The 118,304-nt window shown below is 49.2% G+C and overlaps 28 protein-coding genes and 2 non-coding genes across 30 annotated transcripts; 17 read left to right on the top strand and 13 right to left on the bottom strand.

The window, feature by feature from the left end:
- The first annotated feature begins 3,695 nt into the window (after positions 1-3,695).
- On the top strand, positions 3,696-4,803 carry DEU56DRAFT_100897 (uncharacterized protein). Its single transcript, XM_041344560.1, has 4 exons — positions 3,696-3,915; positions 3,978-4,033; positions 4,085-4,190; positions 4,245-4,803. Exons 2-4 carry the CDS (start codon positions 4,008-4,010, stop codon positions 4,707-4,709), a joined length of 597 nt encoding a protein of 198 aa, XP_041202759.1. The 5' UTR covers positions 3,696-3,915; positions 3,978-4,007; the 3' UTR covers positions 4,710-4,803.
- Positions 4,804-6,668: 1,865 nt separating this feature from the next.
- Positions 6,669-8,738, top strand: DEU56DRAFT_894806 (CoA-transferase family III domain-containing protein). The gene is made up of 8 exons (XM_041356371.1): positions 6,669-6,896; positions 6,944-7,066; positions 7,113-7,274; positions 7,325-7,383; positions 7,439-7,698; positions 7,745-7,827; positions 7,874-7,925; positions 7,982-8,738. Exons 1-8 carry the CDS (start codon positions 6,802-6,804, stop codon positions 8,543-8,545), a joined length of 1,398 nt encoding a protein of 465 aa, XP_041202758.1. The 5' UTR covers positions 6,669-6,801; the 3' UTR covers positions 8,546-8,738.
- Positions 8,739-8,741: 3 nt separating this feature from the next.
- Positions 8,742-18,147, bottom strand: DEU56DRAFT_835034 (armadillo-type protein). The gene is made up of 27 exons (XM_041354734.1): positions 17,793-18,147; positions 17,516-17,735; positions 17,080-17,464; positions 16,961-17,029; positions 16,794-16,905; positions 16,063-16,746; positions 15,825-16,011; positions 15,440-15,774; positions 15,253-15,380; positions 15,013-15,193; positions 14,603-14,961; positions 14,427-14,547; positions 14,166-14,366; positions 13,901-14,115; positions 13,695-13,848; positions 13,529-13,647; positions 13,447-13,479; positions 12,201-13,397; positions 11,509-12,153; positions 11,194-11,455; positions 11,070-11,143; positions 10,877-11,019; positions 10,588-10,828; positions 10,262-10,536; positions 9,359-10,206; positions 9,227-9,302; positions 8,742-9,174 (listed from the first exon to the last, which is right to left on the bottom strand). Exons 1-27 carry the CDS (start codon positions 17,953-17,955, stop codon positions 8,916-8,918), a joined length of 7,686 nt encoding a protein of 2,561 aa, XP_041202757.1. The 5' UTR covers positions 17,956-18,147; the 3' UTR covers positions 8,742-8,915.
- Positions 18,148-18,226: 79 nt separating this feature from the next.
- Positions 18,227-19,565, top strand: DEU56DRAFT_835030 (uncharacterized protein). Its single transcript, XM_041354733.1, has 4 exons — positions 18,227-18,323; positions 18,427-18,622; positions 18,681-18,981; positions 19,036-19,565. The coding sequence occupies exons 3-4, from the start codon at positions 18,702-18,704 to the stop codon at positions 19,311-19,313; spliced, it is 558 nt and encodes a 185-aa protein (XP_041202756.1). The 5' UTR covers positions 18,227-18,323; positions 18,427-18,622; positions 18,681-18,701; the 3' UTR covers positions 19,314-19,565.
- A 235-nt stretch (positions 19,566-19,800) lies between these two features.
- On the bottom strand, positions 19,801-22,158 carry DEU56DRAFT_835029 (uncharacterized protein). The gene is made up of 6 exons (XM_041354732.1): positions 21,870-22,158; positions 21,268-21,804; positions 21,091-21,219; positions 20,344-21,039; positions 20,095-20,281; positions 19,801-20,044 (listed from the first exon to the last, which is right to left on the bottom strand). Exons 1-6 carry the CDS (start codon positions 22,134-22,136, stop codon positions 19,926-19,928), a joined length of 1,935 nt encoding a protein of 644 aa, XP_041202755.1. The 5' UTR covers positions 22,137-22,158; the 3' UTR covers positions 19,801-19,925.
- A 100-nt stretch (positions 22,159-22,258) lies between these two features.
- DEU56DRAFT_100709 (uncharacterized protein) lies at positions 22,259-30,870 on the top strand. Its single transcript, XM_041344559.1, has 14 exons — positions 22,259-22,425; positions 22,478-22,558; positions 22,612-22,811; positions 22,865-23,243; positions 23,291-23,579; positions 23,634-24,336; positions 24,384-24,673; positions 24,722-25,008; positions 25,059-28,462; positions 28,512-30,114; positions 30,164-30,323; positions 30,371-30,513; positions 30,564-30,655; positions 30,713-30,870. The coding sequence occupies exons 1-14, from the start codon at positions 22,363-22,365 to the stop codon at positions 30,753-30,755; spliced, it is 7,737 nt and encodes a 2,578-aa protein (XP_041202754.1). The 5' UTR covers positions 22,259-22,362; the 3' UTR covers positions 30,756-30,870.
- Positions 30,871-31,744: 874 nt separating this feature from the next.
- Positions 31,745-32,423, bottom strand: DEU56DRAFT_100676 (uncharacterized protein). The gene is made up of 3 exons (XM_041344558.1): positions 32,214-32,423; positions 31,955-32,164; positions 31,745-31,902 (listed from the first exon to the last, which is right to left on the bottom strand). Exons 1-3 carry the CDS (start codon positions 32,334-32,336, stop codon positions 31,795-31,797), a joined length of 441 nt encoding a protein of 146 aa, XP_041202753.1. The 5' UTR covers positions 32,337-32,423; the 3' UTR covers positions 31,745-31,794.
- A 6,987-nt stretch (positions 32,424-39,410) lies between these two features.
- On the top strand, positions 39,411-40,734 carry DEU56DRAFT_834999 (uncharacterized protein). The gene is made up of 6 exons (XM_041354731.1): positions 39,411-39,554; positions 39,606-39,814; positions 39,870-40,087; positions 40,139-40,343; positions 40,401-40,470; positions 40,526-40,734. Exons 1-6 carry the CDS (start codon positions 39,465-39,467, stop codon positions 40,589-40,591), a joined length of 858 nt encoding a protein of 285 aa, XP_041202752.1. The 5' UTR covers positions 39,411-39,464; the 3' UTR covers positions 40,592-40,734.
- A 2,381-nt stretch (positions 40,735-43,115) lies between these two features.
- DEU56DRAFT_100243 (uncharacterized protein) lies at positions 43,116-43,942 on the top strand. Its single transcript, XM_041344557.1, has 4 exons — positions 43,116-43,142; positions 43,199-43,439; positions 43,494-43,621; positions 43,672-43,942. Exons 2-4 carry the CDS (start codon positions 43,411-43,413, stop codon positions 43,869-43,871), a joined length of 357 nt encoding a protein of 118 aa, XP_041202751.1. The 5' UTR covers positions 43,116-43,142; positions 43,199-43,410; the 3' UTR covers positions 43,872-43,942.
- A 507-nt stretch (positions 43,943-44,449) lies between these two features.
- DEU56DRAFT_918316 (uncharacterized protein) lies at positions 44,450-45,354 on the top strand (the record flags this gene model as incomplete). Its single annotated transcript, XM_041358099.1, has 4 exons — positions 44,450-44,575; positions 44,646-44,999; positions 45,055-45,133; positions 45,182-45,354. 4 exons carry the CDS (start codon positions 44,450-44,452, stop codon positions 45,352-45,354), a joined length of 732 nt encoding a protein of 243 aa, XP_041202750.1.
- A 192-nt stretch (positions 45,355-45,546) lies between these two features.
- On the top strand, positions 45,547-46,752 carry DEU56DRAFT_984393 (uncharacterized protein; the record flags this gene model as incomplete). Its single annotated transcript, XM_041359994.1, has 4 exons — positions 45,547-45,859; positions 45,915-46,211; positions 46,268-46,310; positions 46,370-46,752. Exons 1-4 carry the CDS (start codon positions 45,803-45,805, stop codon positions 46,750-46,752), a joined length of 780 nt encoding a protein of 259 aa, XP_041202749.1. The 5' UTR covers positions 45,547-45,802.
- A 270-nt stretch (positions 46,753-47,022) lies between these two features.
- DEU56DRAFT_834984 (uncharacterized protein) lies at positions 47,023-49,621 on the bottom strand. Its single transcript, XM_041354730.1, has 5 exons — positions 49,047-49,621; positions 48,608-48,993; positions 48,289-48,544; positions 47,414-48,235; positions 47,023-47,350 (listed from the first exon to the last, which is right to left on the bottom strand). Exons 1-5 carry the CDS (start codon positions 49,149-49,151, stop codon positions 47,300-47,302), a joined length of 1,620 nt encoding a protein of 539 aa, XP_041202748.1. The 5' UTR covers positions 49,152-49,621; the 3' UTR covers positions 47,023-47,299.
- Positions 49,622-49,707: 86 nt separating this feature from the next.
- Positions 49,708-49,779, top strand: DEU56DRAFT_t112. Its single transcript has one exon. It is a non-coding gene; the product is annotated as a tRNA-Thr (tRNA).
- A 2,325-nt stretch (positions 49,780-52,104) lies between these two features.
- On the top strand, positions 52,105-52,397 carry DEU56DRAFT_918313 (cysteine-rich protein; the record flags this gene model as incomplete). The annotated part of the gene is made up of 2 exons (XM_041358098.1): positions 52,105-52,192; positions 52,243-52,397. The coding sequence occupies 2 exons, from the start codon at positions 52,105-52,107 to the stop codon at positions 52,395-52,397; spliced, it is 243 nt and encodes an 80-aa protein (XP_041202747.1).
- A 711-nt stretch (positions 52,398-53,108) lies between these two features.
- DEU56DRAFT_834970 (Neutral/alkaline nonlysosomal ceramidase) lies at positions 53,109-57,222 on the bottom strand. The gene is made up of 20 exons (XM_041354729.1): positions 56,959-57,222; positions 56,680-56,900; positions 56,609-56,627; positions 56,527-56,551; positions 56,361-56,475; positions 55,853-56,304; positions 55,749-55,803; positions 55,643-55,702; positions 55,563-55,590; positions 55,306-55,407; positions 54,767-54,910; positions 54,650-54,711; positions 54,565-54,589; positions 54,240-54,515; positions 54,018-54,175; positions 53,833-53,957; positions 53,653-53,778; positions 53,459-53,578; positions 53,376-53,407; positions 53,109-53,325 (listed from the first exon to the last, which is right to left on the bottom strand). The coding sequence occupies exons 2-20, from the start codon at positions 56,855-56,857 to the stop codon at positions 53,205-53,207; spliced, it is 2,223 nt and encodes a 740-aa protein (XP_041202746.1). The 5' UTR covers positions 56,858-56,900; positions 56,959-57,222; the 3' UTR covers positions 53,109-53,204.
- A 132-nt stretch (positions 57,223-57,354) lies between these two features.
- On the bottom strand, positions 57,355-59,413 carry DEU56DRAFT_99932 (DUF1479-domain-containing protein). The gene is made up of 8 exons (XM_041360083.1): positions 58,965-59,413; positions 58,805-58,915; positions 58,695-58,752; positions 58,278-58,644; positions 57,928-58,229; positions 57,778-57,874; positions 57,670-57,723; positions 57,355-57,611 (listed from the first exon to the last, which is right to left on the bottom strand). The coding sequence occupies exons 1-8, from the start codon at positions 59,277-59,279 to the stop codon at positions 57,446-57,448; spliced, it is 1,470 nt and encodes a 489-aa protein (XP_041202745.1). The 5' UTR covers positions 59,280-59,413; the 3' UTR covers positions 57,355-57,445.
- Positions 59,414-60,862: 1,449 nt separating this feature from the next.
- DEU56DRAFT_834949 (P-loop containing nucleoside triphosphate hydrolase protein) lies at positions 60,863-63,677 on the top strand. The gene is made up of 9 exons (XM_041354728.1): positions 60,863-61,019; positions 61,072-61,194; positions 61,248-61,693; positions 61,748-61,816; positions 61,873-62,161; positions 62,211-62,624; positions 62,674-62,871; positions 62,927-63,306; positions 63,362-63,677. Exons 1-9 carry the CDS (start codon positions 60,901-60,903, stop codon positions 63,604-63,606), a joined length of 2,283 nt encoding a protein of 760 aa, XP_041202744.1. The 5' UTR covers positions 60,863-60,900; the 3' UTR covers positions 63,607-63,677.
- Positions 63,678-63,788: 111 nt separating this feature from the next.
- Positions 63,789-67,254, top strand: DEU56DRAFT_834944 (uncharacterized protein). Its single transcript, XM_041354727.1, has 4 exons — positions 63,789-64,043; positions 64,106-64,269; positions 64,324-66,296; positions 66,349-67,254. Exons 1-4 carry the CDS (start codon positions 63,871-63,873, stop codon positions 67,144-67,146), a joined length of 3,108 nt encoding a protein of 1,035 aa, XP_041202743.1. The 5' UTR covers positions 63,789-63,870; the 3' UTR covers positions 67,147-67,254.
- An 82-nt stretch (positions 67,255-67,336) lies between these two features.
- On the bottom strand, positions 67,337-67,408 carry DEU56DRAFT_t111. The gene has a single exon. It is a non-coding gene; the product is annotated as a tRNA-Thr (tRNA).
- Positions 67,353-68,589, top strand: DEU56DRAFT_834942 (RBP11-like subunits of RNA polymerase). The gene is made up of 5 exons (XM_041354726.1): positions 67,353-67,541; positions 67,596-67,693; positions 67,742-67,768; positions 67,956-68,005; positions 68,065-68,589. Exons 1-5 carry the CDS (start codon positions 67,446-67,448, stop codon positions 68,193-68,195), a joined length of 402 nt encoding a protein of 133 aa, XP_041202742.1. The 5' UTR covers positions 67,353-67,445; the 3' UTR covers positions 68,196-68,589.
- On the top strand, positions 68,590-71,046 carry DEU56DRAFT_834936 (uncharacterized protein). Its single transcript, XM_041354725.1, has 5 exons — positions 68,590-69,474; positions 69,527-69,679; positions 69,794-70,480; positions 70,601-70,721; positions 70,820-71,046. Exons 1-5 carry the CDS (start codon positions 68,631-68,633, stop codon positions 70,917-70,919), a joined length of 1,905 nt encoding a protein of 634 aa, XP_041202741.1. The 5' UTR covers positions 68,590-68,630; the 3' UTR covers positions 70,920-71,046.
- A 4,290-nt stretch (positions 71,047-75,336) lies between these two features.
- Positions 75,337-75,844, bottom strand: DEU56DRAFT_834887 (uncharacterized protein). The gene is made up of 3 exons (XM_041354724.1): positions 75,574-75,844; positions 75,512-75,524; positions 75,337-75,469 (listed from the first exon to the last, which is right to left on the bottom strand). The coding sequence occupies exons 1-3, from the start codon at positions 75,708-75,710 to the stop codon at positions 75,398-75,400; spliced, it is 222 nt and encodes a 73-aa protein (XP_041202740.1). The 5' UTR covers positions 75,711-75,844; the 3' UTR covers positions 75,337-75,397.
- A 3,078-nt stretch (positions 75,845-78,922) lies between these two features.
- Positions 78,923-79,309, top strand: DEU56DRAFT_834858 (uncharacterized protein). The gene is made up of 3 exons (XM_041354723.1): positions 78,923-79,062; positions 79,083-79,174; positions 79,238-79,309. The coding sequence occupies exons 1-3, from the start codon at positions 78,962-78,964 to the stop codon at positions 79,288-79,290; spliced, it is 246 nt and encodes an 81-aa protein (XP_041202739.1). The 5' UTR covers positions 78,923-78,961; the 3' UTR covers positions 79,291-79,309.
- Positions 79,310-80,150: 841 nt separating this feature from the next.
- On the bottom strand, positions 80,151-80,492 carry DEU56DRAFT_918304 (uncharacterized protein; the record flags this gene model as incomplete). The annotated part of the gene is made up of 2 exons (XM_041358097.1): positions 80,151-80,365; positions 80,420-80,492. 2 exons carry the CDS (start codon positions 80,490-80,492, stop codon positions 80,151-80,153), a joined length of 288 nt encoding a protein of 95 aa, XP_041202738.1.
- Positions 80,493-87,726: 7,234 nt separating this feature from the next.
- Positions 87,727-89,176, top strand: DEU56DRAFT_746835 (uncharacterized protein; the record flags this gene model as incomplete). The annotated part of the gene is made up of 5 exons (XM_041349232.1): positions 87,727-87,918; positions 87,974-88,201; positions 88,246-88,452; positions 88,497-88,670; positions 88,763-89,176. The coding sequence occupies 5 exons, from the start codon at positions 87,727-87,729 to the stop codon at positions 89,174-89,176; spliced, it is 1,215 nt and encodes a 404-aa protein (XP_041202737.1).
- A 79-nt stretch (positions 89,177-89,255) lies between these two features.
- On the bottom strand, positions 89,256-93,466 carry DEU56DRAFT_927653 (uncharacterized protein; the record flags this gene model as incomplete). Its single annotated transcript, XM_041358623.1, has 13 exons — positions 89,256-89,273; positions 89,326-89,464; positions 89,517-89,928; positions 89,979-90,120; positions 90,171-90,386; positions 90,439-90,723; positions 90,776-91,090; positions 91,139-91,252; positions 91,299-91,393; positions 91,446-91,787; positions 91,841-91,928; positions 92,069-92,129; positions 92,184-93,466. 13 exons carry the CDS (start codon positions 93,464-93,466, stop codon positions 89,256-89,258), a joined length of 3,510 nt encoding a protein of 1,169 aa, XP_041202736.1.
- A 1,335-nt stretch (positions 93,467-94,801) lies between these two features.
- DEU56DRAFT_834812 (uncharacterized protein) lies at positions 94,802-96,989 on the top strand (the record flags this gene model as incomplete). The annotated part of the gene is made up of 6 exons (XM_041354722.1): positions 94,802-94,912; positions 94,994-95,417; positions 95,470-95,622; positions 95,737-96,423; positions 96,544-96,664; positions 96,763-96,989. Coding segments are annotated over 6 exons (1,596 nt in total), but the record flags the coding sequence as incomplete, so codon positions are not given.
- A 302-nt stretch (positions 96,990-97,291) lies between these two features.
- DEU56DRAFT_904693 (uncharacterized protein) lies at positions 97,292-98,690 on the bottom strand (the record flags this gene model as incomplete). The annotated part of the gene is made up of 9 exons (XM_041356680.1): positions 97,292-97,438; positions 97,505-97,551; positions 97,633-97,693; positions 97,833-97,874; positions 97,911-98,078; positions 98,152-98,245; positions 98,335-98,400; positions 98,525-98,579; positions 98,657-98,690. The coding sequence occupies 9 exons, from the start codon at positions 98,688-98,690 to the stop codon at positions 97,292-97,294; spliced, it is 714 nt and encodes a 237-aa protein (XP_041202734.1).
- A 2,996-nt stretch (positions 98,691-101,686) lies between these two features.
- Positions 101,687-102,208, bottom strand: DEU56DRAFT_834759 (uncharacterized protein). The gene is made up of 3 exons (XM_041354721.1): positions 101,941-102,208; positions 101,879-101,891; positions 101,687-101,819 (listed from the first exon to the last, which is right to left on the bottom strand). The coding sequence occupies exons 1-3, from the start codon at positions 102,075-102,077 to the stop codon at positions 101,748-101,750; spliced, it is 222 nt and encodes a 73-aa protein (XP_041202733.1). The 5' UTR covers positions 102,078-102,208; the 3' UTR covers positions 101,687-101,747.
- A 4,113-nt stretch (positions 102,209-106,321) lies between these two features.
- DEU56DRAFT_746826 (uncharacterized protein) lies at positions 106,322-106,483 on the bottom strand (the record flags this gene model as incomplete). The annotated part of the gene is made up of 1 exon (XM_041349231.1): positions 106,322-106,483. A coding segment is annotated over one exon (162 nt), but the record flags the coding sequence as incomplete, so codon positions are not given.
- Between the last annotated feature and the right edge of the window lie 11,821 nt (positions 106,484-118,304).

The following is a 118,304-nucleotide window of genomic DNA, read 5'->3' as shown; positions in this document are numbered from 1 at the left end:
CCGTGGCCCGTGGGACGTAACAATCAACAAACCTTCGGAGCCACTGTCAGCTAGCCATAGGCTCCGATCATTCATATGGTCTGATTTCGTGGGATCAGAAGCCGGCGGTTGGTCACCCACCCAGTCTATGTAGGTGCATCTACCCTATACGAGTATATGAGTCATATGCAGATCCAGCATGTGCAACAGAACACGGAGATCACCGCGAAAAAAAAAAACTTCACATCCCCAAGACTCTTGCAAGTCGTCTCCATTAAACATGATGCCCGGCACATAATATGGCAGTTATAGTGCACCTCATGTCGCCAACCGTGGCTCATCAACCGCGACCTATCCTGCAGAACATACACCTCAAGGCAGACGCCATACTCACGTCCCCCCCATTCCCGATCCATGCCATCGACTGCCATCGATGCATCAGTACCAGGATATGAATCTGGCAGCCGAGCCTGCGATTGCGCGTGGTCCCCCTCGTAACGCTCTAGGAACAACCAACTTGAAGAACTTCAACTTGCTGCGATAATAGTCAATATTATTATTGGCCGTCGTCAAAAAAAATCGAAAGAGGCCAACGCACCCAAATTGTAAGTTATGGAAGACTTATGGTCGCACTGCGTTTCCTTCCACTGAAGAATGTGCAGAGCTCACTGGGAAGTAAAAATGTCAAGCAGGAGCATCCATGCCTGCACTGGCACAAATTACAAGATCGACACTTGTAGGGTTCAGCACAAGCAGCAAGCAGTCAATGAAGCTAACTACCCGCCAGCTGTCGACCCCCATTCAGCGGAGGCCAGTACTCATGCACACTGCACCGCACAGGGTCACAAGTTTGGTTTGAGTTCTATGCTGCACGTGTTTTTCAATGACCGCGGCCAGCCCGCGGTGTCATTAGTGAAGCATGAAAGGCTATGCCAGGTCAGCGTCAAGACAACTTGAAGATGCAAGTATTCCGAACACAGCATCTTGAAACGTCTAGATCACAGCTACAGAATTAACATTCGAAATGAACTCATGTACTTTGGGCGGACCTTTGACCACCTTCGAATTGCAAATTTCCACTTTCGAACACGACCCAGGTGACCTTATCAAAAGAAGCTGGTCGCTGCGGGGAACATTTTTATGGATCCGAGCTGCAGACGATGTTCGGTATGGACCAGGGAGATATGAAGGTCCATGGGGGATCTGGGGATCATATATCAACATGCGATAATTGGGAATGACGGGCTGGGGCCCCGCAGCGGAGTCATTTGTGGCCCCATTGGATGGTGGGGCGGGATTTATGCCTAGAACCAAGAATGGCGCTGCCAGTGGAGGGTAACGATGCATAGATTATATACAAGCATTCAAGTTTGCGCGTAGTGTCCTAATATACATGCAAAAATGCTGATCGCAGCAGAGCTCAATATGACGCAGATGAGGAAATCAGTGCCGATTTTTCCACTAGCATTACCGTTTAGCAAACCACAGATATTAGTACTTCGAGCTCATGCACATAGCTACGTTGACATCTCACTGATTGAGACATGTACAAACTCAGTGAGCTCATAGCAGATGCTGTGTGTGCTGGGCGCCTAGCGGCCTTCACCATCACACTGAAAGTCATGTTCGCTTTAAGTACCTGTTCTCCTCGGGGAGACCATATAAAAAACGGCCTTTCCTTCTTGAGCCATCGTGATTACTGGCGGATCAAGGAAGCAACCGTGCGTGGAGTCCGCTTCACGTAGCAAAAAGTTACGACAAGTTGCCACAGGCATATCACCAAGAATGGCAGCAAACTGATATTGGAAATTTCCCGGATCATTCCAAGGAGGCCAGTGCATTTATCAGTTTCAAGTTTCAGACGGCGTGCGGCGTGCGAAGATCGGGACAATCGCCGAGTTCTCCAGCAGCGCGAAGTATTAGCAAGACAAGGAATGGCTACGGCCAATGAGTGCGGGGGAAATGGAACAGCTGAGACAAAACTGTGTGGTCGTTGGGCGAGAAGATCCGTTTGTAGTGCCTTTGCGACGAGCTGGGATCTAGATTGATCTACATACATTTGTCAACCATTCTTTACCTCATCGACACAGGATTTAACGGTTTGAAATTGGAGGCTTCGAGGGTTGAGGTCGGCAGGTACACACCTATATAAAGGTTTCACGTGAGAATTCAGGTCGTTGAACCCGGATTAACGTTGAGTCGTTCGAGATCTGACAACGTTGTGGTCTCGAACCGAGGAACAGTTCGGCTGTGCCCAGTTGCCTGAGCTTCGACGAAGACCGTGACTAATATACATAATAAGAGTTTAGGATTATTTGTTGATCAAGGTGCTCACTACATAGTACTTTTCCACCAATAAATGTGTCGATGCCATTGACGTTGATTTGACTTAAAATGGTGGAGTGGGGGCTTCGATGGAGGAGGCAGCATGCAGAGTTTTCTTGTGTTTGCGGGGTATTTGAGCAATGGTGTCTGATTTGGGCCACTTCACTTCAACGACTCCTGTAAGATCCGGGACTCGAAGGGCAAGCACCGGGATCTATCAGAAGCTTTCAAATGTTAGTAATTGGGATCAAACCATAGATATAATGATAAGGAAGGGATAAGGTTGACTCGGAGCGCTGAGGGAATGCGATGGGGCCCCAAATTAGATATGCCCTTTGATCAAAAGGAGGATCGTCAACGTCAACGTCATGTTGGAGTGCGTGTGATAGACGGAAGAGAAAAAAAATGTTGGCACATCATGAGACATAGCTATACAGTACGTACTTCGAAGCCCGCAATTCGGGCACAGCCAGGTGCGTTGACTAGTAGACTTCTGATCCGGGCGAGATTGAGCAATATGTAATGCATCCCTCGAGGCTATGCTATATAGGTGAAGCAGCAGGAGCAGAGAAGGTTAAGTTTGGATGTATCACAGGACCGGTCACCGCATGAACTTTGCAACGACGTACAAAATATTTAACGCGTCAATATTGTGTAATATTAATATTTAATTCGATATCCTATAAATCAATGAACTCATGCTGATCAGTGATGTCCGACGATGACGGAGACTCTGGCCTAGTGTCTCCACTTACAAACTCCGATCCTTTTATGGAATCAGTGGTTGAGCCAGACCATGACATGTCGATACGAGGAACGATTATCGTAGAGATAATTCCGAGTAAGATTCAATCCAATCCAGCTACGAGGGTGGTTGGAGATTCATCGGCCGCAAGTGGGTCCCAAGAAGCACGAACAGAAGCTCTTTGCGGAGATAAAATCATTCTTTCCACCGATATTCGGATCATGGCCATCATGCGTCATGGTTGACCACCTCGCGCTGAGCTTGATTGTACAGCTTTACAGTACAGCCCCGTCACTGGTCGGCTTTGGTGCGGTATCGTACCCCCCTTCAACTGATATCTAATAGTCTGGGTAACTTACTCAGTACAGCTAGTCTCGGTTCAGATTCAAGATTCCTTGCAGTAAGTTTTGACTGGGTTCGATGAATATTAGCAACTTACCTGGATGTTTTAAGTGTCCTCGCAGTCATCTATTGGATCGCCTTCTTCCGAACTATAACAATTGCTATATGCCACCCCCCTTTGCGTGTGGTTGTTCGCGCTCGAGATATTCGGGTAACGAACTTGCAGCAATAGTCGCACCTACCTGTTGTGGACGCCTTCTCTGACCCTCGAAGCCGTCTTATGGCATGCACCCGTATCCTCCAAAGATACTAAGTGCAGTTCGGTACAGTACTTGGTCGTTTTGATGCCTGGTCACACTTACTTGTTATGGACAACTTCTCTAGTCGAATCGATTGGAATAATATCATAGCAAGTTCAGATTGCATATACTCGTGTCCACGCTTGGCTGCATCCCTGATATATTGGAGTGATAGTATTAAGTTGCAAATCGTGAGGAACTTGCCGGTGTGCATTGTGTCACTTTGTAAGTAATCCCGAAAATTTCACCTTTCCCTGCCTTTAAAGACGGACATTTAATGACTGCAGGGCACACATTATCTCCTCCCCATCCCCCGGATGAATTTCCCCAATACCTGGAACCGGTAGGTCATATAGCACGAATTATTGCTTGCTCTCATCGCCCTGTTGTTCAGCACACCCACGCCAGATCAACTTGTGGCCAACCAGGATGTCCACGACGATGACCTGTATCGCACTTTCTCAAACCCACCCGGCAGTCTCTTTTGCGCCACCGACATGGTAGGATGTATTCCTCTATCGCACTGATCGTTCTGAAGTTGGCTCCTTTTAAAGCGCTCAATGGCATATTTAAACACGGCAGCAGCGGATCATCAGATATCGAGCACCAAGTTAGTTTGCTCCTTCTCTTCCTTACAGGGGAATAACACCGTGACTAGTCATCCTACTCCACCCACTGTTGGCTCGTGGACATCAAGCAACTCATCGAGTAGTACTGATCACAACCACGGCAACTTCACAGAGGGTCGATATTCAACACAATCCATTTCTGCTTCCACTTATCAGACCTTAGACATGCCACCATCGCAAAGTGCCTACCCCTACTCTATCACCGCCAATGTGCTTTCATCTGTCCCGGATTATGATCCCTGGCATAACCCACCAACCCTTCACAGCATCCAGCACTACAACCCAGAATTAAGAGGTGCCAGCATCAGGCACTCTTATTCTCCTGTATTGAGAAGCGACGACTCGTCGCCGTCAACATCCCAAAAGTTTGTTCTTCGTTACCATTCATAAATAGCTGTTTTCTCATAATCGCCGTCATGCATGAAGGGTCTATCCAAATGACCACCCTTCGCGGTCCACCACTTCCTCACAACATACCGCAAATCATGATACACCTTTCGTCTTTGACCCTACTATCCCATCACGTCAATGGCAGAATCCTACCGTCCCTCGTCCAGGGCCTCCGAGCTTGCCGTTCATGCCTATGATACCTCCGCCATTGGCTGCGGAGTCTCCACGATTTAGATTTGTAACACAGCCCCGTGCAACGTCACCGATCAACCACTCCGATTCCTTCCCACGTCACAGTCACCCCTCATTCCCCCTCCTGTCCTGCCGATGGCTAGATGACGACACTGTGACACCCTGCGGATTTACTGGGACACTGGATGTGTTAAAGGCACACTGTACAACCAGTCATTTTACTGGGTCAAGATTTGTGCAGATCGAATGCCAGTGGGAAGGTTGCAGCTATTACAAGCGTTTTGACCCCACCATTCGTGTCATGCGACGCGACTGCATTTGGCGTCATACTTGTGAGGTGCATTTGGGGTTGAAGAGGGGTACCTAGGCTTCCACGTCTCTTTGTCATTCCTTGCGTTGCACCACCACCGCTAGCCGCACCATGTTTTCTCTGATATGTTAGATCTGCTACTAGTATCGTCACCCGCTCCTTGCTCTTATCGATTCATGATGGTCTCGCGTTTCACAGCTTTTTACCGGTCCATTATTATTTTTTTTCTCTGGTCGACCTTATAGTCATTCGTTCCTGTTTGCCTCGATTCTTTTAATATTAGACCTGTCGGTGTGAGACATGGAGGATATTTGATGCCCGCTCGGTCTACATTTAGTAACCTTTCGTTCGTATTTGCAAACACGAGCGAGACATGGAAACCATCACACGTTATGGGACGTTATAGAATCTTCGCCCGACATAGCTAGGACCTGTGCCTTATTTTTAGTGTCGAGACTTGATATGTTAAATTCTCCGTGGACCTTTCCTATCTTTGTGTATCAGAAGACAATTGTTTGGCACCGAAGAATATGCAGTACGTATCTCTGTTCCCGGGAAAAAAATGTTGTGGACTGCATCGACGTATTACTCGCAGCAGATGTTCGTGGGCATGTATCTGGCGGCTGAACCCACCAATACGCATGGCCTTTCTCCCTACACCCCCCGGTCAATATTATTGAGAACCCGTCATTCAGAAAAATCGAGAGTGTCGTGTGGCTGAATTGCAAGTCTCGATTGAAACTTGCCTTCGCACTTCGCCCGTCAACTAGCCAGATGTGCTCCGACCCGGTGCATATACACGCCCTAAACAGGTGAAGTATATATCGCACACTTGATTAATCCCATTGAGAAGGCTCATTTTCAGCGCGTGCATAAATTTAAACATCCGCGGAAAGTCAGCGTGTGTACCATACGTGTGACTATCAAACTTGAGTGTAAGTTTGCTGCTCGCTCTTATATTAAACTGGAACTGAACTTCTCCGCAGTGCAACCTCAACTATGGCATTCATCTTCCTGATGATAAGTGAAACTTGAAGGTGCCCCAGGGCCACTGAACATAACTCTACGACCAAAGATTCAAATTTTCAGCTTAACAATGTCTTGGGATATTACACAAGACACTATCATAAACTTGAACTATAGATCCGCGCAATTCCTCAACGACCTGCAGGACTTTCGACGAGTCTGAGCGGGATGCCCTACTAGCGCTTTCATCCCAAGGACTGGATTTTCTATTTGGTTGATTTCTGCATTTACGGCAGACCTTGATGAGCTTCTTGGGAAGACCGTTCTTACCCTCAGATAGAAGGATAACATAATTCAAGGGGAGGGCCAGAAGTTGACGTCGTCCAAGTATCGTGTGTAATTACTAAGTTACTAGTAGCACTCGGAGGCCGGCGGCCCGCTTCGAGAACTTTGATGTCCTAATCTGAATCGGCTTCCGCACAAAACCTTACGAAACGGACTACTCAAGGGCTTCCGTTCAACCAACGTCCTGATTTCACGCACTGCCAGTCTGCGAGCTAGTAGCCACTCGATTTTGAACTTTGTAAAGTGCAAAATCACACTCAAAACCGAGACCCGACAATTATGGCTCTAAAACTACCCGGCTGGTCGAGCGCGGTCACGGTGGTCCCTCGGACAAGCAGTAGACGTGTGATCTCCCACAATATGACCAACTGCCAGTGAGCTTCCAAACCCCCATCATTTTGTGCATTCGTTAATGAGTTAGTTCAGCGCGCAGAATGTCTACCGTTGCTGCAGACACCGCAAGCAGTGATCTCCCACTGTCAGGAATCCGAGTTCTTGAGCTTGGACAACTCATTGCTGGTCCCTTCTGTGGCCAATTGCTGGGGTAAGCTCTCAAGTGAGCGGCTTAATATCATGCATAACTGTCATAGACATTTCGGTGCAGAGATAATCAAGGTTGAACCACCTTCAACAGGAGACCCACTACGAGTATGGCGCGAACTTGATGTTGACGGAACAAGCCCTTGGTTCCGAAGCCTCGCGAGGAACAAGAAGAGCGTTGCTATTGACCTTAGGAAACAGGAAGGAAGACAGTACGTTGAAGACAAAGGTTCTGTCATCCCGATTTCATATCATATTACAGAATCGTGAAGCGGTTGGCTTTAAGAAGCGATGTCATAGTCGAAAACTTCAAGCCTGGAAGTGAGTTGTGCCAGTGTTGTTTGTATATTCGCACTAACCTTGGGGGTAACTTCAGCCCTGGAGAAATGGGGTCTCGGGCCACAGGAGTTACACAAGGAGAATCCATCCTTGATCTTCACCCGTGTCAGTGGATATGGCCAAACAGGTCCATGGGCTTCACGACCAGGATATGCGTCCGTATGTGAAGCTGAGTCCGGATTTCGCTTTATAAATGGACAGCCAGACCCGGATACCGGACTGCTTTTGGGACCTCCAACAAGACCCAGCATTAGTCTTGGTGACTCTGTCGCTGGATTACACGCAGCATTTGGCACTGTGAGAGGCTAATAATGTAGGGCGTACAGTCCTTGATATCTTCTAGGTGCTGGCATTGTTGTCGAAGCAGAAAAAGGCTTCAAGAGGGGAGCGAGGTGGCGAGACGGTAGATGTGAGCATTATGGAAAGGTAAAAGTCCACCCTTTTTTAACGACCTCAACTGGACACTTTACAGCATGTTGAACCTGATGGAAGGTATAGTTCCGGAGTATGACCGTAAAGGCAAGGTAGGAAGGAGCTCACTGCGCAACTTTTGAATCCTGTCCAATTTTCATATTCACAGGTCCGCGGACCGTCCGGTTCGTCGGTGACCGGCATAGTTCCTACTAACGCCTACCCCTGCCTCCCATCACCATCAACACCTACTTCGCCAACATACATCATCATCGGCGCAAATGGAGACACCCTCTACGCACGACTTATGCGTGCCATTGGCCGTGAAGACCTCATAGGACCGTCGTACGCCCACAATCACCATCGCGTCGCACGGCAAGGTGAGATCGAAGAAGCCATTTCAGCATGGACCAGTCAGCAGCACGTTGAGGAAGTTCTGACAACTCTCGAGGGCGCTGGTGTACCTGTCGGACGTGTCGTCGGCGTGAAAGAGATTGTGGAAGGCGAACAAGTAAAGGCCAGAGGAGCAGTGGAGGACGTGGAGGTTGGTAGAGATGGAGAGGGATGGAATGTAAAGATGCCCAGAGTGTTTCCTGTGCTCGAAGGCTGTGACGCGAAGACCAGATGGGCAGGGCCTGACCTGGGTGCACATACAGAAGAGGTCTTGGGAGAATTACTAGGATTGAGCGTTGAAAGCATCACCCGGTTGAGAGAAGAGGGCGTTATCGGTTGAAGGAGTTAAGGCGGGTATCTTCTGCAGTATAATTACATCTGCGCTTCCCCAGCGTCCCTTGCTCCCTGCGTCAATGGAAGTGGACCTGGTCGAATCCTAAGGCCTAAGTGAGCAGCCACAATAGATGCGTCACTGGAGGAGTCAAACATTCGGTCTAAACGAATGGTCATCATCAGGATCATGATGAGCTGACTGGTTTGTCTAACTTCGGTTCCTATATTGCAATGCATCCGCCTAAGTGTTCTACATTTTTGTAACTATGGGGAATGCTATGTGTCTCAATGTTTTGGTAGCGCGAGCTCATTGGTAACGCTCGAGGATCGTAGATAATGTTCGTGAGATCATCAAGATAGTGCACACCCAAATTACATCAGAATATCCCAGCAAGGCTCTCCTCGTCCGCTACCATGTTTTTCAATATATCTCTGGCTTCTCTTGCAGGTCTTGATATCGTGGAGCGTTCATTGGCGACACTTTCTTTGACCTTCATAGCAACACTACGCAAGAGTCCCAGTTGGGCGAACAGCGTGGCTGTTGGCTCAAGATAGTTGTCTGAATCCGGAGATAGGACAGCAAGGATGGCATGCGATGCTAAAGTTGATGGAGGTGTTCCAGAGATCAAGTGTGCACTGGCAATGATGATCAATACGTGAAACCAGGTGGAAGCATTCCTTCACTTACTTTACAATCGGCTTCAGTGATTGCGGATTCGCCGACAATGACGCTATCAACGACGCCGTTGCCTGAACGTAGTGATCTAAGAGATTCATTAGCACAAGCACGAGACAAATCCCAATGCTCGTGGAAACTGACCCTCGTGTGTTTCCCGGAATGCGTCATTCACAAGTTCGATGCATGATTCTCTAGCCTTTTCTCCGATACCACCGTGCGCAGAAGAACTCTTCACCACATTCGATAATGCAAGGACGAAACTGGCAGCAATCTCCTCCTCGCTGGATCTTGCACCAGCGATAAGTTCTGTGATAACAGGATCCACTCTTGGCTGACTGTGCATGAGGATACCCAAAGCGTCTGCTGCACGAGTTCGTACGACAACAGAGGACGCATCGCTGACCGCCTTAACAAACGTGCGCTGAAGCTGAGGGAAGAAGGGTTTAACGTGACCAGGGATTCTCTCGAGCATGGAGGCCAGTGCACTGAGGATAGCAGTCTTCACACCAGGAGGATATGTGGTGGCTTGTGTTGCAACACGAATGAGGGGCCCAGTGAATGGCACCACGAAAGGTTTGATAGCAGCCTCCTCCGTCCGTTCAACCAAGTCACCGATAGCGTATGCTGCATTTTCGCGTTGTTCATTGCTTCCAGCCGTGAGACCAGCAATAATGATAGGGACTGTGGGTGCGACACCCTTTGGCAGGCTGAAACCAGGAACGTATCGGCCAGGTGCACCGGTGCTCTCAATTGTCCGGCGTAGGGGCACCACGAGGGACTCCAGCTCATCCTTGGGCATTGACTTGACGAATACGTCAAATGCACGCCAAGCCGCAGTGTGGACTGGAACCTCTTGGTCATCAAAGAGAGAAACAAGCTGCCGGACCCAGTCAACACGGTATAACGAGGAATCGAGGTCAGACTCCTCGCAGAACACTGCAAAGAGATCGCAGGAGCTGATCCGACGTTTTGGCGCATCATTCTTGGCCCTGAAGCAGAAGACAATCAGTATATGCGCAAGCTTACAGAGCGAAGGCCACTGACCATCCAAGAAGGAGTAACATCAAGGTATTCAAACCTTCCGGATCTTCTATCGAGGCCAAAAGTGCGCGAACAGCCTCGTCAATAGCGCTCTGTAGCTCATCATCTTTCTCTTCTTCCAAAACCTTTACTAATGCTCCAAGAATGACAATGAGACGCTTGCTCAAGGCATGCCCAGCAACGGTGACGAGAGACGCCAGAGCTCTGGCGTTGAAAACCGTCATAGGTGTAGCAATCAAGGTTGGGATGAGAACAGGGAATACAGTAGACGCCCGGACCTTCAATTTGGTAAGTACATCCTTGCTCACAAACGAAAGGACGATACATACCGACATGACCTCCCTCAAAGCTTGGAGTGCGGTGTCTGAGCTTGCGCCTGGCTGGCGCAATGCCTCCAACAAGGTGGGAATTGTCTGATCAATTGCTTTCGCGCCGAGATGTTCTTGAAGTACATCAAATGCCTTCGCGGCCGCCGAACGTACTGTAGCATCATCATCCACTAGAGAGGCGCGGACCATGTTGATGATCTCATTTTCGTGGCCATCACGTTGTGCACCGGATGTACTCTCCCTAAAGGCTGTGAGACGCTATGAAAGAGGAGGGGAAAAGGATCCTCACATCACGTCGCATAGCATAAGGCAAACACCTTCACGGGTACTAATGTCAGGAGAATGTGACTTGGCATGAAGAATTGAGAAAATTTCGCCCAGAACCTTTTCGCCAGACTTGCGGCTCAGCTCTGCCGTGGTACGAGAAGCAGTCTAAGAAAGGGGTAAACGAATAAATATCTAATCGTGCAGTATAAACTTACCTCTTGCTGTTCGAACTCCTGGCTGGAATAGAGTTTCACCAACTGACCAACAAGTTCCGGAAGAATTTCGCGCACTGTGACACCATTGTCAATTGCGACCAATAAATACATCCGCGCGACTCACCAGTGCGAGGTGTGTTGTGCACAAGTGCCTTCCAGATGTGAATGGAAGACTGACGAACAACATTGACTGCATCTTGTCTTGCAAGATATAATGCCGATAAAATACGGTTACGACGTTCTTCTCCAAGAACCTCTGTGAGAGCGCGACGAGAAGATTCGACAACCGCAACTTCGGCGACCTCCTCTTCGTCTGCAACTTCAGCCTTTCCACTAATGCCTGACACCTTGAATAAGAGTTCTCCAACCAGAGTGATTGATGATTGCTAACGACAGGTGCTTAAAGTCCTGTAAAAATATACTGCAACAAAGAACTCACCCTGATGCGCCAGCCGGCATCGAACATGCCCTGCTCAAGTTCTGGCAGGAGCAAGTCGATTGCCTTGGTGGAGTAATTGGTAACAATCATCCGCCCTGCTCGCATAGCAGCGTCCCGGACATACTCTTCCGTATCAGACAGTCCGCTCAAAATGGGGGATATGATTTTCGGCAAATGAGGTTGGAATCGAGCGCCGAAGGTGGCAGGTAGATACACGAGGAGAGACATGAAACCTTCCCTGACTGTACTCCGCGGGGACTGAGCATTGGCGATAATGTCAGGGAGAAGGCCCTCGAGTCGCTCCATGCCGAGCCCAGACAGCACTTCGCTGAGGCCCTGAGCCGCACCTTGTCGATCAACACCCGAGGTGTCGGTCTTAAGTGTTCTCAAAAGCCCGGGAACAACGTCGGGGAAGTGCACTTCTCCGAGACGTTCAACAAGCGTCCCAAGCGCCTTGGCAGCAGTCGCCCGTGCTTCCGGCACGGGATCAACCAGAACAACGTGTACCAATGGCAAAAGTGAAGACAAGTACGGCACAAAATCCTTGGAGTCCGTCAAAGATGCGAGATTGCCAACGATCTGAGCGGCTCTCTTCTTGCCCTCCGTCCCTCGTTCCCGTAATCCGCGCTCGATAATGGGTATGACCTGCGACACGTAAGCTATGAGAACATCAAATTAAAGTAGCAGCTCACCAGCGCCAGAGAAGAGTGATCGATGTAGTGCATGAATGATGTCTTTAGGAGGGCTGACAAAGCGTTCGTCGTCTTCGCAGGATCCACAAGCGCCTTCAGTAGCGTCGGAACAAGGGCCTGTATCTCAGGGTTGTTAATGACTTCTCCAAACTGCTTCAGACTCTTGTTGGCTGCAGTTTTGACCTGAGCATGGGTATCTGTCAGAACGCCAGTAAGGCGCGGAATGACGATGGGCAGTGATAGGGATAGTTGTCGAGGCGAGCAGTAAGCCATCATGCCCATCAATTCAATGGAACCCTTTTTAGACCTCCACTGTTTCTCATCCAAACCAGACAGTAAGGAAGGGAGGATGAGCTTGACGCCATATCCAGACATATTACCCATGATCACCCTTGCCGCATCCTGAGCAGCCTCGCGTACATCCGCTGTCGCATCACCGAATGCGGTCAGCAGAATGGGGAGGATAAATGTGATATAGGGCTCGAATAGTCGACCGAGCGTATTTGACAAAGTTTCGAATGCAAACAGTGCACCTTGACGTGTTTCGAAACGCTTTTTATCCTCAGCAGCTGTCCGGAGGCGGTTGATGACATCGTATTCTTTCATGGCGCCTACTCCCAAACCCTTGATGGTACCTGCAAGACCGTAGGCGGCTCCCCGTCGACTAGCGTATTTTGTTCCATTGAAGAGTTCCTCGAACAAGTGATCAACGAGCTCTCGAACGCCCGGGCCCATGAGCTTCACTAGGGGGACAAGACAGTCGGAAACAGCTATTTGGACTTGTTCTGCTGGAGTCTTAAGTGCTTCGACCAATCGGTTGACAATGCTGGGAATGCGTGTGTCTGAGGCGTCGAGATGCCTGGCGACACGTCCGAACAGAATGACAACGGCTTCCTTGATTTGATCTCCTGTTTCATTCGCGGGACTTGGGCCACCTAGATGCTCTTCAAAAGTCGAGAGTAGCCCTGCAAGTCGTTTTGAGCCATGAAGGTCGATGACGGCCGTTCCAGCCCGAAGCATGCTGCGGCGCACGTCTGGTGACCTGTCACCCAATGCTTCGTCCTCAATCAAGAATACGAAGAATGGTTCAATCTGGTCCTCTGTGAATGATTCAGCCAGGTGCTCAAATGCAAGGGCAACTGCAACCCGCGCAGCCCAGGGATCGGAGCGATCAAGGCTGGAAGCAATAACCATGCCCTGGACACCAAATGAGTATCGCGATCAGAAAGCTCATTATGGTACTGACATATTCGTCGAACTCGGGTGCAAGAATTTTAGCCTTCAAACTGGTAAGAGTCGAGCACGCAAATAAGGATGACGAGTCACACCTTCTCCCGGTAGAAGTCTTGGAGAGCAGCCACGGTCAATGCACTCTTTCGAGGCCAATAAATCACAGCCTCCGCGATGGCCGATGCCGTGCTGGTTCGCACGTACGCATTGTTGTGGTCTGATAAACACATTAGAAGGAAATGTATGGAAACATGAACTGCATACCCAGATAATTCAAGAGCTTGTCAAGGAAATCTTCTGGGACATCCAAGCCGTTATCCTCCCACACATGATTGGCAAGACGGGCATTCTGCTCGTCGTCATCGTGGCAGGCAATCCAAAGTTGCGGAGACCAATCGAGATCGGTCAAGTCAAATGGCTGCGAAAATGATGAACAAAAGTAGCACAAATCACAAGTCAGCAATACTGACCTGGATGGCTTGCAGGCAAGCGTTCCTAACATAGACCTCTTGTAATAATGTGCCATCAATGAGCACGCCGACCTCATCGCGAGTCGCATTTGACTGCACAGCCTCTCCGAGGTCAATGAGAACAGATGACGCTTCCTTGCTAAGCCGCGGTTGATGTCTAACGACGTGAAGAACATGCTCCATGGTTGCTTTTCGGGGAAATGCTGCATCCGAAACTACAAAGAAGAATGTTAAATATAAATCAACTCTTATACCAAAGACGAACATTCGCTGCAGTGAAACCTGATGATGTCAAGCACAAGAGTTACTTGCTCGAGTGCTTCATCGCCATCATCTTCCCCGGCGTCTACACCGCCCTTCAGCAACACATGTGCAAGGAGCGGGAATGCATAGGAAAAGGTTGCAGCATCAAATGGAGCTTGCTCTGACAGCGATCGCAGACGATAGAGAACACGTAGCACAAGAGCTGGAGAATTGTCAGTAAGTGTCAGTAAGCGAGTTGTGTTTCCGGACAGACAAGACTCACAGCTAAGTTGTTCAGCCCGCAGTTCCTCGGGTACCGACGCGATCTCAAGGCTTCGTAATGTGGCCACACCAACCCACTTATGGAACGTATCCAAACGCACTGAGCAGCACTTGGCGAGGTCCTATTACGAAAAAAAATAAGTGCAAACTATACAAAAGTCATTCACACAAACCTACCAAATATGCTTCGAAGGCTTGCGACCCGACAAGCCTCGACCCTTGGCCCATAGCTCCCTCCAACAAGAGCGATAAGATAAACGAAACATACATCCGCAACTCGGGGACATTGATGGACGCCAAACTCTGCGCGTACGAAAGCCCTCGTTGCAGATCGAGTTTGGTGGTGGTGACTCGTTGCCGCACAATTGCTTCCTTGTCCAGCTGTGCTTGGACGAGCGCTTGAGCTTGCTTCGACAGCGTAGCTGTCGCAGCGCCCTTCTTGTTCGCAAGCGATTTACGGAGTTCGGCCTCCCAGCGAGCGATATCCGCATCTTTCCCCTTCTTGGGACCTTCCTCGACCTTCTGAGATGAGAGAACTAGCAAGAACGCGATGAATGTGGCGTAGTTCCTATAATTAAATTACTCACCATCTACGTACGTCGTGCCTTCTGGTGTTTTCCAGATACCGAACTCAGCCTCGGACAGTGCATTGATCTTCGAAGAATCGATGTCGGCACGTAACTGCTCCATGATCTTCGGTAATGCATTTTCGGGACATACAAACGCCAATGTGCTAATTGCTTGATAGCTCGCGTCCGCAAAGCCAAACTTTAATTGCACAAGTATGAGTGACAGCGCATTTAGAAGGCGTGAAAATACAAAACTACCTTCGAATCGATGGCAGATGCCGTCAAAATGCTAGTCATCGCCTGGTCAACGCGCCGAGAAATTAAATGATGCGGGTCCACGCCAGCCTTCTGACACAACTCGATCCATAGCAAGCGGGACGGGGGACCTTGTGCGTTTTTAGAACCTTCAGCGGCAGTCGATAGAATAATGGGCGAGGATGCTCACAAACGGCAGAGTGATGTGCTAGGACAATGAGGTCCACTAATTGATTATCTTTCTCTCCTGCACCTGCTTCTTCCTTATGTCCGCAGCACAGTAGCAATGCCGCATACCTTCGCTGCTTGTCTACGGGTTTTTCAGTCTCCTCTCTGACTGGTGCGCTCTTGACAGCGGCCGACTTCTCCTTGATCAAAGAGGCTGTCATCGCTTCACGCAGGATCAGAATGACAAGCTGTGGCAGTAATGCAACGGCTGCTTCGATGGTCTGAATCGCTAACCTCCGGACTTCGGACGACTGCGAGTGAATAGAGAGGTGAACAAAGACGGAGCCGATTTGCAACCTGAAAGTTATGTCAAAAAGAAAGAAGCCGTGTAAGACAGCTATACTCGCCGTAACTGTTCGCTTTTAGCCAGTTCGTTCTTCAGGCGGAAAAGAGAGAGGTTGACAGCACGCAGAAGCCATATCTCGTCTTCTGTGTCAGTCAGTTTTTGGTATATTTTATCCGAGATCAGGAATGACGGCTTGGCTTGGGTGCCAGTAAGAACTTCGATGGACGCATTGCGAGTTATGATATCGCCTGAAAGAAATGAGTACGAAATGCAGCGGACATCGAAGAGAATGAACATACCGAACTTCCCCGTATTTGCCAGTGGACCCATGAGTAGAGCTAGGGCAACGTATCCCTCAAACGGACCAACTGCTGCGGTTAGAGGGTTTGTGGTCACAACCTTCAAGTTCGTTTCAAGAGCACTTGTTACCCCCATTGAAAAAGCAAGAACAGCGTCGGTGTCGACCGTGTCAACGCTCCAGAGCGCCGACCCAGTAATAGATACAAAAGCTCTCCTGATGACATGCTTCGGGTTAGTCATCTCCTTCGCAATCACAGTTGTCGCGTCTGCAGGTACTTTTGTGTTCGTCTTCAGAATGAAAGTAAGATGCACAGCCATGATTGACGCCAGCACCCCAACAGCTGCGTCAGTCGTTTCCTTCACAAGCAGCTGAGGCACATTCTGTACTACAACAACCGAAACCTCGGCGCTTGGTGGCATCGCGGCGAGCATTGCATAGAGCGTAAGTCTATGCTCTGGGCCTGTGGTTTTACCGGTCTTGGGCAGTGCCAAAACATCCGTAAGGGCTGCATTGACGCTCGTGGAGCCAATATCCTTGGATATCAGGACCTTGAAAAGTCCCGTGGCATTCGTGCGCACGACAGGGTTATTGGACTTGGCAGAATTGAGGGACGCGGTGAGGAGTTTTTTGAATGTGGCGGAGTCGAGGGTGTGAGAGTACGCGAGTAGGAAATCTGCGATAACTGCAAGCAGTTCGTCAGAAAGTGACGATCCTGATGTACATACGTACCGCTTAGTGAATATTCTGGTGATCGTAAAAGTGCCTTCTCCATAGTTGGTAATACAGCTGCTGTTAGATCGCTAGAGGTTACACAAGTCCCTATGAAATCATGAAGCGCGCTCTGCCATAATGTATATTGAGATTTGGTATCAAATAACAGCATATAGGCATCTTACAGAGGAGTGCGATGGAACAGGATTTTTGGACATCACGACGCAAGTCGTATAAAGATCGAGGATGTCATCCTGGCATCGCATTCAGCAGGTACTACAGTGGAAGAGCATGCTTATGTTACCTTGATTGCAGGAGAGATTTGGGTGAGTGATTCGTCCTTCACATATTTCAAGCGAAGTGTCACATCCACAGCAGTACTCAGCAACGAAAGCTGTATGAGGGGTGTTTGGCTAGATTTTGCCTGCGCAATGAGTGTCGTCATGAGAGCGGGAATCTGTTCCGGTGCAGACCGAAGGGCTCTGCGTGTACGGACAAGCGCACTTTTCTGCATAGTTGGTTTTGTTCGCGTAAAGCGGTTAAGCTGCATATCAAGAAGTGTCGCGAAGATATCGACAAGCATTTTCCATAGAGGGGAAGAAGTAAAGCCAGGAGAGGACCGCAGACAAGTCGTATAAAGGCCACATGCCCAGCTCAAGAGAACGAAAATATCTGCAGGTGCGTATGTGCTGATACACTAACATCAGCTACCATCTGGAGGTGAGAGATGAAAAGCAGACCTTGATGAACCACGTTTAGCTATCAGGGATACTTCGTTCGCAAGCCACCCTAGAACCTGCTCTGTGACTCCCATCTTTTGGTCAGCATCAGCTGTCTCATCCTTCTCAATCAGCGTCATCCCCACTTCCTCGACGGCATCGCGGGAAAGGGAATCAACGTATCGAGGGTATGTTTGGGTCAGGAGTTTGAAAACATCCATGGTCTGCCTTAGGCTCAGTCCTTGAAAACAATCTGGAATTACAATGTTGCTCGACTACTATGAACTGTAAAACATGCCTCCGTTGGTCGCAAGCCATAAAAGTTCTTCCTGTAAGAACTGCAGGCGAATTCTGGTACTGCTGGTTAGAAGGTTTCCCTGAGCGATTTGCATGACCTTTTGCCAGTCCTCCTGTATGAGATCTCTGGACCATAACCGTCCGCTCGTATCCTCATCATCCATGTGGTGCGACGAGTTTGTCAAGACCAACCACGACTCGATATCGGTTTTGCCTGAGGACTCCGATCGGCCAAGTCTCTTGAGCTTTGTTAATGTTGCTTTGTGAGGCAGAATGGACGCGGCACAAGGTAAGTATGTAATGATGCTAAGAATTCTCGTACTTGTCTCTGAGAAATCAAGAGAAGTGGAAGTTTGTAGAGTCACGTGAGTATAATTATAATTAGAAATTGAGAACATTGCATAATTATGTAATAAATATTTTTCTTTTCGCACACTAACCCAATTGATTCTTGATCGAAGCACAAGGAAGCTAGCCTTGGAGCGAAATGGAGGAAAAATACGCTTATAACAAGAGAATCAGACATTATTCCGTGAGTCTCTTGATCCTTCACCACATCCACCGTCACTCCTTTACCTTTGCCTCCATCACGCGTCGAGCCTCCAATTACCCACTAATCTCGACTTTCTGAGTAGTCAGTCATCAACTACTAGACCTTCCTAATCCAGCATACAGTATCTCTCGTCAACCGTATGTATTCAAGTTCGGGGGCACGCGGTCGGCTCATTTTCAGACGACAGATAATTCCCTCTCGTTGACTGTTGCTGTCCTCATTCGTTGATAGCTTGTGCTCGAACATAATCCGTTGTACAACTTGCTATTTTACATCTGGTGAGTTCATACTGAATAACAAAAACCTTCCGAGTTGTGACCCGCAGATCAACTGTAGATTCATTGAAGGACTAGATCCATGCCTTTTACCCACGACTCAAGTCCCACAGATACTTCCACCTCTCCCACTGAGACTGAGACCGACCTTGACTTCGGTGATCCGAGAGATGGGCATGTTGTAGCCGTAGCCGTGACCGTCGGTGTCGTCGGTGTCTTCCTTTTTGGACTCATCACATGGCTTCTCCTACGTCTGCGTCGCACACCGGCTGACAAGGTTGATGCGGCTCCCTCCCCCCGTTTAAAACGTACCTTCACATCAGATCATACTCGACCCTCGACTGAGTCCAAGTTCAGTTTCAGTAAGTCTTCTGCTGCTCAAGAGAAAAGTTCGATGTTTATGGGCTTCGTTCCAGTGCGGAAACCGATGCGAGTGGCTCACCAGCAGGATGATGGTTCTTGGGACTTTTCAGACCCAGACCCGACGCACATTTACATACCTCCCACACCGAGGAGTCCGCTCTCCCCGCTACCCACAGCTCCACGCTCCAATCGCTCTAGTATATACAAGGGCGAGATGTCCCCAACTGATTCAGATCTCGAGGCTCCTCCACCTGCTTACTGCGTAGACGGAACTATGTGGTCAATGTGTACTCCTCCACAAGACCATCCGCCTCAAGCAATTGCTTATTAGTTTTTGCCTCTGACTTCGTCAGCATCACATTCACCTTACCATTATTCTCATTTTGTCGCTTTCGATGGTTCAATTTCTCCACTTTTTTCATTTCTGGCCATTTTTCGCCAGGTGCCCTTGTTACGAGTAATTCGCCGTGTACCATACAGAGACCCTGATAGCTTGGCTCACGGACAACGATATGTATAACCACCCTTGTATGTACTTCATACTCGTGGTTAATATATCAAAGATCTGCGTTCTTGCAATGGCATCATCATGAAATGATCAGGCGATCACGGCGGACTTCTTTACCGAAAATTAAATTCACACGTCAGTAGATCAACAGTGAAAGGTTAGCACTCTGAATGTACACGCTGTCTCCAACATGCCCTTGGTGCAGTGGCGGCCAATCACTACGTCGTAAGGTAAGTATCGCTGCCGTTGTCTTGCTGATTCATAAGGGGCAGGATCAGACTCATCGCAATTCCGCACGATCATGAACTTATCAACTGCGAGGTATTATATTAAGAATGATTGAAGTAATAGTTCCAGGTGGATTATACAAGAGCATGCAGAGAAAGCCTGACAAAACAGCGAAAACGCACAAAAAGTTAAATTAAAGCATAAGGATCAAATGGCAAGGGCGTCGATATCCTCATCATCCTCATCCTCATCAGAAGAAGAAGAAGATAGAGAGATTTCAGACAGAGAGGTGCGAGCCCTTTTCCTCTTCTTCGGCCATCCAGAGACTAAATATCAAAAGTGAAACGAGGCATCAAATGAGACATGAAACACGAACCAGTGGGTGCTCCAGGACGTTTCGGGGGGCGGGCAATGCGAGGCACGTGAACTAGTCTAGTGTTTGCGTCAACCTGGTCTTCGACTTTAGAATTCTTGAGATGAACGGCTGTCTTGACGTTGCAAGACAATTCTGGATTTCCTGCTGTGGTGCATTTATGGAGCTGAGTACTATTCGACCTGAGAACCTAATATGCGTGTGAGTTACATGCAGGGAATCCGTTCCCTTGGAAAGTCATGGAGTACTTACAGATACGAGGATGTTCAACGCGTCGGCGACCTCTGAATTCAAAGGGCTGTCCTTTGCAGTTGTTGCATGGGCACAAACCATATTTTCGACGTACGCGACGAGGTCTTTTATTGCATTGTGATCTCGCTGCCCTAAAATATTGCACAACTGAGTCTGTTGCAGCTTCGACTTGAATGTTTCATCTATGTTGGCGGACACGGCGGGAGTGATATCCTCAGGAATTTCTATGTCGTCCCACCACTTCCATCTTGCGTAGATCGGCTTCCTCGTTCGACCGAGAACATCCTCGAGTTGCTTCCTAAGGCTAGCGGTGATGGAATCCTCCAAGATCGCGGCTCTGTATGTCCCTGCTTTGCGTAATTCGAGAAAGATGGCCTTGGTCAAGGGTTCCAAGTCACGCTTCGCGTTCTTCCACAGTGCTTTGCTTCGCCAGTCCCATCTTGTAATGTGCATGGCGTAGGTGCCCCTGACCCCTCTAGAGCATAAGTCTAAGTCCGCTTTCAAACAGTCCTTCATCAATGCAAGGAGATTCCGGAAAGCTTGCTTTTCAGCTCCGGGAAGTTTGTCGAAAGCATTGTCGACCTGTGTTCTGTCCTTGGGACGGTCCTGTTGAATCTCCTTTTCGCTGATTGTTGACATCGTATTGTGAAGGTGGAAGATGAGGGTGTTTCGATGCCCCCATATCAGGCGGCATAGCTGTCATGTCAATCATAAGCGAGCAGGTTGATATATATGCACATATCATACCTGTACCTCAGCATCCGGTGCATGATTTACAACGTTCTGAAGCATCACTTCACTCCTGTCGTCCATATCATGGCCACGACCATGCAAAAGATGATAGTAGTCGAGGAGGGGCTCGAACCACCTGCAGATCTGGAGTTAGTTAGCGTGGTAATGAACCTGGACTGAGAATTTACATACTTCAGTGACCCCTTCTTTCACGGCATCGAGCGATGACCAAGCATAGTCCAACAACCAAGCAGACAACAGGGGAATAGGTGCTTTGCTCGCATCATCATAAGGCGATAACCACACAGCAACACGGGCCGTAATTCTGTCATATCGTCGCGTAATATCGTTTAACTCGGTGGGATCGTTGCTCCCTTCTAACCACTTTGTTCGCAAGAATTTCACAACGTCGTGGCGGTAGTCATCCAAAGCATTCAAGTAAGCGTCTGTCTTCTCACCTATGTCAGAGTGAAGATGTTCGAATACTTTTTCGGCATAAGCATCAATCTTATCGAACACATCATTGAATACCGCAAGGTCTGTCGAGTCCTGCGAGTTAGTGATCTGCGTTTTCCATAAGCCGATTTGTTTCCGAGCTTCGGCACCCTCGGGACTATCATCACCAGCTTGTTGTAGGACAGTGTTCACAGTCGTGTAATCTGGGAAATCGTCACCGGACGCCAATTTCTTCATGATATCAGCCTGCGACGCAATGAACCGAATGTATAGCTTGGTAAATAATAGTCGTTAGCACTTGAAATGCAAAGACAGTTGTGAAATCTAATGAGACCTACCCCCATCACAGTATCAATGGACTTCCCGAGCCAAACGATAGAAAACTCTTGCCGTCCACAGAAGTGTGGACCGAGGGGGAGAAGCACAAGAGCCAGCACTAAGACGAGCTTTTCGTAATTCAGGACCTTTACGAGGCGTGAATTTTTGGGTCTGCGTTGTTGAGCCAGTTTCGCTTTAGCACTCTTGTAAGACGAGTCATCTGGTGACGATAGGTGCGCCTGGAGAATTTCTTCGAGTATGGTGTCCAATATCGACTCTTCAGACATCCCGGTTGTGCGCAAAGGTCAGAAGGTGACCCGGCAAGTGATCCGTTCGACCCAAAATGGATTCAAGTTGTTTGGCAAAGGCTTCTGATCCAAACAACCTTTTCGAGATCGCAAATTTTGGGAACGCAAGCCAGCCAAAGCAGCTACACCTCATGACCACCGTCTGTCCTCGTAACTGGTAGTGCCATTTTTTTTGCTAGTTCTCCTTTGCGATATTCTGCGAGCCATGGATTCGGACTCAGATTCGGGCGAGGGAACTAGTGCAGTTCCTCGTGTCAACCGATTCAAGGTGCTTCAAACCTTGTCAAGCCTGTTCCTTTGATTGACTGCGCATATTTTAGCACCAATCATACAAGAAAAGTTTAAAGGAGGTCCATCTGCCATCTGCTCTTGACCTTACCAAGTTCGATCATGACATCTCAGTGAGTTTAACATTGGTCTCGTTGATCCACGTGGATTGCTCAAGCAGGTCCAGGACAACGAATCTCATTTTTATCTAGCTCTTCAACAATGGCGACAACTCAATCTCTCTCCAGCGTTTGTTCAGTTTGCGCACAAGGTTGACTCACTCTCAATATCTATGCCCATCCTCTTGCATAATTGGAAGGAGATTGTTGATCTGTGGAAAGGTGCTTTGGATGCATCAGACCATGAAGCTTTGAAAGCTCTACTCGAGTGCGCCTCTCAGACACATGAATTAATATTCTCTAACCACATTATTTACTTAGCCTCCTGAATAAGCTAGCCCACGATCTACGAACCACTCTTGCTCCGTCATATGCTGATTTGCTGGAGGTCCTCTTGCGGCTTCTGCCACAACCTATACCAGCACCATCTCTTACAGCTCTCTTGGCGACACTGTCAGGACTATTCAGGTATCTTCTCGTACCGTCAATCAATCTCGATCTTTTGGACCAGACGTGGTCTTCTTTTCGCGCGGTACTTCCATCCTGCAATTCTGACGTTCAACGCGCCGCCGCGGAGGTATGGGGTTCCGTGCTCCGTCGGCTTAAGAGTGTTGCGAGGGAGAGAGCTGTGATTTTGATGGCAAAGAATTTGGAAGGTGTCGAGGATGCCAGCGCGTGGATGATGATCTTTGCGTGCAAAGTGCGTATGCTGCTCACCTATAGTTATCAGTCTTACTATACCTGCAGTCTGTTTCCCAAACCTTGCACACCAGTGCAGGATCATCGATGGCTTCTCTCATTGACTGCCACCTAACAAGTGATCGCCCCGAATTGTCGTATACGCTACTGCGGCGTGTGCTGACCGCCTTGATTCACCACTGTAATGGCTCGGAACACTTTTCGGTCATCGCGAGCCTCATCGTTGATCGCTTCTGTGCTGTGTCGCAGGCTGAGGGCGTCAATCACCAACATCTTCAACGTGCCATGCAAATTACGTCTGTGCTCTGTGCAGTTCGTCAAGGATCGCGATTGTCATGTATGTCATTCTAGTTTTTCATTCTTGCGCACTATTTGAACTTCGCTTCTGTAGCATCCCATCTAACACAGCTTGCATCAAGCCTGGCATCGCTGCCATGTGACCTGCCTCTGCATTCTGAGCTTTTGATCTTTGCAACTTCACTTCTCACTGCCGGTGACATGTCGATGTCCGCAGGGACAGGTCGTGCGTTTGTCGCCCGGGCTCTAAGTGTCCCTTCTTTCGGCTTGATGCTCTGCGGTGTCCTCGCAGAGCTAGGATGGGGTGGCTGGAAGCTTGTTGGACTACCCGCTCTTCTCAAAGCAACCCCTAGTCTCCTTCAGGCGGAGCCCTCCCTCACGTTGCGTCTTCTTGCATCTCTGCAACATTCCGGGAAGCTGGGCGAGGTCGATATTGTCTGGAAGCGAAACGTCGATACCTGGATACAAAACCGCTTATCTAGCTGGGAAATTAGTGACGATTCGGTGGATGACTTATACAACATAATGAGTCTCTCCGTATTCGTCGACTCGTTGGCGCCCTCATTGGTGCCCATCATTACACGCTCACTGAACATGTCGACACCTGAGGCGAACTGGCAAACATCGCATGCCAATGCGGCCTGGGTCATCGGAACATGCATGCAAGCTTTGTCTCGATGCAAGTCCGCATCCTGGGAAACACAAGTGGATTTGCCCGCCTGGACGACAGAGATCGTGGAACACTGGTCGTGGTCCGACAAAGTATTGATGGGCCTAGTCGCGCTTCTCGAAACATGGTAAATTTGTGACCTTATTCTGGTTTCCTCTTACTGACATGAGATAGCCCTTCTACATCTCAGTCTCTTCCAATCGCCCAATTATATTCCCGTCTGCAATCACGGTTGCTTTCCCCTTCTCGATCACTGCGTTCAAATGTGTTGGGACTGTTGACATCGAAGATGGTCAAATCTTCTCCCGCTGAACACGAGGCGTTGAAGCGCTGTCTGCAGGGCGACGAAGTGTCCCTTGACATGCATGGCGTACGCGAGCGCGTTCTCCGAATAGGCAGATTATACCAGGTCGTGAGAGATGATGATTCACTTTCCGCTGATATCTGCGTTCGGTGGCTTGTTTGTACGTATTCTGTTTCATTCATGCAGGGTTTTGCTGATGGCATCTTAGCTCAACTGAAGGTCAACTTACGACCGATCTGGTCCCCAGCGTCGGAAGCTCTCTCTTCTTTGGCCCAGAAGTTTGGTGACATTGTCTGGAATATCGTATTCTCCGAGCTACAACAACCCCAGGGAGCCAATGAGACCCCTGATTGGCTGACTGCTACCAAGGATGATGAGAATGACATGGATCCTTGGGAAGAAGAGCGATCTTGGAGAGACCCCACCGCACATCGGCTTCGAGGCGCCGCTGTAAATTGGATAGATAAACATCACCACCGCAAGATCATTATTTCGGTAAGTCTTTTGAGCGCTCTAACTAGCGTGTTATTAACGATGGGGCATAGGAACAAAAACCGTCTGATCGGTTCGATCCCGTCACATTTGAAGCTCAACTTCTCCTCACTCTCGGACAATGCACATCTTTGGCGGAAAAACATAACCGCGAGTTAGTGACATACTTCCTTTCCATTGCAGGTCCGAATGCACCATCACGATTACCGAAATACAAGCTTCAGGCGTGGTTGACGCTGTTCAGCAAGTTTAGCAATCCCAAGGCTCTGCACTCCACAGATACGCTACGAGAACTGTACCGCTCTCACCTCTCCTATCCCGATCGGGAATTGCAAACGGTATCTTTATCATGTTTGCTCGCGTATAAGTCGCCCCACCTCCAACATCACGAGGAGAAACTGCGTCTACTCCTGGACGAAACTAAATGGAGAGACGAGTTGACGTCTTTGCATATGTCATCGATAGAGATCAAGGATCGACCTCAAGTGGTGGACGTCATCATTCGTCTGCTATATGGACTTACGTTGGAAAAGAAGGGTCGCTCTAAAAGCGGTGATCGCCGGGCTGCTGTGCTGACAGCATTGGCAGGATGCACGGACGAGGAGCTCTATCTTCTAGTGGATCTTATGTTGAAACCAATGCAGTCTGATAGCCATGCTCGCCAGGATGACCTCTTCTCGCTGCGCGTTATCTCCTCAGACGTCCCGTTGAAGCAGCAGTCTGGTTACCTGAATTTGTTGGGTGACGTGTTGAAGAACCTCGGGTCGAGGTTAACCACGTACTGGCCGGCTTTACTCGGGACCACACTCGACCTGGTTGCCAATGCTCAGAAGCATTTGTCCGATGTGACGACAGGCGATGTAGTTGAGCAGGTGGACAACGAAGCGGACGAAGAGGAGAGCGAGTCCGGAGAGGTATTCAATTCCCGAGTTTTGCGTTCTCTGAGGCAACAAGGCCTCAAGCGGCTTGCCGATTTCTTTCGCTGCCCCGTCGAATTCGACTTCACGTCCTATCTCTCTGCATCATTTCCCGCTATTGTGTCACCGCGTCTGAAGTTATTGGATCAAGAAAATACTCAAGCCCCTTCCGCACTCCTGGAATTATTCTTTGTCTGGACCAGTCAGGCTGAATATTCGGTCCACCTTGTACAACACGACTCTCGTGTGCTGCCTAAGGTTCTCGACTGCCTTGTGGCGGCTAACGTCAAGCCAGCAGTGATCAGCAGAGTATTCGATATCGTGGAGCGCCTGCTGTCGTATTCTGCGGATGACAGTAAATTCTTAGATCTGCTCGTTCAGCCCCATATATCGCAGTTGCTCAAGAACCTCACAACGTTGGTCGGACGCACGAAGGCCGATACAGCGCTTTCAAGTCCAATCACTCAGCGCCAAATCAGCATACTTTCGGAGGTTGCTCGTTACGCCGGAGATTCTACGCAGGCCTTAACTCTCCTCGGCCTTCTCTCCCCTTTACTGCGCAAGTCCAGCAGAATCATATCTGAGAAAGTCAAAGTCAAACTTCTCAGCACCCTTGGACATATATTCCCTCTGCTAACTGAGCTGTCAAATACCTCCTCCGTCGAATTCTCTAAGGCATACGAGCTTCTTTCGCAGCTTTTTATGTCGCTTCGCTTCACCGCTTCTCGACTCGCCCTCACTTCAGCTTTCAATCAGCTCTCGGTGATTAATCCGAGCATCCAAGAGCTTGCAAGCCTGCTTGAATCACTCAACGCCTGCTCGCCGAAACGAATTGATCAACCTGACTTTAATCGTCGGTTGACTGCGTTCATGCTGATCAACGAGCAAAAGTACGCTATGCTATCATGCCGTGAATGGCTTCCTGTCCTTTCGAATGCACTTTATTTTGTGCAGGACGCCGACGAACTGGCCATCCGCAATAACGCCGCTTTCACAATCAGACGCTTCATTGACCTTACATGCGACCCATCCAATCTAGAATTCGAAGCGCTTCTCATGCGAACTGCCCTTCCGGCATTGAAAAACGCCTTGAAGTCCAAGAATGAGCTTATCCGTGCGGAGGCTCTCGGTGTTATCTCGTATGCTGTGTCCAAATGCGACAGAATCTCTTCCCTGCAGGAGATGTGTCCCCTCCTTGCTGGCGGTGACGAGGAAGCTAGTTTCTTCAGCAATATCCATCACATACAGATTCATCGTCGCACAAGAGCTTTGAGACGCCTTGCCGAGTACTGTGACGAGGGGGTCATGCGCAGCAGAACCTTGGTTGAAGTCTTCCTTCCGCTCGTTGAGCATTACATTGTCCCAACGGCCTCGCTCGATCATCTTCTCGTCTCAGAAGCGATCAACACGACTGGGCGCATTGCGAAACACCTTGGGTGGAGTGCATACTCGGCCCTTGTGTACAAGTACATCCGGTCGTCAAAAGAAAAGACTGAAGGCGTCCGGGTTTACGTTCGTGCTTTGGTTGCGATCCTTGAAAACTTCCACTTCTCCGTCGAAGAAGCTGTGCAACACGTCGATACGTCCGCAGATGACATTGCTAACAGCGATCACGAGGGATTGGTAGATGAATCGCTGCCCATTCCTTCAGCTGATAGTCAGGACAAAAAAATCGCTGACGCTGTTCACACCCGCCTTCTGCCTTCGCTTTTGGCTTACCTCTCTAATCGCGACGAGACGGAGGACACCCTTCGCATCCCGATATCGATGGGTATTGCCAAGGTCGCCTTGCATTTACCCTCTGCCTCCCGAGATCTGCAAGTAGGTAGGCTCTTGACAGCCCTCAGTCAAATATTGCGTAGCAAGTCGCAAGATACTCGCGACCTCGTGCGAGATACGATTTGCAGAATAGCTGTCGCGCTGGGTTCCCCTTACTTGCCTGTCCTGTTGCGGGAGCTCCGCGCAGCACTCCTGCGTGGACCGCAACTACACGTTCTAGCGTTTGTATTCCACGCAGTGCTCACCCACGTCACGTCTGCGCAAGACAGCAATGGCCCTGTGATTCAAGATTTGGATCACTGTGTCGCCGATATTGCTCATGTCTCCGCCGAAGTGATTTTTGGAGAGTCGGGGAAGGATGTACAGCATGAAGACTTCCGGACGAAAATGCGTGAAGTACGCAGCAGCTCTTCCAAGGGACTCGATTGCTTCGGGTTGACAGCTCGGCACGTTTCGCCCAAACGCATTAGTGCGCTCCTCCTGCCGCTGCGCTCTATCATCGCAGAAACGGGTTCTTTGAAGACACTCCAGCAGGTTGACGAAGTTCTCAGACGTATTGCCAGCGGACTCAATAGCAATGCAAGGCTCACACCTGCTGAATTATTGGTTCTGTGCCACACCCTGATCAGTCAGAATGCCAAGTTCTTACAGGAAGCTCCGAAGCCCAAAGCGACCAAGTCTAGTAAAAAAGCTGATGCTATCGTCCAGCGGCAACGCCAAATAGTCACGGATACCGACCATTATACAAATAATTCCTTCCGGTGAGACTCATGCATGTACCGTATCTTTTTAACTCATCAGGCACCGCAGTTTCGTCGTCTTCGGTTTGGAGCTCTTCAATACCGCATTCCGACGCTCTCGATTTGACTTTAAGGACAAACAAATTATCAGTCGCTTGGATCCGCTTGTAAAGCTCATCGGAAATGCTCTTTATTCATCCTCGGAACCAGTCCTTATTGCTTCTTTCAAGGCTTCGGCCAGCATCCTGCAATGTCCACTCAAGTCAGTCTCGTCGTCTGCACCAGTTATTGCCCGCCAAATACTCGCGGTTGTCCGTTCTACTGGTAGCGGGGAGTCCGAAGTTGCTCAGGCTGGTCTCAAGGCTCTGGCAAGTATACTACGAGAGTGTGAAGCCGCTCAGGTCAAAGAGAAAGATCTGCTCTTCCTGATTGAATTTGTTTCACCATATCTGGAGGATCCCGACAGGCAGGGCACCGTTTTTGCGTTACTGAGAGCTATTGTGGCACGACGGCTGATTGTACCTGAGCTTTACGACGTTATGGCTGACGTCTCCGCTATCTTGGTCACATCACAAGCGGCACAGACCCGCGAGTCTGCCCGGTCTCTTCTCCTTCAATTTCTCCTCGACTATCCGCAAGGCTCTGGAAGACTGCAGACCACACTCGGCTTCTTTGCTCGAAATCTTTCGTATGAACATGCATCAGGACGTTCAAGTGTTCTCGAGCTCTTAGGCGCGCTCGTGAACAAATTCGACTCTGTGTTGCTGGCAAAGCACGCGGAGATGATCTTCATTGCCCTTGTACTCTGTCTTGCTAACGATGAGGACAAGTCTTGCAGAGAAGCTTCTGCATCGGTCCTTCAAAGCTTGGTCAAAAGGTTGGGAGAGGACGAGAGAAAAATATTTGTTGGCCATCTGCATGCGTGGGCCAGTCAAGAAGGACAGGGAAAACTTAGGGCAGTTGCAGTGCAAGTATACGGGCTCATCATCGACGCTTTGCAACGAGAAGCTTCCCCGCATGCCGCTGCCCTGTTCGCCGATGTTCAACAGATCTTGGACGATAGTATTCGAACGCTGACCCTGTCAGATGGCGATGGAGAAGACATGGATGTTGATGTGGAATGGCAACCACCGTACCAGGCAATGCTCGCTGTCTCGAAGCTCCTGCAGACCTTGCCTGAGCATACGCTGGATGCGGTGAAAAGCACCCAGGACAAACTCGTCCCATATCTCCTCTTTCCGCACGCTTGGGTGCGCTCAGCAGCTTGTCGGTTGTTGGGCGTGTTCTTCGCATTTTATGGCCCCACCCCCACTCTCGAGAGTTCGCATCTTACCCTCCAGCTGATGAAAGATATCGCAGAGAAGCTATGCTCACAGCTGAAGAGCCCCCATCTCGACGCACCACTTGGTCTACAGATTGTGAAGAACCTATTCTTCGTCGGAAAATTGTTCTGTACTGTCCCGTCTTCCTCGCCCTTCGGGAGTAACACCAACAACACAACCGAAGGAGCTGAGGGGGACTCGGATGGCAATGAGAGCGATGATTCTGCAGAACAACCTTCGCGAATGAGCCGAGGAAAACGCTCTCAGGATCCTCTACCTTGGCTCTTCTCCAAGCTATCGTATCAAGCTCGCTCATGCCACATCGCACGGCGGAATCGTGGCAATACCTCTGTGAGTTCGATTGATGCAATCATATTTATTCCCCCCTGATTTGTTTCAGAATCAACCAACCTGGTCGCTCGCTCCTTTGTCTATTCTGCGTTTCTTCGCTGCTATGGCGTCTCACATGGAGAGCAGTCAACTCGAGCGGTTCTTGCCACACATACTTACACCCGTCTATCGAATCACGGAGGACGATACAATTCGGGATGCCGGAATGGGTATGCATATTGCTTCTCAAGTATATCATATACTCATGGCATTGCAGAGGAGCTGAAAGTTACGGCCACCGAGCTTCTCGACTTGCTTCAGAACAAAGTTGGCACGACGACTTTTGCCAATACGTACAACCGCATCAGGCAGGGCGCATCCAACATTCAACAAGAAAGACGAGTGGCGCGGGCCACGAAGGTGGGTTGGGTTCTATTCGTAATGCATGTGGTACTCATCACCTCGAGCAGGCGACTACCAACCCAGAAGCTACCGCCAAACGCAAATTAGCTCGAAATGTGGGCAAGAAGGAGAGCCGGAAGAGAAAGAACCGTGCCTTTGCGTAAGTGTTATATAGTGGTTTTATTATTCATCCACTAAGTTGGACATCGATTTTCAGTGACAGTAGAGGGAGGCTAAAGAGACAAAAAGAGGGAGAGTAGCATCGACGCTTCGTTCATCCGGGTGGTCTTTAACTTATCATAAGTTCCTTACATTGTTGCAAATAACACTCGATTGAGTTGCTTTTTCTTTCTTTCTGCCTGTTTGTGGAAGCCAGCCGCAGTACCACCGTTGACGTGCTTGATCACTACTAATTGACGTCGGTAATATGGAATGAGATCAGCCTAAACGTACGTTGCTCAGACATGAAATCGAGTTCCCCTGCAGGGTGCCTACATCACCGAAATTCCCCAACTCGGATAAGGGCTGATAATGACTGACCAGGATGCGCAAGGTCACAAAAGGTGCACCAGGTGTATCAGCGCGCGGAAGGCGGGGGAACCGACATATAAGATCTGGTTGAGAAACTCAATTGAAGGTAAGATGGCGGAGGTTGGGTAAGTAACTCGTACCTTAGCATAGATTTCGAGTTTATAAGCATTGATATGGCAATGCTACTTATATGTTCTGATCTAGTATTGAATTCTGATAAGAACACTTCATTTCGGTATTGTATTACATGGTATGCGCAGACAGTAAAAGTACATCTAAGAGCAGAACGTGCACCAGGGCTTCTCTAAAAGGCAGACACGCGCCAAAGCTTCTGAAGGAGACTGACAGCGACAACAAGGAAACATGCGATGATCGGAGAGCGGCTTGAATGTGAATTGCGAATGAGAATAGGGACGACGACAAGAGCGAAACGTGCGACAAGTGGCCAGCGGCTTGCAAGTGAGACATACAGACATCGTTCTGAGTGAGAAATCAGTGTCGACGATGAGACGAAATGGAAGATCGTTAACACATCATTTTTTTCCCTTCCCTTTCTTCGGTGCGCTAGTGGATTTAGCAGTCTTGGCCTTGGATTGAGTTTTTCGGGGCGAGATTGAGGGGAGTTCACGTGGAAGCATCTCCACAAGGTTCTTTGCAAGCAAAACACTCCCAGCACCTGAAACCATATTGAGCCATGATAGTAGAACCTCGATGACAAGCTTACCTAGGAAGTACCGCAAAATGACCGTCACCTGTTCCAGCGCAGTATCATGCGTTCCATCCTCGAACGTTGTCCACTCTATGGAACGAAGTAGCAGGAGCTCGATATCTGATGGAGTGGCCTGCAACGGAATAACATAAGACTGGTGGTAGAAGCTGGCAAATAGTGTTCAGTCCATGAGTTTCGTGAGATGCGCGTCCCACTAACCTCAAATGCTCTATCAATTGTTTGTTTGGCAGCGACGACCGCCTCCTTGTGAACGTCTAGACCATGCTCTCGCGCACGAGTCAATGCTAATCGACGATCGTTGACGTCCGCTGTAAGTTCGAGCAAAGTCAAGAACATCGCATATCGCTCGACTGCGTTGTCTCCTAGCGGGACAGCATACATTGCAATCAACTCTCGTTGGCCTGCAGCCTGGCAAGGAAATTATTGAGGAACAAACCAACTAAGGACAAAGTCTGACCTCCAACACTTGTAGGTAAGCCTCAAGAATGACTTGGGTCGCGAGCGGCGGGACTGGAATGTCGATCGTCTGCAAATAAAGGCAGAGGTGGGCGAAGAAACGCATCATGAAGAAACGTGTCATTGTAGGATACCTGCTGCTTTGTTAGAGAATGTCAAATGCACTTTTTTCGACTTACTATGATGATTCGGGATCAAAGTTTGCATCCCTGAGCTCAGTTGCAAAGGTTTCGAGCAATGAACTTGTCCGATCGAGGATGATCGATGGTCGCCAGCTGAGAGACATGGAATGCGTGGTCTGCGGTAGGACTAATTGACGGTCAGCACATGGAAAATAGACGTGAACGCTACCTAGTGTTTCCAACGTAGATGTTCCTTCCCTCTCCTACTCTTCTTCCTCGGCTGCATCTCATGTTTGCGGTCTGTTTCTCCTTGCATAAGATACTGATTTGCGCCCACAAATGGTCTTCCCATATCCGACATGCAGACTTCAGGACATTGAATGATTGCGGGCAGGGCACAAGAGCTGCATAGAGAATGCACTCTGGATCTGGGAGGCGGGACTTCAAGGCATGTTGACAAGATGGTATACAAACGGTTGAATGGCGCGCGCACATTCAGGGCTGCTCTTGCGCATGTTGATGTCCACAATTTTCGACGTGAGTTTCCCTGCCATCCTTTAGCATCCCAAAGCCATCGATGCTGTCGTCACCTCGTTGCTCATTCGCTGTTGGGCAGATTAGAGATACATATACGATACGTGGAGTTTGACTTACCAATTTAGCCACGAGGCTGTCGACGTGGGGCTTCAAAAGTATACATGTCGACTTCGGCTTGATACTGCACAGAAACACATCAGCTCAACACGAGAACGAGGAACTGAGAGATTATGTGCACCGTCCTGAGACATAAAGCTCAACTTGGTGGAGGTACACCTTAAGGATTTCGGGAGCGAAGACAGTCACGAAATTGTCTGCAAACGCACCATACTCCTTCTGCATCGGCAATGGGAGCTGAGAGGGATTTCCGAAGCTACAAGGCTCTCAGAAACACGCGGACGGAATCCTTGAAGAAAACACAGACCAATGGGTTAGTCGAACGAGGATTCCATAAGGCCACTTCTTGGCCTTCCATCATTCACATCTCTCCCGGTCTTTCTCGTCAGCCGGAACACCTTCCACAGGGGCAATCAAATCCACGATGCGAAACAAGAGTCTTCCCCAGGGAACGAGTGATTCCGGGCTCTGTGGGACAGGTCTAGTATCAAAACATACCTAGCTATGTGACTCCATAGAAGCTTAGTGTGTCACAACAGGATATAAGCCACAGAAGGCCAGCAGGAGAAGCCCAAATTATGTGCATATATGCGCAATAAGAGTGCCACGGAGGGCATGAAAGGTGCTTTAGAAAGGTCCTGGAGGCCCAAATGAGTAAAAAAACACGTATAACAGCAGAAAAGGGGCGCATATAGGCATGAAGGGGGTGTGCATAGTATAAGCACAGCAAAGGAACAAGGTGAAACATACCAGGAAGGCACAGAAAGGGTGTCGGCACGCGAATATTCATCAACCCGTGTCGAGAAGGAGCGAAAAAGGCCAGAAAAATCTGTGCATACGCTGACATGCACAGTACTTAATGCAGGGATGGGTGATGGAGAAGTGCAGGAATATCGCCCGCAAGTCCTTTGTTGACGTGTTATTTGTGAGATCACGTGACCATGCATAATCACGCATTAAGTGTTGCACGAGATGATATCCAACCACCCTTAGAAATTTCTGGGCAAACCGACGGACACATGCATGGTCTATGATACGGACACTGTGCAGTGATGAAACAGAAATTGTAAGTCATGATTCATTGGCTAATGTTAATGATACATAATAGTGCATACAAAACCAGCGCTAGCACCAGCATCGTTTGGAGCGAACCCTTCGGTTGTCGACTCCTTGTGTTGGGGCCCCTGATAGGCAAGTTATCTCCTCGGGTAGTACCATTATCCTGAGACGCGCGTACACAATTGTAATCACCTGCTGCCTGTCTAGATGGCACCTACATCACAATCACAGTAAGCACCATGAAACCACGATAATATAAGATCCTTAACACTCACCACAATCAATCGCGCCTGCTCCCTTGGAACCACCACCCTCCTCGCTCTCCGTATCTCAAACTCAGGTTCCGTCCCATCAAGCTGCGCGTACGACTGCCGAGGTCCGTTGTGAAGTTCGTAAATGGATTGTGCGTGGGATATCTATGAACATCAGCATGACACGTCCGCGACGGGCTCATAGTACCGTTTGAAAAACTAGTCTACAAGCAGAAACACAACCGACCACTTCCGTGCTCTCCAGTATCGATCTGCCCTGCTGTGGGTGGCTCCTGTGAATCGGGGCTCGTTGAAGGAGGGGAAGAAACATAGTCTTCATCATGAATCCATTCATTGTCTTTTCCCGGGGGCATCTGCTGCAGCGTTCCGCTGTAAATCGATGCGTGAGATCTAGAAAGCAGTGAGCAAAAGTGACCGCGCGAACAACTTTACCCTATGCGAGAAAAACATCGATGATAGCCGGCGATGTCTGACCTGTCCGAATGGGCCACCAGGATTGGGTGGCGGGTGGTGTTGATGTGGGTCGAGACTATAAAATGTAAGACGAATATCTGATGATGGCAGTCCCACTCACATTCTTGTGGGGATTTATATGTGAATGAGGCAGGGGCGCTGTAGCAGGGAACTGCGAGGGAACCGTCGAGTCAACTGCGAAGCAAACAGATGCAGGAAAAATACGTCCAGGAGATTACGAGGCTCACGAGGGCATAAACAAACTGTCAAGTTGTGTCGTGTGAAACATTGGTCAGTTGATACGGTAATAATATATCAGGGGAAATCTGAACTTACCAGGGGCGCATCAGACTGATGGCGGCCTTACACGTTTAGGAGGGTATTGAGGTATGTCTGAGGGAGTGTCGTTGAACCTGCGAGCCCATTGTCATCAACCATCATTGCGTCATTGGCCCGTAAAAGATTGTGGCGCGGGAAAGTGTCCGCATAAGGTAATTTCAGACTTGGGGAATTTTGGTGATGTAGTACTGTTGTGCCGCTTCGATGGGATCAGGTAGTGTGATATGCTCCACCTATTGTATGCACCAGGTCCGTATTCTGCGCTCACTGTTCACGTCATATTGAATTATTAAGTTTTATGTGCCCGATATCCATTCCCAAATTCCCACTTGCAGGGGTCCCTAGTGCACTCCATTTATGTGTTTTGGGTTTTCCCATGTCAGCTGTGGTTGTGTGCCTAGCCCAGATACGAACATATGACAGTCAATAGTCTTGTCTTGCTACAAGTGTGCCAAGTGTTTTGAAGACTGCAACGACTTGCGGAGCTGTATGGCTTTTATGTAGACGAGTAAATTGCAACCCTCACGCAGGGCGGTACGAGGTGTATGAGGCAAGAGAGAACACCATAAAGCAACAAAGTTCCAATTGACGACCTCATGACTGATGCGAAGTGGGACGACCACAACTAAAGAACAATCCGCAGCACCTAACTTCATAAGAAACCTCTCCCGTACCACCACTTGAGCCATGTGTTTCCGTTGGTCGTCCTTGGGGCCCTTGTATCCGCGGAGCAGGTTGACCTGGTTGTGTTGAACTACCCGCCTCCTCGCGACTTGCGTCTTGTGTAGCTGCAGCCAATGCTGCTGCGGCCAATTCTGCAGCGGTGGGAGGGGCAATGGCAATTCTCTGCAATCATATTTATTTCAATGATATCAAAAAGGAGCGATCGCGAGCCACTCACATTTTTCTTGCGGCCGGCAGCCACATCAACGGTGCGTCCAGAGATTCCTACAGGAAATGAGTTGAAATTCCAACCCGGGGCTCGAGCTTGTGACGTACTTGTAGGTCGAGTGCTGAAACGCAGCGAACCAAGCAAATTACGCCAATGAGGGGCAGACGATGGGCTAGCAGGCAGAACTGTGCGAGGAGGCGCGGGGCTTGTATCAGTGTCCCAGAAGTCCTTGCCCTGTATCACTGTCAGACTTACAAGAGCTCAAGGAAGAAAAACTATACTGACATATTTCGCTAAACCTCTGTTGTTGGACTGCTGCTTGGAGGCTATATGTCCGTCAAAGATCTAATAGAATGAATAAGCGTTCGAAGGATCAGTTCATCACTAATTAGCGCACATCTCTCGGTCGGCGGACTGGACGTCCCTAGCAAAACAGTTAGATGCAGTGTGAAAGAGAAGAATAGGTGACTTGCCTTGAGCTTTGTGTCGCGCTTTGCATTGCTCTCATCCGCATGCTGAATTATAACAAAAATCAACTTAGCAATGACACTGACAACACATAAACACACTCACATCATCATCGCCTTGTCGTTTCAGCGCTGCCTCCATGCTCCATATGTAGACTTTCGTGTCTTTTCCACCACTAACAATGTATTTTCCATCGGGGGACATGGCAACAGCCAAGAGTTCATCGTCGTGCAAGAGTGGGTCTCCGACTTGCTGATTGGTCTCGAGGTCCCAGATGCGGACTGAGCAATCATTTGATGCGCTGACAAGATGGCATTCATCTGGGGAAAGACAGAGGGAGTTTACGTCACGGGTATGACCCCTGAAAATAACGAGCTCCTTCCCATCAATGAACTGCCACTTTCGGATGGTGTCATCATATGATGCGGAGAAAATGTGTGCGCCGTCCTGAGACCAACATAACAACGTCACGTGGCGGTCATGGCCCTTCATCTCCACAAGCAGCTCGCCTTCTTTTGACCACACTCGAATCATGTTGTCCGCCCCACCACTGGTGAACGTGTCGCCTTGTGGAGAGTATTTGACAGCATAAACCCAACTGTGACCGGTCTCTATCGGTGGCGCTATTTGTTGGCCAGAATCTGGGTTCCAACGGCGTATGGTCCCATCGTACGATCCACTTGCTATCTCCCGTGCATTGGGAGACCAATCGAGGCCCCTCACTGTACTGTCATGGCCCTCCCATGGATCGCCGATCATAGTGCCCTTTTCGACTTTCCACAGCCGTAGCCTGCCATCCGCGCTTCCAGATACGACCAATGTTTCATCTGGGGACATTGCCATTGAGCCTACTGTTCCTCCGTCACTATTCCAAGGCTTCCCTACTGGCTCTCCATCTCTTGTCCATTGACGAATTGAACCATCATCCGACGTGCTCATTATATTGCAACTGGTAGCCAAATAGGTGAGGCTCCGAATGACTTTGGAATGACCCTCAACAACACATTCCGGCATCATACTCCCTGGTGGACGTTCTGGCGTTGGTTTCTTCCACGATGTGGTTCGAGTATTGTGGTTGACGAAGTAGGACCGACCGAGTGGTGAGATGTACCATTCGCATCCGGGAACGAGTTGTCCGGGATAATCTATTCTTCACCATGAGTTCCTCGCTGTTAGTGGCACATTCTTCGCTAACCTATTCGCACCCCTGGTAAAGGTTGGATGCGTGTATCCATGGGAAGTGAGTTGTCCTGGTACATCATTTCACCATCGACCAGCTTAAACTGCCGCCATTGAGGAGGAAGTGCTTCATTCCCGCCTGCTTCTTCTTGAGTAAGTCAGTAGGCACTACAAGGCAGTTACTCGCCTTTCCAAAGTGCATCCTGGCGGTGCTGTGCACCATAGCGTGGGGGATCCTCCTCCCTCGTCCGAAGAGGTGCACCAAACGCCGGTGAATCCAACAGTGGTTCTCCGTCGCTCTTTTCGGCTGATATGATCAACTTAACCTCGTCGCGCAACATGGTGCTGATTCAATTTTTTTTCGAAATGTTGCCGTGCTTCACGGATGAGTTGACGGTGAGACAGAGCTCAATAGTATGAGAATGAATAGACGAGATGGTGGAAGTGATGAAGAGACCTGCAAGACGGTCAGGTGTGCATACTGGATTTGTAGGCGTGTTTTTTAACCGCACATCAATGACAGTGCTTCGAATGTTGGGGCAGTTTGATAGATTTCTATACACACGCTAAATTCGTCAGCGAGCGTCAAGATATGACGATAGCCGTACTATGCTGGTCAGATGTAAGATCTCCGACTATATTTCTATAATTCTACACGCGTCTGTATGGATTAGTACCGGATGATGCTAAGTAACGCTGCAGTGACTCGCCTTTTTACTTGCGGACCAAGCTCCTTGGAATTGTACTCTAGGCAAGAAGAAACATTAGCGACGTCGGAGGTGATAACAAGACCTGCTAGGCGGTCACTGCCATACTACGCGACAGACGCCTGACGTATACATCTCAGTTCCCATCACGGTCCGCGTTCAGAGCGTTAATAGTGGTGACACGAGGATCTGTCAAGGCATCATATGTATGATGAAGGTTATCTAACCACTGGACCTCACGCTATGGAACACTCAAAGACATATCCGCGGACGTTAGCTTGCGATCGTGATCACATTGCCTTTGTTGAACATGATCGCAAACAAGACGCTGATATACTGCCTTCCCTTTACAATAATTCATAGTACTGTTGAACGCATATAGTCAGTCCTGAGGCGCGTAATTGACAAATTCCAACGCACTGATCATCTCATCTCATAGTATGCAATGGACATCAACTTTGTTAAAAATCGTCTGCGAAATGCGGCTGGGATCATTGGATGGCCTGGCGTTAGACAACTTAAACTCCTAGATGAAAGAAGAAAACGCAAAACTGGCCGAAAAACGATGGCATACAGCTGATGGATAATGGCGTACGTATGTCTCACTGATACGTCAAGCTAAATGATAGCTCACATATGCGAGCTCTCTGCAGTATCGCAGACATAGTGACGAGATTGATCTTGATGCTTGCAGGGTGATGCATCAAGTTTTGGGCCAGAAGATATCGTGGTCCTGACCCAACACGAAAATGTGAGATCAAACCCACGTCACTCTAGCCGGCAACGATCTGGTCGATCCTTGAAACGCTCGCGATGAGGAGAAGATGGTTGATTCGTTTTGAATAGGATCCGTAAATGATGTTGGAGGACTGTACCACAGCGATGTTCCTTATAATTGGTTCATACAAGTACATGTTCGATATGATGTCCCAAGAACAACTTTGAACATCCCGAAGCGAGTGGTCACTGGTGGCGCAACTGCACGTGCACTGAGTCAACGTACACCAAACTTACGGCGTTGGCGCCAATCATGTACAGCCCCATCTGCGGGAATGGTCCAAGCCTTGCCCTCTGACCACTACCGCCACCAGTTGACAACACACCACTATGGTGAGAGCAGAGCGAAAATATGTCGACCTCATGCGGCAATCTGCTTATGACTACTGGGCTAACTGGGATCCAGAGGACCCAATCGAGGTCAGCGCTATCGCATCCATGTAGAGTGGGCACGCTGACTGAAGGGCATAGGTCGGATCGTACGGCCGTTTTGATCTCGATACAACACGATTCACTGTCCTTGGTAACATCTATGATCCGGAATTCCAAGTCCTACTTGATGCTGTCGATGGGAAGGTCAAGATGTCAGACTATCCGCCAGTGTTGGATCCAGTAGAGCAGGATAAGATTATCACCTCCTCGGGTACCAGGAAGCAACCCTTTAATCCAGGGGCAGATGCGTGAGTGCAATTGAGAGGATCTTGTCGGATGTTTGTTCTGACTGGCTGCTACTAGCAAGAAAGAGAACTTCAACAAAGCTTCATTCAAGATGAATTTTAAGTTCCACCCGGGCAAGCGAGGTGCCGTACTCGTCATTCACAAGCCCCGTCTGTATCACGTTCCATGCAACAAAATCCTCGACGTGCTATACAGAATACCAGAGCTCAATGGCCTGTGGATTGTTCCATCAGTCTACAAGTGCCGCGCGTGGTCTATTTATCTGTCAAGTAAACGTATGTTTCCTCTGTTCCAATACATGACTTGTGCTCATGTTCATAATCAAGTCGACGAGATTGTTTCTGTGGCACTTCTTCCGTCGCAGGGCTTCGACCTTGCATGGTGGTCCAACTCGGACTCGGAGTTCCTCCGCCAGGGCACCGACAAGGATAGCTTCGTCTCACCACTCTTCACCGCAAAGCAAAAGCTCCCATTGATCCGACGCTACTTGCGCGATATGCCTACACCAGACCCCGAACCAGGTGACAAATTGTATGTTACCCCTGTAGCATCTGACAGGTTGATCACACTTGCTGATTCGCAACATAGTTGGATAGAGGGAAGTGCAGGTTGGGAGCCCGTTGATGAGGATGGTTATGATGATCCTATTTGGGATGGGGTAAGTGTCAATTTCTCCTAGTTTCGCAATGTCTCACTCGCTGTTATTCCTGCAGGATTACGAGCCGACTGTAGCGAGAGTGTGGCGACGCATCACATGTAAATATACGACGCGGTGGTGAATACTTACCACCTTCCAACATGATCTTTGCGATTATTTGCGTATTGTAGGATGTAGTGCGGACAGGTCAGATTATCACGGACTAGGCAGCGTCTCAGAATAAGTACGGGCCAAGCTGAAAATATCATAGTGAAATTCTCGTTCTTTCTGCATTTCATATCAGAATGTGGCTGTGCAAATTCCAACCAGACCGCAGTGGACCACGGCGCTGAATCGCCGCTGATGACGATCAACTTGAACGTTGAGCACAAGTTGAGCATCATGCATCATGCATCAATACAAACCACATGATGTCGCAGTTGGGCGCCAGCCAGTGCCACTGATTTCAATTCATCACAGTTGCTCTACCCTTACCATATTTCCAGCATCTTTGTGGCGTTCAAATCGCCCGATGACCGAAGGTAGACTCAAGCGAGGAGGTGCACCTGAGCTAACTCATCCTGAGCAGGAAGATTAGACATTGGGAAGGTGCACTTGAAGGGGGTTGTTAGCAGTTGAATTCAGGAGAGACAGGTAAGTGATCCGTCGGCTTTTTCATGTCTCGCCTCCCACATGTCCGAGTCATACTGACGAAATGTGACCTTAGTGAGTGACTTGTGGAGGAATTATTATGTTCCCCGAGCCCGAGCCAGCGAGGCGGAGGGAGACAGTGCCGATGTCCTCATCGAGAATTCCTATTGAGATGGCAGTTTGTCAAAGGCTGTTTCAGTGGTTACTGCACCACACTACCATCACACATAGGCCTGTGTACCATCGACGAACCACGCGATTTCACTGATGGAACGTTTTAGCCGATGCAAATGTAGCAAGAACATCTAGAGAATGGAATGGAATCAACAACGTGAACAAATTGTTGAAATAACGAACAGTTCTTCGATCTTTTGCGGTGTTCAGGTGTTAACCGAAGGCACTGAGTCAGCTTCCCCTTGTACTCGACATCATACGACAGCGCCTGCTTCGGTGAATCAAGATGGGAACGGATATCATCCTTGTAGTGCTAACTTCGGCGATCAAAGCGCTGGGCGATGGGTATTTAGGGCGAGCGCATACGTCCACCAGGTTTGACGCTCCCTCCCTCCCATCTAGAACAGTATGACCATAGTCTCAGATGATCCCACTTGGTGGCCGCTTATCAATTCGAGTCGCATAGCCAGCTATTTTGTCGGTTCGTGGAGAGGTATTCGGGTGATATCTCGATCTAACCTTGGTTGCGGTTTTGCAGTTGCCGCCTCTGCTGGAGTGACGTATGATTGGGGTGAGTAGAGTAGTATCCAAGAATAGCTGACATTCAACTTATGGTATTTCCAGCACTTACACTCGGACAAGAGGTAAGTTGATGCCATTACCGCAGTAGCCAGCACTCTAACAACAGTTTTTATATAGGTCGAACTGCTCTGGGTAAGCAGAGTCCCACTCCCGAAGAACAACAAAATAGAATTGATTCGTTGCAGAGGCAACGTTGGTCCCTGATGACCGTTATGTATCTGAGTGTACGTATCTGTCATTAGTAGTGTGATCGACAATTTGTGCTGACTTGATAATATCCTAGTTGCGCTATCTTGGAATGTTATATGCTGTGTACGTTTGGAAGGCTAAGCAATGGCCGCTCTGCTAATCAGTATCTCTCACATTTAGCCTTTACATTCTGTGTATGATGTCCTCACATACGCTGTATTTGTTTCTTCTAACTGGTGGCATACAGTTGGTGTTACAACAATCCCGGTGACTGATCTAGTGAGTATTCTGCGCTGATTCCTGCCATTGTGATCTGAACGACCTCACTTCCCATATAGGGGTGAGTGAGATTCTTGATCAGCGTGTTGATTCAATATAATAACTACCGCAGCTGTGAGTTTGTTTGGAATGTGATCCTCCGAGATTGATCGCTAACTTCTGGATCTGCCAGGCCGTATTATGTATGTCACAATAAATTGGACAGGTGCCGTCGTATTTGCAATACTGGGCGGTGAGCTAGGCAGTCCTCAATGATAGTAACTTCACTGAAACATCATGCAAGTCATCATGATTGCTCGGTTACATGCCATGTATCAGCAATCCAGAAATTTGCTCATATTTCTCGTTATCGCCTTCCTGACGGTCAACATCGCCAATGTAGTAATCATCGCAATAGCGTTGAATCGGACTTCAGAAGGTAAGCTATAATTATGGTAAGATTTATGCGTCATGCTTATTGATCGATACCAGAGGAGCTCATTCTCTCCGGTACCTATCAGTGCACAGCTAACATTGAAGAAGATATCGTATTTCTGGTCTCCATGAGTTTTATACTCGCCACTATCTGGGAGGTCCTCGCACTGTGTCTCGTGGTTTGGACTGCTGTCAAACACTTCCGTGAATTGCAACGACCGTCGACCGCATGGATTACTATCGGGGACTCTGTCACGGTGTTAATGAAAACTCACGTACTTTACTTTGCGAGGTGAGTTCATAATGTGAACGTGGTTCTCTTTTCCTGCTGATATTCTGCGCGTGTTAGCTTTGTTGCTATCTCTTGCTTCAACCTCGTTTATTTGTCTCCCACAATCTCAGCGGTATGCCGATTTGTACCTCTGCATGCGACCACAGTTCATGATTTTGATTTCTATAGGACGCATATTCCATGGGAACCCAGGTTTATCTTGGTTTTAATGAAATTTTCTCGCTCATCCAGATGTTTGTGCTGGGACCACGCCTCATCCTTAGCGTTCGAGAATATCATACTAAGCTCGCGGCTGACTCCGATGCGGGGATCAGCATGAATTCAATTGTTTTCCAAGAGCACATACACGTATCAACTGGCAGTGGTGTGTAGCATGGGAAATGATGGACGAGCTCAAGAAGATTTTAAAGTAACTGATTTTGTAGACTGTAAATATTGTATAGTGATTGATATCAAGTACTAGCACCGTTTCCGTTGCTCCGTCTGCAACTTCCTCAAGCACCAGTGCAAACTTCAAGCTTACCAACGGCCAGAACGCTCAGAAGCTCAACGCCCAATGCGCTACGCTGACTGCCAATTCTTCCTGCACTGGTGAGTCCACTTCACTGGAGGACCATGTCGTTTTCTAACATTTTATGCAGAGGGTACCAATGCATGCGTCAATGGCGCTTTTGCGCAATGCGTAGGGGGAACGTACGCGACTCAATCCTGTGGATCGGGTCTCCCTTGCGCTGCCCTTCCTCTCGTCAACTCTGCTGGAACGTCGATCACCTGCACCACCAATGCTGATGCCTTGGCTCGCATTGCGGCCACTGGCGCGCAGGGTGGCTTTACTGAATAAGCCTTAGTAGTCTTCAATGCTGGCATAAAGTCGGTGACTAAGTCGCTAGTCGATATCAATATCCTTGTTTTTCTTCTGCGTTTTGGGTTATGGTATGGTATATCAGCCGCTATTGCAACATATATGGAAAGGAAAGGAAGTACTTATGATAGCAGTACTGGCGATGTTAGTCGCTGGGTAAACTTTGTTGTATACTAAAATGTATAATCAATGAAGACGTGATGGAATGAAGAGGTGGATCGTTCTGCTCATGGATATTGGTCCGGGATTGTCCCACGGGAGAGATAGTCCTCGGGCCATATCCACGGCAGCACAGATGGCCAAGTTTAGAGGGCTGGTTTAGTATCGAGGCGTCAAGACGTCTCGGGTGCCATAGTTGATTTCTTTTAAACACGTGACTAGAGACGCGTCGCGGTCGAGTTTGTTTGTTTGAAAAGCTGTGCATGTTTGTTTTCTGCGCCAACATAGTATAAATATAACGATGCCCGCCAACGATATCCACATTCAGTACCCGTCCTCTTTTCGCGTACTGCATATTCACGACTTACTTCATCTTCTTAACGACCCCGCCTTACATCATGCCTGTCATTTCTACTATCTTCGACGGCGCCGCACATGTCACCGTCTCTGGCTGTCTCGCTGCATTCTTGTTCAAGCGAACTATCGTGGACCGCACGTCCAAGGCCATCAAAGAAGCGGAGAACGTAACCGCGGGCCTCGTCATATCAGAACTCTGCTTCTCCATGGCGGTCCTAATTTATAGCTTCCCACAAGACTGCCCGGATACTCCTCAGAAATGACACCGAGCCTAATCTAGCACCTCTCGCCATCAACGAATCCAATTTCTCTGCTGCACTCTCAATTTCTTCAATTTACTCCAGCACTTCAACACCCACTAATTCTACTGCACCCTGCACACCACTACTACCTTCGTCACCAGTTCAGAGGCCGAAACGACTCTCGATCGATTCAGATGTTACCCTCGTTGACAACGATGACGACTTTGCTGGTGACCCCCCTGGCACCTCGGACCTTCTCTCGCTCGGCAGCACTCCGTCTTCGATTGCCACCCCGCAGCTAAAACCTCTGGATAAGAAGCATCAGAGTTCCTGCCCGGGTGAACACAAGGTATGGACTTATATCCTCATTATGAAACAAATAATAACACTCATCGTCTTTTTAGCACGAATCTAGAGCCTCTCGCTTGGTTGCTGTCCGTGACAGCATCGAACGCACTCACGCCAATCAACTCGACTACATCAGTAAGTAATTTCTCATAACGTGCTGATTTGCTTGCTGATTTCAAGCAGGTCAACTTGAACAACTTCAAAGCGAACTCCTCGTCGACCAGGCCACTCTTATCGACGGCTGGGCTGCTGCCATGGCGCAGCTTGGACTTACTTCTATGCTGTCGCCAGGAACACCACTTCCGTATCAGAAGACGCTCGCTTTAGGAAACTTGACAGATATTCTTCAAGACTGATCCTTTCACGGACAACACTACTCCCGAGGTCCCCTACGACCAAATCTCGAGGACTTGCAACTGCCTCCCTCGCTGTCCCCTACGACTGGAGCTTCACTGCCCACGAGGTTGAAGGCCACCACTGGCCCCCGCGCACAAACTATTTCGTCACGCCGCCTGCCTATCTCTGCAGTCTTCGACGTCGGAGGTCCCCTACGACCGAATCCCGACAACGCCGCAACAACATTAACGGCCTCCTTCCTGTCTCTACGACTTGGAGTTGAAGGCCGTTTCCCGCAGTCTCGCACAATCTATCCCAAGTCCCTTCGCCATGTCAGTCTCTCGATTTATTATGTTTCTTCCTTTTCTTTTTCCTTTTATTGGTATGTCCGTCTCATTTTGTGACTTATGGACACATTTTTTCTTTCGTCGATATGTACTACTGGACTGTCCGTTTCTTTCGTGACTCATGGACACATTCACATTTTCCATATTTCTGTACATGTACGACGAGTATCAATGGCCTGTAGTTTCTAAATCCAATTTTACACTCTTCGGATATCGCTGTCAAGACTGTCAAGACTGTGGTTACTGGAACCCTTGGTAGTGCGGCACACGCTTCAAAAGATAAGTTCCTCCCCTACTTCCAGCCGACCATGAACAAGTTGCAGCACTTCCTCATCCTCACTGGTGAAGGAGAGGAGACCGAGCTCCGCGGTATCGCTATGGACGCTGTTGGAACGTTCGCAGAGGCTTTTGGTGTCGATGTCTTCCGTCCATACCTCGCGGACATGATGAAGCAGGCGTTCCAAGGTGTTGAGATGGGTAGCGCACGTCTTCGGGATTGCAATTTCCTGTTCTTCGGTGTGATAGCTAGGGTTTTGGCGAGGAATTTGCGCCGTACCTACCGAGCGTCGTGCCTCCGTTGTTGCAGAGCTGCAAGCAAGCTGAGCATGGTGAGGATAATGTTTCTACCTGTATGTTGTCGTCTTTTTTGATCGAGGAGTTTCCTGATGAATAATGCCATTGTTTCTAGTTTCTAATACTGAAGCTGCCGCCGCCTTTGAATCCGGGTCGTCTACTACAAACACGATCTCTGTCACGGATGACGTCGGTGTCAATGGGAACCTCGAACTTGAGATCGGAGATATTGACCTTGACAAGATGCTCGAAGTCAATAGCATGATCGCAGTCGAGAAGGAAATTGCTGCAGACACGATTGGAACACTCTTCGCTGCCACGCACAAATACCTCTTCCCTTTCGTCGAGCCTTGCGCTCTCGAGCTTGTCAACTTGCTCACACATTATTACGAGGATATTCGCAAGTCCGCGACGGACTCTTGGCTGGAGATAGTCAGAACATTCTACGAATTGAGGTGGTGCGCCAGACTGGACCAGGGCCTGGGGCGACAGTGGTGAGTCACAGTTAATATATCTGAGCATGGTGCCAATGCAGTGTCTAGACTGTGCCTCTGGAGCATAGCGTGAAAGAGCTCATTGGTCACAGCTTGAAGCCCTTGCTTGAGATGTACGAAACCGAGGATCACAGGTTCTGCGAAGTGCTGTTTGGCCTTCCATGTGTTCAAGAACCCCCGTTTCATGGTGGTATCTGATGAAGTTGCTCTAGATGGGATGCTGGTCTTAGGATGTCACGATTCTGGGACACTCAGAGATGTTGAGAATCGGATGGTTCAAGATCGACTCAAGAGTCGGAAGGACGATCAATATTTGTCGAGGATCGATTTATTTCCTAAAAAAGGTGTGCGGGCGAAGGTTTTGCAAACATACCATGATTGCATCAATTTCAATATCGTAAGCTTCGGTGGAGTTGCCTTCACCGACGTATGTATATGTTGTGGACTTGAAACTTAAAGCTTAAAGTGTCAAGTATGAGATTATTATGCCATGAGTCGAGACTTCTAAAGTATCAGCAAGCACGTATCGCAACAATTCCATCATCATCATCCTATGCAAAGCTGTAAACATTATGCAGTGGAGATTCTTGCACCGGATGGGCCTAAGGAAAAAGTAGCATCAGCCAGTGGGACAAAAAGACGCATGCGTGCGTGCGTAAACCTACAGGATAGACGACTTCATCTCGTGAAAGCCGAATTTGGTGTTGGGGCAGGTATCCCTCGAGCATAGTTCGGGTATAAGGCAGAGAGCTGACTACCTCCTCTGCAAAGAAGTGTCCTGGTCGTAAAACACTCGGTTCTGTTACCAAAGCACCACGCAGTCCACGACCTGCCTTGTCCTCTTGACGAGCCCATCGGACACTCGCAGGATTGAAGTCTATAATGAAAGCTGCAGGACGGGAATGCTCCTCTGAAATGGGAGTTTGGCTATCACCGCAGTCTATGTTCGTGGAAAAGGCTATTCTATAGCCTTCCACGTCCTGGAGGGGCTTTACATCGCCTTCTGCGCGGAGGACATCGTTGGTCAAGAAAACGCGCGATATCTTTGGACCCCACTGGCTCCAGGACATCGTGCGGTCAGAAATGTCGTTGCCACGAGCGATGGAAAGCAACATTGCAACGTCGATAGCGATGTTCAATCGAGCCTCCTCGGTACCCATTCCAAGAGGTATCGACAAAGCCATGATTCCGCTATTCGGGGATAATATTTCATGAGGGCGCTGATCGGGCTGGAGAACCTGCTCTTGCGACGCTCTCGGTAGAACCATACGACTGATAGGTAGTATGTATGCATGGTTCTCGATAAGGGGTAAACGCAAAGACAAGCGGAGTCTCACACAACCGGATGAAGAGATTTGGCTTGGCAAAGTGACGTCGTAGAGGCGGAGAACTAGTTGAGATGAATTAGAGGCCGCTCTATGAATGACGGCAAGTGTGCGGGAGTTTATAAAATGAAAATCGTCGATGTTGTCGGGATGAACACCCGCCTTATTTACGCGATTCTTAGCCAATTTTTGGGGATTGGAAGATGCGTGCGTACCAATTTGATTAATGAATTGGTTTTCCAGTTGCAAAGCAAGAGGGTATTGACTTGCGCTTCCGGCTTCATTGAACAGCGAACCGTTGTGAGCAACGCACACCAGGTACCGAGTATTCTTAAACCATGAGCATGGAGTGGAGCAGAAATGTATCCCATGGGACTGATGCCGGTGAGGATGATACGCGTTGGACTAGCAGCTGCTGAATGCGGAGACATCCCTCTCAAGGAGAGGAAGCAGAGATATGACACTCCCGTTCTGAAAAAGGGTTTGTCAATACCACTTTATTGCAGGCATTAACGTGGGAGGACAACTACTGACCCAATGTGCATTCGTAGAAGAACAAGAAGGTCCTGCAGTACATCGGCGTCATGGAATCGAGTAACTTCGTTGCTTTGGCCGTGATATGTTGAATGTTCCACCGTGTCCCCGTGGACAACAGCTGATGCTATCTGCCTGGACACATACAAAGCTACATTTTGAGAGTAGCTAGTGAAATTGCTCTCGTTCAAAGTTGAACGGTAGGACGAAGATATTGGGCGCATTGTCCTCCATCTGTTTTCTCTGCACCTGAGGGAAGCCAGCGCATGTGAAAAGGACACGGTTGATGATGCGGACGCAGCGTTGTACTCTAGACCCTCGTGGTTGAGCTCATACAGGTACGGGGCGCGAACTAATCCACAGATAGTTTTGAGTTGTTTACATGTCTGCGTGAGGGTCAGTCCGGCGCGTACGTACGAGGAAACGTGAGGGCAGTTACCTTGGAGACACTCTCCAGGTCACTCATAGGTGCCAGGTCGAGCAGATATACAAGCACATCGTCGGGGAGGTGAAGGAAGTGGGATGTAGCAGACATTTGAGACATTGGGCGACATTCAACTTGAAAGGCCCTTGCAGAATTTATCGCATGAAAAACGTCCAGTCGAAACTCCGACCAAGTTCGTATGTCTTCTCTTCCATCTTGTTGGTAGAGCAACTTGGCACAACTTGGTACAATGTCTATCAGGCCCCGTGCAATCGGCACCCCGTGAAGTCGGCAGGCACGGGTTTTGCAGCGTAGACGGTTGACTTATAATAGCTGATAATTGTAGCGAAATTCAAATTGCGACGATGTTGCTCTTGATCGATAACAGTGAATCGTTTCGCGAGGCGGCGACGGAGGAAGACGGAGGATGAGTCCGCGTGAGGATTCGCTTCATGGGTTCTGGCAACTACCACACCTCCGCGCTAGGTGCATCACCGCATGGCAGGCCGGAACTGTTCAAGAAGCAGGTTTTTGAGGCTCGAGCTGCCAATCATGATTCCTGGACCTGGTGGGTCTTATCGATGATGAGAATAATAACTCCGGTAGCTGACTTGGCAAAATTTGCGCAGAATATATCCACCTCTACCTTATATTTCAGTTTTGAATACGTGTTCATGCCCGTTTAGCTCAGTGGTAGAGCGCGCCACTCGTAATGGTGAGGTCGGTTGTTCAATCCAGCCAGTGGGCAAGTGTGTTTATTTCTTTTTCTTGGACCTTTTTCTATTGCTCAACCTGAGCGGCCATTGCGAGAACCTCATATTAATGGAGTGACTGCAGTATACTTCAAGCTTCAAGGCTTCAACAAACGCGCGGGATCCACGTAGCCATCAGACTCGTGACCATATGCATATCCTAATGCAATTCAATCAACTTCAGTCATACACGCAACTTCTCAGTTTGGCCCAACATTGTACCGCAGTAACAACACATACAGAAGGCGACATCCCGCTGGCAAGAAGACAGGTGCTTAAACCGTCAAACAACGGGCCGCCATCATCACTTCAATCGGGCCGCGGCAAAGCATGTGCTGGGCTCCAGCAGAAATTTGAATCCCTGTTGTCTTACGACGGTAACCCAGGGTCAGCAGCCATTTCTCTGCCTTACCATCGATACACATCGGGATCGATCGTCCTCTCAGTCTCAACGTATTTGGGCCAGTCTATGTACCTGTAGGTTTGTAGCGTTGGCAGTCCACGGTCGCCGTCTACATGCGGGGCTTTATCACCTACGTAGTGAGTCCTTACACATCGTGACGAGCTGGTTTTTCAAACACGTCAACTGATCCGTTTTATCACTGATCAGAAATTCTGTATAGGTGTACGACAAAAGACGTGTCATAGGGGCGTCCGGAGTTTGAAATACGGGGATGCATCGTACCCTAGATCTCCGCGCTAGAAGCTGGAACCGAGATTAGAAGGTTGAGAAGATTGAGGGGGCTTGAGGATTTGAAACTGCACTTGGCCGGAGACCTCCTCAGCTTACTGGGGAAAGTACCCTTGCATTCGCAATTCAAACTTCTGGCCAGTAGAGTCGGAGACTTGCAAACCCCTGCGCGGAACGCGTTACAATCGACATGCCGCGACTAATGCCCTTCAATGTCATTCAAAGTCAGAAATGAAGCAATGGAGTGAGAAGACATCACACGTGAGGCTATACCTTATCATCTCCTATGAATTTTGCACATCACGCCCTATCACGCCTCGTGTAAACCGCAAAGCGTCTTCAAAACGGAGCTTAGAACAGTTGGGTAAGCACTAACAGGTCTGATACCAACCACCATATCTCATTCAGCCGAGTCATCACCATTCGTACAAAATGAACTTGAAATCAATCGCTGTCCTCACTACTACTGCAGCTCCCGTAGTCGCGGGTCCGTTTTCCTACATTATTTGCCAGACAGGTAAGATCCAATCCTATCATTGCGCACCGCCGACTTGACTTCTTGAGCAGTATGCAATGGCCTGGGTCTCGCTTGTTTTGTAGGCGCCGGAGTTGTTTCTGTGGTTGTACTTCCTTTAGCACCTGTCGCGGTGATTGGATATAGTGTGGCCCTGGGGGGGTGTACAGCAGTTTGTGCCGTGGTCGCGCTTGCACCCATTCCTTGAGTGAGTTCAATCGTGAATGCGGACCCGCACATAGGCCCCCTCTGGGTGATGGGAAGAATGTCGTTGTCAATCATAAGATGATGACAACGACACAGTTTCGGCGGAGTACTATAGAAAAAAAAGAACCGACCATGGGCACTTACATGCGTTCTCACTTGTCTTTTCTTTTATCCGAGGGTCAATGTCTCGCTGTTTCGATCTCACTGGCACGCTAGCTAGACACAGATATATCTACGATAGGAGTGACTGTGTCTAGGTAGTGTTGATCACAGCCCTGGTTGTTCCACAGGAAGATCACATGGCTACAGTGTTGTCACTAACCCGTTAAAAGAGTTATAACTTAACCCTGGCTGAGAACGTTTAGCCATGCATATGGATAAACGTTCTCAGCCATCATGATGAAGACAAACAGAAAAACGGGTTATTGATCACGAGAGACCTCCTGGTTGAAATAACGAAGTAACTAATTAGCGTGGCGACGAACGCAATATTGAGGCGTATCACTTGGTCGGCGCAAGCCAGTGATTTCCCAAACCCCCTCAGCCCTCGACGCGTCAATTGAATGCAGTGTTCGGAGTTTGAAATATGGGTCGTAAGCTCAATCTCCGCACTATCTGAAGCGAGATTGATGAGATCTGGGTTTAAAACTGGAAGTTCAAAGTGACATCTAGTGAGATCTACATATAAGTATAAACCAGTATACACCAGGTTGTCACCTCTTATAAGTATCACTTGTTGCATATCACGCCGCATGTAAACCGCGAGATAATTATATTTTGAAACGGAGCTACTATCTCATGTCGCCCACCCATATATCAGTTGAGCCCAGGTAAACTACAACTAACAGGCCCTTCTAGTACCATCCACCATCTCATACGCACACCCACTCATCACTACTTGTGTTCAAGATGAACTTCAAATCAATCGCCGTCCTCCTCACTGCCGCTGCAGCCCCTGCGTATGCAGGTCCGCTTGCCTACGGTATTTGTCAGACAGGTAAGACCTAATCATGTTGTTGCGCACCGCTGACTTGACTGCTCGAGCAGGATGCAACGGCCTGGCCGTTGCTTGTTACGCCGGCGCAGGATTCACATTCGGGGTTGCATTGCCTGTAGCACCTGCTGCAGTGGTTGGATGCAATGTAGCCCTGGGGGGGTGTATGGCAGCTTGTGCCGTCGTCGCGTTGACACCCACTCTCTGAGTGAGTCCCATCGTGAATGCGGCGACAAGAACTCACAGGCCCCTCTTGCATTATGGGAACAACGTCTTTTTTTGCAATAGTTGTGTATTCTGTTTGGTCTCGTGCATGGGTCTTGTGTTAGGTTCGCACGTAGTTTGTAACTGCGTTTCATCGTCTGCTTTCTGTATTATTAGTATCAGTTCTACGCTTTCCCCCCACAAGTACTCGTCGTAGTACTAGCAGCATGGTGTTTTTTTCGTCACAAGTGCGCAAATTTGGCTCGTCTTCTTAACAGCATTTGATGTGCCGTTTCTATTAATGATTCTGTATGTGAAATGTTCGATGCAGTACTAGTGAGGCCATCGTCCATCTCGCCCTCAAAGTTTCAGCGAGTCATTTCCCTGCGCGCTGACAGAAGGGGCTGAGAACCGAATACAACGGACGTGAAGAACACTCATTCGAGATGTCGGCTACCATCGAAATTATTTATATATGTAAGACACCAGAAGCTTTGAATTCGAAGCATGAGCGAGGCGCTGAGAATTTATATTTTGCGCGTGTACGAGTCCAAGACGCAGGTCGGTCAATTGTATGCTTTGGATAGCGGAGAAAGTGCAGTAGCGTGCGTTGCATGATAGTGTGCAGTGCGGGGAGACGGAACAAAGCTGCGTCGATGAAGGAGAGATAGTCGACGACTGGATGCACTGTAATCTAGAAGGCGCAGACCAGATATAGCCATCGAGATTAATATTATCCATATAATTCAACACGACAACATCACAAGAAAACAGAAAGCGTCCCATAACAAAAAGCCAGTCAAAGCAGTCGTCATCCCACAGTAAACGTCGAAGAATCACCCGTGAACGCCGATATACTGCCCAATAGCGACTTTGAGTCGCCGTAGTATGTTATTCGGTATATTCCCGCTGGCGTTCCATCCTCAATGGTCCTGTGCAAGTGATCAGATAACCGCGCAATTCACGCTTTCAAAAAACTCACCATCGGATATCAACCGTACTCGTGCCAAGTACCTAAAATGACATCAACGAATGGACATGCATATCTTGCATTTGAAATCGTACCTTGCTCGTCCGGTTCCACTGGTATGTCGTCGACGGGTGTGAATCTGTCCTCACTACCACCCACTCGTCATTCACTTCTCGGTCCACTGTGAGGAATGTCCCCTCTAGCCTCAGATTATTCTGGTGGATTTAAGGTTGGGTCAGAACACAAATAAAAAGGAGGAATCCATTCATGATGGGAGTGAAAGACCTACCCGTGGATTAGCACCAACGAATCGCACAGCTACAGTGTCTCCCGCGTGATATGTACTACTCTCGACATCGGCGAGGACACCTCCAAAGTGCTTGAAAATAGGAGGATTGTCGACGAGCACCGAGGTCTGGTTCACGAGTTACTCATTGAAAGATGCGTCATACCAAGTGCGATGACTTGCCTGTAGCGAGATCGCCTTACTCGTCTGCTCCGGAGGGGCAGCATTGGACGACGGTATCCCAGTGCTATCATCCGCGAGATATGGAACAAGCTCGCTGTACCTGTTAATATACGCCTCGAGCGTGGCTGATAACCAAACCTTGTCAAAATACAAATTCCCGCAAGAAGCTCGGAGAGCAGACTTACCAGGTCCAAATATTGTACTAGCCCCTTCGTATCGCTGCACATCATACTCCTCGCGCGTCGTGACGTAGTGTCCGTACGTGTTCGCAGGACCCGCGATCACCACATATGCATTGTCGTCCAGGACACCCTCCGCAATCAGCCTCGCCCTCAGTGCGTCCCTATACAAAGAACACAAATATATCAATAACCAAGACTTAAAACCCACGCCCGGAAGATACACACCTCATCCTCCTCCCCGCCATAGTCGTCAACTCCCCTGGCATCACAAGTATCACGAATTGCCCTACCCTCAGCATCTGCACGTCCACCGTCCCAGGCGACCAGTCGTACGGCTTATAGTTATATCCCGAGTTCAGTAATATGGGTTTGGGGTAGTGACAAGCGATTTGCTCTTCTGACGGGGCTGGGGTGACAAATCTTTTGACGACCTCCCAGAAGGGGTTTTGGGAGTGGGAGGAGTTGTCTCCTTGAATGAAGTCGAAGGCGCCGGGGCCATCACTGTCGAACGGGTTATGGGATAGGAACTATATAAGCAGCATGAGCTTACGTGGTTCCGCCCGCGAATGAATAACCTAGGGTGAGTTAGCTCAGGAGGAACAAGAGGTGTTGATGGAAGAAAGGAGGCTACTCACCCAAGGCAGCGGGGCACGTTCTCGCAAGCGTCCCATTTGGTAACGTAAACGTATAAGTCGTCCTTCAACCGTATCAGTCTCGATCGCTTTAACAGGAGGTGCGTGGATACGGCTTACATGTCGAGATACACATGCACGCTCTTCACACTCCCGCTCACCGAGGTCATGTTGTTCGCCTCCATCACGGTCCGTGTTGCTTCAAACTGTGCCTGCCCGATTATACGATTGGACTCGAAATCCGAGATGCGGAAGCCGGGGCCCCTTGATATCAAGAGAGGAATGTTAGTGTATGTCATGGTGCTTAGAAATAGAAGGCCGACAGAGGATTAGAGGCCGCTGCGCGGTGACCTTAATCCTCCGCTGACAGTGATCGCACGACTGCAATGCTCCTTGTTTCTCTGTTCCACTGGACTGACCAGACAAACAGGGAACAACATTTGACGCAGATCACGAGTAACACAAGCAACGATGCAGATAGGAAAGTGAATGAACAATACGGCGCTAGAAGAGCAGCGAGTACGCTGTCTCTTGCCGTGACCAGGTAAGCGTCACAAGCGCGAGAAAACATACTCGCTTGCTCGACCGAGACGGTTGAGAAATGGATAACGAACAACCAACCAACCAATTGGCAGGAAAGGACTAAAGGAAGAACTCACCGTCCGTGACAGTCCTCAGTCCGATTACCGCATGTCGAGTGCTCAAACTCACAGGGTTGGCCATCCCATGGTTTTCCGGGCGACTCGCAATAGGCGCCCAGGCTATTGTAGTAGAGCATGTGCATACATGAATGCCAGTGGGTGGATTGCGCGTGTCGTAGAAGGAAAAAAGTGCATATATGCGCATTGTTGAAGTCGGAAATATGATCAAAACTAAGTCAGTACATCAACATCATCACCTTCAACAGAAAGCTCACGTATTCGGGGTTGTATCGCCCACATTGGCTTCAAGTGCCTTGTTTCAACAAGGAGGTAGGAAGAGGGGATGGTGACTCACATTGGACGAACCCTGCGACAAAGGAGTTGTTGCCAGGCATCGAGGACGGCTCGGCGTATGCTACTGAAGCGTTAGATTTGCCTAGTGTGAGCGGAGGGAGGCTTACATTCATACATCCACGCTGCCATGCCCTTGTTATCACCGCTCACCAGGGTATTATTCTACTGCCCTTGAAATTTTGGAAGCAAGCACATAGAAACACACACGCACCTCATACAAGCTCGTCCCATGCACCGGGAAAAAGCTCAGCAATCCTGTCGCACCTCCATCCACATTCTCAAAGCCCAACACCGTCACCGTCGTGTCCTGGTCGTCCTCATACATCGCCCTCTCCCACTCCGGATTCGCCAAGTACGCACTGGGGCTCCGATTCCGGTTCGCATTCCGCAGTGTCGTGTTCCCTAGCTTCAGATTGCCCGGCACGAGGGAGTTGTGCGCGTCTGCGATGGCCTTGAGTGTACCGGAGACTATGGCGGCTGCGGTATCATTCACGTATCCGAGAGAAGTGATTTGTGGGAGAAGGTTCTCGAGATAGCCGCCGACGCCGCTGTGGGCGTGGGTTCCGACGAGGGCGGTGTTTGCGGTCGTGTAGAGATCTCCGTAAAGCGATGCAAGAGAGGAGAGGATGGTTCGTCGGATGCCAGTGTCGCCCATGCAAATGTCTATTTTGTCAGGTGAGGTTGAGTTGAAGGGTATGAATTGGGTATGAACGACGTACCGGAGTTAATGAAGAGAACACGGTCAGTGGGGTTGGAAGGGTCGGCAACGATAAACGCGCGGCTTCGCTGACGCATGTGGAGGCCTGTGTCAGTTTGTGGTAGGTATGCATAACCCTGACGCGCTGGTTATATGGTGAATTTGATTAGGAATGATGTAGGACGTACCATCATATTTGTTTCGACAACTGGGCTGACGGAGAGGTAACATGAGGTACAACGAAGGACAGCAAGAATGTAGCGAACGTACCCAGTAACATCTCCAATGCCTGCAGCGCAGACTGTCAGTATTGAACTAGCTCTATTAGATTACGAGCTCACCAAGACCGACCAGATACTCCCCACTACCGACACTGCTACCACCCTGGGCCTCAATAGCCGGCGGACTAGCGGCAAAGAACGCAGCTAGATACAAAACGAATACACGCATGACGTCGTGAATCCAATTGAATGGAAAGGCCGAGTCTGCGAGTGCTGTGGAGAAGGATGGGAGGTACATCTTTGCGTTGGCTCATGCGAAGTCGTTAAATTGAATTTTGCACCTAACGGGTTTGTGAGCATGAACGCGCTTGGTGAATACGACAAAGTAGATTGACATACTGTACTCGGCACTGGAACGGAATATATGATTGTTTCTATATGAACAAGATTCAAAGGTATGATAATTGGCAAGTTGGGAGAACGGAGGTGACCCGTTGGTGACACTCGGGATGACGGAAACGTGTGGGAGTAGCCGCGCGTGTGAGCATCATGGAGCTTCTATTGATTATTGGCTCCTGTCTAGTGCGAATTCTAACCTCGAGCTCAATGTTGTGCACGTAGGTGCTGGGTCGGTCATGGAATATTTGATTGCAAGAGTACGGGAAAACACTCTCAGCTAATGCCAGGGCCGACGTCGTACCTCTCGGTGGCATTTTCACGTGAACCCCCACATGATCACGGTGCGACTTAGACTGGTCAAGCTTTCAAAAATTAACTGAGTAATTGTACTTGAGAACTGCTCTGCATCATTGATCAAGCATTTAAGCCCTTTTCGCAGCGAGATACATAAAAATCAGACAGGATATTTCAGTTATCTACAACACCCTCAACCAAACAACACACGGTTCGCTGCATCAACAAGCTCGCCATTCTCGACGCCCCTTGACACAAACGGCTCAAGACCCAACGCCCGACGTCCTTGGCTAGTGGTGATATCCTGCGGCATAGCTCGTCCTTTAAAAGTAGATTCGCCGGAGCCTCCGGGGAAATCCCTGCCAGCAACAAGTGTGTAATCAGCATCACGAGATACGCTCGAGACGAAAGACGTACGGAGCGGGCAGACCATGCAGGAAATTGGCTCGCTGGTCCCGGATATATGATGCACTGAACAATACAGACTTAAAGTCGGGCTTAGACTATCAGCCATGGAAGACCCACTTTTTCAATGAAAGCGGCACTGCAGGAATGTAGAAAACTGATGAATCGTGTTGACCACCGTGAAGTTTTTCGACAGAATGTACAGTGTCGCAGTGCCCTGTCAGCGCAAACATGCAACAAGCGCTCAAGAAATGCAAAGATACAACATACAATAAACTTGATCACCAGGCTGAATCTCTGGAATACTCGTCATGGTTTCGCCGAGTCTCAGATGCGGGTGCGTTTCTTCGTTGAGTTCCTGCCCCTTTCCTGGTACACTACCTGGAAACGAGCTGCTTTCCAAGTCCAGCTCCCACTCGCCACCCGCAGGGCCAGGACGGAAGAAAGGACGGAGCATGATATACGCGGTCGCTAGGGAGAGCATCGGAAGTACACGAAGTGTACCCTCACCTACGCCAGTCGTGGAGAGTGATGTCCACCCCTGCCAACAACGAAGGATAGAACATTGATTCCTTCGGACTTGGTGAGCATATATTTAAAGGAGAACACAGAAAGCTAACGGTGCATTGTATAAATCTTGTTTTGCATCCATGCGCCAGGACACATCAAATGGGTCATGTGACTTCCAGCCCGTTCCGCCTTCTAAGATTCGGTGGAAGACCCTACGGAATGTGGGATCCTCCCAGCGCTCGACGCTTCCCCCATCGATATGAGGGCCAAGTGTGAACGAGCTGTCACCAGGAGTGCGAATGCGCAAGCGGTCGAAGTAACTGATAGGGGTACTAAAGTCGACGTGCTTGTTTGATGGATCGTGCCAAAGCTGGAGGAGCTCTTGTTGAGTACGAAGAATGGCTGGATGAGTACGCGCCGCGATTTGAGGCTTAGTGTTATAGAGCTCATATGCCTGAATATCGTGCGCTGGGAAGCCTGCGACACGATATCAGGTTATCGAAAGAAGAGCGAGCGAATGAACGGACCTTTGACAGGGTTCGCAGCGATATATTCCTTCACCGACGCTTTCCATCGTAGCGCTTCCTGTACCTTGTCAATAGATCTGACTGATACCAAGGTAACCTAGTCTGTTCACCTCTTTTGAGACTGCGCCCGTGACCACAACAACGCCAGATTTCTTGATGACATCCTTCTGGGTGTCGGACAAGCCGCGTTTAATGTCGGTAAATGATACACGAGGAATGACCTATTTTCCTGTCGGTCATGTAAAGAAGCATTCGAATAAGTGCATATACTTCTCCCCCCAGACTGATAACCTCCTTCGTTCTTCCTTCCAAAGCAACTAGAACCTGTTTCCAGGCCTGCACAATGCTCGCATGGGTCGCGCCCATATCGGTGAGTACATCCTTCTTCAGCTGAGCAAACCGAGCTGGAAGTGCGGCAACTTCGGTACCAGGACCTAGTGTCGTGAACACGTCCGCGATCGTGCCTTCTTCTTTGGCGACGCGCTTCGCCTGTGTGGCGGCTGCTATCATTGTGCGGGAGTGGGTTCGAGAAGGTAACTGAGTGCTGAGAGAATGTCGTGCGTGAAAAATAGTTGATACGATCATGTTGACGGCGGGGATGCTAGATGCAAGGACCGTCGCTGCTGATTGTTAAGTCGCATAACTAGGAGCGTTCAAGCTCCGATCAGTGGATTGTGGGACCCGAGCACGGTTGTCCGAGGTTACTCAGGAGTTATTCTGGAACAAGTCCTCGCGCAAATGCAGCATCCTGGCAACAGCGCTTGACACGTTTTGTAGATTCCGAGTGCAAAATCTGCTGATCAAGTTGAGAGCACGAGATGCTGTCAGTAACTTTATGAGGGAAAGAATCAGTAGGTAAGAAATCGACTCACTCTTATCATCCAATGATCTTCTACCAGAATTGTGCTCTACACTAGTGGACCGGATTCGATGATATTTGCGTGGACTAACGTTGCAATGTGTTATGCTCCAAGTTCGTCAGATCTTGCTGCATGTATTCGAAGCGAATCTCTGGCCGGAACGAGAGAACCGACTTATGGAGTCAGGTGTGCATGGCTCTGGGGTAAAGAGCCCGCCTCGTGGCTAACTATCCCCAACGTTCTCGTAAACTACCCTATCAGAGGGTCATGAGTGCCGACAGCAGCGGATCTATTGCTGCGGGCAGAACCTGGCAGAACAAGGGTTTTGTCAGGGCAGAACAAGTGAGCATCAGTGAACCGGTGAGTTCTTGCTGGCCATTATGCTGATTGCGGTGCTTTTATATGGTCTTATATTGCTTTATATTCCAATGTGACGAAATCCTTTCCTATATCTTACGATATATTACGATATATGACAATATCTTCTGTTCACCAGTTCTCTGATGCGCCGCCAAGGCAGAATTCAGAACGAGTGAAGTTTTGTCAGTTGTACAAGGTCCATTTGCTTTCCTCTAGACATAGGCGAAGGCAGGAGAGTCCTAAACAGCACTAGGAAGGTTTTCCTGGTGCCAAGTAGGACGCCGCGAGCGTCTTTCAGGCCTAGCTAATACTATCCTAGGAGATGGACGACTGCAGCATATGTGAAGGATGCTGTCTGCCCAGCGATGAGGCTCGCGGTGGCAGAGGACAAAAACACTAGAGCATGTGCGTGGGACTAATAGTTATACTCCGAATTCCGAGTTGGTACCTGTGCTTTTTCTCTCATCATCAATATTAATGAGCTGTGAAACCTGTGAGGTGAGTGTTTTAATTTTCTTTTAACTATCGTGATCCTAATCAAAGTACTTATTGTAAAGGGCGAACGCGGCAACTGTTGATATGTGAAAGCATCTCGCTATTGAAATTCATTGTCTTTGTTGCAGTCCTTTGTCCTCGTTGCGTCTGCTGCACATCCTTGTCCTCATTCCAACGGACACTTCTCGTTTCTAAGCCCATATGCATGTCATATCTATACGGCAGTCTTCCTATTCAGGCCAGCGCTGCTCTTTCTTATCATAAGAAGTTCTCCGCATCGCAAGTGGGTCCACAGCTTTGTGACAGGAATACCAATCATTGGTTCCTTCCAACAGTCGCTAGAACTTTCCTTTCTTTGTTTGATATTAGTCCCTAGTTGCGAGTGTGTTGCTGGCGCCAATTCTTTTTGTATAAAAGGCCCATCAATCGATCAGTGTGTATATACCCTCCTGGGACTCGAATTTTCCACCATAATCATCCTCGCTTTTGAAATGTCACCTTCCAGCACTGACCTCACCCCGTCGGAAGGCGGTGTTGGCCTTTCAGATTCGGCGCTATCCCAACATCGCAGAGCGATGCTAGACCTCATAAATCGTTTGCACATGACAGGGTTGGTCTTTTCCTTCTGAAAAGGATCTTGGGCTCATCGAGACAATATTTAGCGTGCAAACGGACATGGACCTGCCCATGATAGCCGTCATAGGCTCGCAGAGCGCGGGCAAATCGTCACTCATAGAATCTATCTCAGGGATCACACTCCCTCGCTCATCTGGAACCTGTACCAGGTAAACGCATGTCCATTTATTTTTAGAAACGCCGTTTCTGACCCTGTTGTAAGATGTCCAACCGAGTGTAAACTTTCACGATCAGAAGAGGCTTGGAAGTGCATCGTCAGGCTCCATATTACCACAGGTCCGTCAGGCCAACCCTGTGACGTGATCAATACGCCTTTCGGACCGCCCATCACAAATAAGGCGGATGTGGAAGACCGGATTAAACGCGCCCAAAGGGCGATTCTCAATCCCAGCGTCAAAGCTGAGAACTTCCTGCTTGACCTAGATGACCAGACAACCGACGAAGCTGAGTTATCCTTCTCCAAAAACTCCGTCTCTCTGGAGATAAGTGGGAAGGATGTCGCGGATCTTTCATTCGTCGACCTTCCTGGACTGATCGCGAGTGTTGGGAGTTCAGGAAAGAGCGGGGATATTGACCTCGTCAAGGGTTTGGTGGCTTCTTACATCCAGAAGCCCAGCTGTGTCATCCTTCTGACGGTTACTTGTGAAAGTAAGCTGGTTTCGCGTCTCAGTAACTAATTCTTTACATCTCCTATTTTTCTAGCGGATTTCGAGAATCAGGGCGCGCATCACCTGGCGAAGCAATATGACCCTGAAGGCAAGCGCACTGTCGGTGCGTTTGTGCGTTCATGAGGCCTTTGGAAGCACTCATTGATTTCTGTGTCACAGGCGTACTCACAAAGCCGGATCGCATTCCTGCTGGTGAAGAGAGCACTTGGCTCAAGTATATCCGAAACGAACAGGAGCCGCTCGTGAACCACTGGTACTGCGTGAAACAGCCTGGGTCCCAGACGCTCAAAAAAGGGATCTCCTGGGCCGAAGCAAGGAAGCAAGAAAATGACTTCTTTGCTTTGACACAGCCCTGGTCTACTATTGAGCCGCAGTACCAGAAGTTTCTGCGAACGAGCAACCTGACGGAGCGGCTGAGCATGATTCTATCCGAGCTCATAGCGAAGAGGTCGGACTTCTTCTCTATCACGGCTTTGATGCTCACATGCACGTAATAGGCTTCCGGAAATCCAAAAGGAACTAATCAATATTTTGCGCCAGACCCAAGACGAGATGAGAAAGCTTCCCAAAGCGCCGTCGAGCGATCCCGTGGGTGAGGTCTGGAATGTAGTCGGCGAATTCACAACACAGCTAGCTCGACGACTCGAGGGGACGCCTGATGAGGGCGGCATATTGCAGACTATTCGACCGCATCAACAAGCATTCAAACGTGCTATAAGAGCGACAGCCCCACACTTTATTCCATGGGCAAGGGGCGACGCCCGTGAACTGCCGGAGGCTGATTTCCTCGCGAACGAGGAGGACGACTCACAGGAGCCAGTTGCGGTGGTCCCTGCGATGCTCAAGCCGAGGGTGTCCACGCCACGGTCGGAGAAGATTTACATTGAGGATGTCCTCAATCACGCTCAAAGGTCCTTGAGATTTATTCTTGTGCTATAACACAAACTGACTAGATCCTAGGGCTCGTACTCGCGAACTTCCTGACAACTACCCTTTCATCGTCCAACAAACATATATCGAGGAATTCACTGAGAAATGGGCGGATCCATCAAAGGATCTTTTCCAAGCAGTATACGACATTTTGAAGGACGACCTGGGCACCCTGGTCGAAGAACATTTTGGGAAGATGGGAAGGGGTGGCGCGCTTCACAGTGTGCTGTACGTGCAACCCGCGCTATTCGATGCCTCTATGCTGATGCTTTCGTTTCCGCAGAATGATAGTGCACGAGCACCTTGAATCTGCCTCCAAGCAAGCAAAGGAAAAGATTGATTGGCTCTTGGAACTCGAGAAAGCGCCGACGACCTTGAACGTCCACTATTATTCTGACTACAAGGCCAAATTCCTTGGATATTACAAAGGTTGTCGAGACCAAGGAGAGCTGACTAAAAAGCTGCAGAATTATCAAGCGCCTACTACTATTCACGCGAACCCGATTCATGGGCAAACGTTCCAACAAGGCATCCACAAGGCTCTGGCTGGACTGAATGAGGCTGGCATTTCCGTGAAGGCCAGTGATCTTCCAAAGCTTCTGCCCATGGATCCCATGGAGCCTGCCCTTCTAATCATGGCGGGGGTAAGGGCATACTTCCAGGGTATGTTTTTCACGGAGATGTGGATTTAAAAACTGAAACGGGAGCCCTTTTGCAGTATCCTACAAGCGCTTTGCAGACATGGTTCCATTGGCGATTGATTACGAGGTAGTTCGCGGTCTACATAAGGGCATAGAGCAGGCGCTGCTTGAAGGGCTGAGCTTGACGGGGCCGGACGCGCACGTGCGGTGTCAGCTGATGGTGCAGGAGCCTAGCACAGTGGCTTCGAAGCGTACGGAATTACAGAAGAAGCTGGACAGACTTCGCGCGGCTAGTTTGGAATTACGCAAGCTGTTTGTGTAGAGACCCTTGATGTTGCATGTGTTCATCGATAGTGTATCTAGATACTTTTTGAACGTTTGAACGTTTCCCCCATAACTTTTTCGCAGGCGTGCGCTTACACAACGCGGTGGTCTGTGCGTGGGAAATGTGCCAGCCAAGGAAGTGTGTGACTTTTCAGCATGAGAGTGACGGTGACCCGAAATCGTCACCAAGAATCTGTAGTCCGGCTGTCTACCATACGCCAATCAAGGCCTAGGTCCACTTCGCACAGGATATACTCAGATAATGGCCCCCTCACCGTCGACAGCGTCGGTACCCCCTTTAACGTCGCCTGCAACGTCTACCACGGCCTTATCAACGTCGCCTGCTACGGCTGCGACCTACTCAACCGGTGATCATATCTACAAGGGTAAACATACAAACAGATCATGGCAACAGCTCCCCCCAGAGCTCATCAGGTACCTCCGCGCCACTGCATGGCACTTTGAACTATTTCTAATTAAACACGCTTGCATGACAGACATATTGCGTCTTTGTACCTCAAGGATGTCGCTACGCACCTTTACTGTCCAGTTACTTGGGAAGTTAGGGAGGTTTGGCCCTCAAGAATGGTCTATGCAGCTTTATGTCAGGCCATAGAACTCGAGAAGTTGATGAATGTAACCCCTTCTTGGTGTACTGCTCGTGCGTTTCCTGCTTTATCTTATCACCGTGACGCGCTAATTCACTGTGCTATAGTCAAATCCCATCTATTTTGGAATCATGCATGCGCACTCTTGGATCCTCATGACATACTCCACCAATATGCAATCGTACGCCCCCAAGCACCTGCAGATGGGGCTGCAGGGGCTGCAACTATCGCGCCACAGCCTTACCGTTTACCTCCTCACACCCATTTTCGCACTATGACCTACCATTCCTGCATCATCTGCCGCATAAATTCACCTTGCTCATCCGTCGGTCTCGGAACCGCAAAGCGAACACATGTTATCCCAAGGTTAGGCGTGATATCCGTGTGTCGCGAACACCGCAAAACCACATTTTGCGGTGTATGCCTACGTGAGGCTCCCGCCGCCGAGTGTGATCCGCAATTTGATGTCCAAAGTAACCTGCGTCTCAACGGCTATAATCAACTGTATAGCCATGGCAATTTTAATCTGGCCTTGGGCGGCTATAACCCGTATGCAACCACCCTCAATCCTGCATTGATGGTATTATGTTCTGAGAACGAAGATGACGAAACCTGGCCTGGAGTTGATGCAACGTGTCGCTCATGTCGTTCAGAAGGTCTTTGGAATCGCATCAAATCAAGTGCTCGTGACCGCGAGGCGATTGGAGGTCCACGTTTTGTTCAATCATCATCCTCATCACGTTCCTCGCCCGGCAGCCCGCGACAACTCGCACTAGCACGTGTTCCACCCTGGAAATACGCATCAGCGGACTGGGAAACGCGTCAAACAGTCGATGCGTTCATCGAACTTGGTGAAGGCTCAATTACAGAGGTCCTGAATGTTGCCCGCGAAAAGTTGTGGCTACGGTCATACACGAAAATGCCGGAGTTGATGGAGCAAGCTGTCGCTGCTACGCGTTGGGCTAGCGAAGGCATGGGAACTGACTTTTCGCAAAATTCTTACCATCATCGTGAACCGGAGAGTGTGGTAGCGCCGCAGCAAGATCATACACGCACTACAGAAGGCGGAGACTCGTATAGTCCCGTCAACAGCCAGTCTCCTTCACGTCGTTCGCGGTCACCGTCTCCGCGATCAGCGTACTCCTCAGATTATGAAGGCTCGGAGGATGAAGATGATCCTGACTTGCTTTCCATGACTGAAGATGCAGGTGGTGTGCGCGATCTGGCCATTGCTGACTGGGCACGGACACGAATTCTTGACGGACACTGGTGCAGCCCCGCCGACCAGTGGTATGGTTACGCCCGACCAATCGGTGGAGGCGTCAGAGATCCTGGCGAGGAACCTGACTATGAGTCGGAAACTGACGACGACGAGCCTCTGGAGAGTGGACAATCTCGCCGCCGCATCAAAGTTTCCGCTACACATCCTTGTCCGTGGACGCTCTCGAGGCCTTCGTCCCCGTCGTCTCTTCCCTCACCCACGGACGACTCGCATCCACGTCTCTCGACTGTTCGTTCTCAGGCCCCCCCTTCGTTCGGACTTTGTGAGCAGGCTTTTAGGGCGTTCTCGAAGCAGCTGCGCCAGATCCTCCTGCCTGGGATGAACAATATTGTTCGGCGACTCGTTATTGAGTCTGCCAATGGGATAGGAGGCACTTGGGGTGACCCTGCTGTGCGTGCATCGAAGATGAACCTTGAAGATGTGCTTGCTGAGCTGCGCACGCCTGGGGTATGGTTTGATGGCGTTGATTGGGCAGCTGGCGGCTTGGACATCGGCAGTAAGCGCGAGGAAGATTCCTTGAGTAGCACCAGTGCGTCAACGAGAAGTGATGGATCACACACGACGAGCCCTGTTCTCTCTACAACGACGCTACATACCACGCCGTCGCCGCCACCATCACATTCTGAAGAGAAAGAGCCTGAGCCTGGAACGGCCACGGCAAGGCCGAAACCGCCGCAAGTCATCATCCCCATTCCTGTATCACCGGTGTTGGAGTCACCCAAACTGTTGCATCCTATCCCTTATGTACCGGTTACGCTGGCCCATATGGCACAGTACAGTCTCGAAGCGTTCAAGCAGGTGAGTTTCATTCTGTGCTAAGTTGCTACTTTGTCCAAACCAACCACATTAGGTATGGCGCGAGGCGTGTGCACCACTGTATCATTGCCGGTGCTCCGTCTGCGAACGTGCTATGATCAAGGCAAATGTTGCCGCTGGTAACCCTGTCACTCCTCTGGTGCGACCTGCGCCCCAAAATGAACCCCAAGCCCGAGCGCCACAGCATCAGCCGCAGCAACCGGAAGATCATGAAAACCCAACTGAAATAGTACTAGAAGAGGTACGTGTTCCGAGACACAAAGCTGTGAAGGAAGAAGAGGAGGAGGAGCTAGAGGAAGAAGAAGAGCTGTATGAAGACGAGGAAGAAGAGAGTGAAGAGGACCAGTATGAGCTCACGAACCCGGGTTCCGAGACGCACGCTATCACACCCCGGAAACGCTCTTCTGGAGACCTCGAGGCAGAGAGCGCCGCTTCTGGTGATACTGTCGAGGTCCCTCGTACCTCGACTCCGCCGAAGCGTGCTCGGACAGACTCGGATCGTCCTGTTGAAAATCGAGCGCGGCGTGGAGAGTCTGTGGTACCGAGCCCTACGCCTCGCCAACGAAAACGCTCTTCGGAAGAACTGGACGTTGGCAACGACTCTCCGTCCCGGGGTGATTCCCTACAAAAGCGGCTGCGCGTTGAGGAGTCCTCACCGAGCTCCCATTCAGCGCCGCGCGCACTCAGCGTCTCACCTCCTGTGGTGGATCGCGCAGATGGGTTTGGCAGGAAGGGCTTTGTTGATGCTGGGGGTGGTGATTTTAGCTGTATGCGAACGGGCCTGGTGAATGGTGGCGAGCTGGACGGATTGTACGTGTTCGAGGAGTCGTAGGTTAATTTAAGAAGTGGAATTGTGGTCAGCATTAGCATGCTTTCAGCTCCTGTATTTTGCATTCTGTACAACTATACCATATCTCCTTGGTTTTTTTTGGCTATGACAATATCCAAGTAATTGAATTGTCGGTTGGTCTTGGTGCCAGGGGCTAATAGTCAGCAACAAAAAAGGTCCACGAAGCCGGATATGCCCGCTGGCTGGATTGAACAACCGACCTCATCATTACGAGTGACGCGCTCTACCACTGAGCTAAGCGGGCAACGGAGTAGTTAAGCAGACAATCCTATAAAACATTCATGAAGATGGACTCAGGCCTCAGGAATTCTCATATCCAAACACTCGTTCTTCAGCTTTCAGCAACCATGGCAGAGACGAGCCCGAAAATCAAGATTGTGCGTGCACGAGCTCTGACTCGGAGCATACCACGATAACCCTGAACCTCCCAGATGGCGGGTGCCGCGCCAGACCTATCTGCGGCTACATTCCAAATTTTCGACGAGTCTCATACGATTGGAAATGCTCTGCGGTGGATGATCATGAAGAAGTACGCCTTTTTTTCTTTGTCTGTTTGATGAATGTTAATGGATTAAAGCCCGAAGGTGGAGTTTTGCGGATATAGGTTAGTGTTCTCGGCTTGTTGTCTGCGATCTGCGCCTTTGCTTCCTTCTCCTGGCGTTGCTTGGCCCAGCTGGTAAATGCTCTCCGGACCTGGTCATCGCGAATAGATACTGGGATTTGGTAGCACGCCAGCATCTTCACCTTGCCATTCTATGTATGACAGGATGCTGATTTACTGATGACTACAGCGTGCCTCATCCTTCCGAAAACCTCATCCAGCTGCGAATACAGATGTATGGTATGCAATATCTATTTTCCCGCATTTTCCCTTGACGAGTCTAACCCGGTTCTTTTCAGATGGACTCTCGTCGTTGAATGCGCTCCTGGAAGCACTGACGAATCTTGATGACGTATGTGAGACCGTCGAGAACAAGTATCACGCAAGTCTTGCTACGAATGACTATGAGCGGTGGGAGGAGAGGAGCTAGGCAGTGCTGCTTGAAAGACTTTGCACCTTTCTCTACGGAAGCACTATTTGTTCGCTTGCACGCGATAACTACTCACCTCTGGAGCTTTCGTAATGCCACAGTTACCTCGTTGTTCGGTGGCCCCCTGCTCGCAACGATTGTCTTGGTACGGGAACTTGTCAAGTAAGTATCACCGATGTTGACCTTGGTGACACTTTCCCATAAGTCTGTGAGTACTCCACAAGTCGCGATGGCAGTGGATTCTCTGTCTAGTTCATTGCATGCAGTGTGCTATTCAGAGTGGTAACCAACTGCGGCGGGGAACCCAGTGCCCACTGCACAGCCGAATTACGGTGTTAACCCTATCCTTAGCATACTTTATAAAACGAATGATTATGGTTCCTTTTTACACGCGCTCTATATCCTTTACTGCCAGTCGATGCACTATTCGTAATCATGATCTTGACGGACAAATTCGCAAAGGCAGAGCTTGAGCTTGATGCACCTCCTCCCGCTTATGACACGTTGTCAATCCACCGGGGCGTTCCATCAATACCGACGATCACCATCGAGGCCATCGCTCACGATGATGAAGCAGGTCCAAGCACCAGTGTTATAACGGACGTGCATGAAATTGAGCCACCTCCTCCTCGGAGACGACTATGGGCACGAACGTTGCCCAGGAGCAAGAGCAATATCGACTTTACAACACAACATCATAACGATGTCCCAACACTACCACTGGACGTAGACAAAGTGCTCCCAGAGCGCCCACAGCTTGATTCCCGCCAAACCGTGCCCCCGCCTACATCTTCCTCCAGCCAGAAGCGCAAGCACGCCAAGGCACGTAAACCAAAATCCGGCCCAAGCTCATGGCTCTCTCTCCTCCCTTTTACATCCTCCAAAGCTACGAAACATGTCCGTCAGTCTGTGCTTACCCTTATTCAAGATCTCGTCGTTCCTCCGCCAACCAGCTCCATTAACCTGAGTCCTAAATCTCCGCAACTGGCCCTCGCAGATCCACATGAAATTCTAGCATCCTGCGCCCAATCCTGTTCTGCGAAGAACCTATCACTGTCTACGCTTCTTCAAGAGTCGGCTGTGGCAGGCCATACCCCCATATATTGGGCTATCGTCAACTATCGCCCTCCTCTCCTCGATGCTTTGCTCAGGCATGCCTCTCCATTAACGCCTGCAACACTAAGCGACATGAGGAAGGCATGTTTGGTAGCGAGTAATCAGGTGTTATTTCAGAGCCTCAGACTCAGTGTGGGCTTGTGCGCGAGTGGGTTAAGGAGTGGTGAGTCTTGAGTTGAGTAGTTGTATTGGGGCTGATACTTCTGGGTTGCTAGCTACTGATGGACTGCTTCTTGGTCAGCGCCCACCAGATGAAGTGCGTATTGAAGTGGGCCCTGATGGTGCTTTTGCCGCAACATTGGATATCACGATGTGGCAGAAACGTATACGGGCAGTTGGAAGTGTGAGCGTGGAGTTTATTGCGTCTGGTGAATACTCCGCTCCTGCTCCTGCTACTTCCTTATTTCTGCTATGATTTTTGCTCCAGTTTTTATCATCTTCTTTGCCAAAGAAAAACCCAACTAACGCTCTATGCCTTTCAGGCCGCATATTCGCCCTAACCTTCTTCACCACCGATCGTCCCCAACCCAACTCCAAGTCCCCCAAGTCCAAAAGAGCTGTAGGGCCATTGCACATCTCACTCTCCCTCCTCGATCACAGCCTACCGACCTATGTGGATGCCGTAGTAATCATTGACCGACCTCCTCCCCTCCCTTCTCCAGGGCCTTCCCCACGTTCACCAAGAAAGAAGGGCCTGGACCCGCTAAAAGGGCACATCCACAGCGCAAGTTTCTCAAGCGGAGATAAAGGCTATGGCTTTGAGAACGGAGTGGGGTTTCGGGATTGTAAAGCGGAGAAGTGGGACTTCAACTATGATGGACAAGCACACGCGCGTTCGCCTTCTCCTCCTTCCTCACCTATCTCTCCGGGCCATGCGGCGTCCTCTGGTGCACATACACAGAAACATGCGCAGACGCTGCTTCCACCTCCTGCGCACCCCCACCGCGCGCTGATACAAAGTTTTTCATCTCCTTCGCTCAAGCAGTTGTCGTCGTCCTCTTCTTCCCAAACGTTAACATCTGTATTGGATACGGTCGCAGTTCACGCGCCTAAGAAGCAGCTTGTGAAGTTGAAGAATGCCTCGTTGGGTACGAATGGGCGTGCACCGGTGGTGCTCCGCTTTTGTGCGGGCGAGGCTATGCTTGCCTGTAATGTGAGGAATAATGGAGGTGAGATTTCTTTTCGATACTGCGTTTTTTTCTTTTTCCTGCGACGAAGAATAGAACCTTGTTTTGAACGGATATTGGTCGTATATTCATCACACATGGAACAAACTGACGTCTCTCCAGATCCACATGCCCTACCATGTCCTACCGCCAAACCTGTCACCTGGTCAGAACATGGCACGTGGTATGTCTCATCGATTGTAGTACCGCTTGGAGAACAAGATGGGGGCGGGTTAATGTTTGAGTGAGTTTTTCAACGTGCCTTACTCTCCGCGCGCCCTCTCCCAGAATCCAATGGCAGACCGGGGGGCTGAAGTGATAGACGCTAACGTTCGTTTGCAGTACATCCCCGCATGTCGCGCCTGATGGCAGTTTACGAGCACGGCTAGAGGCGAAGTTGGTGAAGACTGAGGAGAGAGGGAAGGAGTGTATTATTTGTTAGTGTGGTGCAGGATTCGGTGATACTGGGGAATGGACTTTGTTGGTGTGGTGGTTTGGCTGTTACACTGATAGTATTGTTGTACTCAGACTGACGGTATGCCGATATTTTAATATCTTGACGGATAGTGGATGAATTCGTATGCTTGGATCGCGACTACGAATCCTGGAATCAGATCAATATTTTCTAGCAATTGTAGTACTTTCGCTTCAAGAAGGAAAAAAGAAATCAACATTCATGACATGTGGGAGATGTCGATGGTAAGAACTTAGAAGCACCTGGGCCTGGTGTAGGCAAAGATCAACTCCAAACACGACGGAACTTCAAGTTTGACAAGGTGCTTAGTTCGGATGCTAGCTAGTAGTCATGAGTTGCGCATGAAAAAGATGAAACAGAGGAAGTTTGAAGCCTCTGACGCAAGACGTATTGCTTCTATGATATACAGTCAAAGGTGTCACTCACGAAGTAATCTTGCGCTCTCCCAAGGAAATATCACAATGCTGGTCACCGTGACGAGACGGCTACCGAAAAATACACCTCGGCGTGAAGGTAATCATAGCCTGGCTATTCACAGCTGGGAATTGCTGCGACAGAATTCCAGGCAAGTCCGTTCCACGAAAGATATTGCCGATTTAGTCCGTCTGTCGTACAGTAGTACTCAAACATTAGCATTTTACATTTGCCTCACGGTATTGCCATAGAGATAGGCGTCGCTAGTTGTGTTGAGACAGAGTCCAAGGAGACGCTGGATTGGAAGATTGTCTGAGAACCGATTTTCATAATCAAAATAATGAGATGGAGATAAGAAATGTGCAAATGCAAGGACTGGCTTACCTGTGGTTAGTTGATGCAATGACGAGGGTTCGATGTATCCGTGTCACAAGGTCATGAAATTTCTTGCTATTGGCCGATATAGTTGGCGCTGAACTCTGAAAAGAATGATCGCATCATAAAAGTATGCAGGATCTGTCCTGTGATTTGGAGGGGAAAGGAAAGAAGAGAAGGCAAAGATGATTTCGACATACCGAATACACCAATCGGCAAGCTGATACTGCTTATCAGGTACTGAAAGTCTTGCGCCTTTGAGGCATGTTATGTGTTTAACAGTCCAGCGACAATAAACATTGAAGTCTCGTTGAAGCTACAGAATATCACTCTCTGCGCCATGGAAGACCGGAGCGGCAAATGCATTCTTGGGCGCTTCAACTGCACAGCCTATGCTGTATATATAAGCTGTGAAGCGAACACGAGGATACAGCATGTCAAACGTACCAGGAAGTAGTGAACTCGACTCTGGCTTGACCAAAACACCCATTGTCCCCTACTATCCGCCCGTCGGAGAACGCTTCACAGCGAACAGTCCAGGTCTTATGTAGTTGTTGAGAACTAGTTAGTCATGGAGCGAGACTTCGTGGGTATTGAACCTGGTGGACACTGACAAATGAGGCTTGGGCGCTTTAGCTGCACAGCCCATGCTGTATATAAGCTGTGAACACGAGAATAATGCATGTCAAACGTACCAGGAAGCGGTGAACTCAACTCTGACTTGACCGAAACGCCCATTATCCCCTACTATCCGCCCGTCGCTGTTGTCCTCGGTAAGTGATGGATTTTGAATTTGGTGGGCGAAAGCTGAGACTTGCGCTGCACTTGACAGTCGAAATTCTAGAATATGTCTTCACCCACCACTAAGAAGAAAGAGACATCAGCAATAACACCTCGCCAGAAATTTGAAGGACACACCGGTTGGGTCTACGGAGCCATACACCTACTTGACGGACAGCAGATCATTACTTGTTCAGACGATGGCTCGCTGCGTGTATGGAACTTGGAGAGCGGGAAACAGATAGGAGAAGACTGGCGGGACGGAGACAGTGGAGTGAACAGTATAGCGTTGTCTCCGGATGGGAAGAAAGTGGTTAGCGGGAGTAGTGACGGTGGAGTGAGGTTGTGGAGCATCGAGACAGGCAAGGTCATCGCAAAATGGATGGGGCACACACAGCGAGTGTGGTCTGTCTGTTGGAGTCGAGATGGTCAGCGAGTACTGAGCGGGTCTTATGATGGGACTGTAAGGCAGTGGGATGTGGAGAGCGGAGAGACAATCCTGGAACCCGGGCCAATCAAAACAGGGCATCAATATGTGTACGCAGCCATATATTCGCCAGGCACCACCAGGATCGCAACTGGTGGATATGATAGGGATGGTCCCGAGTGCTCAATTAAAATCTGGGATGCCAAGACAGGCGAGCTTGTCGCAACTCTCAAAGGACACACAAGTTCGGTGTTGTGCCTGGCTTGGACCGCGGATGGAAAAACGCTCATCTCCGGGTCAGACCATCACTCGATTGGGACATGGAATACAAAAACTTGGAAGCAGATCACAGTTCTCGATGCGCACACTTCCTCTGTTCATGGCATTGCAATATCCCCAAATGGCCGCATCCTCGCAAGCGCATTATACGACCGGACAGCGCGATTGTGGGACCTCGACAACGGCGAGCCCATCAGTCCTCCACTCCAGCATCCAAATCAAGTTACTTGTGTATTGTTTTCCGCGGATGGAAAACTACTAACAACTGGCTCCTGGGAAAACGCGTACACATGGGATGTTGCTACCATTTTTAAAGACGCTGGCCTCGACGAACTTCTATTGGATCCAAAGGTGAGTCGACAGGCATTCATTACATCCTCATCACTGAACGCGCTCTACCAGGCTAGCAAGTCAGCACTCCGTGTACGTGACACCGTCTAAAACAGATTTCATTGCGCTCAAACATATACACTCTAGGAAAATGCTACACGACATCACGCCCAACGACGTCAACCTGCCCATCGGTTACCCCAAGGCTTTTTCGACGTCCCACCAGATCACTCTCATGTACGTTGTTAGTATCACTTCGAGTTTTATCCTGACCTCCGTGGTCTCAGTTCTCTCCACGAGGCCGCCTCCACTCCTCCTCAGCACCGCAAGAAAGCACACTTCTTGGCCGCTTATTCCACCGCAGCCCCTCTGATGCACATGATACCTCGCCGTCTTCTCCTTTCGACTGGGCTCAAAACCTTTTGAAACGGCACGGACAGAGTGGTGAAGGTATAGAGTTGCACGGGCGCAACCCAGCAGTTGTCGAGGTCCCGTATGCAAAGGGAAAACGTGTAAGTGTTTTCTTCCTCCCAAATATTCCACTCGACCTGACATTGTGCAGAGGAATGCTTCAGCGAGAGAGAAATGGAAAAAGGGTTCACGGCCTCTTAAGCCCAATGTCACGCAGCAATCCAATGGTGCGACTCAGACCCAGCCATCTTCGCAACCACAGGCACCTGTCTCCAATTCGTGTACCGCACCTGATGTCGGTGTCGGTGATACAACCACAGCTTCAACGTCAACAACCTTGCGCCCTCATGCGACGATAAGACACGCTGGACGCTGGACTCGCTTCCGCCTCTTCATTTGTTGTCTGTCTCCTGAATACACGGATGGCCGTCATTAATCTATAATTTCCTCGTCGTCTATGATGATTTCTGGAGTGCTTCTACCAGATCATACGCTTTTCTGCTACATTTAAAACTGTCCTTTTTCATACCACACGCCTCGTCATCTCCGTCTGCGATGTATAACACACTGAAGCCATGGGGTCTAACTTACATCTCTACAAAATGCATTGCAGTCGGTACGTCTCGGCTCTCGATTTGAATCTGGCTGATAGTACTTATATTTAAGGAATTTTTCTTTTGTATGTGTTCCATTTCAACACCGCTGCCTTTTCTCAAAGAAGTGCGCGTGGGTGCTATTATTTTCTCTTGACTTATGCACAGACCTCTGCTTCGTGTTGCACCAGAGAAGAACGTTCAACGTTCACCGACGAGCTCTCAACGCATGCGTTGATCATCCTCACCCGAGATCTGTCTCACGGATCATTGAATGTCATTCGCTACATAATGCGATCTTGGGCAGAACTCCATGTCTCTGGGACACCCTCCTGCCAACGGACATTCACCAAGCCAGGGACAGTTCAAGCCGGCTTCGCGCATATACCGTTACTTCAATTTGCGGTGCTGGTAAGAAGTTATTTGTCCCAAAGTGCATCACCAGGATCACCTTCGAATATAACTGCATGTTCGCGGATAGCCACGACTAAAGCTCAGTCCCAGCCCAAGCGGCAAGCCCCATGGCAAATTCTCTCTGAAACACGAGGATTGCCACGCGAAAGATGAGTCGGTGATAGAGAAGGCGGAAGACAAGGGGCGATTATATTTGATAGGGTGTGTTGGATATGCACACATCAAAATACAGGAGATCGGCATTTACAAAGTTTCAAATGATCATGCAGCGGTTTCGTTATTCTGGTCCTCCGATGAGTACATAGCTGTCAGTTGATTATATGAACCCAGATAGAAGGTGCACGCACTTTCCCCAAACTTGCTTCGTAAACTCAACCGCCATCTGTGGGTCCGCCTCACCAGTGGTGTCATTTTTGGCTTTTTCAAGGATCATTACAGTAAGGTTCCGTACCAGGACCAACTTCAACGACTTTATCTATGGGGAGGAGATTTGCATCCATGAGATTCACTCAGCGCATATATGAACTGAGCCGAACCTTATCCACGATACTGATGTAAATTGAGCCTGAGTGATACTCTATGAAAAATGTGAGCGTACTTTTGAGCAATCTGTGAATTCTTCACAATCCCAGAGCAGGGGAGGGAGGGCGTCTGCCCTCTGATATATCGGGCTTGCGATCCACAAGTGGCAATTGAACGTCGGGCTGATTCTGATTCTTTCGTAGAAACATTCATGAGAGATGAGATGTTGGATAGACATTCTAGTCCTGCTCCAATTGGGAAAAGGACGGCCGTGATATGTTGGACTTGATGGTATAGGAAAGCTGATCCTACGAGATCGAAGATGTATGTTCAGTTATCGCCATCGGAATCTGGAGAGATGGGACTGATCTGTGCGCGCATGGCACTGATGTAGCGGTGGAAGTTGGTGATTTGTTTTCCTGGGTCTGACTTGCACAAATTGCGAGAGTCGTGTTCGTCGACGAGACGGTTTCCGGCTGATTGCATGAGAGATGTGTCGAGTCCGTGAGAGGCGAAACAATATATGTAGTGGCTGTGTTTGCAGTTGAAGCAGGCGGAGACATTGGGAGATGGGGGATCAGGCTAGGACGCAAATTGTTGAGGTGACGACAGCCCAGCACGGATACGTAGCAGAGCTCAAGTTTGGGAGATGTGTTGTGAAGTGTCCCGCGGATGAGTCCTCCTCGGATGATGAACTTCAGGAAGGAGAATCAAAGGCGGCAGGTCACCAAATAGTGTAGCGCAGATAAAGACTTGGCGCACGAAGGAAGCCTTGAAGCACGTAGTAATTACTCAAGCCCATGCCACTGCAACCCCCTCATTCAGCGTGGAAGATACGTCAAGGAGTCTTCATCAGAGCGGTCGTAGTGATGCAGCTGATACGTGTATAGGTAGTAAAGGTAAATCGGATCGACGAGCCCAGAAAGACGAAACGCATAGCTTGAGTGCCTCGTATATCGCAGACGGAGATGAGGGAACGTGTGGAATGAAAAAGGACAGTTCTAAACATAGCAGAAAGGCGTGAAATCTTGTAGAAGCACGCGAGAAATTATCATACGGGACGAGGAAATCATGGATTAATGACGACCATCCGTGTATTCAGGAGACTGACAACCAAGGAAGAGCCAGAAACGAGTCCAACGTCCAGCGTGTCTTATCGTTGCATGAGGGCGCAAGGTTGTTGACGTTGAAGCTGTAGTTGTATCACCGACAGTATGTGTGGTAGACAAATTGGAGACAGGTGCCTGTGGTTGTGAAGATGGCTGGGTCTGAGTCGCACCATTGGATTGCTGCGTGGCATTGGGCTTGAGAGGCCGTGAGCCCGTTTTCCGTTTCGCTCTTGCTGAAGCATTCCTCTGCATCATGTCAAATCGAGTCAAACGTCTGGGAAGGAGAGAAATCTTACACGTTTTCCCTGTGCATACGGGACCTCAACAACTGCTGGGTTGCGCCCGTGCAACTCTATACCTTCACCACTCTGTCCGCGCCGTTTCAAAAGGTTTTGAGCCCAGTCGAAAGGAGAGAACGGTGAGGTATCACGTGCATCGGAGGGGCTGCGGTGGAATAAGCGGCCAACAAATGTGCTTCCTTGCGGTGCTGAGGAAGAGTGGACGCGGCTTCGTGCAGAGAACTGAGACTACGGAAGTCAGGATAAAACTCGAAGTGATAGTAACAACGTACACGAGAATGATCTGGTGGGACATCAAAAAAGCCCGGGGGTACCCGATGGGCAGGTTGACGTCGTTGGGCAGGATGTCGTGTAGCATTTTCCTGGAGTTTATGGGTTTGAACGCAATGAAATCTATTTTAGACGGTGTCACGTACACGGAGTGCTGACTTGCTAGCCTGGTAGAGCGCGTTCAATGATGAGGATGTAATGAATGCCTGTCGACTCACCTTTGGATCCAATAGAAGTTCGTCAAGGCCAGCTTCTTTAAGAATGGTAGCAACATCCCAGGTGTACGCGTTATTGTCGTCGCAGCCAGTTGTTAGTAGTTTTCCGTCCGCGGAAAACGATACACAGTTAACATCATTTGGATGCTGGAGTGGAGAACTGATGGGCTGGCCGTTGCCGAGGTCCCACAATCGCGCTGTCTTGTCCCATGATGCGCTTGCGAGGATGCGGCCATTTGGAGATATTGCAATGCCAAAGACTGAGTCAGTGTGCGCATCGAGAACTGCGATCTTCTTCCAAGTTTTTGTATTCCATGTCCGAATCGAGTCATCGTCTGACCCGGAGATGAGCGTTTTTCCATTCCCGGTCCAAGCCAGGCACAACACCCAATCGGTGTGTCCTTTGAGAGTTGCGACAAGCTCGCCTGTCTTGGCATCCCAGATTTTAATTGGGTACTCGTCATCATCTAGCCTATCAATTCCACCAGTTGCAATCATGGTGGTGTCTGGGGAATAGATGGCTGCATGCACTTCTCCATGCCCTGTGTTGATTGGCCCGAGTTCCAGGATTGTCTCTCCGCTCTCTACTGCATCCCACTGCCTCGCTGTCCCATCAAGAGATCCACTCACTACTCGTTGACCATCTCGACTCCAACAGACAGAACTCACTACACTTGTGTGCCCCATCCATTTTGCAATGACCTTGCCTGTCTCGATGTTCCACAACCTCACTCCACCGTCAATACTCCCGCTAACCACTTTCTTCCCATCCGGAGACAACGCTATCCTCCTCATTCCACTGTCACCGTCCCGCCAGTCTTCTCCTATCTGTTTCCCGTTCTCCAGGTTCCATACCCGCAGCGAGCCATCACGTGAACAAGTAATGATCCGCTGTCCGTCAAGTAGGTGTATGGCTCCGCTGACCCAATCGGTGTGTCCTTCAAATTTCTGGCGAGGCGTTATTGCTGATATCTCTTTCTTTTTAGTGGTGGGTGAAGACATTCCAGAATTTCAACTACCGAGTGCAGCGCCGTCTCAGCTTTCACCCATCAAATCCAACACTCATCACTTACCGAGGACAACAGCGACGTGCGGATGGTAGGGGATATTGGGCGTTTCGGTCAGGTCAGAGTTGAGTTCACCGCTTCCTGCTACGGTTCACATGCATTATCCTCGTGCTCACAGCTTATATACAGCATCGGCTGTGCAGCTAAAGCGCCCAAGCCTCATTTGTCAGTGTCCACCAGGTTTAATACCCACGAAGTCTCGCTCCATGACTAACTAGTTCTCAACAACTACATAAGACCTGGGATGCTCGCTGTGAAACGTTCTCGTGCATCCTCGATGTCTGGTGCTGTTCCGTGGGAAGATGGGCTAGCATTCCGGTGAGTTGCGTGGCCTATGTGCTAGCGCCCGTTATCTAATCGGCTCTGGCACATTCCCTCATAGTTCACTGCTTTTTTGCTTCCTCGTCAGACATTTATGTTGGAGCTATTCACAATCGGATCCCTCTGAGTCGTCTTCTGCTTACAGAACCATTTTACGAAACAGGCGAAGGAACATTCCCTGCTATGCGCTTCGTTCTTCTCTTCCACTTCTGTCGGATGCTGCCCGTATGCGCCACTGGAACTTATGATTCTGAATCGATAAGTTCTGTTTCCGACGTCGAGGAGTGAGTTCAAATATTGATAGTAACCTAACCACCCCACAGATGCCTCGGTCTTTTCTATTTCATCTCGCATATTCAGCTCCACAGGTTCCACGTCTACGCAGCTCTGGTTCTAGTACGTGTCTTGTTAGATGGGTTGACGTGCATGCTGACGTTAGGGTTCCTAACTCGGCTTCAGGCTTGATCAATCCAACCACCGACTCCTTATCTGAGGAAGGCCCCACCGGGTAGGAGTGGAACTTGAGGCGCAGTGAGTAGATATTGCTCACCAATCTTAATATGCTGCTCACACCTCGACTTGATTTCAGTCCTTGATTGATTTGCTCGTGCCCTATGACACTTATATTCAGTCACGTCGATATCGATCCGCATGTGCAGCTCCGCAGGATGAATGATCACGGAACCTAATTCACGACATTTACCTTGGCAAGGTAAATTTCGTAGTTTAAATCGACTTAATAGTGGGAGGGTCCTGAGTACGGCTCTCACGCTATCCTTTGCCTTCTTGAGTCCGAAAAATTCAACGCTCAGCTCTTCTACGTGCCATGATGTTCAATGCTGGAATTAGTTGTCTTAAGAAGGCATCAGGAGAAGTTGAATTGACAACAGACAAAGATAAAGTGGCCTCAGTCATGGTGGCACGTGTGGTGTCTTCCTTCTTCCAATAAACATCATTAGTGCCAAGTCGTGGCGACAGTGGTATCGGGAAGGACCTTCGAGGCTCTCCTACATGAGACTATATTCGTGAAGCTATTAACGACGTGCAGCCCAATATTAGCTCGCTCCTGTCGGTTATGTTGACTTGCCTGCCTGCCTGAAGTCGGGTTTCATGGCCTTCAATAGTGAAGTTGCATCTGTATGTTTTGGCATCGTACAAATCCTTGTTAATTTCTGTGATTCGCAATATAAGCATTTAGTATCTCCACCATCGCCTCGGTCTCTGGCCTGAGACTAGCCCAAAGACTGTTGACGGTATGCACCGAGTTCCACCCAATCAATTTGGCTCGTTTCGCACGTGCACGGGAGTTCGATCCGAGATAGGCGCCCTATGAATGATCGTTTCATCAGTAGTCCACGGACAATGAACACGATCAAAGACCTGCCCCAAAATACTTCATCAACTGTTCCTCTGTGAAAACGTAGGCCAGTACCGACGACACCGCCCAGTTTCTGTCGATGCCAGTTTCGATGAGACCAGGGATTTGTTGAGAGTAGGGATTCTGGACGCCGAGTCTGACCAATGATGTGTTCGCGATGCCGTATATCGTCGAAGTCGAAGGAAAAATGACAGATGTCCGAACGTTACCTGTTATGTTACGAGACATTAACAACAGATGTGTTGGGTAAGACGCGATGTTACCTTTTCGACCAGCAGCAACGACTTCGATGTCGACTTCACGATCAGGTTGCGTCTTGGGTAGCGACTCTGGCATGTTCTGTCAGCTTTTCGAAATCTTTGTTGGAGCCAACAGCTACAACTCCGACGCTGTTGAGCGATACAACCTTCGCGGGAGAGCAAATGAGAGCAGTTATATGAAATGAATTGGCTCTAGGGTAATTCAATAATGCAGACAGAATGGACCCGCAATGTGCCCTGCAATGGCCAGTCAGCATTGAGTCGGAATACGGTCAGCAAGAACTTACCAGTTCCACCTGTGATGAAAATGCGCGTCTTCTCGGATGTGGGTATGATCGTGGCATGGGCGGACGGACGAGAGCTTGTGTGATGTGGGGAATATTGATTGCTCCGAGTCTTGGATGTTCATAATGGATGGGCATCAGTACTAGTATCAGGCTGTATCAGGCTTGCGTTGGACACTTTTTGAAACTCCGCGAATCTGCAAATGTAATCGAGCACGAGTCCACAACATCATTTACCCTTGAAGCATATCCACCCTCAAAGCATCCTTGGACCTCCTCAGAGCGAATGACACACTGTTTGCATCATAGTTTCTAGGTCTCTCAAAATCTACTACATCTGCTATACAATGCGTACTCCACGTTCGGTTTTTCCCAACGCTTTTCGGGAGTAAATGCTTCCAAAGGCACATATGTTCCAGAAGAAGTGCTGCAAGCAGGTGCACTCTACCGTGAATGTGCAGTTGTCAACCTGCAGACACCGAGCCCTGCGATGGTAGATGCTGTCGATGTGCAGGTGCCGGATGATTGGGAGCTGGTGTGCGTGCATCTTGGTTAGGTGGTGGCGGAGTGGAGGAGTGGAAGAAACTCAACCTGTCAGGCGATGGGAAGACTGGGTGTGATGATGGGCCGTCGGTTGATACCCCGAGTAGTTAGGTGTGGGTGAGTCATTATTCAAATTCGCACTTTGCGCTGAGTCTGTGAATATCGATACCGTTCTGACTTCGTCGCGTCATGATCAATACTATGCGCACTCGCTCATTTCTATCCTGGTCTTACAGTGATTCACGCATCTGCGCACAAGAAATCGTGAACGGGACATCCACGCTAGGGTAGTCCTCCTCACAACATCTATACTAGGCTCTTCCCACTCTACATCAACACCGCCAGGTTTCGCCGCCCTTCTGTTCGTACTTGACCCACAACCGACTGAGCACATCTACGCCACAAGCTACGTGACGGAGATCGAATTTGGAGAAGACCTTGGTCCACGGTGTTCGGTATTCGGCATCAGGCGAACTTCTTGCGATTGCAACAGATGCAGACATCGAAATTCATGATCCTGGCAGGATGAAACATGTTGTCTGCTTCAAGGGTCACGCAGGATGGAACGCCTCACTCTCGTGGACGCCCGATGGCACACGCTTTCTCTCAGCGGTCGATGCAAGCGATCCCACCATACGGGAGTGGGATACATCCACTTGGGAGCAGGTCAGTCGTCCCTGGATGCGTCACAATGATGCTATCACTGCCATTGCGATTAATTTTTGCTGGTACGCTCGTCGCTTCCGTATCCGAGGACAAGCATGTTCACCTCTGGCGGCTCTCGGATCGACAAATCATCGCCGTTTTCCAGCACTCAGCTGAGCTGAGATGTGTTGCTTTCTCCATGGACGGCACATCCTTAGTGGAGGTGATGATAACATGATCTCAGAGTGCGAAGTACCCAGGGACACTTGGCCAGAGGAAGCTCCGAATAAACCGGTATCAAAGGTATGCTTCCATCCTTGATTCTGATAACGCAATTTGAGCATGCTTTGCGACGCAGAACTGCACCGTCAATGCAACCGCCTGCAATGCATGTATTGCGGGAGACTTGTCTGCCGTTGAATAGTTCTTCACGCAAGAGATTAACGTTATCTCAAATTGACGGATACTCAGACTGGTTACGAGTCCACTGGCAAGCGGGTGAATGACAGCTCTGCGCAGACTGCCTATATATTCTGTAGCAGTACGACGCTGCTGTTGAAACATTTAGAAGCAACGCTACTGATAACGGAATAGTGAAGCAAAGGATGGCATTTCTACTGCAATACCCCGGCACTGAGTCGACGTCGTGGAGGCCGATGGTAGGAAAACCAGCACGCTTCTCCATCAACAGTAGCAACAACTTATATTCCTACATGAAACATCAAGACTGAGCAATGCGTACTTTTTTCTTTACATCAGTGTCGAGCCAGGCGTTCAACCCGTTGTCTGGCAGTTTCCTGACGACTTCATGAATGCTGTCCATCCATCCGAAACCAACTCAGGCAGAGCTTCGACTGCTTGGCATCGATATTCGGGTAATGGTATATATGCGCGAAGCAGGCTTAAACTGTCTGTGGCATGGTGATTAATGTCTGTTGGCAGCAGGGTGTCCCCGAGACATGGAGTTCTTCCCAAACTCGCATTGTATAAATAATCCATGAGACAGATCTCGGGCGAGAATGGTCGACGCATGCATCGAGAGCTCGTTGGTAAACGTTAGACGGTCTTGCTCCGGTTTTCTTTTCTGGTGCAACACGCAGCAGAGGTCCGCGCATAAGTCAAGAGAGAATGATAGCACCCACACTTCCTTGAGAAAGGGCGGCGGTGTTAAATTATAGCAATGCATACAAAAGAAAGAATCCCTCATATAAGCACTATCAGCCAGATTCGGTTGGAGAGCCGAGACGTACCGACTGCGATGGGGAGGCGTGTGGTATGAAAAGGGACAGTTCTAAAGGTAGCAGAAAGGCGTATAATCTGGTAGAAGCACGCAAGAAATCATCATAAGGGACGAGGAAATAGATTAATGACGACCATCCGTGTATTCAGGAGACATACAACAAATGAAGAGCAAGAAGCGAGTCCAGAGTCCAGCTTGTCTGAGCATTATGTCAGGACGTGAGGGAGTTGACGTTGAAGCGGCGGCGATATCACCGACAGCAGGTGCGGTAGACGAATCGGATACAGCTGGGTGTGGTTGTGAAGATGACTGGGTCTGAGTCGCACCATTGGATTGCTGCGTGACACTGGGCTTGGGAGGCCGTAAACCCGTTTTCCGTTTCTCTCTCGCTGAAGCATTCCTCTGCACAATGTCAGGTCGAGTGGAATATCTGGGAAGGAGAGAGAACTTACACGTTGTCCCTGTGCATACGGAACCTCAACAACTGCTGGGCTGCGCCCGCGCAACTCTATGCCTTCGCCACTCTGTCCGTGCCGCTTCAAAAGTTTTTGAGCCCAGTCGAGAGGAGAGGACGGTGATGCTTCATGTACATTGGAGGGGCTGCGGTGAAATAAGCGGCTAAGAAGCGTGCTTACTTCCGGTGTTGAGGACGAGTGGAGGTGGCCTCGTGGAGAGAACTGAGACCACGGAGGTCAGGATAAAACTCGAAGTTGATAGTAACAACGTACACGAGAATTATCTGGTGGGACATTAAAAAAGCCCGGGGGTACCCGATGGGCAAGTTGACGTCGTTGGGCAGAATGTCGTGTAGCATGGTTCTAGAGTGTACAGGTTTGAACTTAATGAAATCTGTTTATGAAGAGGGTGTCACGTACACGGAGTGCCGACTCGTTGGCCTGACAGAGCGCGTTCAGTGGTGAGAATGTAATGAATGCCTGTCGACTCACCTTTGGATCCAACAGAAGTTCGTTGAGGCCAGCGTCTTTAAGAATGGTAGCAACATCCCATGTGTACGTATTGGTGTCATCGCAGCCAGTTGTTAGTAGTTTTCCATCCGCGGAAAACGATACGCATTCAACTATATCTGCATGCTGGAGTGGAGGACTGATGGGCTCGCCGTTGTCGAGGTCCCACAATCGCGCTGTCCGGTCGTATAATGCGCTTGCGAGGATGCGGCCATTTGGGGATATTGCAATGGCATGAACAGAGGAAGTGTGATCGAGAACTGCGTTCTGCTTCCAAGTTTTTGTATTCCATGTCCGAATCAAGCAATCGGAAGACCCGGAGATGAGCGTTTTTCCATCCGCGGTCCAAGCCAGGCACAACACCCAAAATGTGTGTCCCTTGAGAGTTGCGACAAGCTCGCCTGTATTCGCATCCCAGATTTTAATCGAGGACTTGTTTTCATCTGGCCTATCAATTCCAGCAGTTGCAATCATGGTGGTGTCTGGCGAATAGATGGCTGTGTCCACTTCTAGACGTCCTGTGTTGATTGGCCCGGTTTCCAGGATTGTCTCTCCGCTCTCCACATCCCACTGCCTCGCTGTCCCATTGTGAGATCCACTCAGTACTCGCTGACCATCTCGACTCCAACAAACAGACCACACTGGCTGTGTGTGCCCCGTCCATTTTGCGATGACCTTGCCTGTCTCGATGCTCCACAACCTCACTCCACCGTCACTACTCCCGCTAACCACTTTCTTCCCATCCGGAGACAACGCTATACTGTACACTCCACTGTCTCCGTCCCGCCAGTCTTCTCCTATCTGTTTCCCGCTCTCCAAGTTCCATACCCGCAGCGAGCCATCATTTGAACAAGTGATAATCCGCCGTCCGTCAAGTAAGTGTATGGCTCCGCGGACCCCCTCGGTGTGTCCTTCAAATTTCTGGCGAGGCGTTATTGCTGATATCTCTTTCTTTTTAGTGGTTGGTGAAGACATTCCAGAATTTCAACTACCGAGTGCAGCGCCGTCTCAGCTTTCACCCACAAAATTCCAAATTCATCACTTACCGAGGACAACAGCGACGGGCGGATAGTAGGGGATAATGGGCGTTTCGGTCAAGTCAGAGTTGAGTTCATCGCTTATTGGTACGTTTGTCATGCTGTATCCTCGTGTTCGCCTTATATGCAGCATAGGCTGTGCAGTTGAAGCGCCCAAAAATGCATCTGCCACTCCGTAATCCCTATTGCTGTTGGATGGAACACAAGTTAGCATTGCAGTTGTACCTGCGCGTGTTCACGCGGAGTCCCAAAGATGCAAGGTGAATGGCTTGGCGTCAAGCTGTGTCCAATTCATCCCAAGAAATCTCGCAGCCTCCTACCTAGGCATCGTACACCATCGGCTACTTGGACTCAATCGTATTCTACACATCGTCAATCCGTTGGAAGACGGCTGCTACTCGTCTCCGTCAGATCCAATGAACTCCTCCTTAGTCACGGTGTTGCCTCGAGGCGCGCTGCCAGTAGTAGCGACTGATGCCAATACATATCAGCGCTGTTCGATTTATATCTATTGTATCTACCCTATTCGATTTATATCCACCTCTACGTTGCTTGTTTTCACTGGGAAGCTTCAGTCCTCACCGTTGTCACTCCATTAAGACAACTTCGTCGCTATATGACTTGTGCAGGTAAAATATAATGCAACAGCTCGAAAATATTTTGCAGGACAAGGGACTCTGATAAAACTTTAAAAGGGCGAGTTGCCACCTGCAAATAGTGATAGAGATCGATCAACGTTTTCCCAACACGCCGTCACACATCAATGAGAAGAATGTCTCCGTGCCGGTCTCCAGTAAATGCCCGTATGCACGGGTTATTTCAAAGCAAAGCCTTCCAATTTGGCGTCAGCTAGGCATACGGACTCGACAGGACAGAGGCCTCACCAGATGGCGTGGAGCTGATATTTCAGAGCAGGCTGAGATCAATGAAATCTTGAACCATTGGCAGGTTACCTTCTTCCCTTGGTTCAAAACCTTCGTTGTTGTGGAGGACAGATATGTCGTCATGTTGTGAAATGAACTCGGTGTTAGCCTCGCCTGGCTTATCATGCGATGTGAGCTATGGGCATAGGTGTCAACTCTGCGTGTTTTGGTGTCGTGCTGGGCAGCCCATTCGGAATGCGTGACGGATCAACGAAGATTTCCCGACGCTGGTCTGTAGGATGCACGTTGTCAATGCAGGTATGAGGCTAAAGAAAAGTTGATACCTTTATCACCAGGATTCTGAACCTTAGTGGTCTCTTGTGTCAACCTGAAGAATGGCACTTCACGGTTATTCCGACTCGCCGAGGACAAATCTGAATGGTTCGTCAGTGGTGGTGGGCTGAATCTCCGGGTTTTCACCAAAAGAGACAGATTGAGCAGCTCGCTATCTACGGCTGAGACGAGTTTCAATGCAAGAGGTAGATCCTTATCTAGATTGCCATGTTGCCGAAAAGCTTAACGACGATCTTGAATTCTTGTTGTTCATGTCATATCGAGTCCGTCATCGATCAAGGCAGGAGCGTGACATTCACGCTTGAGCTCGAGCGTATGTCTCGAATTCTATGTCTTCAACAGTACTCACTGCGGAAACGAGATTTTAGTCAGACCCGATTAGTGTAGGGTTAGATCATATACGCGGAATATAAACAGATGTCGTGTACAATGCAAATCCCTCGGCGCTAGACTAGCGAGAGGTACACAGTGCTGACTCTAATCCGACCCCACATACATCAGTTGTGCGGAGGTGGATTTGTTGTCCTCGGACCTAAACCGACAGCGGGATCAAATCTGAAAACAGGATTCGCACATCCGGATTATATCTGCATACATATTACAAGTAGATCTAATTAGACTCTGCAAAGAATATACACGAGGTCCATATGCTTCCTAGGATTCGCCATGCGCTTGCTCGTAGCTTCTCGCTTGCTCTTCCCTTCGTTCTCTTGACCCCGCATCCACGATGTATGGATCTCAAGCCTCACAGAGACGCCCTAGCGGTGCCCCCATGTATCCTAACCAACACCGCGTTAGCCAAGACCGCCAGTCTCAAATGAGTGGTACGCACCAATTTGGCCAGCCTCATCCTGCGCCATCCCCGCTCGACTCGCTCAGCGACTTGCCGCAGCATGATGAGTACTTCAGTGGACCGCGTGCAATGGTAAACTGTCAGAATCAACCAACGCAAACACGGAAAACTCACACATTAGTATTAGCAGGGGGAAGATGATGTAAATGAGAACATGGGAAGACCGGAAACCCCATTCATCCCCAGGAACAATGAGCATCGCACACCTTCCCTAGGCCTGTCCATGCATGGGGTCAATAATTATAAGAACCCCCAGCCAGCTGGAACACCATACCTCGGTCATGGAAACTCGCACACTCCGTTCTCGTCAGGCAGTGAACCACGCTCCCGCTCGCAATCCTTGGCGCCAGGTGCAGGCCATGACCCTGACTATAATCAGTTTGCACGACCCTATCAACCACACGCGGGAACATACCCATACCAACGCAGCGGTTTGCTTTTTCAGGACCATATCGGAGATATGCCATACCAGGGTCCACAGGGTGGGGCTGCAAATGCCAGTGATTTTCAGTATCTGTCCGAAAACATGCAACAGTTTTTGAGTAACTTTACGACCTCAAACAATGCACTTACTGCACAAGTGCAATCACTGCAAAACGAAATGCAGGATCTTAAGGGAGAGATAGCGCAGTTGAAGGAGGAGCATGAATTGGGCAAGGCCACCGGAAACAAGAAAATGAGTGCAAGGAACATCTCGAATGACCATCCCAAGTTAAAAGTCAGCTTTTCACGCGTATCTTCAGAGGAGTAACAACTGACCGTTATTCTCGCAGATGATCATTCATCCCATGTTTCCAGATCTGTGCAACATCTCCCGGTCTTTAAGTAAATCAGCCCGAGCCAAGCTCTTGAATAACGTGAAGCCGTTAGAAACTGGAAAGGCATACCAGGAAGTTGACATGAAAAAGATATGGTACCCGGATTGGAAGGGTAACGTTGATGACGAGGTTAACACAGCGTTCATTAAAGAAGTTGTTGATCGAGTCTGGGATAATGAAAAGGTGAGTCCGAACAATTGAAGAACATAACATACGGACTTACTAAGTCAACACAGCGATTGCGCGAAGATCCAAACTCAAAATCCGAGATACTAGATGCCGACTATGACCGCCAGTTGATAACCGATTGCACGAAGGCGTATTTCCGCAATATCCACAAGCAGTTTCTTGAGCATCACAATGATGATAAGGCTAGAAAAGCAACGGAACACAAGAATCAAGGACGGCGGCGTTCACGTTGTCAGACGGTTAGTGTTCCAGAAATATCAAACTCGGTATGATATCTGACTGACCTCAGGCTACCAAAACTCGGCGAAAAGCAGCGGAGGCCTTTGGGAAGGAATCTGGTCATCCTGGTGTCCTGGCAATGATTGACACGGATTTCGCATCAGATGTGCTGTCCTATGGCTCAGACGCTGACCTTTCAGAAGACACCCTCAAAAGACGAAGGGATGCTGACGTGGGAAAGGGCGTGTTCATGGTAGAGGGTGCGCAATGGAGAAGCCCCGATGTGAGCTTTGATGTTAATATTTGAATATACAACTGACCTTTTTAAAAAAAAAGTACGTGGCCTTTGGGCGCTGGTTGTCGTTCAAGAAGTCGAAGGTCAATAAAGGTCCTGATGAACCTAACGAAGAGGCGCCGGCACCCAAACACCGCAAAGTTGTCAAGAAGAAAGTCATCAAATCGACTTTCGATCTTGCACCGAGTAAGATGCGCAGCGAACCTCCAGTCTCGGCCAAAAAGACCATTCCCTTCCGATCGATGGTTTCTGAGAAGTGGCTGAAGAAAAATCCAGGTATCGTGTTGCTAGACGGCGGAGAGTGGCTGTCCAGTTTCTATGGTGGGTTGAAGGAGGGTGATATCCACAAGGATGACGCGAGGTTTCTGAAGGAGCTCGACGAGTGGCACAAGAAGGATGAGTCGAGCAGTGACGAAGAGGATCTCCCTGTCGCAGGCCCGTCCACCGGCAATTAGTCTTAGCAGCAGGGAGAAAAGATTTTGACGAACCGTTTTCTTGACAAACACAAAATTTTGTCGCTATTACTGTATTTTGTTAGCAGCGAGTCAACTTCTGCAGATGCGTATCAAGTACTTACCTTTGAAATATCAATTGTCGCCCACACCTTTGTCTTGCTCTCGCCGACGGACACAGTCATCATAGCAAGCTGGCCCGTCACCCAGTCTGGGTCAATGAGATGCGGTAGTTGAGTGTCGCGGTCCAAATATTCGCCCAACTCCCAAAGGCGTACATCCACGACTGAACTGTTGAATGGTCAGTGAATAAAGCAGGCTGTAAGTCAAACTTGTAACATACAACTTGTCCCATGGAGATGGCTCTGCACGCCAAGCTTTGAGCCAGCGCATTCGTGCGAACCACATACGATTTCCTTGTCCACGCAAATTCTGCTCAAACTGAAAAATCTCCAATATCTCACCATAAGCATGACGGGGTGAACCATTGTTTGGAATGACGACATGAACAAAAGACGAACGATTAGATCCTGTTGTCCGAGAGGCATAATAGCGCTTCCCACGAAGGACAACGTAGTCGAAAAATATGGCTTGCCAGTTGAGAGGAAGGCTATGAGATAGAAGCGGGCGATCCATGCGGCAGTGAACTGGCGTGAGGGGGAAATGAAGACAAAGAGTCTCAGCAAGAAGTCGGTAGGTATCGGTAGACAGGTCTTTCAGGTGGTGGCGAGGGCTGAGCATGTACACTTGATCCGCTAATGCACATGTATGTCAGACAGTGAAACGAGGATAATTTAAAACTAACCATCGGCGACGACATCGTCAAGGTCTTTTGATAGCGCCGCTAACCCGGCTACCGTGCCTCGTTCTTCGTTGGATGCTTTGATCATAATGTCGGCAACCGCGCTTGGGAGCGAGTCCTTTGGACGTTGGACAAGAGTGTAAGTCTGTAGTAATCGTAAGCAAGTGAACATTAGTGCAGCGCTACATAACATACCATACGGTTAGTTTGGCAAGTACGCTGGAACTCGCGGAAAAATGTCGTCTCGAGTTCGCCGTTTCCGTGGTTATTCGTTTTGTAGGATTTGAGTACTTTGTTGAGGCGTTCAAAGAGGAAGGTCCAAAAGTCGTGCAAAGGGCCAAAATTACGCGCGCATTCACTGACATGAGTTGCGTAGTGATGATTAGGCTTGATGGAACTTGATCCGTACAGCTGGCAAGTCGTAACGAATCAGAAACTCTCCAAATGTGTGAATTTTACTCACATGAATGAGTCCGTAAGTATATTCACGGAGGAGCCTATCAACGTCGTTGATATCTTGGTCAGATATTTGATGTCGGACAATGATGCGAAGCGCAGCGCTAAGCTTGAGGAAGTTTTCAGGATCGTCTGGATGTAGGCAGAACTTAGTGTTAGTACTGTCGTCAGTAATGTCAAAGCCTTCGTTTGCTGGAGCAGTAGGAGCGGGCGGAGGGGCAGGAGCAGGGTGAATTTCTCCTTCGGTGAGATCGTCAACCATCTGTGTCGTAGCTTTGCGCTTACGGGTTGCCTTGAATATAATCAACTTTATGACTTCAAAATGCAGCAAATAATAAACATACCTTGAGCGCAGCTGCTCGCGCCTTTTTCTCTGCGGAAATTCTAGCTTTCTCTGCCTGCTTAGCAGCAGCAGCACGAAGCTTCTCTTGGTTCCTGGCCTCTGCTTCCTGCAGTTTCAGACCGGCAATGCGTGCCTTCTCTGCCTCATAAGCATCCTTCCCGTGTTTCTTCGCATCAGCTAGAGCCTTTCTATTGTCAGCATTACAGGTAGCTTTGACTGTCTTCTCTGCTTCAAGCTTCTCGATGGCGGCCACACGTTGATGGAGTATCTGATCACTGGCATCTGAAGGCGTGCACGCGGCCCATAATTGAGGTATCTAGAATACAATAGTTTAGACTTTAATATTAATGCAGACGTCACTCACGATAATGGGTCCATACACGGTCGAGAGCAATAACCACTGATCGGCTGTTAGGGATCCCCCAGACGGCATGCCGATATCTGTTGGTAGTTTGCCACATGCTCCTGGTACTATAAACTGCGAATTTGTTAGATGATGAATGCATTAAAAGACTAGAACATACGTCTGCAAGCATCTCGTGGAATGCGTCGAGCTCGTGATTTGGGCGTAGAATTTTACTCTGTACCCAGATATTATAGAAATGCGTCTTGACGAGACCTGATTGTAATATTAATTTGTGTCGTAGCTAGCGATGGCCCGTGTCACTTACCTAGAAACAGATTATGCATCGGATCGATAACGATCTGCTCGACTAAGTTGAAGTATGGTAATCGGGAGAGTTGAGAATATCGTGTAGCGAAGTCCTTGACAAAATTCTTGCGCGTGCTGGCTGTTGGAAGATTTCGGTAACGGTCACCTAGCTCACGCTGTTCCTCGTTTGTCCGCGGGCGGAATGCTCCTTCTTGAAAGGCAGCCGGTGTGGTTTTGTCGCTCAGAGTGATCCAACAGAGGGTGCAGAAATTAGTATGTGAATGGGAAGCAAACCCACCCACTTTATGAGCAGCAGGTTTGTCGCATACGACAGCAACTAGAATTACGCGGACAAGTCTCCCTAACGTTCGGATGAGGGTCAGAACAATGATGTAGTAGTAATAATGCACATACCATGAGGAGAAGACTCCGTCGGAACCCTGATACCAAACTTCCACAAGCGCAAGAGATCCGATACGATAGGACGAAGAAAGCGTTGAATCTAGTCTGGATTTTGTTCCTTCAGACCAGGAAGTATACTCGTACACATAAGATTCGATGTACGATATCTATAGATTATTAGTAGATCAGACTCAGTTGAATGAATCGCACTTACCGATACTCTGGGGGAAGATTACAAACCGAGAATGACGTTGGAGCTGAAGAGTGAGATGGTGCGATGTTGCTGCGGATGTATGAAAACCTACAAGCACGATTTGTTAGCAACTAGAGATACCTACATGCTCTATATACGTACCAGTCCAACCCAAGATTGACGCCGATACGAAGCTCGTTGTCTGGACCGTTCTTTTCATGAGGAAGGTTTGAGAAGAACAATTTACCATTCGGATCCTTGAGTTTGGTGCGGCACACTGCGCCATCAAAAATATCGGTGTATTGTCCTGCAGCGCGAGGTTTCATGCGCCACCCATCCAGTAGTGCCTCTAAGCCGGGTATCTTCAATAGAGATTTCAGCTGTTCAGAAAGCGGAAGATAAGGATATTTTATCACTGGGGACTTGACTGCTCGTTGGTTACCCCGCAGAGTGTGTTCTGGCAGGAAAAGATCATCGAGGCAGATCGGACAGGTATCCACGGTATGCAGCGAACCCGCAGGAGGGAAAACTTCACGGCAAGATGGGCAGACGGGAAGAGTGTAGATAGTCTTATCCACACCAAGTACCCGATTGCTGGATTGAAGCGTTATGAAAGGAGTGTCGATGGCCGGTGCAATCGAGAGTAAAATGCAAGCCAATATCGCAAGGAGTGCGTTGCACGCAACTCGTGGAAGGTGAAACTGGAGGTAAAGCCATGAGACGAGTGCATATATCACTAGCAGATGGTGAGGGAGGTGCGAAAGATCCGTGTGGTCTTCTGAAAAGTAGTCTTCGTCAGGAAAGAAGGGATCAGGGTCGTCCTCCCCTGGTTCTGCCTGTATAGGCGCACGGTCGTCTTCTTCATCGGGTACATTAAAGCATCCATCTCCATCGAAATCCTGTATCTCCTCTTCGTCATCAAGATCAGCTTGTTCTCTTTGCATTTCCTCCACGGTCTTCTCAAGTTGCCGTTCAAAAGTGTGTTGCGCGGGGTCAAGAGGAAGTTGGTGCGCGTCATGAGCCGTAAGGCGCCGGGAGCCAGCAGCTGTCGCATTGTTATATGCGTCAAAGTGCTCGACAGCCGCAATAAGAGCCTCGGGACTGCGCATATTAGGACCAAGGTTGGGCAAGGGGCTGCCTGGTGTTGGGATACCTAGATCTGCATCAGTAAGAACCCCATAATCCAAGACGGCATCCTCCAAAGGATCGTGAAACTCCGGAGACAAGGGAGGGAGAGGTTCGTGTAATGGAACCGAAAATCCTCGAGGAACTCGCCCAACATCCTGTGATATGACGTGTTGCCCAACTCGCCGGGTAAAGTTGGCCTGATCAGCAAGAGTTCGTTGACGTAAATCAGAGCGCTCATGTGAGCGAAATACGTGAGATGGAACAAGAACGCCGTTGCAGTTTGTAACTTTGCAGTAGCAGCGTACGAGGGGTGGCATGTTGGTCAATCTTCGGTACAGGGTTCGGAGGCGTATGTGTTTGACTTAGGGAATCGGACGCGTTTTGATGTGTCACGTGAGCTTTGCATTCTACTTTACACAGATTTATGAGCAGGTACTACATAGAGCTACCTGCGACGCCTTGAAATTAGGAACGAATCACAGTTGAGCTTTGCTGGTGCGCTGGAAATTTGTAAGTACTAATAGTAAGGATAAACAAAAGAAAGAGTACCACATTCATGGCCTCGTAGAAGCAGGTGAAGGCTACAGGAGTCTGCACCTCCTGCTCTGGATCCACATCATAATCTGATTCGGGTTCGGTCACGCTCTCGTCAACGATGTCGACCAGTTGCTCAGTACTGCTAACGAGCACTTGATCAGCACACTTCTTAAATATGTGCTATTCAGCGAGACACGAACGAATACAACTGAGAAAAACTCACGATATCTTCAGCAGTCGGCTCCGATTCAGGTTCTGTCACACTATCGTCCACTACCGGAGGACCTCCCTTGACAACGTCCGATAAAAATGATTGATATTGCTTGAAATGTATTTAGTAAGAGAAATCAATATAACTACTATGCAAACGCTTACAGTTTTCTGGGTCTTTAACCAATCATCAAGCACTCCCGGCGTCTCGGTGTGCGTGTCGCTGGTGTTGGGACCCTCTACAATACCAGCTTGTGAGCTTAGCTGCTGGAGAGGCTTTCTGATAGATATTTCAACGGTCTGCAAAGAAAATTAGTTGACATCAGTTGAGTTGCACAAGGGACTTACTATGGGACCTGGTGTTCTACACTCAAACGTGAATTTAAATGCTTTCACCTCCACGGGCAGCTCTAGCTTGATTGCGTTGCGGGCCGCCATAGCGTGAGTAGTAAGTGCAAGCTGTAACGCGGGACTTAGACGAATTTTCGAAAAACTTACTTTGCTCCAAGCACGGCCTAAACAGACGTCGAAATATTGACTATGCGGTGTTGATTAGTGGTAGAATAGCAGATATTTGAAGAGTATAAACGGGATTCGAATAGACGTGTTGGCGATGTTGGAAAAGTGTCTGTTTACATGTGTTGCTTCGGACCGAGCGAACAAAATTTGCTACACGTCGGATTTACATCTGATTACAAGGGTAGGTACGTTTAGAGTCGTTTTACACACGCTGTCTTCCTCTGTTTAGGATCTGGCTAAAATCTCGTTTCCGCAGTGAGTGTTCATTCTGAATCGCGCAATTGAGCATCATGTACATCATGATCATGGGCGTCCATACCACTCGGAATTACTCGGCGGGATCAAACGTTATTACTATATGGAGGCAATAGCCACCGAACCGCAAGCTTATTATGGTCATCGACTTTACAACACAACATCATAACGATGTCCCAACACTACCACCGGACGTAGACAAAGTGCTCCCAGAGCGCCCACAGCTTGATTCCCGCCAAACTGTGCCCCCACCTACATCTTCCTCCTGCCAGAAGCGCAAGCACGCCAAGGCACATAAACCAAAATCTAGCCCAAGCTCATAGCTCTCTCTCCTCCCTTTTACATCCTCCAAAGCTACGAAACATGTCCGTCGGTCTGTGCTTACCCTTATTCAAGATCTCGTCGTTCCTTCGCCAACCAGCTCCATTAACCTGAGTCCTAAATCTCCGCAACTGGCCCTCGCAGATCCACATGAAATTCTAGCCTCCTGCGCCCAGTCCTGTTCTGCGAAGAACCTATCACTGTCTACGCTTCTTCAAAAGTCGGCTGTGACAGGTCATACCCCCATATATTGGGCTATCGCCAACTATCGCCCCCCTCTCCTTGATGCTTTGCTCAGGCATGCCTCTCCATTAACGCCTGCAACACTAAGCGACATGAGGAAGGCATGTTTGGTAGCGAGTAATAAGGTGTTATTTCAGAGCCTCAGACTCAGTGTGGGCTTGTGCGCGAGTGGGTTAAGGAGTGGTGAGTCTTGAGTTGAGTAGTTGGATTGGGGCTGATGCTTTTGGGTTAATAGCTACTGATGGACTGCTTCTTGGTCAGCGCCCACCAGATGAAGTGCGTATTGAAGTGGGCCCTGATGGTGCTTTTGCTGCAACATTGGATATCACGATGTGGCAGAAACGTATACGGGCAGTTGGAAGTGTGAGTGTGGAGTTTATTGCGTCTGGTGAATACTCCGCTCCTGCTCCTGCTACTTCCTTATTTCTGCTATGATTTTTGCTCCAGTTTTTATCATCTTCTTTGCCAAAGAAAAACCCAACTAACGCTCTATGCCTTTCAGGCCGCATATTCGCCCTAACCTTCTTCATCACCGATCGTCCCCAACCCAACTCCAAGTCCCCCAAGTCCAAAAGAGCTGTAGGGCCATTGCACATCTCACTCTCCCTCCTCGATCACAGCCTACCGACCTATGTGGATGCCGTAGTAATCATTGACCGACCTCCTCCCCTCCCTTCTCCAGGGCCTTCCCCACGTTCACCAAGAAAGAAGGGCCTGGACCCGCTAAAAGGGCACATCCACAGCGCAAGTTTCTCAAGCGGAGATAAAGGCTATGGCTTTGAGAACGGAGTGGGGTTTCGGGATTGTAAAGCGGAGAAGTGGGACTTCAACTATGATGGACAAGCACACGCGCGTTCGCCTTCTCCTCCTTCCTCACCTATCTCTCCGGGCCATGCGGCGTCCTCTGGTGCACATACACAGAAACATGCGCAGACGCTGCTTCCACCTCCTGCGCACCCCCACCGCGCGCTGATACAAAGTTTTTCATCTCCTTCGCTCAAGCAGTTGTCGTCGTCCTCTTCTTCCCAAACGTTAACATCTGTATTGGATACGGTCGCAGTTCACGCGCCTAAGAAGCAGCTTGTGAAGCTGAAGAATGCCTCGTTGGGTACGAATGGGCGTGCACCGGTGGTGCTCCGCTTTTGTGCGGGCGAGGCTATGCTTGCCTGTAATGTGAGGAATAATGGAGGTGAGATTTCTTTTCGATACTGCGTTTTTTTCTTTTTCCTGCGACGAAGAATAGAACCTTGTTTTGAATGGATATTGGTCGTATATTCATCACACATGGAACAAACTGACGTCTCTCCAGATCCACATGCCCTACCATGTCCTACCGCCAAACCTGTCACCTGGTCAGAACATGGCACGTGGTATGTCTCATCGATTGTAGTACCGCTTGGAGAACAAGATGGGGGCGGGTTAATGTTTGAGTGAGTTTTTCAACGTGCCTTACTCTCCGCGCGCCCTCTCCCAGAATCCAATGGCAGACCGGGGGGCTGAAGTGATAGACGCTAACGTCTGTTTGCAGCACATCCCCGCATATCGCGCCTGATGGCAGTTTACGAGCACGGCTAGAGGCGAAGTTGGTGAAGACTGAGGAGAGAGGGAAGGAGTGTATTATTTGTTAGTGTGGTGCAGGATTCGGTGATACTGGGGAATGGACTTTGTTGGTGTGGTGGTTTGGCTGTTACACTGATAGTATTGTTGTACTCAGACTGACGGTATGCTGATCTTTTAAGATGTTGACGGACAGTGGCTGAATTTGTATGCTTGGATCGCGACTAAGAATCCAGGAACCAGATCAATATTTTCTAGCAATCGTAGTACTTTCTCTTCCAACATTCATGACACGTACAAGATGTCGATGGTAAGAACTTAGAAGCACCTGGGCCTGGTGTAGGCAAAGATCAACTCCAAACACGACGGAACTTCAAGTTTGACAAGGTGCTTAGTTCGGATGCTAGCTAGTAGTCATGAGTTGCGCATGAAAAAGATGAAACAGAGGAAGTTTGAATCCTCTGACGCGAGACGTATTGCTTCATATACAGTCAAAGGTGTCACTCACGAGCTAATCTTGCGCTCTCCAAAGGAAATATCACAATGCTGGTCACCGTGACGAGACGGCTACCGAAAAATGCACCGTGTACGTGTACACATCTCGGCGTGAAGGTAACCATAGCCTGGCTATTCACAGCCGGGAATTGCTGCGACAGAATTCCAGGAAAGTCTGTTCCACGAAAGATATTGCCGATTTAGTCCGTCTGTCGTACAGTAGTACTCAAGCATTGGAATTTTGCGTTTGCCTCGCGGTATTGGTCTGCATGTTTCAAGTTACAGGTCGAGTGAAATAGCACAACGACAATCTCTGTTCGAAAACCTCAGCATGGTGCCCACTCACACGGGAGCAAAATGATGTTGTTCAAATCGCACATAGGAGTGATATAGCATATGAACAACACCTGTCAGGATGTGAAGGCACAGAGAATGTATGAGTTTTGTGACCACTCTTAACCTCGCGCATATCTCGTAGTGGTGCGCCAACATTGCTGTACTCTATGATTCCGGTACCTGTCACCAGTCCGGTAAGCGTAAGCATACCACGTTTCTACCGAAGGAAGATTGTGGGATGCTGGAGGATTGCTTCAAAGGAGATCGAGAAAACAAGCGATCACATACCCTTGGCTTTCTGCTTCTTTTTCTTCTCGTGTTGAGCTCCTCAGGGGCTGGTGGGACATCATCGAGCAGGTTCGGCATGGTCGCGTAATTGAATGCCTCGTCCTCATCTCCAGTTTGGGGTTTGCCCCAAACTGTGGACTTGATCCGTTTGCGCTTCTTCTGCCTGGCCTGACCCATGACTACAATTGTATCATCTGAAACAGGGTTGTCGCTGATCGGGAGGAATGAACGGGATTTCTACTTGTCCAAGGATAGTGGTTCCGTCAGGCACTTCTGCCGAAGCCACGGTAGAGACAGGCGTCGCTAGTTGTGTTGAGACAAAGCCCAAGGAGACGCTGGATTGGAAGATTGTCTGAGAACCGATTTTCATAATCATAATAATGTGATGGAGATAAGAAATGTGCGAATGCAAGGACTGGCTTACCTGTGGTTGGTTGGTGCAATGACGAGGGTTCGATGTATCCGTGTCACAAGGTCATGAAATTTCTTCCTATTGGCCGATATAGTTGGCGCTGAACTCTGAAAAGGATGATCGCATCATAAAGTATGCAGGATCTGTCCTGTGATTTGGAGGGGAAAGGAAAGAAGAGAAGGCAAAGATGATTTCGACATACCGAATACACCAATCGGCAATCTGATACTGCTTATCAGGTACTGAAAGTCTTGCGCCTTTGAGGCATGTTATGTGTTTAACAGTCCAGCGACAATAAACATTGAAGTCTCGTTGAAGCTACAGAATATCACACTCTGCGCCATGGAAGACCGGAGTGGCAAATGCATTCTTGGGCGCTTCAACTGCACAGCCTATGCTATATATATAAGCTGTGAAGCGAACACGAGGATACAGCATGTCAAATGTACCAAGAAGTGGTGAACTCAACTCTGACTTGACCGAAACGCCCATTATCCCCTACTAACCACCCGTCGCTGTTGTCCTCGGTGAGTAATGAATGTTTAAATTTGATGGGTGGAAGCTGAGACGGCGCTGCACTTGACAGTCGAAATTCTAGAATATGTCTTCACCCACCACTAAGAAGAAAGAGACATCAGCAATAACACCTCGCCAGAAATTTGAAGGACACACCGGTTGGGTCTACGGAGCCATACACCTACTTGACGGACAGCGGATCATTACTTGTTCATATGACGGCTCGCTGTGGGTATGGAACTTGGAGAGCGGGAAACAGATAGGAGAAGACTGGCGGGACGGAGACAGTGGAGTGAACAGTATAGCGTTGTCTCCGGATGGGAAGAAAGTGGTTAGCGGGAGTAGTGACGGTGGAGTGAGGTTGTGGAGCATCGAGACAGGCAAGGTCATCGCAAAATGGATGGGGCACACACAGCGAGTGTGGTCTGTCTGTTGGAGTCGAGATGGTCAGCGAGTAGTGAGCGGGTGTGAAGATGGGACTGTGAGGCAGTGGGATGTGGAGAGCGGAGAGACAATCCTGGAACCCGGGCCAATCAACACAGGGCATCTACATGCATATATGTTCGCAGCCATCTATTCGCCAGACACCACCAGGATTGCAACTGGTGGATTTGATAAGCCTGATGATAACGAGTCCTTGATTAAAATCTGGGATGCCAAGACAGGCGAGCTTGTCGCAACTCTCAAAGGACACACAGGTCGGGTGTTGTGCCTGGCTTGGACTGTGAATGGAAAAACGCTCATCTCCGGGTCTTCCGATTCCTCGATTCGGACATGGAATACAAAAACTTGGAAGCAGATCGCACTTCTCGATCACACTTCCTCTGTTAATGGCATTGCAATATCCCCAAATGGCCGCATCCTCGCAAGCGCATCGTTCGACTGGACAGCGCGATTGTGGAACCTTGACAACGGCCAGCCCATTAGTTCTCCACTCCAGCATGCACGTGGAATTATCTGCGTCTCGTTTTCCGCGGATGGAAAGCTACTAACAACTGGCTCCATGGATAATAACGCATACACATGGGATGTTGCTACCATTCTTAAAGAAGCTGGCCTCGACGAACTTCTATTGGATCCAAAGGTGAGTCGACAGGCATTCATTACATCCTCATCACTGAACGCGCTCTGTCAGGCCAACAAGTCGGCACTCCGTGTATGTGACATTTTCGTAAAAGATTTCGTTGCATTCAAATCTATACACTCTAGAACAATGCTACACGACATCACGCCCAACGACGTCAACCTGCCCAGCGGGTACCCCCGGGCTTTTTTGATGTCCCACCAGATCATTCTCATGTACGTTGTTACTGTCACTTCGAGTTTTATCCTGACCTCCGTGGTCTCAGTTCTCTCCACGAGGCCGCCTCCACTCCTCCTCAGCACCGCAAGGAAGCACACTTCTTGGCCGCTTATTCCACCGCAGCCCCTCTGATGCACATGATACCTCACCGTCTTCTCCTTTCGACTGGGCTCAAAACCTTTTGAAACGGCACGGACAGAGTGGTGAAGGTATAGAGTTGCACGGGCGCAACCCAGCAGTTGTCGAGGTCCCGTATGCAAAGGGAAAACGTGTAAGTGTTCTCTTCCTCCCAAATATTCCACTCGACCTGACATTGTGCAGAGGAATGCTTCAGCGAGAGAGAAACGGAAAACGGGCTCACGGCCTTTCAAGCCCAATGCCACGCAGCAATCCAATGGTGCGACTCAGACCCAGCCATCTCTGCAACCACAGGCACCTGTCTCCAATTCGTCTACCGCACCTGATGTCGGTGTCGGTTATACAACCACAGCTTCAACGTCAACAATCTTGCGCCCTCATGCAACGATAAGACACGCTGGACGCTGGACTCGCTTCCGGCTCTTCATTTGTTGTCTGTCTCCTGAATACACGGATGGCCGTCATTAATCTATCATTTCCTCGTCGTCTATGATGGTTTCTTGAGTGCTTCTACCAGATCATACGCTTTTCTGCTACATTTAAACCTAACTGTCCTTTTTCATACCACACGCCTCGTCATCTCCGTCTGCGATGTATAACACACTGAAGCCATGGGGTCTAACTTACATCTCTACAAAATGCATTGCAGTCGGTACGTCTCGGCTCTCGATTTGAATCTGGCTGATAGTACTTATGTGAAGGAATTTTTCTTTTGTATGTGTTCCATTTCAATACCGCTGCCTTTTCTCAAAGAAGTGCACGTGGGTGCTATTATTTTCTCTTGACTTATGCACAGAGCTCTGCTTCGTGTTGCACCAGAGAAGACCGTTTAACGTTTACCAACGAGCTCTCAACGCATGGGTTGATCATCCTCACCCGAGATCTGTCTCACGGATCATTGAATGTCATTCGCTAGATAATGCGATCTTGGGAAGAACTCCATGTCTCTGGGACACCCTGCTGCCAACGGACATTCACCAAGCCAGGGACAGTTCAAGCCGGCTTCGCGCATATACCGTTACTTCAATTTGCGGTGCTGGTAAGAAGTTATTTGTCCCAAAGTGCATCACCAGGATCACCTTCGAATATAACTGCATGTTCGCGGATAGCCACGACCAAAGCTCAGTCCCAGCCCAAGCGACAAGCCTCATGGCAAATTCTCTGTGAAACACGAGGATTGCAACGCGAAAGATGAGTCGATGATAGAGAAGGCGGAAGACAAGGGGCGATTATATTTGATAGGGTGTGTTGGATATGCATACATCAAAATACGGGAGATCGGCATTTACAAAGTTTCAAATGATTATGCCAATGTTTCGTTATTCTGATCCTCCGATGAGTACATAGCTGTCAGTTGATGGTATTAACCCAGATAGAAGGTGAACGCACACACTTTCCCCGAACTTGCTTTGTAAACTCAACCGCCATCCGTGGGTCTGCCTCACCAGCGGTGTCATTTTTGGCTTTTTCAAGAATCGTTACAGTAAGGTTCCGTACCAGGACCAACTTCAAGGACTTTATCTATGGGGAGAAGATTTGCCTAATGTCACGATTTGCATCCATGAGATTCACTCAGCGCATATTTGAACTGAGCCGAACCTTATCCACGATACTGATGTAAATTGAGCCTGAGTGATACTCTACGAGAAATGTGAGCGTACTTTTGAGCAATCTGTGAATTCTTCACAATCCCAGAGCATGGGAGGGAGGGCGTCTGCCATCTGATATATCGGGCTTGCGATCCACAAGTGGCAATTGAATGTCGGGCTGATTCTGATTCTTTCGTAGAAACGTTCATCAGAGATGAGATGTTGGATAGACATTCTAGTCCTGCTGCAATTGGGAAAAGGACGGCCGTGATATGTTGGACTTGATGGTATAGGGAAGCTGATCCTACGAGATCGAAGTATGTTCAGTTATCGCCATCGGAATCTGGAGAGATGGGACTGATCTGTGCGCGCATGATGTAGCGGTGGAAGTTGGTGATTTGTTTTCCTGGGTCTAACTTGCACAAATCGCGGGAGTCGTGTTCGTCGACGAGACGGTTTGCGGCTGATTGCATGAGGGATATGTCGAGTCCGTGAGAGGCGAAACAATATATGTAGTGGCTGTGTTTGCAGTTGAAGCAGGCGGAGACATTGGGAGATGGGGGATCAGGCTAGGACGCAGATTGTTGGGGTGACGACAGTTCAGGATGGATACGTAGCAGAGCTCAAGTTTGGGAGATGTGTTGTGAAGTGTCCCGCGGATGAGTCCTCCTCGGATGATGAACTTCAGGAAGGAGAATGAAAGGCGGCAGGTCACCAAATATTGTAGCGCAGATAAAGACTTGGCGCACGAAGGAAGCCTTGAAGGCACGTAGTAATTACTCAAGCCCATGCCACTACAACCCCCTCATTCAGCATGGAAGATACGTCAAGGAGTCTTCATCAGAGCGGTTGTAGTGATGCAGCCGATACATGTATAGGTAGTACAAGGTAAATCGGATCGACGAGCCCAGAAAGACGAAACACATGGCTTCAGTGCCTCGTATATCGCAGACGGAGATGAGGAGACGTGTGGAATGAAAAAGGACAGTTCTAAACATAGCAGAAAGGCGTGAAATCTGGTAGAAGCACGCGAGAAATTATCATACGGGACGAGGCGATAGATCAATGACGACCATCCGTGTATTCAGGAGACAGACAACCAAGGAAGAGCCAGAAACGAGTCCATAGTCCAGCGTGTCTTATCGTTGCATGAGGGCGCAAGGTTGTTGACGTTGAAGCTGCGGCGGTATCACCGACAGTATGTGTGGTAGACAAATTGGAGACAGGTGCCTGTGGTTGCGAAGATGGCTGGGTCTGAGTCGCACCATTGGATTGCTGCGGGGCATTGGGCTTGGGAGGCCGTGGGCTTCCCATAGTAATGCGTAATGGTTTCGTTTTCCGTTTCGCTCTTGCTGAAGCAATCCTCTGCATCATGTCAAATCGAGTCAAACATCTGGGAAGGAGAAAAAACATACACGTTGTCCCGGTGCATGTGGGACCTCAAGAACTGCTGGGCTGCGCCCGCGCAACTCTATGCCCTCGCCACTCTGTCCGCGCCGTTTGAAAAGGTTTTGAGCCCAATCGAGAGGAGAGGACGGTGATACTTCATGTGCATCGGAGGGGCTGCGGTGAAATAAGCGGCCAAGGAATGTGCTTTCTTGCGGTGCTGAGGAGGAGTGGAGTCGGCTTCGTACAGAGAACTGAGACTATGGAAGTCAGGATGAAACTCGAAGTGATGGTAACAACGTACACGAGAATGATCTGGTGGGACATCAAAAAAGCCCGGGGGTACCCGATGGGCAGGTTGACGTCGTTGGGCGTGATGTCGTGTAGCATTTTCCTAGAGTTTGTAGGTTTGAACGCAATGAAATCTGTTAGAGGGTGTCACGTACACGGAGTGCCGACTTGTTGGCCTGACAGAGCGCGTTCAGAGATGAGGATGTCATGAATGCCTGTCGACTCACCTTTGGATCCAATAGAAGTTCGTCAAGGCCAGCGTCTTTAAGAATGGTAGCCCCATCCCATGAGTACGTTTTCTTGTCATCGCAGCCAGTTGTTAGTATTTTTCCATTCGCAGAAAACGAGACGCAGAAAACCGCATTTGGATGCTGGAGTGGAGAACTGATGGGCTGGCCGTTGTCGAGGTCCCACAATTGCGTCGTCTCGTCGTTTGATGCGCTTGCGAGGATGCGGCCATTCGGGGATATTACAATGCCATTAACAGTGGAAGTGTGCGCATCGAGAACTGCGATCTGCTTCCAAGTTTTTGTATTCCATGTCCGAATCGAGTTATCGGCTGACCCGGAGATGAGCGTTTTTCCATTCCCGGTCCAAGCCAGGCACGACACCATGTTCGTGTGTCCTTTGAGAGTTGCGACAAGCTTAAGCTCGCCTGTCTTGGCATCCCAGATTTTAATCGAGGACTCGAGCTCGTAATCATCTCGGCTATCATCTCCACCAGTTGCAATCCTGGTGGTGCCTGGCGAATAGATGGCTGCGAACACTCGTGCATGTCCTGTCTTGATTGGCCCGAGTTCCAGGATTGTCTCTCCGCTCTCCACATCCCACGGCCTCACAGTCCCATCATCAGATCCACTGAGTACTCGCTGACCATCTCGACTCCAACAGACAGACCACACTGCCTGTGTGTGCCCCGTCCATTTCGCGATGACCTTGCCTGTCTCGATGCTCCACAACCTCACTCCACCGTCGTCACTCCCGCTAACCACTTTCTTCCCATCCGGAGACAACGTTATACTAAACACTCCACTCTTTCCGTCCCGCCAGTCTTCTCCTATCTGTTTCCCGCTCTCCAAGTTCCATACCCGCAATGAGCCATCATTTGAACAAGTAATGATCCGCTTTCCGTCAAGTAGGTGTATGGCACCGTTGACGAAATCGGCGTGTCCTTCGAATTTTTGGCGAGGCGTTATTGCTGATATCTCTTTCTTTTTAGTGGTAGGCGAAGACATTCCAGAATTTCAACTATCGAGTGCAGCGCTGTCTCAGCTTTCGCCCACCAAATTCAAAATCCATCACTTACCGAGGACAACAGCGACGGGCGGATAGTAGGGGATAATGGGCGTTTCGGTCAAGTCAGAGTTGAGTTCACCGCTTCCTGGTACGTTTGACATGCATTATTCTCGTGTTCACAGCTTATATACAGCATGGGCTGTGCAGCTAAAGCGCCCAAGCCTCATTTGTCAGTGTCCACCAGGTTCAATACCCACGAAGTCTCGCTCCATGACTAGCTAGTTCTCAACAACTACATAAGACCTGGGCTGTTCGCTGTGAAGTGTTCTCGTGCATCCTCGATGGCTGCTGCTGTTCCATAGGAAGATGGGCTAGCATTCCGGTGAGTTGCGTGGCCTATGTGCTAGTGCCCGTTATCTAATTGGCTCTGGCACATTCCCTCATAGTTCACTGCTTTTTTGCTTCCTCGTCAGACATTTATGTTGGAACTATTCACAATCGGATCCCTCTGAGTCGTCTTCTGCTTACAGAACCATTTCACGAAAAAGGCGAAGGAACATTCCCAGCTACGCGCTTCGTTCTTCTCCTCCACTTCTGTCGGATGCTGCCCGTATGCGCCACTGGAACTTGTGATTCTGAATTGATAAGTTCTGTTTCGAACGTCGAGGAGTTGGTTCAAATATGATAGTACCTAACCACCCCACAGATGCCTCAGTCTTTTCCATTTCATCTCGCATCTTCAGCTCCACAGGTTTCACGTCTCCGCAGCTCTGGTTCTAGTACGTGTCTTGTTAGATGGGTTGACGTGCATGCTGACGTTAGGGTTCCTAACTCGGCTTCAGGCTTGATCAATCCAACCACCGACTCCTTATCTGAGGAAGGCCCCACCGGGTAGGAGTGGAACTTGAGGCGCAGTGAGTAGATATTGCTCACCAATCTTAATATGCTGCTCACACCTCGACTTGATTTCAGTCCTTGATTGATTTGCTCGTGCCCTATGGCACTTATATTCAGTCACGTCGATATCGATCCGCATGTGCAGCTCCGCAGGATGAATGATCACGGAACCTAATTCACGACGTTTACCTTGGCAAGGTAAATTTCATGGTTTAAATCGACTTAATAGTGGGAGGATCCTGAGTACGGCTCCCACGCTATCCTTTGCCTTCTTGAGTCCGAAAAATTCAACGCTCAGCTCTTCTACGTGCCATGATGTTCAATGCTGGAATTAGTTGTCTTAAGAAGGCATCAGGAGAAGTTGAATTGACAACAGACAAAGATAAAGTGGCCTCAGTCATGGTGGCACGCGCGGTGTCTTCCTTCTTCCAATAAACATCATTAGTACCAAGTCGTGGCGACAGTGGCATCGGGAAGGACCTTCGAGGCTCTCCTACATGAGACTATATTCGTGAAGCTATTAATGACGTGCAGCCCAATATTAACTCGCTCCTGTCGGTTATGTTGACTTGCCTGCCTGCCTGAAGCGTGGCCTTCAATAGTGAAGTTGCATCTGTATGTTTTGGCATCGTACAAATCCTTGTTAATTTCTGTGATTCGCAATATAAGCATTTAGTATCTCCACCATCGCCTCGGTCTCTGGCCTGAGACTAGCCCAAAGACTGTTGACGGTATGCACCGAGTTCCACCCAATCAATTTGGCTCGTTCCGCACGTGCACGGGAGTTCGATCCGAGATAGGCGCCCTATGAATGATCGTTTCATCAGTAGTCCACGGACAACGAACACGATCAAAGACCTGCCCCGAAATACTTCATCAACTATTCCTCCGTGAAAACTGTAGGCCAGACTTCTGCCCAGCTTCATCTCACACAACAAGCCTACGATAATGTCCTAGATCCTGCCTATATGATGTTCTCCATTTGCGCCGAAACAGAAGCCCTTGCAACCATGGTCTGTTTCACCTGACCCTTTCATGGCAGCGTTGAAAACGATGATTTATTAAGTCGCTACGTCATTGATGTGGATGTTGGGTCATAGATTCAGCCCTTTACCGACGACACCGCCCAGTTCTGTCGATGCCAGCTTTGATGAGACCAAGGATTTGTTGAGAGTAGGAATTCTGGACGCCGAGTCTGACCAATGATGTGTTCGCGATGCCATATATCGTCGAAGTCGAAGGCAAAATGACAGATGTCCGAACGTCACCTGTTATGTTACGAGACATTAACAACAGATGTGTTGGGTAAGACGCGACGTTACCTTTTCGACCAGCAGCAACGACTTCGATGTAGACTTCACGATCAGGTTGCGTGTTGGGTAGCGACTCTGGCATGTTCTGTCAGCTTTTCGAAATCTTTGTTGGAGCCAACAGCTACAACTCCGACGCTGTTGAGCGATACAACCTTCGCGGGAGAGCAAATGAGAGCAGTTATAGGAAATGAATTGGACCCGCCAATGTGCCCTGCAATGGCCAGTCAGCATTGAGTCGGAATACGGTCAGCAAGAACTTACCAGTTCCACCTGTAACGAAAATGCGCGTCTTCTCGGATGTGGGTATGATCGTGGCATGGACGGACGGGCGAGAGCTTGTGTGATATGGGGATATTGATTGCTCCGAGTCTTGGATGTTCATAACCTACCTGTGGATGGCATCAGTATCAGGACCGTAGCAGACACTTGAGGATGACGGTCAACGCATGCGTCGAGAGCTCGTTGGTAAACGATAAACGTTCTTCTCTGGTTTTCTTCTCTGGTGCAACACGAAGCAGAGGTCCGCGCGTGAGTCAAGAGAGAATGATAGCACCCACACTTCCTTGAGAAAGGGCAGCGGTGTTAAAATATAGCAATGCATACAAAAGAAAGAATCCTTCAAATAAGTACTATCAGCCAGACTCGATTCGAGAGCCGAGACGTACTGACTGCGATACATATTGTGGAGATAAACGTTGGGCCCATAGCTTCAGTGTGTTATATATCGCAGACGGAGATCAGGAGGCGTGTGGTATGGAAAATGACGGTATGAAACGTAGCAGAAAGGCGTCTGATCTGGAAGAAGCACTGAAGAAATCATCATAAGGGACGAGGAAATCGTAGGATTAATGACGACCATCCGTGTATTCAGGAGACAGACAACAAATGAAGAGCCGGAAGCGAGTCCAGCGTCCAGCGTGTCTTATCGTCGCATGAGGGCGCAAGGTTGTTGATGTTGAAGCTGTAGTTGTATTACCGACAGCATGTGTGGTAGACGAGTCGGAAACAGCTGGCTGTGCTTGCGAAGATGACTGCGTCTGAGTCGCACCATTGGATTGCTGCGTGGCATTGGGCTTGAGAGGCCGTGAGCCCGTTTTCCGTCTCTCTCTAGCAGAAGCATTCCTCTGCACAATGTCAGGTCGAGTGGAACATCTGGGAAGGAAAGAAAACATACGCGTTTTCCCTTTGCATACGGGACCTCAACAACTGCTGGGCTGCGCCCGTGCAACTCTATACCTTCACCACTCTGTCCGCGCCGTTTCAAAATGTTTTGAGCCCAATCGAGAGGAGAGAAAGGTGATGTTTCATGGGGATCGGAGGGGCTGCGGTGGAATAAGCGGCCAAGAAATGTGTTTCCTTGCGGTGCTAAGGAGTGGAGGCGGCTTCGTGCAGAGAACTGAGACTGCCACAGAAGTCAGGATAAAACTCGAAGGATACTAACAACGTACATGAGAATGATCTGGTGGGACATCAAAAAAGCCCGGGGGTATCCGATGGGCAGGTTGGTGTCGTTGGGCAGGATGTCGTGTAGCATTTTCCTAGAGTTTATAGGTTTGAACGTAATGAAATCTATTTTAGACGGTGTCACGTACACGGAGTGCTGACTTGCTAGCCTGGTAGAGCGCGTTCAATGATGAGGATGTAATGAATGCCTGTGACTCACCTTTGGATCCAACAGAAGTTCGTCGAGGCCAGCTTCTTTAAGAATGGTAGTAACATCCCATGTGTACACGTTTTCCCAGGAGCCAGTCGTTAGTAGTTTTCCATCCGCGGAAAACAATACGCAGTAAACTATATCTGCATGCTGGAGTGGAGGACTGATGGGCTGGCCGTTGTCGAGGTCCCACAATCGCGCTGTCCGGTCGTATAATGCGCTTGCGAGGATGCGGCCATTTGGGGATATTGCAATGCCATAGACATGGGAAGTGTGATCGAGAACTGCGATCTGCTTCCAAGTTTTTGTATTCCATGTCCGAATTGAGTTATTGTTTGACCCGGAGATGAGTGTTTTTCCATCTGCGGTCCAAGCCAGGCACCACACCAAAGCTGTGTGTCCTTTGAGAGTTGCGACAAGCTCGCCTGTCTTGGCATCCCAGATTTTAATCAAAGACTCGTCATAGTCTGGCTTATCATATCCAACAGTTGCAATCCTGGTGGTGCCTGGCGAATAGATGGCTGCGTTCACATATTGATGCCCTGTGTTGATTGGCCCGGGTTCCAGGATTGTCTCTCCGCTCCCCACATCCCACTGCCTCGCTGTCCCATCCCAAGATCCACTCAGTACTCGCTGACCATCTCGACTCCAACAAACAGACCACACTGGCTGTGTGTGCCCCGTCCATTTTGCGATGACCTTGCCTGTCTCGATGCTCCACAACCTCACTCCACCGTCACTACTCCCGCTAACCACTTTCTTCCCATCCGGAGACAACGCTATATTGTACACTGGACTGTCTCCGTCCCGCCAGTCTTCTCCTATCTGTTTCCCGCTCTCCAAGTTCCATACACGCAGCGAGCCATCGTCTGAACAAGTAATGATCTGCTGTCCGTCAAGTAGGTGTATGGCTCTGCGGACCCAATCGGTGTGTCCTTCAAATTTCTGGCGAGGCGTTATTGCTGATATCTCTTTCTTTTTAGTGGTTGGTGAAGACATTCCAGAATTTCAACTACCGAGTGCAGCGCCGTCTCAGCTTTCACCCACAAAATTCCAAATTCATCACATACCGAGGACAACAGCGACGGGCGGATAGTAGGGGATAATGGGCGTTTCGGTCAAGTCAGAGTTGAGTTCATCGCTTATTGGTACGTTTGTCATGCTGTATCCTCGTGTTCGCCTTATATGCAGCATAGGCTGTGCAGTTGAAGCGCCCAAAAATGCATCTGCCACTCCGTAATCCCTATTGCTGTTGGATGGAACACAAGTCAGCATTGCAGTTGTACCTGCGCGTGTTCACGCAGAGTCCCAAAGATGCAAGGTGAATGGCTTGGCGTCAAGCTGTGTCCAATTCATCTCAAGAAATCTCGCAGCCTCCTACCTAGGCATCGTACACCATCGGCTACTTGGGCTCAATCGTATTCTACACATCGTCAATCCGTTGGAAGACGGCTGCTACTCGTCTCCGTCAGATCCAGTGAACTCCTCCTTAGTCACGGTGTTGCCTCGAGGCGCGCTGCCAGTAGTAGCGACTGATGCCAATACATATCAGCGCTGTTCGATTTATATCTATTGTATCTACCCTATTCGATTTATATCCACCTCTACGTTTGCTCGTTTTCACTGGGAAGCTTCAGTCCTCACCGTTGTCACTCCATTAAGACAACTCCGTCGCTATATGACTTGTGCAGGTAAAATAAAATGCAACAACTCGACAATAATTTGCAGGACAAGGGGACTCTGATAAAAGGGGGAGTTGCCACCTGTGAATAGTGATAGAGATCAATCAACGCACTGTTTCCCCAACACGCCGTCACGCTTCAATGAGAAGAATGCCTCCGTGCCGGTCTCCAGTACATGCCCGTATGTACGGGTTATTTCAAAGCAAAGCCTTCCGGTTTGGCGTCAGCTAGGCATACGGACTCGGCAGGACAGAGGCCTCACCAGATGGCGTGGAGCTGATCTTTCAGAGCAGGCTGTGAGCTATGGGAATAGGTGTTAGCAACTCTGCGTGTTTTGGTGTCGTGCTGGGCAGCCCATTCCGAATGCGTGACGTATCAACGAAGATTTCCCGACGCTGGTCTGTAGGATGCACGTTGTCAATGCAAGTATGAGGCCAAAGAAAAGTTGATACCTTTATCACCAGGATTCTGAACCTTGTCAACCTGAAGAATGGCGCTTCACGGTTATTCCGAATCGCCGAGGACAAATCCGAATGGTTCGTCAGTGGTGGTGGGCTGAAGCTCCGGGTTTTCACCAAAACAGACAGATTGCGCAGCTCACCATCTACGGCTGAGACGAGTTTTAATGCAAGAGGTAGATCATTTCTTCAATTGACATGTTGCCGGAAATCTCGACGATGATCTGTTCATGTCACATCGAGTCTGTCATCAATCAAGGCAGGAGTGTGACATTCACGCTCGAGCTTGAGCTTATGTCTCGGGTTCTCCACCTGCACCAGACAGGCGGAAGATCTCTTTGGTATCGAACTGGATGTCTTCAACAGTGTTCATTCTGAATCGCGTATTGTGCCGTACATGTAAGGGGGAAAAAACCCAGAGAAAGCTTTCTATGATAAAGACACAATAGCAATTTAGACGAGCACATTCGTTTGAGTCGAGTGCTTACATGGGCGGAGAAAACATCTGTCGCAAATTCTTGCCTGATGCGCATTCAACCGGCGTGTGCAACTTGCCGATCCATACTTTACATTGTTTTCTGACTTGCTGAAATCGACAGATAAACCTATTTGAAAATGCGGTGAAATTGACCATTAAGCTGATGCCGAGAGTTCAGTACCAGAGATGTGCATCAGCAAAACCCAAATGGGGTATGTGGCACTGCATATTGCCGTACAGTGACTCAGGGTTCGCAGGAAGGTCCCCCCATGTGCAGCCGAGCCGTAGTGTGTGCTTCGGATGTGTCATGCTGTGCAGTCGGGTACAGCTGGCACAGCGCTGCACAATCCTGCACAACACTGTAGCGCTGTATGACGCTGTATAGCACAAACCTGCTATGCAGTGTCATACAGTGGTGTATGGTGTTCCATAGCACTCTTATTACACTACCAGTACTGCTAGTATAGTTTTTGTTCTTGCATGCTAGCAGCACATTAATACGAAGCCAATGATAATTCAATTCAAAATAAAATGATAGGACTAGTAAGTAGTAGTTGTTGGATGACAACATCGACAACCTCCGCACGTATTAGTCATCGCATCACGGACCCATTAGACACCTTTTATCTCTGTTGTTTCTCATTGTTTGTACCTCAGCGGTTTATCCATAACGCTGAGCATTGTGTCAGGTACTACTTAATAACAAGCGGTTTATCCATAACACTGAGCATTGTGTCAGTTTCTACAGGTTATGAGCCCTGGCTTAATATAAGCCACAAACCGGAAACTCAACACATAACTTGCTCTCGCACTGCACGCCGCTCGCTAAACATACTTTACTCAACGACGGTATCGTTATGGGTAAACATGATCACATTCCCGAGTTGCTCGGTACGGAAAACTATGTCGGTTGGGCTACCAAGATGCAGTACGCGCTCGCGTGCGAGGATTACTGGTGCCATATCAACACGAAGTCCGAACCTGGGGATCTTCTCGGTTTTCCCTCTTACATTCCTACGGCTGCCGACGTAAATGCCATCACGGAAGCTGAAACAGCGAAGATGCGTGAATGGCTACTCAAGGATATGAAAGCCAAGGAGCTCATCACTCGACGACTGAGTTCGTCCGTCCAATCCCTCATCCCTCGGTCGCATACAGTCACAGCACGCAAATCTTGGCAAATTCTGCAGGAGCACTTCAACCGCACTGACATGAGCGCGCAGTACTTGCTTAGACAACAAGTTCAAGCGCTCCGCATGAAAGACTCTGCAGATGCCACCTCCTACGTCTCACAGCACGCCGTCTTTCGCGAGCGTCTATCTGATGCTGGTGCACCATGGGACGAGACTGATGCCATATACCACATGCTTATGGGTCTTCCTCAGACACCCCTCTGGCAACAGTTCAAGGCGCTGCTTGAACAACGCATGCACGACGAATCCATGTCTCCGACCTCCACGCCAACATTCACCTTCGAGAGTTGTGTCTCCCGTATTACATCTGAGGCCGCACGACACGTTGTCACCCAGCACGTTCACTCTTCACGTCCTGGATCGGAGTATGCGAATGTGGCTAGTACACCTACTGGGAACGGCACCAACTCGATCACCGGGTTGCGCATTCACAAACACAACCCGCTCGGAGTGTTTTGCACGACGCCCGGGTGCAATAAAGGTGACCATGACCACGCCCATTGCTACGGCAAAGGTGGGGGCATGGAAGGTCAGGCTCCGTGGATGCGGAACAAGAAACAGGAGAAAGAGTCTGCAGTTGCCGCTGTTGTCACCACCACTCCCACTCCCAGTGTCGCCACCTCGCCACCATCTGCTGTCGCCGCTGCCGCCATCACCAGTCTCTTCGACGATATGTCGTTCACGTCCATCACAGATCTTCCCGATGATATATCGTGTGCTGTCAACCTTCCTTTCACCACAATTTTCGACTCTGGAACCACAGTCACCCTGGTGAAAGACAAGCAGTATTTTCATATGTACTCCACTGCGGATACTGTTCCTGTGCACACCGCGAATCATGGGATCCTACAGACGACTGGACGTGGAAATTGTGTAGCGTGGCTAACGATCGGAGGAAAACGACACCGCATACGACTGTCTAACTGTCTCCATGCACCAGATGCCCTCCTCAACCTTCTCTCAGTCAGTTGCATGAATGCTAAGGGATGGGACGTTAACTTCCGCAGCAATATGACATGCGAGCTCGCGTACAAAGGCATCATGCTGGGCAGTTTGCCTGCAACTGGAAAACTCTATGCAGCCGACATGGAATTCATTCCGGCGTCCTCCTCACCATCATGCACACCTACCCACATTGAGCTTGCGACGTTCGTCCACACTCCCTTATCACTTGACCTTTGGCACGCACGCATCGGGCATATCGGAAAGGATGCTGTTTTGAGGCTTCATCAAGTTGCGAGGGGTGTCACTATCGAGTCCAAGTCCCCACTTTCTCACTGTGAGTCTTGCATCCTAGCAAAGCATCCACGGCTCCCATTCCACCCTTCCGAAACCGCACGTGCGTCAACGTTCCTTGATCTGATCCACTCAGACGTCTGTGGGCCAATTCCAACGCTTACGCCGCATGGCAAGCGATACTTCATCGTTTTCCTCGACGATCACACTCATGCCCTTGATCTTCAACTCCTTGCCTCCAAAGACCAAGCCCTGGACGCGTGGCGGTCACTACGAGCTCGTTGGGAAACCTTGTCGGGTACTCGGGTCAAAGCCTTCCGTTCTGACAACGGGGGGGAATTCATGAGTGACGCCTTCACGGCAGATCTCGAGCAAACCGGTGTCCAGCGTCAACGCTCTGCCCCCTATGCTCATCAGCAGAACGGGAAGGCAGAGAGGGTGATGTGTACTGATCGAAGGTCGTATGTATGCGATGCTGGACTTCGCGCATTTGCCGGCTTCTTTATGGGGTGAGGCAGCTCTAACTGCCTGCTATTTAGTTCAATCGGACAGAGTCGCGTGCACTACCAGCGGGGAAAACACCATATCAAATGCTACATGGCGTTCAGCCTAATCTGGCCCACCTTCGTGTCTTTGGCAGCAGGTGCTTCACGCGCATTCCCTACCGAGTTGCAGCAGAAACTTGGCCCACGGTCTCATGAGGCCATCTTTATGGGCTATCCCCCCGGCGTTAAGGCTTGGAGATGCAGGGATGCAATTACTGGCGCGTTCTACAATTCCCGCGATGTCATATTCGACGAGTCCAATCTTAGGCGCACCAACGATGATGAAGACGAAGAGGACGAACCGTCAATTCCAGCGCCTGTAGACCCTCCCATTCCAGCACCTGTAGACTCGTCCATCCCAGCGCCTGTACCTCCTCCGATTCCAGCGCATGTATACGACGCCAATCCCCATAGCTCCATTATCCGCCGGTCTGGACGTCTCCCAGTACCCACTGCGAAAGGGCAAGCCTTCCGGGACAAACTTACCCAGGAGAAATCCCGTCTCACACGTCAACGAGACATCCGCAATGCGCGAATCAATGGAATCCCTCCTCCTCCTGGCGACTCAACCACATTGGCGCCCATCGTCACAGATCCCACTCAAATGTCTAATCTCCCTCCTCCCGCACCAGTTGATCCAGATGATGAGGATGTCGGATATCCTCAAGTTCTCGCCTCTCTCATTGTGGTCGAAGTGTGCTGCTTGTCAGTACACAGCGACACGAGACGGAACCCTCTCGCACCTGGATACGATCTCAAAATTCCTCCGGCAACCTATGATGAGGCAATGAGGCGTCCAGACCGCGACCATTGGCTGGCCGCCATGCACAAGGAGATGAATTTGATGTCGGAAATGACTGTCTACGAACTTGTGGAACTCCCGCCTGATTGCCGTGCTATAGGCTGTCGCTGGGTTCTCGAGTTCAAGGAAGATCTTAAGGGGGGGCCCGTTTTTAAAGCAAGGTTGGTGGCACAGGGATTTTCCCAGATTCCCGGTGTAGACTTTGGAAGGACATTCGCACCCGTTGCCAAGTCTGCGTCCATTCGCATCCTTGCCGCACATGCCGCCATGCACGATTGGGAATTAGACTGCTTTGACGCGCGAAGGGCCTTTCTGTGGGGGAAATTACGCGAGGACATATACATGAAGCAACCACCGGGTTTCGAACACCTAGGACCAAAGTTTCAGAAGCTCGTCTGTCATCTTCTCTCCTCACTATACGGTCTCAAGCAAGCGGCTTACGATTGGTACGAATTGTTGCGTGACATACTCACCCGCCTAGGCTTCTTGAGGTGCGAGGCCGATTATGCTGTGTTCGTTTTCGATCACATCGATGGCAACGGAGATCGCGTGATTTGCATCATTGCATGGCATGTGGACGATGGTCTCGCCGGATCCAACAATCGAGCGTTCCTGGATCGCACCAAAGCGCAGATAGCCGAACGATTCGGGATTACGGACCTCGGCCCCGTCACTAAATATCTTGGTGTGCAATTCATCAGGGATCACACCTCGCGTGAACTATGGATGCACCAGGAGGATTACATCCTATACCTCCTGGAAGAACACCACATGACAGGCTGCAACCCTGTTGCTTTACCGATGGACCCAAACTTCCCATTCGGACGCCCAACCGACGTTCACCCACATCTTGACGATCTTCAGGCGGAATATCGCAAATTGGTCGGGGAACTTCTGTACCTCGCCATGTATACCCGTCCGGACATAGCACTCACAGTCATGCGTCTCGCTCAGCATAATGTTTCTGCCCTACCACAACACTACGCGGCTGCGAAACACGTACTTCGCTATCTCGCAGGCACTATCCACTTATGCGTTCACTATGGCGGTCCCGACATTAACGCTGATCTTCATGGCTTTAGCGATTCAGACTCATCAGGAAAATGCAAAATCTATGTAGGCAGTCATTACCTACATATACCTACATAGGCAGTGCCATCCTAGGTTAGGACCATTAGGTCACACGCACCTAAATTGACCTATGATAGGTATTGTAGGCATTTCACTCTGTAGGCTGTGTAGGCCAGAGCTGCCAGAGTCTCTGGATCAATCTATTTGCACGGACAAATAGAAAGTAAAATGTAAATTCATTTTTCAAAACAACAAATCAAACAATTCAGTTGTCTTCTGATTTCGATTTGACTGCATTTGGAAACAAATCGCATGGTACCGTAGCTTAGTCAGCTAGCGTAGTGTAGCGCTCTCCACCTTGTTGGTGATGTCGATGAAGACACGTTTGCTGTGGCCTCGCACTGGCACATCAATGCATCACCCCCTACACCACAACGACAAGAAATACATCATTCAGTAAATTCCGAGTCAGTTCGTCGATACAGTAGGTTTCAGAAATTATCGTGCATAAATCTCCCTCAATTACTTACCTGCTACCAGACGGGGAGAAGCGCGAGGAACTTGATGCTTTTCTCCAGTGCTAATAATTACTGCATCAGGGCCATCTCGCGAGATCCAGAAGTCTACCCTGAGCCTGATGTATTCAAACCTCAGCGAGCCGTTGTCTTATGAAAAAAATGTGAATTTCTTTTATCCAAGTTGAGTTGTAGCAAAGGAATTTAACTTAAAAAGATTTTCAATGATATTGACTCTTCTAAAATTGGTATATATATGACATTCTGAGGCCAATCACCAAGACACTGTGGTGGAATGGTCGTAGTGCTTGATTATTATATCTCATTGAACTCCAAGCTTCGAGTTCAACTCCAGACATTGTCGATTGTCAGAAAGTCCGAATTTGTTTTGTCTTATTTATGTCAAGCCTACCATGCCTAACGAAAACCTAATCCTATGGGACAAAATGTGTTACAGCGACCCCATCATTTTTCTCATCATCATGCTTCTCCGATCTATTCTTGCTATCTCTGACCGCTTATCAACATGCACTGCATGAACATTCTAGATACTTCCGTCTATTCTTGTTATCTTTGACTGCTTATCAACATGCGCTGCATGAACATTCCAGATAGTTCCATGACGATCTTCTTGGCTCCTTTCACTTCCATAGTCGGCCTGGTCCGTGCCTCCTTTGTCCATTATAAATACCGTAGTAGTCACGCTTGTATTCTCTAACTTGAATCTACTTGGTTCTCTCTGATACTTGATCATCTTCTGAGGAAGATACTTGACTCCGATCTAGCTCTTACAGAGACTAGTCTATACTCGAACTTCACTTAGAGGGAGAGTCCCTCAAGTGTCTGAACCGAACGTCGTAACACGAAGAACTCCTTTATTGGATTAGTTACGCAAGAACTATCCAAGTCGTAACAAAAGATTCAAGTTTCCCTGAACCCCTCTATCACCGAGGGACCCACTCACCCTGAAACCCTGAAACCAGAATAGAAAGACAAGACGTCTTCCCAGAAGCTAAGCTCGGCTAAGGCAAGACACGCCGCCGGAAGAATTCTAGGAGGAGACCCATACCCCAGAACAGAAAGAACTTCCGCTCAGACTCCTCAGAGCCCGTTCTCATCCCTATTAGCAGGACCATCCGCTATAACCAGAGGGGTCATTGCATCACCTATAGGATATAGTTCGTTTGAGGAAGGACTATCCCAGAACCAAGAACCGTCGCAACAGGAACACCCCCAGGACCCACCTGTTGATAAAGACGAAGAAATCCCTGACGCTCCACCGCTTAACCTTGACGACGAGGAAGAAGAAGACTACGACGAAGAACCCGAAGAACCAGAAGAACCCGAACCTCAAGTATCCACCATGGCAGGAAGAGGAGACAAACCCATTGAACGGAAAATTGGATACCCACCTGACTTTTCCGGAGACAGAGAGAAATTTTCCCAGTGGCTCTGCCTAGTTGACTCATACATCGAAATCAATGATGAAATCTACGACACCGACAAGCGAAAAATCATCTTCGCTCTTTCATTCATGAAAGAAGGAGCAGCAGCTCTCTGGATGAGAAGATTTCATCACCTTTACCAGAGAGGAAAACCCAACCTCGTTAACCGGAGCAAAGAAAACGGTTTCGGAACATGGGCGAATTTCACTACCAAGATGAAAGAAAGCTTTTCCC

The sequence above is a fragment of the Suillus clintonianus genome (assembly GCF_016758775.1).
Source record: "Suillus clintonianus strain FC179 chromosome Unknown DEU56scaffold_129, whole genome shotgun sequence".
NCBI lineage: Eukaryota > Fungi > Basidiomycota > Agaricomycetes > Boletales > Suillaceae > Suillus > Suillus clintonianus.
This window is presented reverse-complemented; position numbering and strand designations above follow the sequence as displayed.

Coding starts and splice junctions, on each gene's coding strand:
- DEU56DRAFT_100897 (XM_041344560.1), top strand. CDS start 4,008: ATGAATTTCCCCAATACCTGGAACCG. Junction 4,034..4,084: donor TTCCCCAATACCTGGAACCG/GTAGGTCATATA, acceptor CCTGTTGTTCAG/CACACCCACGCCAGATCAAC. Junction 4,191..4,244: donor TCTTTTGCGCCACCGACATG/GTAGGATGTATT, acceptor CTCCTTTTAAAG/CGCTCAATGGCATATTTAAA.
- DEU56DRAFT_894806 (XM_041356371.1), top strand. CDS start 6,802: ATGGCTCTAAAACTACCCGGCTGGTCGAGCGCGGTCACGGTGGTCCCT. Junction 7,384..7,438: donor CGAAAACTTCAAGCCTGGAA/GTGAGTTGTGCC, acceptor GGGTAACTTCAG/CCCTGGAGAAATGGGGTCTC. Junction 7,926..7,981: donor AGTATGACCGTAAAGGCAAG/GTAGGAAGGAGC, acceptor TCATATTCACAG/GTCCGCGGACCGTCCGGTTC.
- DEU56DRAFT_835034 (XM_041354734.1), bottom strand. CDS start 17,955: ATGGATGATGAGGATACGAGCGGACGGTTATGGTCCAGAGATCTCATA. Junction 15,775..15,824: donor GCTAAAAGCGAACAGTTACG/GCGAGTATAGCT, acceptor CATAACTTTCAG/GTTGCAAATCGGCTCCGTCT. Junction 11,144..11,193: donor GCACAACACACCTCGCACTG/GTGAGTCGCGCG, acceptor ATGGTGTCACAG/TGCGCGAAATTCTTCCGGAA.
- DEU56DRAFT_835030 (XM_041354733.1), top strand. CDS start 18,702: ATGCCTTTTACCCACGACTCAAGTCCCACAGATACTTCCACCTCTCCC. Junction 18,982..19,035: donor TGAGTCCAAGTTCAGTTTCA/GTAAGTCTTCTG, acceptor GCTTCGTTCCAG/TGCGGAAACCGATGCGAGTG.
- DEU56DRAFT_835029 (XM_041354732.1), bottom strand. CDS start 22,136: ATGTCTGAAGAGTCGATATTGGACACCATACTCGAAGAAATTCTCCAG. Junction 21,040..21,090: donor CACCGGATGCTGAGGTACAG/GTATGATATGTG, acceptor TTGACATGACAG/CTATGCCGCCTGATATGGGG. Junction 20,282..20,343: donor CGTTGAACATCCTCGTATCT/GTAAGTACTCCA, acceptor CACGCATATTAG/GTTCTCAGGTCGAATAGTAC.
- DEU56DRAFT_100709 (XM_041344559.1), top strand. CDS start 22,363: ATGGATTCGGACTCAGATTCGGGCGAGGGAACTAGTGCAGTTCCTCGT. Junction 22,559..22,611: donor AGTTCGATCATGACATCTCA/GTGAGTTTAACA, acceptor AAGCAGGTCCAG/GACAACGAATCTCATTTTTA. Junction 22,812..22,864: donor GCTTTGAAAGCTCTACTCGA/GTGCGCCTCTCA, acceptor TTATTTACTTAG/CCTCCTGAATAAGCTAGCCC.
- DEU56DRAFT_100676 (XM_041344558.1), bottom strand. CDS start 32,336: ATGACACGTTTCTTCATGATGCGTTTCTTCGCCCACCTCTGCCTTTAT. Junction 32,165..32,213: donor CTTACCTACAAGTGTTGGAG/GTCAGACTTTGT, acceptor TTTCCTTGCCAG/GCTGCAGGCCAACGAGAGTT. Junction 31,903..31,954: donor CAATTGATAGAGCATTTGAG/GTTAGTGGGACG, acceptor ACTATTTGCCAG/CTTCTACCACCAGTCTTATG.
- DEU56DRAFT_834999 (XM_041354731.1), top strand. CDS start 39,465: ATGGTGAGAGCAGAGCGAAAATATGTCGACCTCATGCGGCAATCTGCT. Junction 40,088..40,138: donor TATTTATCTGTCAAGTAAAC/GTATGTTTCCTC, acceptor TTCATAATCAAG/TCGACGAGATTGTTTCTGTG. Junction 40,344..40,400: donor CCCGAACCAGGTGACAAATT/GTATGTTACCCC, acceptor TTCGCAACATAG/TTGGATAGAGGGAAGTGCAG.
- DEU56DRAFT_100243 (XM_041344557.1), top strand. CDS start 43,411: ATGATGGACGAGCTCAAGAAGATTTTAAA. Junction 43,440..43,493: donor GAGCTCAAGAAGATTTTAAA/GTAACTGATTTT, acceptor ATCAAGTACTAG/CACCGTTTCCGTTGCTCCGT. Junction 43,622..43,671: donor TGCCAATTCTTCCTGCACTG/GTGAGTCCACTT, acceptor CATTTTATGCAG/AGGGTACCAATGCATGCGTC.
- DEU56DRAFT_834984 (XM_041354730.1), bottom strand. CDS start 49,151: ATGTCTCAAATGTCTGCTACATCCCACTTCCTTCACCTCCCCGACGAT. Junction 48,994..49,046: donor ACCTGGAGAGTGTCTCCAAG/GTAACTGCCCTC, acceptor ACCCTCACGCAG/ACATGTAAACAACTCAAAAC. Junction 48,236..48,288: donor CCAATTCATTAATCAAATTG/GTACGCACGCAT, acceptor CGCGTAAATAAG/GCGGGTGTTCATCCCGACAA.
- DEU56DRAFT_834970 (XM_041354729.1), bottom strand. CDS start 56,857: ATGTACCTCCCATCCTTCTCCACAGCACTCGCAGACTCGGCCTTTCCA. Junction 54,176..54,239: donor ATGGCGGGGAGGAGGATGAG/GTGTGTATCTTC, acceptor TTCTTTGTATAG/GGACGCACTGAGGGCGAGGC. Junction 53,579..53,652: donor TCGTTGGTGCTAATCCACGG/GTAGGTCTTTCA, acceptor TAAATCCACCAG/AATAATCTGAGGCTAGAGGG.
- DEU56DRAFT_99932 (XM_041360083.1), bottom strand. CDS start 59,279: ATGATCGTATCAACTATTTTTCACGCACGACATTCTCTCAGCACTCAG. Junction 58,230..58,277: donor CAAGATTTATACAATGCACC/GTTAGCTTTCTG, acceptor CCAAGTCCGAAG/GAATCAATGTTCTATCCTTC. Junction 57,875..57,927: donor GCCTGGTGATCAAGTTTATT/GTATGTTGTATC, acceptor TTGCGCTGACAG/GGCACTGCGACACTGTACAT.
- DEU56DRAFT_834949 (XM_041354728.1), top strand. CDS start 60,901: ATGTCACCTTCCAGCACTGACCTCACCCCGTCGGAAGGCGGTGTTGGC. Junction 61,020..61,071: donor AATCGTTTGCACATGACAGG/GTTGGTCTTTTC, acceptor GACAATATTTAG/CGTGCAAACGGACATGGACC. Junction 63,307..63,361: donor GGTAAGGGCATACTTCCAGG/GTATGTTTTTCA, acceptor GCCCTTTTGCAG/TATCCTACAAGCGCTTTGCA.
- DEU56DRAFT_834944 (XM_041354727.1), top strand. CDS start 63,871: ATGGCCCCCTCACCGTCGACAGCGTCGGTACCCCCTTTAACGTCGCCT. Junction 64,044..64,105: donor CTCCCCCCAGAGCTCATCAG/GTACCTCCGCGC, acceptor CTTGCATGACAG/ACATATTGCGTCTTTGTACC. Junction 66,297..66,348: donor GTCTCGAAGCGTTCAAGCAG/GTGAGTTTCATT, acceptor CAACCACATTAG/GTATGGCGCGAGGCGTGTGC.
- DEU56DRAFT_834942 (XM_041354726.1), top strand. CDS start 67,446: ATGAAGATGGACTCAGGCCTCAGGAATTCTCATATCCAAACACTCGTT. Junction 67,542..67,595: donor CGAGCCCGAAAATCAAGATT/GTGCGTGCACGA, acceptor TGAACCTCCCAG/ATGGCGGGTGCCGCGCCAGA. Junction 67,694..67,741: donor CGGTGGATGATCATGAAGAA/GTACGCCTTTTT, acceptor AATGGATTAAAG/CCCGAAGGTGGAGTTTTGCG.
- DEU56DRAFT_834936 (XM_041354725.1), top strand. CDS start 68,631: ATGATCTTGACGGACAAATTCGCAAAGGCAGAGCTTGAGCTTGATGCA. Junction 69,680..69,793: donor CGTGGAGTTTATTGCGTCTG/GTGAATACTCCG, acceptor TATGCCTTTCAG/GCCGCATATTCGCCCTAACC. Junction 70,481..70,600: donor TAATGTGAGGAATAATGGAG/GTGAGATTTCTT, acceptor ACGTCTCTCCAG/ATCCACATGCCCTACCATGT.
- DEU56DRAFT_834887 (XM_041354724.1), bottom strand. CDS start 75,710: ATGAATGTTTCTACGAAAGAATCAGAATCAGCCCGACGTTCAATTGCC.
- DEU56DRAFT_834858 (XM_041354723.1), top strand. CDS start 78,962: ATGCGCTTCGTTCTTCTCTTCCACTTCTGTCGGATGCTGCCCGTATGC. Junction 79,175..79,237: donor TCTACGCAGCTCTGGTTCTA/GTACGTGTCTTG, acceptor ACTCGGCTTCAG/GCTTGATCAATCCAACCACC.
- DEU56DRAFT_834759 (XM_041354721.1), bottom strand. CDS start 102,077: ATGAACGTTTCTACGAAAGAATCAGAATCAGCCCGACATTCAATTGCC.